Source organism: Myiozetetes cayanensis, unplaced genomic scaffold, assembly GCF_022539395.1.
Source record: "Myiozetetes cayanensis isolate MyiCay16 unplaced genomic scaffold, myiCay2020 scf14, whole genome shotgun sequence".
In the NCBI taxonomy this organism is placed as follows: Eukaryota; Metazoa; Chordata; class Aves; order Passeriformes; family Tyrannidae; genus Myiozetetes; species Myiozetetes cayanensis.
In genome coordinates this window covers 15,125,498-15,269,676 of record NW_026087048.1, presented here as the reverse complement: position 1 = coordinate 15,269,676, position 144,179 = coordinate 15,125,498, and the positions used below count along the sequence as shown (strand labels likewise).

Below are 144,179 nucleotides of genomic sequence, written 5' to 3'. Positions count from 1 at the left end.
CTTCCTCAATAATGCCTTTAAAACATATAAGTGCCAGTTGAATTAGCCTATTTATAAGACTTCTTTTTTTCCCCTGACTGTAAACTCCTAATGACTCTCCGTTACACAATGCAATTCAATATGACTCAAGCTTCCAGGGGTCTTGATCCCCTCTAGATAGTGTACCACAAAAGTGATTTATAAACTACAGTCTGAGAAAGTCACAGAGACTGAAGTGATTTGAGAAAATAGTTCAGGCTTGTAAGTGAATACAAGTGCTATGAATTCCAATGACAGAATAATACCCCCTCCCCAAATCTGTTCCTAGCTCATTTCATACAACAGAGAGAAAGGTAGTGTTGAAGGAAAGAAGGGGGGAGGAATAAAAAGCCCAAAGGGGATAAGAAAATTGAGAGCTGTATGGTGAGGGCTAATCAGGCACACACGAAAGTAAGATTTTTTTTTTTTTTTTAGCATGAAAAAGTGTAATGAGAGCCTGTTTGCATTGCAGATCATATCTGTGAAAAAGAGCAATTTTGAATGGAGCACTCTGGCTGGAGGAGGCAGGGAAAGAGCTAATAAAAGCAGAGACCACTGATAAGCTGAACTCAGATATCAGGTGTATCACTGGAGGAGAAAAATACATATTTGTCATCCTTCCTTCCCCCCCCAAACAAGTGGGCAGTAAACCTATGTTCTTGAGATTTCTTTTCTTGAGAAGGACCCTATATCTCAAAAGTTATTTTGGATCAAACAGGGGGAAAAACAGTGGAAAAAGCAGAAAGAATCCCAGAGCACTCCATTTCTTCTCACAACACAGATTTTCCTATCCAAATTTCAGAAGGGGCTGTTATTTTGGAGTCTGTTCCCTTCCCCCTCCCCTTATTGCCTCTCCCTGTCTTTCATATTGAGGCGTTTGGTCTAAAGACAGCCAGGGAGCTAAATATATATTAATTAGAACTCTTGAGGCTGCCATCAATGAGATACAATTATCCCAAACTGTTGCTATTACAGGCTCTGATAGCTTCATTTAAATTCCTGAATAAAACATGAAATATCTTTAATGAGAAATGAATATAGTTGTCAGGAGGGAGTAGTTGTGATATTGTTACTAGTTGAGATAGAGAAGATGAAGACATAATATGAATACCTCCAACTTTATACAAAAATGATGGCTGTTAGCAAAAGACAGATACTCCTTCAGAGACTTCATTTGGGCTGCATATCAAAAGCATATAAAATAGCAACATTTCTCTTGCAAGGAAACTCTGCTATCCAGAAGGCAGCTGGGTACTGCTGTGGTGCTGCAAACTGCATCTGTTACAAGGTGCAAGGCTGGTGTAAAGAACTCTTTACCATTAAGGTGATTGTAAACAAATCACGTGCAGCCCAGTGGAATATTCCTGTTGTCTTGTTACTCAGTGGTTGACCGAGGGCTTCAGTGTGGAGAACTCCCTCTCCCACATACTCCCTTGTTTTAATGGCCTTTTTTTTTTTCAGTTTCATTAGTTTTAATACAAATGCCAGTGAGGGAGCAGAGACACAGTTCTCTCTCCCTTTCAAGGCAACTGAAAGACACAAGGCCAGGCCAGCAAAGAGCAGCTCTTTAAATCACACTGTCGGGGAGAGAGGAGCTGCAGCACTTCTTCATTCCTCCACAGCTGCTTGATGGACTGCACCAGTCGTACTAAAAATTCACCCCTGAGCTGCAGCAGAGATTTCCTCATTTGCAGTTCTTTTACTACATTTAATGACTCTCTCTTCCTTTCCATATTCCTTTATTTGTCCCTTTTTTTGCCTAAAGTGAGATCTACTACATCTTTTAGATTTTTCATCCAGAAGAATTTCTGAAATAGCTTACAGAAAAGGGGCAGCTCTGACTGCACCACAGCCCTGTAGACCCTTACCTTCCTGATTCCACCAGACGAAAGAGCTCTGGCATCACTGCTGGCAAGCAGCGGATTCTGGGGTGGAGCATAGCAGCCATTTAACAGCATGTACCATCACTAACACTTCAGTGTAGGTCGCAAAGTGAAGATGATTATCATACTAATTGAAAGGGCATGGGGAACATTAAGGAAGCAGAACATAATTATCCAAACTGGAAATTGCCAGGTCGTTCCCATTCTTGTGGGATCCTCTAGTGACCACAGAGAATGGTCAGGACCTCAATTTAAAGTCTCAGCACAAGTTTGCATCAAGCATTTTTACATTAAATCAATTAATATGTATGTCCTGAATATTATTTTTGATCTACTTGTAGTGTAGTGGCTCAGTGTCTTCTCCAAGCATTGGTTTTGCCTATATTCTCTAGACACAGGGACAGAAAATTATCTCAGGGATACAATTCAATTTCTCTCAATCAACACCTCTTTGCTTCATCAAGTAAAGCATATTTAATCCATTTAGAGTTAGTTGTCAAGGAATACACACTCTAATTAATATTTTCCTGAAGATGTTTATACATGACAGTATAATAAATTAAACAAAGAAAGTGAAGGATTGAAGAGGTCCTAAGTGCCTCTGTCAGACTGGACCAGAAGAGAGACCTCCATGGATTTTTATTCTTTCTTCTACACAATCATCCAGGGAGATTCCAGCTTCAAGATAAGACCTTATAAGAGGTAAAGGAAATTCATGTATCCAGTATGTCTTCTATTCTTGCTAGCACTCAGAGCTGTCTAAGGATGCTGCAGTTATGGTAAGGAATTGCTGTGGCTCAAAACTTGCCTTTAAGGAATGGAACACTTACTAGTAGGTTCCTAGGATGAAAAAAGAGTTGTCTTAAGTACTGTAAAGTTTATTCTATTCTTAGATTTGCCATATTTGTGATCTTGAAGGCTCACAAGCTGAAATATATGTATTCATACCCCCACAGTGTGAAAATAGTTACAATTCAACCCTCCAAAACTGGCCACAAAATACCTTGAAAGCAGAAATGTGCAGTCACAGGGCCAAGAGTATAATACAACCTCAACTGCAATACAACCAAGAGTAAAATACAAATACCTGAATGTCAACCTGAATATTTATGCCACATTCACATGCGCTAGATTTATATGAATAATAACCATTCTTGGGATCAAAAGCCAGCTTTAAGGTGAAATATTGCAGCCCAAAAGCAAATAGGTTGTATTAACAAGTGAGTCCCTCTCCTTTATAGCAATTTTGGGATCCCCTTGAGATAGTCAAATTTGCTGAAGTAAACACTCACCCCTGACTGCATAAGTCATACTTAAGGAGCAGAATTAAAGACCTCAGAGCCTGACACCACGAACATCAAGTGCAATTTACAGCCCCAGAATCAGTGGAACCAGAGTGATATCCAATTATACTCATTTTATTTATGTAGTTTATTTCCTCAAAAAATTAATTTTATGTTCTAAAAAATTGCTGGATTAATAGCCCTAGTAACTGAGCCCATCCATCAACACAAAATACACAATGCAAACAGTGACTCTGCAGATTTTACCATTTGTTTTAAAGCAGGACTTGGTGAAAGCATGTCTGGAGAGTGAGGAGAACCTCGAGAGACCTGTTCGATACTTTTACCCTTTTCTGAGACTATATCCACGGTGTCAGCCAGCTATGACCAGCTGCAGTGGGGTTATTTCTGGTGGGAACAGGCATTTTTTCCATGAGACAGCTGACAGCAATGACTTTTTGACTGGCTCCTTTCAGTTGCTCAAATCTCAAACTGTAGTTAAAGGGCAAAAAGAGGAAGAAAAAAATTATTATTACCCAAAAGATGGATGTTGACTTCAAAATCACAAGTTTTCCCCCTTCACTAGGTTTAACCCAAACTCTCCTTTTTGTCTCATCCCAGAACTGCTGGTTTTGGACCCTGGCAGCTTTGGAGCATATTCCTGCTATACCCTGGGTAAGGCAGGAAAGTTTTCTGGGAGAGAACTTCAACCATGTACAGAAAGAAAGAAGGAAAGAATGAAAGAAAAGAGGAGCCCGAGAAGCCAGGCTGTGCAAGGCAAGTGATGGATATAAAAGCAAAGACACGTGAGCTATATGCATAGTAGCAAATCTGAGAGCTTACCATTGGCCTTTGGTGGAAATAATTTATGTGTGTGTGCTATTTGTACCAAAATCTTGGCTTCAGATATCCTCCAGACTCAAACTTCCCCTTCTCCTTTCACTCTCCTTGCAAACATTCTCCCAAACTCCCCCCTTGCTCCTGGGGTGTGCTGGCACCGGTGGGAGCGGGCAGAGCATCCAGAGTGTGTTCAGATAAGACACACACCTTTGGCCTCATCTCAGCAAGATGGGTTTTTTTCTTCCCTTTTCTTCCATTGTTCTCTTAATTCTTAAAATAAAATCCCCTCTGACTGAAGGTACCTGTTTGTTCCCATATCCTGAGAAGCCTAACAACAAAGCACTTGGAATTACTTATTGTTATGGCTTGGGGACAAGATTACATCTCTAAGTTTATAAAGCAGCGGCAACATTTGCTACTAAATACAAATGATTTTAATAATCAGCATTATATTTGCTTCCTTCAGCAGGGTGCCTTGTCATTACTTTAACGATAATAATGCTCGCTTTTCATTTGCTAAGTGTTATTATGATTATTATTCAGAAGCTTTACTATAATTAACTAACTGAGCCTCACAACACCCCTGTGAGTCAGGTAAAGAATTATGACTCCTTTCTTTCTTACCTGGAATTGTGGCAACAGGGAAGCTAAAGCTTTGGAACACAGAGGATGCTTGGATTAAAACCAGCAGTTCTTACCTCAAAATCCCACACACAACACAACCCACACCTTGAATTCTCTGTCTGCAATTCACCATGTAGTGCTGTTGTCAATTCAAATTCTCCAAGATGACATTTTGGAGAGGCAAGAAAAAAAGAGAGAGAAGGAAGAAGAGACGTGGCAATCCCTAACAATGCCAAGACACTTCGCTCTCTGCAGTTTAACAACCTCCTTTGGCAGCTCCTGCTCCCGGCTGGTGTCAGTTCCCAAATCCTGAGCACTCATGTTCAGCATGTGCATTACACACATCTGTATCTATACAGGCGACAGCTTCTGTCTATAATAGCCACCTGTGAGACCAGGGGAGGGGCATTAAAAATTAAAGAACTGCAGAGTAGATTGGAAGCCAATCTTGGGTTTTATACACAGGGAAGCATTTGACAGGTGGTCTCTGTGAAAGAAGTGGCCTTAGAGACACATTTCTCTTGATTTTATTTTTTAATTAACTTTTATTCTCAGTATTATTTTGTCCTCCCCACACACATACTTCCTTTCCTTCTCTTTTTCAGCCTGGAATGCTGTTCAGCTCACCACTCTCACCGCAGTGCAATTATAGGTACCTTCAGTGTTGAAATCCAGCAGGAGTGTTTTAAATATCTTTTCTTCTATCTACATCCTAATGCTATCCATCCACCCAACAAGCCCAAAGACCTCGACAACCACACATAGTCAAACTGCAGTGCTTATCATCAAATTGAGGTAAGTGGGTTATCCTGTAACTTAATACAGTGACTGTCCAGCAAAGCCTGCAATTATGGGGCTGCTCAGTGATGAGCAATCCAAGCCCTGGGTCAAGCATGTGCCTGTTAAGCTCTTCCACATGTGCCATTCAGACCCTTCCTGTTTGGGTTTCACGTGCTGGTTTTGCACCCCTCGCCTCACATAAAACCAGATGACCTTAGAGAGACCAGAAGGGCCATCTCCATCACTGTCTGTGGTGCAGACTGCACCTCCTGCCATAAAAACGCTTCCTCACCTTCCCTCCTGCTCACCCCTCGCATTCCCACTTTCAAGTTAATTGGAATAGCACATCTGCAGCCAAACAACAGAGCCCGGTGCATCCCCTCCAGGCCCCCCTGCCCACTCCACCCCCCAATCCCGCTTTGCTTCACTGACTCCTCCAAACCCACCGCATTTAGACAGGAGCACTTAACCTTCTGCAGAATATCTTTATGCTCCATTTTCCTTTCCATTAGGAAGGAGATGAAAGCAAGCAGAGGATGCTTTTGTACAGCTGCTGCGGCTGCCAGCAGATGTGCTCTCCCAAGCCTATATGTGTTTTAAGCATAGACTTGGGTACTTTAGTGTCTGAGGAGTTTTGGTGGGGATGTGTGGAGAAAGCTTAAACAATGAGTTTAAGCCAAATGCAACGATTTGCACCCAAATCAGAGTGATTTCTACTTGTGCTATCCTTCACTTTCTTACCAGATACTCTGCTAACCAAAACTGCTGCAGTTGCAGTATTTTGAGTTTGATTTTCCAATTTCTGCCTAAGTATGTAAAATCAAGACTCAAACTGAGACTAACCATAGGCCTTTACAACCTGTAGAAAAGATCTGTTATGAACCTGCTACGCTTTGTCATGGTACTCACTTCTTTACTCCCAGACTGAAAATCACTTCTGGGTTTGTTTGTTTGTTTGTTTCCCTAAAAATTCATTCATTACAACAATGGTGAAAAAAAAGATACATATTGAAACCCACTTTCTAAATATATAATAATTATTTTAAATATGTAAAACCAAATATTAAGAGCTTCTACATTGAGAGCAAAATATCCTGCCTATGCAATTGATGAGCACCAGCGGTTTTCTGTTCATGTGTGTTCCTGGAAGACCACATTGCATCACACCAAGAGACAGTTCTAAGTCAAAGCTTGGGAAGCTCCAAGTGCAGGAAAACTGGTTCTAATGAAACCTATCTAGATTGTGTCCTGCCAGGTAGCATTTTTCTTCATCTTTTCTGCATTTGAACTGCCAGATGTATTTTAGGTAGGAAGATCCTGTTTGGAAGCTGTTCAGTCCCATGTCTACTCTCTCTTATTTTGCCATGCTTTAAAGCATCCCTGGTCATGACCACTGTTTTCCACCTCAGGCTGGAGGGAGGAGGATGGTGTGGGGTTGGGCAGGGGTTAGCTCAGGACCTCGACTTTCCCCCATTCAGTCCTCTACTCTGCACAGTCTTTGTGTATTTCTTGGGGCAAGTCACTTAAACTCAATTTCCCATCCCTAAACTCACTGTATTATTGGAAGTTCAAGACTTCTGGGACAGGGAGGAACCTGAAAGGGGCTGAGTCACCAGAGTGGCAGCAAACACCACCACTTATAATGGACTGGAAGGAAAGTGTCCCTCATTCCTTGATACCCAACCCAATTCAGTTTGAGGTGATGTTCACAAAGCTATGGCATATCCAGGTCTTAGGAATGGCACATTCTGGTTAAATATTTCAGGCAGGGATTGTTCTACATCAGGGCAGTCAGAGGAGACCCCTCTCTGCAAGCAAACCTCTTTGTTGGCTTGCCCAGCTCCAACAACAACAATCACTCTTCCCTCCTTAGTGCCATCAGGACCAAATCAAAGCTGCATGAATCTCTGTCATTCTGTCCCTTCCCTTATTGCACCAGAGGCTCAGAGAGCCTGGCTCTGCCTTACCAGTCTCATTGTATTAGCCTGATAAACCATCCATTTACCTATAATTCAACAGACTGTAAAAATCCTTGTGGCTATTGCACAATAAGGAAAATAAATAATAATATGCCTTAACAAGCATCAGTCGAAATAACCGGGATGTGATGGACCCGGCGATAAACAGCAGATTTACTTTCCCGGGAATGCAGACAAACTAATCAGATTTAGTTGGCAGCTATGAAAACACAACTGATGGGAGGCTCAGCGCACAATCCCCTCCGTCCCTGCTAACGCAGAGGGGCATGAAAGGAATGGACATTAAAAAGATATCGTATCGTCATGTCCCCGTGCTGGATGCAATGCCCTGGCATGCTGACAGCTGGCTGGCAGCTTTCCATCCCTGGGAAGGGGGATACTGGTCCGCACAGCCCAGACAGCAGTTTAACCCCAGGGTCAGAGGCCAGTCAGGCGTTATCTACCGACTGGGCGCATTTCCTCCGCATCTGTGGCTTCGATATTCCCCAAAAAGACACTGACGGGAGGATGAAAGCTAATGGGAGCTCCTCTGGTATTTAGAAATTTAAAGGCCCACATTCATTTTTAATGACCTTGGAAACTCGCTTTAGAAAAAATAAATAAATACCTAAACAAAAACAAACAGTTCCAAAGCAATTTATGTTTTGTGAGAGGAAGAAAATTACTCCTAGCCTGCCTTCCCCACTTGATTTTTCAGTACTTCTAGCTGTTGGACAAGAAAAGGATTGCTGTGTGCTTTGTTAACTAAAATGTAATTTTCAGGATAACATTCTGGCTATGAGATGAATTGTACAGTCGTACCTTGCATGTACACTATTAAGCTTATATTGCACAGGATGAAAATAATTCCTACCTTAGCAAGGTAAAAACTATCATTATCTGCTGCCTGTTCTTCAGCACTGGTAAAGTTTGACAGACCCTTTTCAGTCTGCATGAGGCATAGGGCTAGTTTCTGAGCTAAGCACTTATTTGGTACATCCCTGAGATGTTTTAAAGCCACTCTTGCTTTCCAGCTGTCTTGGAGGTGCCAATGATGTACAAATTGGAGAAGCCCTAAATCTGATGGCATCCATGGTGCCTGCAGAAGCAAAAGGGAACTGCTCCAATACCTCACTGCCAGGCAGGCAGACGGGGCCCTTGATTGTGTCCCATCTGCCAGATACCAGGATGGAGAGGGCAGAGATGTCCTTAGATCCTTTGCTGCCAGTGACATTCTGCCAGTGGGTGTTCCAGGTATCAACATTCCCACTGGGATGGTTCCTTTGCATCAGCAAGGGCTACTGAGCAGCTGCTGGTGCTACAGACCAAAGAGGCCAAGGTCTGTCATGAGAGATAAAATAAAACCCATTGCAATTACCTGGGTAGAGTTGAGCTCCTTGTATTGATTATGCTACAGCATTAATTCTAGAGTGATGCAGCTGTGGATGGAGCCAAGACGACTGTCTCTAGTGCAGGATGCTCCAATGTTTTTAGGTGTACTGCAATTTAATCTTTTTTTCTTTTGTTGTTATCTTTTAAGATGATGAGATTCAAACAGCGACTGGCTGGGCACTGTTAATGGACCAAAGAGTTTTTATCCCATGTACTCAGCTAATTATTATACAGACCTCACCAAAAAACAGTGACCAGAAGACACGTCATAAGGACCTTTCTGCCAGTCCTTATGAGTCACTGACATTTACTGTCTCCTTCCCACCCATATCACAAAACCATCTCTACAATTAATATCTTTACTGGCATCCTCTGTGGAGTGGTAGCCAACACCAACATACCCTCTGCATTTTAAAGGTGACAGAGATGGATGAGGTCATTTTCCCATCTCTCATGTCATTTCCGTCCCCATCTACAAGGATGCTACTTAGGAGAATATCCTAACAGAGGATTTGTCTAGACTAGCCTTTAATTGACTCTAGCAACAGGACTTCCTCTATTTCTCCAGGGACACCATTCCACTGCCTGACAGACCTCTCTGCCAGGAAATGCTTCCTGATATTCACCCTACCTACTCCTTCCTCAGAGTCACTCCCAGAGCTGTGCTCAGATAATGTTGTGTGCAACCAAAGCTGCAGATACCACCCATCTCACCAAGGTACTTACACACAGACCACATTTCCAACAGTCCTGTTAACTTCCACTTGTCAGCTTTTCCCCTTTCAAAGCCATAGATGAACATAAATATTTTTATTTACTCACTTGCCTCCACATTAACTTGATTAGTTTATGTGAAGGGATTTTGATCGCAGTGGCAGAGGAAATACCACCTTCTGGGTAGCCATCAAAAACAATCACATATTTTTTAATTTACTACAAGCACTTATGTGTTTTCTTTAACAAATTCCAAATACAGAATGTAGCAGAATGACTTTTCCAAATGATTGTTTCAAAAAAAAGTCAGTTTAGATTCATTTACTGTCAGAGTAATCATGTAAAGAGTGAACAACACATTAATAAGGTAGTAATAGATAATGAGTAAATCAATTGTTATGGGCTGTTCAATCCTGGGCTTAATAGCCAGGTTGATATTCACCTACACTACTAGAACTGATGTGCTTTAAATAATCTATAACATGTTGTTCATGACTTGAGTATTCTTCTCTATTAATAATTTACTAACAGTTTATAAACTATTCATAATTGCATTCTTCATATCAAAATATAATCTTTGATCTAAATGTGAATTATAACTTGGGACAGTCTCTACTGGTCTAAAATGGTGACACACAGGAAACCACCATGAAATTGCTGAAGCATCATCTGAGCAATTCCCACAGTCCCCATAATTTGCTTCAACTTGTTTTGTGGCCCGTAGAAAAGCTGATGGGCAACACAAAGTTATTTGTAATTTTGCAAAACTCAGTATTAAAAGATGCTTAGACCATGGATAATGCTCTCATTTTGTTTGAAAATCCCTTTTCATCTGCTGATTTGGAAACATATGAGGAAGACAGGCTAAGAGGGGGTCACCTAGACTATCATGCAGGTATTATTATTACTATTGTTAGTATCATCATTATAGAATTGTAACTTGAATTCATCTTACCAGTTCTGTCCAGGCACAGAAAGAACCCCTGCTCTGCTTCAAGTACAAGTCAGGCTGAAAATGGCTGAAGAGATGCCAAGAAGAAATTGAATATTAAGATTCCATCAACAAGGAAAGGTCAGTGGTACTCTGGCTTCCTCAAACTGGTATTGTTGCAGAGGTACTCTTCCAAAGATCCACCAAGTCCCTGAAAAAGAAATGTCAAAGCCTTGAAAAAAAGTAATCCAATAATGCCACAGAGGAAAGAAAGATTCTGGTTTATTGGTCAGCCAAGGAATGTGTTGCAGAGGTGTTTTCTATATCTGAGCTGTCAATGTTCAAAGAACTGATAAAAACTTGTGGAAATATTTCTTCTAGTAACTGTATTTAAGAACACACACCTTACTGGGACAAGTGCAGGGAAGGGTATAAATATGTGACAAGAATGCACTGGCTCACTCATGAAAAAGTTAAGGAACTTATTTAAAAACTGAACAACCTACAAGAGGTTATGATGACACTTCTTAAATGCATTCAGGGTTTAGGATGGTGAGGAACAGTAAAGAAAGATTACCTAAGTTGAAGGACAGTATTGGAACTAGATCAGTTAATTACAGGTCAGCTATGAAAAACCTTACCATGAAAATAAAATAATACAAGTATTTATTATTTGAGTATTGCAACTGTTATCATTTTCTAAAGTTAAAGAGTAGGGAATATGAACTGGAATTTGATAAGCCTTTGAAAGGGACTGTATTGCCAAGGAGACATGAATCCTGCATGCCAGTATAACCCCAAAGGGTTGGAAGGAGACTGTATTCCTTTTTATTTGCATTGTATTTACCTTATGAATCAGGTTTCTGTGGTTACTTCTGGAGAGCAAGAAGGATTTATCCCCTCCTCACCCTTTTTTACCTTCTGGCAGGCTTGTGGGGTTTGCCTGGGTCCAGTTTGTGCCTTTTTTGAAGTATTGCTGATTGGGCATCATAAGGGACAGGATGCAGAAAGATACAGTGATATACTTACAGATCCACATGTCCCCAGCTTAGATAGAGGCTGGAACTGATGGATGAACTCTTGAGAGAGGAATAAAGTTTGCTGAATATACCTAGATGACATAAACATGCTTTATTTCTTTAGATAACTCAATAGTACAATATATGAGTGATGGGGCAAAATAGAAAATGGAAAGAAAATTCTTCTGGGTATTTGTAGTACCTAGATTTGATTTTGAACTCAGTCCCCACATGCTTGCTAGATGGTCTGTCTTAGTTTGTGTCTGAATGACCTTTGAAGGCTTGAATATCCTGGACCCTTCTGAATCAAGTTTGGGGCTGCAATCCTCCCTCTCTGGAGGAAAAATAATTTCAGAAGGAGTTGGAACAGAAGAAAGATTTGTTATGGCTTGTAGATTGGGTGATTTATCCAGTTTGGAAACAGCGACAAAAAAACGCTATCTCCTGTTTTCCCAGAATAAGTCTGAATGGCAAAGAAAATTACCCAACTTTTTTTCAATTTTTTTTCCCTTTAATTATTATTATTGCCAGCTCAGCCCCATCATTCAACTACACTTAGGAGATTAATTTTTTTTTTTCCCCTGCAAAGTACTTTCTAACAATACTTATTAATTTTGCTGGAGGAGTGGCCCAAGTAACTGGAGTATTCTCCTGTTCTGTCCTCCCACGCACAACTCAATCTTCCTCCGTGCTCACTGAGGAGCAGCAGCCTCCTCTTTCATGCATCTGTGCTATAAGTAGAAAGAGGATTTGACTTAAAGGGACACTGACAACTGGTTTAAAACCTTGAGTTAATTTGGTGTCACAGTAATTTTTTTTAATATAATTCGGGTGTTTCTTTAGAGCGACGAGAGAGTGAGAAGTCTGTTAAATGAAGAGAATTAATTATTCCCAGCCATTACCGAAAATACAAACACAACCAGGTTGTGTTAGAGCAAATGAAATTGATTTTAAACAAAAGTGAACCTGACCATCCGTGTTTCATCACCTGCTCCGTGCACTGACAGCCGCCCTTCTCCGAGGCAGGCTGGCTTCTCCAAACTTCACTTCTTGTTCAACAAAATTGAGTATTAATCTGGCCACTTTTGGAGAAAGCTGAACGATAACCCTGCTTGCTCAGACTGTCTCAACTGATTAAGTCTTGCTTCCCAGCTGATTGGGAAGATACATAAGGGTGACAAGCTCTTGTCTTGCAGAAATCTTCATGTTTGAAGTCTGTAAATTCTCATCTCTCTCTTACCACTCCTGTTTCTCCGTTTAAGCAGACACAAACCTAAACAACGAGCATGAAATTTAGGAGCTGAACAGAAGGCTCTAACTTTTCTCTTCCCCAAAGCCCTTCTAAAACATCTCTGGCATGTCTTTCTTAATCTGCCACTTGGCATAACTTCTTTCCTGCTAAAAGAATTAGGATGCAGGTTTTATTGTTGTTTGTTTTTAATGAAAAACATACTATTAGATCTATTTGCATAGAAAACCAACACAGCAGTAAAGGCAGGGTAGGGGGTTGCTAAATGCTAATGAGAGCTGAGGCATATTAACCAGGTATAAATGTGCTGCTCCACTCTGTAGTTTTGAAATCATTGCTAACAGGCTTCAAACCTGTTCTCTCACGGCCTATAACATACACAGAGAGGTGCAGAGGAACGTAATTAACTTCTCCTTGGCTCTTCCCTGACTCCGTAGCTGCATTAGGAAGGATTGCATGAGACTGATTCAGTTATGCCATTAACAGCAGAAAAAAAAAGAAAAAAAAAAAAAAAGGTGAAATGAAACCTCTTCTGGTGCATGTTTCCTCTTCAGACCACTCAGAGATACAACCCCTGCTCAGGGATGTGCTCATGGCTGTGAGGTGGATGCAGGACAAACCCCCGGCTTGGTAACCCCAGCAGCATGTTTGCCATCTCTCCTCAGCCTCCTCCTGCCTAAAAATATTTGAGAGAGAAGACAGAGTGGTCAGGAGATGCTACCCAAGGCCACCAAAAGAGCAGTTAGAGTGATTTAGAGGAACTCTGAGGATAGCTTACTCTGAGCTCAGCACACTGTTGGTATAACACCAGACTCGGTGGCCTCTGCATAGAAAGAGCTTAGAGATGTCTTAGAACCTGCATCAAGGCCAGGCTTGCCCCGTAGACAGAAGTGACAGCTACACTACCCCCACCTGTGACACTACTCACAGGCAGATACAATCACTCCTGAAAAAGCATTTCACAAAACACTTTCCATCGGGCGCCAGCACCTTTTTAAATATTAACCAGTGAGATCTGCTGGCTGCCTCTCTGGAATTACCGTCTCTGACACTGGTGATCCCAGCGTGGCAGCATAATTTAGCAGCCAAACCCTGGCGCTCAGCAAGCAGCTTGCAGATGTGGATTTTAATTAAAAATATTTAATTTTCAGCTCTGAGTTCCATGTGCTCTACCTGGCATTACAGTTCCTGGTGCTCATCACACAGACTACAGCAATGCTGCTCTGAGGAAACCTCAAGCCTGTGGCAGCTCCACCAAATGGCCCTGTTGAGCCCTGTTTTGTGTTCAGCCATAACAACCAAAATAGAGAGTTGAAAAAAATTACAGTCATTTGTGGCTCAGAACCTACCTTATACTAGAGCAATTCCCTCAGAGATTAGCAGTATGGAAAGAGCACCTTTCTAGCTCCACCAGGACACATCCTGTAGAACCTCTTTATTGTTTTTCATCCGCAGGAGACTGAAAACTCTAGGCATTGCTCACATTTAGGGGAAAAAAAAGCTAGGTTTAAATTGGCACCTCAGGCTTGTATCACACACACTGTTTGACAACTATCTCCAAAGCCCACCTGATTCTGTGGCCATTTTTCCTTGAGATGAGATGCTGCATTCCCAGAGCTACTGCAGCCTCCCAGGATGGACCTCACTTGGTCCAGTGGGACCTTGCATAGTTCCTTCATTGTCCTATTTTCCTTGTAAAGAAAGTTAAGACAGTTATTCAGTGAAAAGTTTCTGTTTCACTTTTTATTAATCATTACTTAATTGATCTTGTTTCAAGTTATTTAGTGAGTAGCTTTAGCTTTGTATAAAATTTTCACTAGTAGGTTTCTACATCTGCAGGCATGTACTCAGTGAATCCCTAATCAAACACTGTGGAATAGGTTTTAGTGCAGGTCCAACTCATAAAAAAGGTTCTAATTTTGTCCTCTGATTGTCCACTGCAAGCAACACACACAGCATTTTTCCATAGAGAAACACTTCTTTGGAATTCAGCAGGGAATTTTGAAAGTCCTACATTATGGTTGACAAATTCCTGAAAACCTATTTTGAGGCTACCATTTAATTTCCAGGATTTTAGGAAATGTGGAGGAAATATGTTTTCCTTATGTGGGGTAAAAAAATAGAAGAAAGTAAGAAAACAACCCCAGGACAAACAAGCTTCCCTATATTAAATATCCAAACCACTGGATGTTGAGGCATTGCTAATTGTTATGAATTTCGATTGTGAATTTTGATTATGGAAAATATTTGCAGATGCTATTGGGCTTTTTAAGTCCTATTTTACCTCCAAAGAGGAGGGTCATACCTCTTTCCTTTCTTTTGGAAAGAGAAATGGAGTCCTATACCCTTTAAAAAAGCTACTGTTAAAAGGCATGTGAGAGATCAGCCACAGAGAAAGACTTTGTGAACTGTTTGGGGGAAGGACAGTACATGGTTGTGTGGCACCTGATGCAAGGGAGGCATGACATATGACCCTTATTGCAAACGAAAAAATAAACATCAACAAGACAGATTGAAGAACACATCAGAAACAGTAAAAATAAAGTTAAAAATAATCACTGATAACATTTAGCCTGGAGTGCTTTTCGCTTTGTTGTTCTGTATTGACAATCCCACCTACAAACGGGTCTCTAAGACTTTTTGACTTTTAGACAGCCCAGTTTGCTCTGCAGACCCCAGTGTATCCATTGTCACCCATGGGAGGGCCCCAGGGCCTTTGCTGTGCTGCATCCTTGGGGATGGATCAAATGGCTCCCAGACGAGAACAGAACCAGACATTTTCCAACCAAATACCTCTCAGGTCACTGAGCAATGCTCTGGTGGCTCTGCCTCGCCAGCAAATGCCCACGCTGAGGCACGTCAATAAGTAGCTTTGCCTGAGGAACCTTCCTCCCTCCTCTGGGGTTTGTGTGCTGATGGCAGGAGGGGATGTGTGCCCCTGCCTTGGCCAGCACCAGCATGGTCCAGTGAGCTGGATGAAACCCCTGACACAGGTCTGTGCTGAGATCCCAGTCTGGGGCACTGATGGCACGCACAGGGGTTTTGATCCCCAAGAACCACTGCTGAGAAAGGTAGAGAGGGTGTAGCTGTCTGAGGGAGAGCAAAGGAAGACAAGGAAGAGGAGCAGAAGCTCCCCTGATTGTCACAGCTCCACAATCACTGATGTGATGAGCACTATCAGCCATGACAGAGCAGGAATACAAGAGAACTCAGAGAGAAGGAGTTTCATACTGGGCTTTAGGGTGAATTGCACCAGCCTGTTGCTGCACTGCAGTCCCAGGCACCAGAGCTCCTGTGCCAAATGCTGTAAAGCCAAAACAAAGCCCAGTCCCTGATTATAACAACTTACAGCCTTGGGACATGCAATTATTCATTCAGATGAAGTTTTATGTCAGGAGCTACTGCTTTATAAGACAACCGGGTACTGCCACAGTTGTTTGCACAGCAAGGACATTTAGGAAATCTCTCAAAATCACCCTATGAGCGCTGCCATAGGATCCAGAGCACAGCTGCTTCATCACTCTGTTCCTGGCTGTCATGTCGAAGGATAGCAAAATAATATCAGTTCGTTGTTTCTACTCCATGAAAATGAGCTGTGTTACCTCTACAGCTTGACAATTCACTTCTACAATAAACCAGCCAGGTTTTACAGGACACCAAACCCTCACCCCCAGCCATCTCATGTAACATGGATAATGGAAATTATATCATACCCATGCTCTGCACTACAGGATTCTAGGAAGACCCTCTTATAACCACTACTGGCTTTTCTCTCCTCGTGTCTTGGAGAGTCCACCAACAGGGATGGACTGGGTGGGCGAAGCTGAGCAAAGGTCACTTTGAATGTCAGACAGCTTTCCCATCTCTTCTAAGTAGCTTCAGGACACGAGCAAAGATGAACTGCACAACTTCCTTAACATGAAAGTCTCCAGGTTGATTTTCAAAAGTTCTTGAAGCAATGAAAGAGAAGTATATTGAGGTGTCAGAGGTTGAAAAACATCTCAGAGCAAGAACATTCCCTTTCCCTTTCATCTCTTGCCTGCCCCATGACATCCAGTGGTTTCAACATCTCTCCCTCCTCACCACCCATGGCATGAGTAACCATGTACCCAGCAAACCCAGAAAGGGGCAGCTCCAAATCTTTGTTCAAATCCAAGCAGTTTCTCCTTCCCCAGTCAGAAACTATGAATTTATTGTAATGATGTTCTGCATGAACTTGTTCTCCAAACAAGGACCAATTTGTCATCAGACAAAAATGGAAAAGGGTCAACCTTTCCTGCCCCTTCTGCACGTGACAATTCCTTCTTTCAAGGGGGAATGGTTTGAAAGCTCCAGTTATCAAAGTCTGTTTTCCATGAAGAGTGACACCTCCAGACCCAGACTCCTCCTCTCCCTTTTTTAGGCTATGAACAAGTCCTTGGTGTTTTGGCCAGGCCACTTCTCCAATACAGCTTCTGTCCTTAGGAAAAGAAAAAAAAAAAAAAAACAGGGGATAAAAAAAAGAAAAGTCTTCTTTTTTGGAAACTTCTGCAAATATTTTATGCCTCCTCTTCCTTTTTTCTTTCTATTTTTTTCCCCTTCTTACATTCACACAAGCAAAACAACAAGAGGGTCCTCTGATGAATGTGGTGGATCGCCATGGTTACAGTTCAGAGATGCAGCAAAAAGCAATTATGGTGGGACAGAGTAGAGAAAAAAGAAAAGAAAAAGGAAAAAAAAAAAAGAAGAAAGAAATGCACCTCTTTGTCAGAATTTCAGAACAGCTGTAATAACACTTCTGCACCCTAACCAGTGCAAAGTAACAGAAATATTGTGGCATGTTAAATGCCAACGCATTAAATACTGGGATTTCAATGTCACATTATTTAAAAGGACAGGAAGCATTAATTTCCAGCTGCACTTTCAGCTTGTTAAGTCATCTAGGGGGAATAGGGAAAAAGGAGCAAGTCCATGGCACAGGGCCTCACATTTTGAGGTGTGAAATAAAACACTGTTCAGCGAGGCAGTGGAATGCACTTGTAACAGATTTAATCTGACAGCAGCTGTGGTTTCCTATTTAAGCTCTGTGTGATTTATTTTTCCCCTTGGTGTTGGAGCTCCTGAAAGAGACGGCAATGCTCTCCTGACCTTTCCCAATCAGAGGATCTCAAAGCTCTTTACCCCCATGCTTCCAGTGTTGCCGTCTGTGATGGGCAAGGGAGGTGGGCTCTCACTGTTCTCGCACAGTGGGTGAGACTTGCTCAGGTCTGACCTCCCTAGCTTGAGGGTCACAGGTGGTATGTCTTGGTTTGGGCTCCTGCAATGACTGAGAGAAGTGGGAAATTCTCTTTTTACTTGCTATGGTTTTAAGAATACACTGAAAAGGAAAAGCTGCATGTCACAGGCTGGGATTATCTGTGCAGCATATGTATGTCCCTAATATTTATTTCTCCGTGGCTAACAATACAGTAAAATTTGCCTTTGGTCTCTCTTATTTGTATTTAGTCTTGGTGGTTTCTATCACTGATCTTGCAGATCTATTTTTGGTGACAACAGCAGCATAAAATATCTCCCCTCCTTTTCATACCTGTTGCATACTGTGGCCTCCAGCTGTGTTCTTGTCCTCCAGGCTATGAATCACACCAGGGATGAGATCCTGCTGAATTTTAGGCCATGGAAAGAGGTACAAGGTGAGAAATTACTGAAATGGATCTGTCTCTCATCCTGTTCACCAAGAGGTTCTGCAAACTGTAGTGCCAAATGCCAGAGGCAGTGGGAACCATGCAAGGTACAAATGTTGCTGTGCCTGCTACACCTTGGGTGCAAAAAAACCAAAGGATGGGCAGAGCAATACAACGATGAATAGAAACAACAGCCCAAACAGGACAAAGATTAACCACTTCACAGGTTATTTACCTCTTTTCTGAATACTCCCCTCCAGCTATGTTTCCTGCCTCCTCACACAGAGGAGCTCTCAGGTTACACATCCCAGTTCCAGCTTTCTGCATCTGATCACAACAGCAAGCTTCTCTATCCATCCAGCACTGACTCATTGATGGACTCAGACAAAAATTAGGTTTCCCCAGTTGTAGCAATGGTCCACTGCTCTATCTTCTTCTTTCTATATTTTGCCCAGAAGCTCCAGACTGTTTCCTCAAGCAAAAGAAAGCTGAGAAAACCTGTGTATGAACAGAAGACACTAAATTTGAAGGAAAATGAAGTATTGCCAAGTCTTGTGGTTATATATCACAAGTCTATTGATATTTTGACTTTTTTTTAATTACTTTTTTTTTAGCACTGACTTCTAAAAGCAAAAATCAGTATGAACCTCTTATTATGAGAACAGCAGAGAAATCATGAATAATAGAAAAAAGGGACTGCTAAAGGTTTAGCAGTGAGAGGGAGCCTAAAAAAACCGACAGAGTTTGAAATTCTTTGCTTTTTTTAAAGCAATGCATGATTTAGACAAACCTGTTGCAACTTCAGAACACTGGGATATGCCATGTTGGATGATGTGCTTGGGAAGGACTGAGTAGTGGGGTTTCAGAAAAATTTGTCACAGAAAAGCTCTGTGGAGTGAAACCACGTCCTAATGTTCCAGGTCATGCCTTTATTGACAGCTACAGCAGAAGTCTCCAGAGCTAAACCAAACCCCAAAATGAACTCTCAGCATCTGAATGCACAGAGAGGTTGTGGTGTACTCCTCTGCCATCTTCAAGGTTTTTGTTCTTTCAGCACTGGAAATGAAAATATGGAAACAAACTGTAAAATTTACCTCAAGTTTACTTTTGTATAGAATAAAAACCTGAACAGCCAAACTCAGTTTCCCTAGACAACTTGAAGAAATGTGTCTTGAAAATTGAAATTTTTATGTCTTGAAAACTGAAAAGAAAAACAACGGGCCACTGGAAACTCTTTTCCAATTACATTCAATTTTGGTCCAGAACCACTTCTTTTCTTAAACTCTGTGAGGAATTATCAGCAACCCACACTCCAGGTGTGTTTAACCTTTCTCTTGATAATCCAAACCTCTGGAAATTTGGTTTCCACTTCACTTTCTGCTATCTCTGAGCAGTTCCCAAACCAGAGGCAGCCAGCCTAAACAGTGGGACAGGCTGGATGACTCTCACCCAGCCTGGGGTTTCGTCAAGAGTGTGGTGCACTGGCAGCAAACATCAGAGCCAAAGCCAACTGATGAAGTACAAAGAAGAAAGGGTGGCAAAGTGGGAGAAAGAAGCTGGACTTCAAGGTGAGGCAGAAGGTGAAAGCAGAGAGTGTTTGCAAAAATGTGTTTAGAAATGATGAGAAGAAAGGTTGAAAGTATAAACTGTTTTAGGAGTTTCAAAATCCATTTCTGCTTCCAAAAGAGGTAAGAGGGCAAGGACTGGAAACCTCAAATTGAGCAATTTAGGAAACTCTGTGTTTGAAAATGGTGATGCTTCAGCTCAACCCCTGAACAAATCATGGAGGACTCCAAGAGGGAAGGATCATTAAGATGAATGAATATGAATGCCAAGTTCCAGCAGCAGACCCAGCCTTAACTACCCCAAACCAATAGGATCTAAAAGAACACAAAGCCATTTCAAACGAACACTCAGTGTCTAAATGGGGAAATCCCCAGAGGTGGAAAGAAGATCAGAACAACCAAAAGTGCCCCAACCCTCTGCAGCAGTGAGTACCATTGTCAAGGCATTGTTTTTGCTATCTGCACTCAACACTTACATGAGAGAGAGAGGAAAAAAGGAAATTTAAAACAAAGGTTTCATTGCAGATCGCTATTTTCTCATTGTTTTATTATTTACTCTTTGCACATGTCAGATAAGTGGACTTGCAAATAGTCTTAGTTGGAAATGCAGATTACACTGGGCCAGAACACAGTGGACACTTTCACTCCAGTCATCCTGCTGGGAAAACACACAAGCAGTTTGCTAAGAAACAAACTGAAAGCCAAAGTTACATTCATTTTTAGGCTATACAATGCCTGCAGTTGCTGTGTCCAGTTCATAATCCAGCAGCTGTGAATAATTCTTCATTCTTAAAGAATTTAATGGAAGAAGAGAACTGGGTTTCCAGTAGAAACCCCCTCTAAAAGAGATGTGCAGGTAGTGGTTTTATCTGCTGAGGTGTGATCAGAAATCATCAATCCTGAATTGGAGAGCTGCAACCAGCATGTTGTCTCAGACCTGACAACAGGCTTCAATGCTTGAAAGCTTGTCTCCCTGTCCAAAACTGAGATTAGTGTGTCCAATAAAAGGATATTAGCTTTCCCCATACCCCTTGCCTTACTTGATTTATTAACACTCCTTCTATGAGAGGGATTTCTCCTTCAAACCATGATGTTATATCTAGGTGAAATTATTCAAAAGCAGGGCTACAAGCTCTTGGAATAAATGGCCATTTTAAATCCTACTGGCCATTTGATGTTTTGCAGATGAGTTCTTTGAGATTGACCCATTGATTCTTTTGATTTTAGCAATGCTTAAAATCCCCCTCATATTACTCAGGAGATGTGCCTATTTTCCCAGCTGCTGCTTTGCAATCATTACCAAGTTCTGAAGCAAGCAAAAATGGACAAAAGTAAGGGATAAAAATAGGATCTTTCCTGTCATCACACACACATCATTATACAGGGCACTCACCAGCAGGATAAAAGTTTCTCCAGTCAGAGTGAGGTCCACCTGCTTCCTGGCAGAACCTCTTCACTGTTGCACTCCTGGGAATCACATGGCAGAGCTGTAAGGTGGGACCACAACAGAGTGAAGTCTCAGCTTAACCTGAAGACTAAACGTGGGGGAAAAAAAGCACTAATAAAGAGGCTGTAGAAATATATGTCTAAAAAAATAGGTTGCTTGGAATGACTGGCTATGGATGTGGATTTGGGGGATATTTCTGCATTTCTTAAGAGTTTATTAATTTTTGCTACTTTATTGTGTTCACTGAAGAAATGTAAATGTTTAATTAAAGACAAAGATAAAAATTATGCAACTGGTTTCAAATAAATTATGAAATATGTGAACCGAAGGGAGATGTGGATGCACATCCAAAACGTCTGCAAAGGTTGTTGTGAAGGTCAAGCTCATTCTCATAAACTCACATCTATACAGGAATCCTCATCTCCTATGATAATGTTTTATGGGCCCATAAGTGGCAAAAAAAATCAGCAACCTGCTCAAAAGGATGGTATCATAGTTACAGAAGACCACAACTTGTTCCCCAGACATATTAGAGTTGTCAGACCCGTTTCAGGAGGAGTTAACCCTGCTACATATCCAGCTCCTCAGAAGGATATTGCAGCCTACACTGACTTCTCACAGCACAAGTCTAGATAATGATTTGATGTTTTCAGCTAAGGCTGAAATTCAGGTGAGAACTGGCATCCTGAGTTTATCTCATTTGCACTTGATATAATTTTGCAGTCATAAATCAGAGTTTTAAATGTAGTAGAGACCAAATTTCAGGCCTGAACCTGGTCAATCGCACCTTTTAAATGTGTCATTTTATGCAACATCTGTGAGAACTGGCAGGTGCATAGAGGATGAGAAGAGCATTAACAAATCATTTCAGAAAAAGAAAAGGTGCAAGCCTTTCAGCATAGAAAGGAGTGCTGAGAGAGAGAGCTCAGTGATCCAGAATAGTCTTCATGCTCCAAAACATACCTCCTTCCATAAGGCTTTGCAGAAGATTTCTGACTTTGAAACTTTTCTCATTTATTTATTTACTATTTGTTTGTCCAGAAAGGTCTGTTGAGAGGATGCATTTGCTCCAGAGGGACAAGTAAAGGGAAGAGCAGAGCAGAAGGGAATGCAGTGAGCACTGGAAATGCACAGACACGTCATTGAAGTCCTGACCTTTCTGACAGCTCCTGGCTTCCCATCGGCACTGTCAGGGCCAGGACTATCATGTTTCAGCCTCTGCACTGCCTGCAGCAGAGTGTAGCAATTTCTTTATAATCAGTGGATCCTTTTTTTTTTTCATTGTATGGCACCTGAGCAGAGATTTTTAGAGGGGGGTGCAAGCAGAGGATGAGAACCTCAACTGCAGTGAACTCTGAGCTGCTCAATTTAGGTTAAGAGGAACTAGGCTGATTTATTATAACTACATTTCAATCCAAAATCCACTAATGATTCAACTACTCCTCTATGCTAATGCAAAAATTAAAAGGTTAAACATTTCTTCCCTTCAAGTCAATGAAAAAACTCTTTTTGCCAACAGTGGGTGTAAAACACCTTTAAAATTTTCTAATACTGCTTCTAAGAAAAGGTTTGGGTGGGAAGGATAATTGTTGAGAATTTTTTTTTCTATGATATCTTCCTATGACTTACTGTCAGAACTACTGCACTGTTACAAAATATTTTCCAAAGTCTTGCAATAAAACATAGCTGGAGATGTAAAAAACATATAACTAAGTTTGTCACTTTCCATTTCAGAAGTGGCAAAAAGGTCTCAGCATTTCAGAGCAGTGGATAAATTTGTATCACAGTACTTACTGTGAGGTTATGCAGTGATACTACCAGGTTATGAACTGATTTTCTCCTCATAAGTATCTGAAATGTATATTCTCCACTAAATTTCACAAAATATTAGGTCCAGGTAAGGGTTTTAAACAATATTTTTCAGCTATTTGAATTCACTTAAACTCCTTCAGTGGTGCTGATGCTTCTTGGGTGTTTTGTAGGGTCAGTTTTACACAGAGAGAAATTTATGTGAAGTAAGGAAATTTTAGATATTTGAAAAATATGAGCAGCCCTAAGTGAATATCAGTATTAGGAACATGACTTCAAAAATATACTCAAGAAGCCTAAAATCTCCACAGGTAAGAATCCAATGGAAATTATATCAAGTGTAAGTGGAACTGGCTGTGAACTTCTGGAGAACTTTGCCTCAGAGTTCAGGGCCATGACATCTCAGGTTGCCCAGAAAAATCTGCCAGGACAAGATCTCCATGTGACAACATTTCCCATTTTCAAATGTTCATTTGAAAAAGATCTGAAAAAATACTTTCCAAGCCTTATGAACACAAAATGTAGAAGAAAAATATAAATTAGACCCTAAAAGCCATTCATTTCTACAGACCATGACAGCAAACCTGCATCCTTCTCTCTCTCTAGACAGGAAAGTTACCTCTGCTCTGGCTGATGCTCAGTAATTCTCTTGTCCCTCAGTCTGTGAGCAACCAGACTCATTTCTTTCCAAGGAGCTGCTCTGATCTCTGAAGTCTCTCTCTGCCACCATCCTCTGCTCCCAGGGTGACCTTGCAGATGAGTTCTAGCAAATATTCAAAGTTTATAATTCAGGTATTCATGGACTTGGTCTAACAGTAGAAGTAGGAGAAGTAGCTCTTAAACAGTAAAGGTCAGTGAAAAAACCAAACCAGAACAAAACAAACCCCAAAGACACAAGATTCAAACACCAGGCTCTGTTATCAAGCAGAAGATATTTTTATAACCATTTCACACAAGGCTGGATGTGAATTATGTGTGTTACAGATTTTGAGCAAGGGGTATTGGGTGTCTACCTTCCTTAACTACCTTGGACTTGAAAAATTGGGGTAGAAAAAGGGACTGAATCTATTTTTGGCAGCCCTTTGGGACTCTGTCTCCCTAAGGTTTTCTGTCCCCAGCTCTGACCTTCTTGCAGGTTTCCATCCACTTGGAAAATATGGATAAAGTAAGTGCTCAGTGCTGCGCTGTCCAGAATATATGTGATGCTTTAATGCAACAGGCTGCACTTTGGTGGCTGCCAGAGGTTGAGGAGAAAACTCCTCCAAAGGTGAGTCACCCTCACTCACTAGTTCAAACCCTTTGATCCCTCAGCTCCCAAGGATTCAAATTCATTTCTTAGCAGCATTTCTTGAGGCAAAGTTTTGCCCCATGAAGTCAGTCATTGGATTTTCAGACAGCAGGCTCCCACCAGGGGGGCAGCTGCTCTCAGAACTGGTATTCTACCTTGTGGAGGATGGAAAACACGCTAGCAGAGAGTTTGTTTTGGCCCCACAATACAGGGTTGGTTGAGCTCTGCATCCAGCAGAAGATTGTTGTTCCAACAATGGAAAGCGGAAGGGGGGAAGAGATGAACTCAGAGCACACAGTGCACCAAAGCCAAAACACACATTGCAGACACTTCTGCTGCAGTGGGATATGCAGGTTAAGCCAAGTCAATGCTCTGCAAGTCTAAAAACTCACACTCCAGCAAGCACCAGCCCTCAGCAGACCCAGGCAGAGCAAAGGCTGAGGGAAAGCATGCGGTTTTTAACAAGTTGCTCCTAAGATTTAATATTATATCTCCTTCTCTGATGCATTCCCTTCTCACAGCCTACCCCTCCAAGGAGATTTAGCAGAGTTAAGTCATTTGGCTGCGAGACAAAGGAAGAGAAGGGTAAAGAGCAAAGGAGGGAGCAAAAGATGAGGGAGGTGGGAAGGCAACAAAGAGGTAAAGGAAAGAGCTCTCCCAGCAATGTGAGGGAGCTGCTGAGGGCACAGGTGGGAGAGAGATCACACAAGAGCAGCCACTGGCATAAGCAGGTTGTCCTCCTGCAACTCTGCACATCATTTACAATGTGAGGTCGTCTGGAGCAAGTCCCTCTGGATAACACAGGCACTCAGATTCGCTCATGGCAAAACCAGAGGAGCTGTTCGATAGCGGCTCTCCCGGATTTGTCAGTGGGAGAAAATACATTGGTGTGCAGCCCCGACTCCTTGCAGGGGGGGTGTAAATGGCCAGAGGCTGAGTCCAGCTGCTGGCTCAGCCACAGGCAGTGGGAGGTTTGTCAAAGATCCTCACCAAGCAGGTCAGCACAACAACAACACACAGCATTTGCCTGCCCTGTTCCACGTTGGAAGCCCTGAACCAGCAGTACCCTTGGACTAGGGTATCCCAGCCTCTCCCTTCCCTAGCTGGTGTTCAAGAGAAGTAATTATGGCAGAATAGGGTTTTTCCCTTCTTCATCTTCTAAAAAATAGGTGTGAGCTGAGACTTGGAAATACAGAATTCTTCATCTCAAACACTGAAGACAGGTCTGTATGTGTGCTTTAGCACTGCACATACCCTGGATTTTATAACACACTTCGTTCTTTGTCTTTGCTCCCTCTCTCTCTCTCTCTCCTGTCATCCCTTCCACTAGCACAGGCTGAAATCAACTCTCCTTCTCCCTCATCCTCTTTCAGAATCTTTACTTTGCCCTCCATGCTCTTCCCAAGCTCGATGGAACTTCCCAGCATCAGCTGAGTTCAAGTTAAACCATTGCAATAAACCATGTTGGATTGGATGCAAACTCAGCTGAGGGAATGCTGCATATCCTCTATGTATTTAGCTTGTATAAACAGCAGTAGATATTTCTGTCCCTTCTACACAGGCACACACATGCTCCTGCTGCTCCAATCCCTACAGGCATTCCCCAAAAGCCATCTAAAAATTATTGTAAATGCAACACCATATTGCCTCTTCTAGAAAAAATAAAATTTAAAATAAATAAAGTGAAATAAAATAAAAAAGGTAAAATAAAATAATAAAATAAGTAAACTAAAATAGTCAAGCCCTGGCTTACGTCCAGGGAGGAAAGCATCAGATCTCAGCTGGTAAATAAGATGTTACTGTGAAGCTTGTAAAGCCAACGTTATTTCTCCTTTGTAAAGGCTCTACCTGCATAACATGAAGGGGGCTCAGTGACAGACACATTAAAACACCATTAAACTGTGAAATAGAACACAGTGTGAAAATAGATTTAACCTTCACAGCATATTGATCTCTACCCCGCGCTGTGCCTAAGTTCTTGGACAACTGTTTTATAATAGGTTTTACTTATTTTCCTGTTGCTATTCTGACTTCCTCAGAGGAGGGTGTTATTTCTAAAAGCTCCTGACAGCTAAGGGAAAAGTGGGCTTGTTTCTTAGTCATCGCTCAGTGCTCGAGACTTGCTGCTGCCAGCTGCTCCATAAACAGAAATCAGTTTTGTGCAAGTGAAGGATGGGTCTGGGCAGCAGTGATTGCAGTGGGATGGGAGGAGGAGGAAGGGGAAGCGGAAAGGGAAGAGGAGACGGGCTGTTTGCAAGGACTCTGCTGAACAAAACTATTCAGGATGCAGGCAACCAGGCTGAACCCAAAATGCCTTTTGGAAGGGACAGCGCCAAGATTTATTTAAGCGTGCAGGGACGCGGGCTCTGTTTGTGCAGATAGGTAAAATAATTGTGCACACATCTGCATATTCAGACGGGAAATCCTTCTGATGAATTGGCTGCTGTGGGTCACGCCGCTGCCAGCCAGTTCTTAGACTTTCACTGTGAGATAGGGACTTCTCACAGTGATGAGTTATGCCATCGGACCTCTGACCCACCCGTCACCTCCCTTTGACCATTCATCCATCTCCCAGAGCCTTATGCTAAGAGTTCAAACCCTTCCAAATGGCCAGGTATTTTTCTTTTTCACATCAGCTCAACAAAAACGTTACACCCTCCTCTACACTAGGATTTCCTTTCTGACCACCCCAAAATAAACTCGGCCGGAACACAGGACAGATAATGTCCAGCCATGTCCTGTAGCCCTGAACAAGGGTTTTGTAACACCCATGCACGAACTAGATAATTTTTTGGGGGGTGTGGAGGGGTTATATTCACAGAAATATTTCTGATGCCTTCCGCACCGTTGTCATGTGGCAAATTCTGGCCTGGCTGGAGATCTCTAAACGCACGTGAAAGGACGGCTGTGCCCATTCCTCAGATATCCCTGGCAGGCTGCACAGAAATCAAACCTCAACACTGGCTGCTGGGCACGCCTAAAGCTCCCCCTGAGTAGTGTCAGATCCGTGTACCCAGACCTTGCCAGTAAATTAGCACCATACCAGACACGTCTGTACACATGGCTCATGGGCAATTTGCAGATTATCTTTAAGAAGACCATGCAACTGCCACAGAGGTCACCACCCAGCAAGGCTGTCCAGGGCTAATTTCAGAACAATAGGAGAGTTGCATTGACTTCAGCAGGACTGGGACAGTGCTCGCTGGGTTTAGGACAACTGCCCACTGAAAATCTCAGTACACTTCCCCCTTTGGTTAAGTAATCCAGTTTTCCATAACACTGAGTGTTTTGATGGAGCATGGATGCCAACCATTCCCCAAAAACCTGCAGTCAACCAAAATTTATGACAATGTTAAATTTATCTCATCCACTTGAGCTCTAATACTACTACTTAAAAAATGGGAAGGCTGATGGCAAGCAAACCAACCTTATGAGCTGGCAATAGAAGAATTATTTCTCATAAAAATTTCTGAACCAAACATATCTTTTATAGGAGTCTTCTGCTCTGAATTACCTTAATCCAAGTCACACTGTGATGACGGAAATGAGTGAACACATGAGAAAACAGAAAATAACTTTGGAAAGAGATTGCCTCTAAAGAAGCCTAACACTATGCATGTGCAGTAGAAGAGCTGCCAAAAGCCCACTCTGCAGAACCCTGCCCGTGGTGAGCAGCAGCTCTGCAGAGTTTCAGGGGAGAAGCAAAATCCCCCAGAGTCCCTTCCCAGGAAGGAGGGAGCTGGTAAGTGGAAAGGAGGCAAGCTTGAATTCTCTGTTGCACAGGGAAATTCAGGAGCAAGTGCTGAAATCATCAGGGCTCTGCTGGCACAAGTAAGAATGATGGTGTTCTTTCCTCTATTAGTGCTTGGTGCTGCACTGGAGGACAGGACAAGTCACTGCTGCCCAAAGTGACCTGTGCAGGAGCTCCCTCCTGACTGCTCATTTGGGAAGAGGCTTGTTCAGAGGGTTTTCACCAAGCTTTTAAGTCAGAGATGTTCAAGGGCTGCCAGCTCTTCTTCTGTGCTGCCCCACACCAGTCCTGGGCAGGTGGGTTCTGGCTGCCTGACAGGAGCTGCATCACATCATGCTCTTGGCACTGCCACCTTCTGCTGGTTTGTGATCCAGCAAGTTCATCCTGATGGGACATCATCCTCTCTGCACTAAATGCATCCCATTTATCAGCAGCAAATTTGGCCACTGTTTATCCCTTCCATAGAAGCAGCCAGACTGATCCAAAGCCTTTTTTGCTCCACAGGCATTTGGTTTCAGTGCACTTCAGGTAGTACAGCTCATGAAAAACATCACTTTTGTACAGCAATGCAAGTGCAAAACACTCAACTGTTCATTTCTTTTTCATGTAGAGAAGTGATTATACTTCCCTACAGGAATCCTGACCCTTTTTCTATTCCCTAAAAGGAATTTACTTTTCCCCCGTGCTTTCAAGAGGGTACTCTCTCAACAGCACAGCTGAGGAAGCCATTACCATTTTTGATGGTGCTGGATCAGAAGGATGAGGTACTCAGCTGTTTGGCTGAAGGGTAGTGAAAATGAAGACTTTCATCTTCCCTATGCCTCATCCATTCATGGACATTCCCACTCTGTTTTTAGAAACTCTCCAGAAAACTTCTGTCCCACCATACAGTGTCTTACATAGACAGACCCCAGCTTCTATGGACCGTGGCCCAGGGAGGATGATAAAAGCAGCTTGGCACACAAGCAGAAGAAAATGTAAAAACAATGCAAAGGGAAGTGGACAGCTGAGACTAGGAAAGTCTAAACCAAAATAATCCAGGGTGCTAGTGCTCTTTCTGCCACAGACTTGCTCTGTGACCTTGGGCACATGCTTCCTCAGGAAATGGCTCAAGTTTCTCCACTTGCCTTTTGGTCTGCTGATAAAAATGCCAAAATCTTCAGCGTAGCACTCGAAGGTTGCTCACTGTGTTTGGATCTCTGATCATTTAATAAACCCACTGAACTGTAATCTCAAGTGCAAAGCCTGAAATGCAAATATCTCATTCAAAAACATATTTTGAAGCAACAGTCACACATGGGCATGGAAAGATGATAATAATAGTGACTGCTTACAGCAATTTGGTATTGCCCAAATTGATATCATATCATACTCAAAAGGTCTGAACAGAAGCATCTGGGCCATCACGGTAGAGTTAAAAACAAGCCCATCGAAAATGGATAAACAATTAAAAATGTATTGAAAGAAGAAAGAAAAAGAGAAATCATTCCTAATTAATTCTAGTGCCCTGTACAACCCCAGACTATTTGTAATCCTACAGGGAACATCTTTATTGATCTGGGGGACGCTGCAGCAGACTTCTGATGCTTATCTCAGCATAAAAATAGGCTCTTGTGATGAGCAGTGATTTAATTACATGACAATCACTGCTAACAATGCATGGCGAATACCAAAAATATGCAGAACAAGAGTGGCAGTGATAAATGCAAGGGAATGGCATTGACTTTCAGTAAAGTCGTCTATTGCCGGAGCTGGAGGGAGACTTCACCCCCCTCCTGCCCCTTCCTCTGAGGTTGTAGCTGCTGTGGGCTCTGGATACTCACTCTGTGGAATGAGCCAACCACAGGCAGACAGAAGATGGAGGGAGAAAGCAGACAGCCATGATGAAAGCAAAATTTAGCACACAAGTCACTGAATCTAACAGTCTTTTTTTGTCTGTAGGAGCATATGCTCTTTCCACTGTGCATCTCCACTTGAAAATGGAGATGTTTTCTTTACTTTGGGAGGTGGCAGTACTGAGCAAGAGAAAAATAAATAGTTTTACTGTACATAGACTCAGGCCTTTAGAATCAGCTACCCTAGGTGACAGTGAGGTATCAAAAACTAGTCAAATCCCAAATGCCACATAGAGTAGGTAGAAGCAGCAGCGTTTGCTCAAGAAATAAAAATAATGTGTTTTGTTTCATGCGATCTCATTAAAAAAAAAAAAAAATCCATAGTAGGAATAAAGAGTAGTGTCATTAAGATAATACCCCCTTCATTCACTTACCATTACTGAGGGTGAAACTGAAGTATTGACCAGCATCTTTGAAGTCACTGGAACATTACTGGTGAGCAGACTTTGCACTGAACTGAAGGCATCTGGATCCAGAACCATTTTATCCCCACATCCCTTTGGGACTGATGGAGAATCTGGGCTACCTATACCTTTGGAAGTATCAGACCCAAGTCTTTAGGTTTTATCATCTGCAGTTTGTAGATGACAGTTAAACATTTAGTAATTTTTTCTACCATAAAAGTAAATTACCAAAATGTAGAGATAAAGAACAAAAAAAATGATTCTTTCATCTGCTAGAAATCTACCCACAACAACTGGAAGAGAAATCCCTAACTAAACAGCCCCCAGGTTCCCTGAGGCAGCATTCCCCAGCACAGGTTCCATACCCATACCCACCCATTCTGCCCTCCAAATCTTTGAAGGTCAATGCCTTATTCTTCCTTCATGGACTGAAAGCCACTCTTTAAATGTGCTTACTAAGCCATTCTAGCAGCTAACAGTTAAGAGTGAGAGGCATAATCTGTTGACTACCTCATCTGACCATGGTTGGCCCTGTAAGGCCCAGAACTCGATGTACATGCCCAGACCATGAGCCTGTCCCACCTTCCTTTTGCTAGGAAGTCCTCGAGTGTTTAGCAGGCTGGTTGCACTAGGACATCAGCACAAATGAAGTTTATACCAGCATGTCTTCCAGCTCTTACTTTCTCCCCTGCAAGAGGTATATCATCTTGTTCAGCCAAGAGGGAATTTGCAGGTGTTCAATCCAGCACACGGGAACCGACTGGCAAACGTTCATTCACGTAAAATTTAACAAGAATCACCAGCCCTCAGGTTAAAGCCATGCTGAGAGTTTGAACTTGTGCCCGCCCAGGTGCTGCTGCTGCAAACACTGAGACCTGAATGCCACCTCCTGCTTCCTTGTGCTCAGTTTCATGACTTACGTCAGAAAGTGCATGTCTCCTATTCAAAACAAAATGACCTCCTAAATTCTCTTGAAATGCTGCATTGTTTTCAGTCAAAGCATCACAGAGACAAGTATATTAAAAATGCTATAATCTCAAGAGGCTGTTTTTTCATTCCAACACTATTTCTAAGTGCTTGTGAATATTCACATTAATCATAAACATATCCTCTGCTCACAAGTTCCTTGAACAATATAATTACTGTCACTGCTGAGGGTCTTCCCCACTGTCACGCAGATACTTGGTCCCAAAATTGTACTTCACCTGGCTTAACTTAACCAAATTTAGAATGATTGAAACAGTCCATCGGATTAACCATCATCTGTAGTACCTCAGCTTCCAAGTTGGTAACTTTTAGGATGCTGAGGAGCAGATATTCTTATCATGTCTCCATGTAATTTGAAGGGGTACATGCACCAGGGCCCTGACTCATGTAGCTTTACAGATAAACTACAGTATTAAGTCAGAACAGGATTCACTACTAACACATGCCACAGTATCTCAAAAGCCAAAGCTAACATTTCCAAAACACTCTATCATCTTAATAAGAGGATGGAAAATCTAAAAGTTAAGGTTTGGTTAGAATGCATTTTGCCCATTTTTTTCTTAAGGTTCAGAGATGCCAAATTTCCTTCCTGGTGTGAACCTACTGGTCTGATGAGAAAGTAACTCCAGTTCCCCTTGCGGTAACGCCTGCAGGATCAGGCCCTCCAAATTAAAAATATAAAATAAAACGTAGCCCCATGTAGAGTACAGGAAATTAAATGGCAAGTCTGTGTGTTCTAGTGGGACAGCCCAATTCAGGGAGCTGTTACTACTCTTACCCCAGGCAGGGAATTAGCAGCAGCCAGTCTAATTTCTATGGGAGCAGCACTCTCCCTTTCCCATGCACACGGGGGCCGGTGCTGGTCTGCTGGGCAGGGTTCTCCACTGAGATCTCTGGGCTGCAGGGCAAAGCCTGGGCCCTCCACAGCTTTGCTGGGGCTCGGGAGGGACTGGGGGGGAAGCAGAGCTATGGCTGAAGGTTAAAACTGGAGCTCTGCAAGCAGGTGAAAAGGAAAGGTGCGTGACATTTCCACCAGCCGCGCTTTATTCAGTTGTTTGCTTCCTTCCCACAAGGTGCATTGCAGTGACTGAGTTTTACTGACAGTGATCCACGGGGAGCCGAGTCCTCAGATCTTATTCAAGAAACCAACTTTCAGTAGAAGCTTTTGTTTGGGCAAACATCAGTACACACTGAATCTGCACATATATGTCAAACCCAGTCATTTACACACAGTACAGTTAGTGCACATGCTTCATATTCCTGTATCTCCATGATTCTAAAATCCAAAAGACACACAGTTAAGATTTAAATTTCCAAAAGGCTTCTGATCTCAGAGACTTTAGACTGCAAATGCACCGAAATGACTTTTTAATCCTTAAATTAAAAATGTAAGTTTATAATTTCTATGCTGAACACTGAATAGATTAACAATGTAAACATCGATAATCTACACAGGCAAATGGACACACAGAGATATTAACTAACATTCTTGCTTTAAGATCCAAAGGAAAAATCTGAATATAGAGTTTGATGACTGTAGAGTGCAATAAGTGCACGTAACCCTCTTCTTCTTTAGGCAGGGCCTTAGGAAATCCCACTGAAGAGTTTTAAGTAGGTGGGGTAAGGCTTTACCTCATTTTCTGCTGAAGCAGGAGATGTACTTATCCTCCTTACTCCAAGTAAATTTCAGTGTTAGCTGTTATACTGGGAAGTACTTGCTGACCTAGTCAGATACTAAATATTATAGCACAGTAAGTATTTTGCAAAGAATGGGAAACATATCTCCTAAACCAGATAAATTAAAAGCATCAGCTTAACCTCAGATGTTTATTGCATTTCAAACAGCAGTTATCAAAACAAAGAGCTCATTACAACACATACAGGTACTGGACCATCCAAAACCCTTCATTTGGTATGTCTCCAGCGTAACAATTAAAACAAATTATTCTGAAACCCAACATATCTACATGAAAAAAAAAAAAAGGAAAAATAAAAAATAAAATAAGAAAAAAGACGTCACCCTGTCTCCTGAACAGAAATAAGTTCCACGTGGAAAAATCTTAGGAAAAAACTCAACAAATCTATTAAAGTATCAGTCCCAACTTCTGAATAAATAAGCAATTTTTTCCTGCAGTTGAATGTTTTCACTCAAAGAAACCATCAGATCTCACATGCTTGCTTAAATATGTCTGACTTTGGTCCTTACAAAATGACAAGACTGCAGTATGATAAACCAGATGATAGTTTTAAGCGAGACAATGAGGCATTGTTTACAGAGAAGATTGAGAAACTGGTTTAACAAAAGGGTTCCGTGGACATCTATTGTATGTACAAGAAGGAGATTTACTGGAGATTTTGTAATTTCTACAAGGCTCTTTCCAACCAGCTTCATTAAGTTGAAGTAAATCAAATCATGCAGAGATCTGGCTCAGCCAGAGAGACATGCCGGGAAAGATACAAAATGAAGAAGAACAGACGCGAGATGATAAGCTTTAGAATCTTTGGCATTTTTCATAAACATTTTCAAGGTTTTTCAATCTGTATATTCACCCATTTTCCCCCACACACTCCCTATAAATACATTATACATGTACTCTTTATACACAACTCTGTATACACATGGATACACAAGCACACGTGCAAACGAAGAGGCATTTTTGTGGCTTTTTAAACCAGGATAATCTTTCCTCTATCCTTCCATTTGCAGCTACACACACTTTGCATGAGCAAAATACATTCTTTATCCAATCAAGTATATGAAAATGTGCCTGTTCTTATTCAAAGGCACAGTGGGACTCTGAAAAATAAACTTACAAAATATTACTGAATCTGGCTAATAATCCAGTGGAAGATACTTTGCTGTTAATTTTCCTTCTCCAAATTCATGCAACAGGTCCACAGAACCACACACAACTCTACTTGGATCACCCATCCATTTATTAGGTGACTTCCAACATTTTTTTTTTTTTTTTTGGTAAAAAGAAACCTGTCTCTAAGGTTTCTTTATTTCTTTGTTCTGTGAACTACCACAGGGGATGCTGGTGGTAACCCCTGGCTGGGAATAACAAGAAAACTCCAGCTCTTGTGCTACCAGTGACTTCTTTCAGTGGCAAGCCACTCCCACAATTTCTACAGCACCTAAAGGACCAAGGGCTACATTATCACCCAAATTAAGCAGGTTTACATATGATTCTGTGTTTTAGTTACCCCAGTCTAACAACTCGAATAATGCTGGTTATGTGAAATATATAAAGCAAAAGCACAGCAGTTAAGAGACTGGTAAGCAAGCAAGAAATCACATTCTCCTCAAAACAGAATAAGGGGTCCTTTTTTCAGTCTTTTCTTTGCTCAGTTTCCGTATGACTTCACTTTCTGGTCCTCTCCTTGTGAACCACCAGGAAAGACTGCACGAAGACATCAGTGGTTGACCAAAGCCTGCACACTATTGCACAACCACGTCTTTGGGCACAGGGCTCTCTTCCTGCACAAGTACTTGTTTCTTTAAGGCTATAAAGTGTTTTTTCTCTTGGATCTGTAGTGTTGACCCCTCTGGATTCAGACAGGAAAACAACAGCAATGCTGAAATTATCTGATGAGATGGAGTTATAAAAGGTAAGTCAACAGAGTATTTTCAGGTCAGTGAGTTAGCCTTTTCTACAGTCTCTTAATCCTTTCATGGCATAAGGTTTTCATGCATCCATTGCCAGCAACGGATCTCTGATGATTCCAGTATCCAAAGAGTTAACCACAGGGTGGGCTTTAAAAAAAAAAAAAAAAAAAAAAAAAGAGGGAAAAAAAAAGGAAAAAAAAACCTCCACAAGTGCTGGATGAAATATTGAGATACTGTTGGAGCTCCCAGCTCTTTCTGCTAATTATGATTAAAAACTTTCTAAAATGTACACTGCTTGAACAGAAGATGGGTATCAAAGACTCGTTAATTCAGAGCTTAAACCTTTCTAGGCACAGTGATTTAACTCAGAAAAGAATAGCTTTCATATCTTAATGTAAATCTGTTGGATATGTTAAAAACTGGTTCAGAGCATCTCCTCACATCAGCTCAGCTGATCTGCTACACTAAGCGGAATTATCTCTTCCTACATAAAACAGGGAGTGCTGCCACATCCAGCCTTGTCTCTGCAATCAAAGGGAAAAAGAAAAAAGAAAAATAAAAGGTGCAGTTGCACCATCCTCTCCCATTCTCCTCCTCCCCACCCCACAAGCTAATTCATACATTCTACATTGCTCTTTTTTGGGATATGACTCCATGCCGAAAAGATAACCCAAAAAAGAAAGAATACCAGGATAGGTATTTATCAAAAAACACATCTTTAAAAAAAAAAAAAAGAAAAAGAAAAAGCCTGTGGCAGTGATTCTAGTATCGTTCTGAAGCTAGAAGGAGGGCAGGGGTGCAGCTTGTGTGCACATGTGTGTGGATGGAGGGAGATGCTGCATTCCGAAATCCCGCTGCATCCTAGAGCGCACTCCGCTTCCTCCTAATGGGACTGGAGCTGCTGTATGGTTTCAATTCAGCATGCTGCACCTGTAAAAACAAATAGACATGACGTTTGCAGTTAGGTAACTCTAGCTCGCTACAGTGTGCGTTAATGGCTCCCCGAGGACAAACCAAGGGAAACTAAGGAAGGTTCAAAAGTAATGAATCATTTTCTAAACACAGGAACATGGGGGATTAATTGCAGGAAGGATTTGAGAAGTCATGCATCATTTCTTGAAACAAAAATATTAAAAGCAGATTTTTCTAATGAGATACATGGGGTTCTACCTGATTTCAGCAAGTAGGGTAGATCTTTTGGGTTTGTTTTGGTTTGGGAGTTGTTTTTCTTATCTCTCTGGCATTAACCTATAAGTTTAACAAACTTCTCTCAGGAGTTTCAATTCAAGTGGATCCCAATAGACAGTAAGATGACAGTTTTCAAAACCATACACAGACCTCGGGAGGTTGACGTACTTAATCATTTCCAAAAAAGGAAAGTATTCTCCCAAACACAACCTGGGAAAAGCTACCTCCATCTTTCAAAACAAATTCATATACAATATAATGGTTAAAACATGTGTGATCAACTGTCAAGGATGGTGTAATCTCCAAATTGTCTGTTGTGCTAGAGAAAAGTATTCCCATTGAAATCATGGGGAAACTTCTGCTGAACATGCCATCTTTTTCAACCCTCCTCTGCCTTTTGTCCAACACATGTGGGTTGTAAATGGCAAATGTACAGACAGACGTACTTTCTAACTCATTGCAGTACCCCAGTGAAATGCTGATGCACTGAGAGGATGTAAAACAAAGCAGGGGCTTTGGAGTTTCAATGGATGGCTTTTCACTAGACTGTGGTTGTCACTTGGCCTCACTATTTTTAGCACTAGTAGAAAACTCCAAGGTTTGTCCTGTCTGAGGAACTTGTATCATTCCTCTCATAGAAAGTGTTATCATTTTCCTTGGAGAGCTCAAAGGATCCCAAAATGATAGAAACCACTCAAGGAAATGTTATAGATGTAAATGTTAAATAAAGCATAAATAGAAAAGCAGCTTATCTTTAAACATAAACACTTAAAGGGCATATGCAAACCATCACTGCAAATCCAGTGGCCTCTACAAGAACAATGACAAAAAACAAAACTACACTGAAGCTTAGTGTCTCTATGATTGTTTCTGTTTGGCATTTTTCCTCCCACCAGCCTATAGTAAGATTTCTTTCCAGTTATTAGTGCTGCCACCAACCAATCTGGTGGCCTCTTGTCACCAGAAGCTTTTCCCAACCTTGTTTCTACCAGATGCTTCAACACTGCATGTGAGTATGTTTCTGTCTCCAACAGCACAAAGTCACATACATGAGATTATGATTCCCTTATTCCCACTGAGGATCATCTCACAGGGAAAGTGCCACAATTCACAAAGAAAGGTACAATGTCAGTGGGATCCAGGGCATCAGGATCAGGGCCTGAGGACACAGATTCCAGTTGATTAAAACAAAAGAAAGAATTCTTTATATTGTGTGGCTTCATTACCCAGCAAGACTATTTTCCCTCCTCCAAGAGAAATAAACAGATCTTGACATTCTAAAGGACTTATTGTTCAAATAATTTCTAGGAAGATAGGCGAGATTACTGAAGACAGTGTTGTTGTTTCAAAGAAATAGGAGAAGAGACAAGACTTGACTGAAATTGAGGGAGGATAGATTCTGGTTAGATTAAAACTTATAATTCTGTTATGGCAGAAGATTGATCTGATCAACCGCAGAGAATTTTATACACATTTCAAGGTTTTCTTTAAAGAAAAAGATGAGCAGGGCATTGTCCAAAGGAGGCTTGGAGCTCAAGCACAAAGTCACGGAAATAATTCCCCCCGTTCCTCCCCCTACCTTGAGAAAAGGGAGAATTCAGCAAATCCTTTTGGATGGTTATCTCTATCAAAGAGACTATTTTCCTCCTTCCTCCATACCAATACCGGAGCAGAAAGGTGACGAAAACCATAGTTCAGTAACCACGCTGAGTGATTTTCCAGATCATTTTTTAAGTAGGTCTTTTCAGGATAATTTTTCTGCAATCATTTTATCCTTCTGACAAAGGATTTTGGCTCCCCTCTCTTCTAACAACGCTCTCTCCCCCTCCCTTTGTGGATTTTCCCCCCATTCCTTATCTCCATTATTCAAAAGTGCACTGGCATTGTATTCCCACGTGGAGCACCCAGCCGCTCTCAGTGTCGCCCGTGGCCTCCGCTGGCAGTGGCCATTCATTATTTACCTTTTGAACATCAGATGGTACCCTGGAGAGGAAATCTAGTAGCTCATTATTGTCGATGGCATAGGGATTTCTAAGCTTCTTAGTAAATTTATTTATGCCTAGGAAGAAAAGGGAAAAAAAAATTGGCAAACAAAATAACGCGACTCTTCTCTACTCTCCCCCTCTAAGTTGTTCAGGCAAGGTGAAAAAGGGAAGAGGGATTCACAAGTAAAAATTAGTGTGAAAACAGTGCCTTGAAGCCACACATGTTCCCTGTCATGTGGAATCATCCGCAAGTGCCTCCTGGAGGAAGGAGAGGGCATTATTGATAAAGGTATTTCTCTACTTTGGGGATCACCTGTTGCCAACAAGGTGGTGAAAAGAGACTGCAGCATGAATTCTTTCTGGGGGATGTTCTGGGAGAGAATACACATGTTTACAAACAAGACTGCTGTTAAATCTTCTATCCTAGATGATCAAAGATCCCCTCTCCTCTTGCGCAGGCAAATGAAGGGCTCTGAAAATAAATGGGTAGGAAAAAGCCCTTTTTTCCTTCCATTTCTACTCAAAGTGAAAGCTTCCTTTCCCCACATTGTCTCATAGTTTATCCCCTCTTTGCAGAGCCACATTTGACAAGTTGCCCGTATTATGACGCTGTGGGAAACTGTAAAACCTTATCTTTAGGTTTACTTTATTTTGATCACTGTGTGAATAATTTGGCTTGTCAACTGCAGCAACTGTGCTCCCCATCTCTATGGACTTAGTCAAGCTTCAGCTGCCAGAGGTGCTCCCTAGCCTGGACAGTAGATCTACGGGAGTCTAATGTTCATATTACTGTGGAGTTCACGAGGTTTTCTCTTGCCTTGCATGAGGTCTTCTTCTAGGTGAAAAAAATCAGCTAACCCATTTTAAAGAATAGCAAAAAGTTCAGATGTTGGTTGTCTCTGAGGATCATAATACAGCATGCAACTCCATCATGCCCCTGTCCAAAATCTCATAGTGTTTTCCCTGAAAGTGATTTCGAATGTGGAGGCTGCTCCAACCTTCTCCTCTCCCTGAAATGTACCTGCTTCACATCTGAGATTCAGCTTTTAAGCCACGTACTTGTATCAAAATGACAACACAATTTTCTGTGTACCTGATTTTTAAAAAACAGAAAATACCATGAGGTCTTTTGAGGCCTTGCCACAGGGTAGTTGTTTAACATGTATCATATTTGAAGGCCCTGTCACTCCAGATGATGTTGAACGGATGTATAGTTTTCATGTACCCACCATGTCTTCCACACGAGAACAGCAATATTTTGTTACTGAACTTTTTACTCCCAGCAATTTCTCCCCTTTCCTTCTGCCCTTTCTTTTGTTTGATTTAATGCCTTATTTCTTTTTTGTTGGCTGCTGTTGCTGCCCAAGAGTGGCTTTTTTCATTGCCACTTTCTCATTGCCTCCCTTTCTTACATCCAGGAGAGCCGAGACAGCTGCAGATGGCTCAGCCCTGGAGGGGTGACAGGGGGGTTCCTACAACCCAGAGCCACACTGGGGCCAAGCTGCCACAGGTCAGTGAGGATTACCTGCACGATTTTTTACCTCAAGGCTGAGATAAAAGTTACTATCCTAAATAAGACAGGAGGCCATTTGGAGATGGAGAAAGTCTTCAGCAGCTGGAATCACAGAATGGTTTGGGTTGGAAGGGATCTTAAAGATCATCTCAATCCAACCTCCCCACCATGGGTAGGGACACATTGCACTAGATCGGGTTCAGCCAGGTTCATCACCTGGCCTTGAACACTTCCAGGGACAGTGCATCCACACCTTGTACTAGTGAGTCATCACCATCACAGTAAAGAATTTTTTCCTGTTATCTAATCTAAACCCACCCTCTTTCAGTTTAAAGCCATTCCCCCTTGTCCTGTGACTGCATGTCCTTGAATGACATATCCTTTAGCAAAAGATGATCTTATACTTCTTCATACCACCACCAGGAAAGTTTTAATTTTTAAAAGCTCCTCTTTTACTTCAAGATGCATCTTCATACAACCACCTTCTGACCCATGACAAAAGGAGATGCTCAGGGTCTCCCGTTGGGTTCCGGGCACAATGCCTGTCGTGGCTGCAGGGATATTCAGGTCCAAAAGGCTCCTGGGGTCCAGGTCTACGTGGTCCAGCTCTGAAAACACATCTTGTCCACTTCTTACCATTTCCCAGCTGGGGGGCTACAGGCACCAGGAAGCTAATTACTTTCTTGCAGAAGAATAATAACACTGAAAGTAGCTTATCTAGGCTAATGCTGTTCTTGTGGTGCTGTTGGAAACTTATAAAGAACCCTAAGAAAAGCAAATTATCGGATAACCCAGGGGGTAGAAATGGTAATTTTAAGAAGTTCATAACATCTTTATTCACCTCTAAGCAACAGCACTTGTTTGTCTGTGTAACAGGTCATTTCAAGCTTGTTTGATTTCATTCTTAAGACAAATATTGTATTTAATCTCATACAAATGAGACACAGTGGAGTACTTACCCCAGATTAAAATTATGTACCTCAGTGGTATAAAATACAAAATAACTGTGGCTGCCGCCAGGACCAAGCAGGCCAGGACAGAGAGGAAAGGCACCGTCCAGTTGAATGTGCTGTAAGGAAAAAACAAACAATCCTTCTCAACATTTCTGTCCTTGGACACTGTTTGTGCTCTGCTACCCAATAATAATTTCATGACCTCTTTGCAGTGCTTGGCACAGTCAGCTATGCCGTAAATTGCAGACCCTCTGGAAGGTGGATAAGCAGATTCCTACATCTGGATGTTATAATGGATTAAGGGAGATATCTGAGAGGCAGATATCATGATAAGGAAAGAGTAAAGGAGCCCAGGGGAGCTCAGTGAAGTTGTTAGGCATGTAAGTGAGTTGTTTTTGTTTCTTCTTCTATGTGTCGCACTTGTTTCACATCTCTGCTCACCAGTCAGCTCTTCATTATTCATGGGTGGATTATCTGATCTGCAGATGGGGCCATCAGAGCTGGCTCCACTGGGCCACAGTGGAGATGACATGAGCTGTGTGTCAGTGCACGACTCAAACGTGGCAGGTAGCCAGAGTCAGCCCTGATGGTAACTTGGAATGGACTAATTATGATGCTAAACTTTGAAAGAGCAGTTAGAGTAATTACTCTGTATAGCATTGGGGAATAATGTTTTAGATATATATATAAATTTGCTTCTATTTCTTTAAATTTTCAACAATTCCTTACTACACTGTATATAGGAGGCTGGTCTGGGTAAGATGTAATATTCTAGCAGCAGTCCAAGCTTCTGCATTCCAACAATCTGCATCAGATTTCTCCCAAGGGAAGCACTCTTGAGAGGCTCAGTTACTACAGTATTTCACACTTTTACAACATTGTAGTGAAAAACAGGACTTTATTTCACTCTGACCTCTCATCTCTAAGTCACTGACAGACTTAAGGTGAGCAGCCACTGCTAACAAACCTTTGAAGTTACTCTGTCCCCCCAATGCCCTTGTAAGACATAACCCTATGGCATGAAACAAATATTGAGATACCTGGACTACAAGAATGCCAGTTATTCCACAGTTACATGGATTTTAGTCCAGTTAGATGGACATACAAACCTGGGCATCTCTGTTTCTCACCATCTACCAGTTAACTTCATCATATCACAATCACTGGGAGTAGGAAGAAGACAGAATGAAGGTGGACCACTGATCAGGCTATAAAATAAGACAAACTTCCCTTGACAGGTAAAATTAATGGGACGCTACAAGAATTACTTTTAAGCTTCAACAGACGTATTAAATATTAAGTAAAGATAGGTGGGAGAGGACCCATCATCATCAATCAAGTAGCTTAAGTTAAAAAAAAAAATAGCAAAACAGTTCAATTCAGAGAAAACTCCCTATGATTGTGTAACTGGAGTGACAGACAGAAACTGTAGCACAATTCAGTCTGTCACTTACAAAAAAACTTTGATAGCAAATTTTTAATGGTACATCACTGTTGAGTTACAACCGAATTCTTCTGAAATTACATCGAGCCTCCACATTAATACCCAACGTGTTCTTTAAGACCATTGTTACCAAAATGAATACAAGAATTAATAGTGTTTAAGTGCTCTGAGTCTTCCTGCCATGCAGCTGGGCAGAACAGTGCCCTGTTCATAGACTGGAATACATCTTTGGGCCATTTCCACCCCAGCTGGGGTGTCCAGCGTGGAACCACAGCACATGCGTTTTGCTGTATTTTTAGCTTGAACCAGGCTCCTCATTAAAGTGTGGCTCGATCACAAACCATCACTTTGTGTTCAAAACAGAAAACAATGTGGTCAATTAAGCTCCAGTAGATTGAGTTATAAAAGTTTGTGTGTGTTCGTGTGTGGGATTTTATTTTTTTTCAGGCTCTTCACCTCCCTCCGTTGTAAGGTCAGGAATACACTCTGTGCTTCCCCTTGCAACGAGACCCTGAAAACCCCCTTTGGGCTTCCTCGTGGCACCAGCAGGAAGCAGACAGCTCAAAATGGCAAAGAGAGAAGAGCACCAATGCATTGGCCAGAGACACAAGTGACTGGTAACCCCTGCGGTCAGGTCTGGACATGCAGGGCGTGGGAAAAGCAACCATCAATTCCTACCTACTTTCTGTGATGGGAGTGAAATGAAATGCCTGATGCTTGCTTCTGTGCCCACATCTTCAAGCAGTATCTGTGGCATTCATGACTCCATCACAAACAACTAAGACTGGAAATTTAGGCAAATGTGAAAGCTACACCAGTAAAACACTTGGCTTTACCTCTTCTTTATGCTTTGAAAAGGTTTTCAGAATAAATGACTGTAAGAGAAGAAGCACTAGTGGGACTGGTGAGGATAACCTGTTGCACCTTGAAGTCATTTTTGGAGCAAGACATTCACTCCACCTGAGTCTCCCTGGTTCTGCTTCAATGCAAATCACAGTTAAGCAATAAAAAATTTATCACTTACTTTTTAATCCTCTCTCCAAACGATGCTATTTCTTCTAGGATGCTTTGAACAGCTATGATGATCTCTTGGACCATGTGGATTCTGTCAATTAGCCCCTTTTTCTCAGATTCCTAACACACAAAAAAACAAAACAGAAAACCAAAACTTTTTTTTAACACATTCAGTATTTGCTAGGATGTTCAGAGATACGTAAACAAAGTAAGCTCCCAGAACTGCTGCTGTATCCATGAACTCAAGTATGTCAGTGAAGGAAGGAAAGAACACACACTCAGGGCTTATCACATACAATTAATGTGACTTTTTAATTGTATGTAATACATATAATAAATACAGATCCCTATTTTCTTCCTTTTCTTTAACACATGGGGAGAGGTTTCTTCTCCTTCCAATATAAATCAACTGCAGGATCTCAACCAGGACTTCATTGAAAAACTCAGTTTCACCCCAAAGCAGAAGAGGTGCAGAGCATCCCTGATGTGCAGTGCTACCTCCTCAGTGCTCCTCAAGAACAAGAATATTTTTGTGCAAAACTTCTGAATGTCACTTTTCTGAGCTTTCTGGGTTCCCCACAGCCACGTTGTTTTGTGTATATAAATTAGCAGCAAGATAGTGAATGCAATTATTTTTTGAACATTCTGTATACAGAGACTTATTCTTTAACTGGAAAAAAAAAAAGAGAATCAAAGGAAGAAATGTCCTTTTCCCTTCACAGCGGCCCTCTCACAATTTTGTTCCTTACTGCTTATTTTAGGCAACAACATTACAGGACATTACTACACAAGTGCAGAAATAAAAAGGAAGCACAGAATGAATTAAAAATCAAAATGACTTAAATCAGGCTTGAAAATCAGTATACAATTATCAGCATTCAGCATTTCTTTGCCAGCAATCTAACACACATACAGGCATGCAAATTGGTGTGGTTGCAGATATTCTAGTGAGAAATCAGCAAAACATTCACTTATTACAAAATGCAGAGCCCTGGACACTGATTTTACATCACTTTTAGACACTCAAAAATCAGGCCAATTTAGCGAAAATGAGACATTTTAAGCTGTGCTTTAACCAACTGGTTCCCAGAGGAGGGAGATGATGGTAAAAAGCATTTTGTATCCGTGTTCTCCGTGGTCCTCACCAGTCGGGGTAGCGGAAAGGGTGGGTGGGGATGAGGAAGGGTCAGAGACATGCTGATCAACACGGCTGCAATTCTGCCTCCCTGTTGTCATCTACATTATTTCTCCATGCAGGAGAAGGTCAGAGGCTACTGAGAGTCACACAGTGCCACTGAGGTGAGGGCTCTTGCTCCAGCCTTTTGGCACTACTGCGACAGGAGAGGGTTGGTGTGTGCCTGACACAGAGCACCACACTCCAGCATCCTTGGATGCTCAGAGAGAGGCATGGGAGTACAGCCCTTATACCACTTGAAATTACTTACTGCCCATTTCTCTCCCCAGTAATTTTTGATTTTAAAAAGCCAGCCAAAACCACCATGGAGTTATCAAGCTCCAGACATTTGAATATTTGCCTTTAGGTTGCAAGTGAGTGCACAATGAATAGAAGCAGCTTTTTAAATAATCACACATTTGGGTGTGAAAATGAGTATTTTTACATTAATAAAACAACCAACAAAAATGAAACCCTTGGGGTGTGAAATAACCCCAGAACAAAATAAATAAATAAATAGTCAGTTTATGTGAAAATAGCACCAAAAAGTCATTTTCACACAGCTCCAGTTATAACCTCGTTAGGCTCAAATGTAAATGACACATTGGAATTATATTTAACTATTCACTCGCTGGGGTGGTACAATGGTCCCTCTGCCACAGTCGGCTTTTTTTTCCACCAAACTTGGAAGTAAAAGTTGTGGAACAAGCTCATGGAAAACCAGACAGTGGGAATTTCATTCTGTCCAAATTCAGACAGAGGGGTAAAGAAACCACTTAAATAAAGTGATATTGCAGGGCAAGCCTACTCTTGCTACCCCGAGCTGCAAGGCAGATCATCTGTCAGCTCTATCTGCATCATGCTGACTTCATTTACACATCTTCGATTGAGCTTAGAGATGTGGTGATAACGCAGTTTAACCAACACAACACAACTTCTGCTGCAGCCATGAAGCAGGGTAAGAAAATAGAACAAAAAGTACCAGTTCCAACGGTATAATGACAACTGCATGCCTGTGCTTACCTGGAGTGCATGTTAAAACCACCCACAGATAGTGATGGTTTCAACTTCCAATATAAAATGTGATCAACCAATGTAAAGGCAGAGACAAACTGAGATTAGAAAGCCTTGTAAATAAAATCAGTTATTAGAGTAAAATAGGTTGCAACTGTCCTTACAGTATGCACGCAGTGTATGTGCATTATCATTTAAAAATCCTGGGAATTTGTCAGTGTTTCTTTGTTATTACTGTTTTGTTCTAGAAACCTGCAGTCTAAACACATCTACAGGATTATCAGGTCACTGATTAAGCAAGAGAGAAGCAGACAAATGAAGTACAGCAAAATTATTTAGATTTTGGAGTGTTGTTTATGTTTTCTGAAGCCAACACCTCACAAAGCACTGTCAGAAGTAGTAGGAGTCCATCAGGACAACAGTCACTGGTCTCTATTTATTAGGAAATTGGACAACTGTCATAGAGAAAGCTATATTTGAACACTACCATATTTGTGGAAGATGAAAAAAGTAATCCTAAATACATCTTCCACTAAAAAGACTTCCCCATCTGTGCAAGGTCCCAACACTCAGATAATTTTTCTCCAGCCTCTTCAAGTATCGTTCATTTCTGATTTCTTTTGGTCTCAATATATTATGCTGCTTGAAAACAGGATTTCGATACCCATGGTTCAAAATCACAGCTCAGAAGCTTTTGCTTGAATTGAAAAAAAAATATTCTTCCTGTTTCTGGCATTTTTTTCCTAAAACCAGTCGCGAAAATTCCATTCCTTCAAGGCCTTTCTCTTCTTTATTTCTTAGCTGATTACAGCACTGTGGGTGGACCAAAACTAGTCTTCAGCCTCTGGGAAAGAATTAACTCCATCAAAATGAATTTACAACTGAGAATTAATTATATAATCAGTGTGCTGCTTCAAATCTTCCTTGCATATCCTGATTTAAGAAACCTTCATTTCTACATTAATTGCCTGAACAAAACCACAAAAGGGGGTTTACAAAAGATTAAGCATGTCAGGGGAAGAAAAAAAAAACAAAAACAACACCAACCAAGACCCAGTAGTTTCATAAATTAAGTCTTTTGTGTCCAGCTAATGCACATCAACTTAAACTTGTAAATGAAGACACCAAACCTCTGCAGTACTGGAACTGGCTTCTAGATTTGCCTGTTTCTGAAATATGTAACACTTAAACAGGGGCATGTAAACACACTCAAAGGGTTACCACAGCCCTGTGATCTTCCTTCCCTGGAAGGAACTTGTGCTGCTCCCAGACATTCAGGGACAGTTGCAAAAGAAACATTCACGTGACCTCAGCACTGAGGTACTTCCAATGCTGAAGACTTTTAAAGAGTGGGAATATGGGGCAGGTCAGGAGAGGATGTCCCCAGCACTGGCACAGCAATTCACAACAGGGGAGCTGCAATGGTCAGAGCTGGGCTTGCAAGGGAAAATCATAAGACTTGTGGAGGAAGAGACTGAAGGGAAAATTCTTCAATCGTGTGCTCTGGAACAAAGACCAAATACTGGCCGTTACTGCTTCTTCTCTAGTCAAGCATCCACTACAGAATTGAAAGCTTGGATGGTGGAGATCCCCTAACTTCTTTTGATCATTTGTTTCAATGATTAATAGCTTTCATCTTTACAGAAAGCTGTTTCCTATTTTTTAAATCTATCCTGCAGATATTTTTTCCTCTGGATACATCCAAACCAGTAAGCAACGCTCCAAACACATAGACAACTTTTACTCTCTTTATTTCTGATGTATACTGCAAATAGCATATGCACAAAACTAAAAGTTAGGCTTGAAGCCACGAGTAAGTTCTAAATACTTGCTCACTTGGATTTCATATAAAACACTCGCAGAAAAAGAAATCTTGCATGCAACTTTCAAACAAGTGGTATTCATCAGCAGATTTTTGGCGTGCCAAGGGAAACTCAATATATAAAGCTGAGGACCACTCGGGGGCAAAGATGAGGAAAAGGGGAGGAGAAAACATAAATAGGGATTAATGCAAAAGGAGGAAGAAAACAGGATACAGCCAACTGAGTCAGGAATGAAACTCATGGATACCTTCAGGGATTGAAAGATTTACTCTGCCTAGCCCTGGGCTGGCCTAACTTTGGGATTAGCTTTCTTACAGTAGCTCTCTTATTATGCTACTGCTGCAAGAACATTAGGGCAATGTTTTACCAGGATTTATCTGACGTACCAATTATTAATTCCTCACTGTATTAGCAACGAACAAGATTGATGGAAAGGGAAAAGAAAGGAAAACAGCTCAGACACACATTGCTTTTTTCTCCACTATTATTCTGCTTTTTAAAAAAACTCAAAAAACAAAAACCAACAAAACAAAACATGCTGTAGTTATTTAGAGAAAAGCAGAGTTAGCCAAAGTTGGATTTAATTTGCAACTTGCTCTGTGCTAGACTACAAAACTCTGACCTTACCGGTGTCCAGCAAAACCTGTGCCAAACAACAGCTTAAGGCCAAAATACTTGTCCATGAAGAACTTCTGAAACCAGAAAGATTTTACTGGGTATAAACAGCAGACCACTGGCCTCTATTGTCTGCAGGGAACACTCCACTAACAGCTCCAGTCTAGCAGCAGAATGAAGCTCTTGTGGGAGGTGGTAGCCATGGAGTGACAGACAGTCTCTTGGTAGCTAAAATGAATTCCAGGCAGAGCTTTGAAAACAGTCACCACAGCAACCTTGAACTGGATCCTGCCTTCGGTGGGAGCCAAAGGCGGCTGAAATGAACCCAGCAATCTGCCTTGCTGAGTCACTGTCTTGCCCTGTGCTGCAGTGTCTGCTGCATGTCGAGGGGAGCTGCTCGGCACTTCCAGGAGGACGGGTACCCGGAGACGACGGCTGCCAAACTCTGAGCAATTGCCTCGTGCAGTCCTGAAACTGTGCATCACAGGATCTTTTTGTTTATTAACACCATGCTGCAAATGTGCCTGCCTGTGGAAATTTAGCGAATCTGAGTGTACTTGAAGTAATTACCAAATAGAGGAAATGCAACACATACAGGTCAATTTATGCTCTCAGTTAAAAAGGTGTGAAATCTGGAATAATTCCACCAGAGCCAATAGAATCACTTCAGACTGGTATGAAGGAGAGCAGCATTGGTCTTAAAAGGACACATTTTAAAAGCAATAGCACATGATCCTACAGCTGAGGCTTGGGCAACACTGCCTATAGGGCAGATGATGACCACTTCATGCCTCACTCAGCCATGCCTGCACTTTCTTTGTTTACATTAGACGAATTTCATCTGTGCACAGGGGACCAGCAAAAAGTCTCCTAAGCCAAACCCAAGAAAAATGTTACATGAAAAACCTTAGATCATAGCTCTGTTGCTTTCTCTATGCACAGGTATGAAATGCAGGGGGTTTAAGAGGCATTATCTGTACTTGCTCACGGTTTCATAGACACGTAAAGTAACTCAAAGTCCAGTGGCATTGCTACAAGTTTTAAAGCAATACTGGCAGTCACAACAGAATAAAATACCATTCAGGTGAGGATCATGTGCGTAAGAAGCAACGGGAATCAATCCTGAATGGAGATAAAAAGTCATCAGTCACCTTTGATTTAAAACAGGGAAGGGAAAAGAAAACAAGTTTTCTCAAAATAAGTGCTTTCTCCTGGAAATTCATGAGACTTAAGAATAATCACATGGTTATTAGACTTAAACTACTGGATCATCATCTATAATCTAGGTAATGACCTTTAGCAATTTGGGGTACAGGGGAAAGACAGATCTATTCATACATCTGGCCAATTCAAAATAAAATTTAACAATATTTTAAATAGTTGGAATTAAGGGGGAAGGACTCCCTGAGGTTTACATGCTCAGTCCAGTCACCTGCCTACTGCTAACTTAATATTTCTCCAGAGAGCCAGAGAAGTTACAGTGTTGGCTCACCTACCTCTAGGTAGGTAATGCTCCCTAAGAGGGAGAATTTTAGACTGCCACAGGGCTGCCAAGGCTTCTTTATGAGGAGAGACATACCACAGTGCCCAGGATGTCTAAAAGTCCTCTACAAGCTCTTCCTTTTAACTCTTCTACCCCATCACCCTCAAATCTGTGAATGGGCAGGTCATGATGCTGATACAAGGACTGTGCCAATTTATGGGATGCCTATGGATATGAGCAGTGCAAATAAGGTGTAACAAGAGACCATTTATCTTCCAGTTTCTTGAACACAGGAGGCTCCCAAGGAAAGAACAAAGCACAGTCAGAGCAACCTCTGCACTGGGTCTTTTTAGGACACGATCTCGCCCATAATTTTGTGGAGAAGGTGGATGATCCTTGTCAGTCTGGACATACCCTGTGTATCACAGGGTATTTTCAAGTCCTTACCATCATTTCTCTTCAGCAATCTTAATGGGAGATGTTGAAATATTATATTGCAATTGTTGTATTGAAGAGAAAAAGAAAAACTAATGAAATTATTTATACTTCCAGGGAAGAAAACAATGAGATGATATTGTCTTGAATGACCTTTCCTAAGTATGGGGATATAGCATCTTACACAATAGAGTCTTGGTTCATGTTTCAATTACTGACCTTTACTGTGGAGAAAATTAATGCAATTTTCATCGTAATCCACCCGTACAAATAAGATCCATACGGAAGGTTTCCACATGCTGAATCTAACTCAAATGGAAAATGTCAGCTGTTTGCTACTGGATGAATTTGACTTTAATTTGTTCAGCTGGAGTCTTTTTGAATTCTGTTCATAAAACTTTGTGTATCTTTGGTACCTATTTTTGACAGAGAATTTCCTACATTATAAACATTGGATTTTTTATTCTTTGGTTATTTTTCCCACTTCTGTTTGTTTCCAATACATGAGATACTAAACTCTCCTCGGAAGTTGCCAAATAACTTGGCTTAATGCCACAGTATCATTTGATCCTTCCCTGTTACATCCCACTAGCCAAGCAGGGCTACATTGGTTCACTACAGGATAGAAACTCTCCAAAAAAAACCAAAAAAAACCCCACCACCAAATAAAAAACCCAAACTAAACCACACAGGAATTGTGGTTGATTTAGTTTTGTCTCTGATTTTCTTTTGAATTAGTTACCAGAGCTGGAAATAGGAGCAATTTACGTTTTGTCTATTGTGAAGGAGATGCAAACTTTTATTCACACAACTGAGAAGACTCCAAGACTCTTTCCAGTCAAGTGCTATGACATGTTCATTTACAGCGTAACTGTCTGCTCTTGAAGCTCTACAGTCATTATCAAAAACAGAAAATAAAATAAATAGAAATGGCCAACAATCAGACAACTTACACTGAACTGCATGTAACTTGTCTATACCTTCTTACTGGCAGGCAAAAGATGTTTCAGCGATATAATTTTAAAACAATCCTTACTCAGGCAGCCTGACAGAGCCCAGAGCTGACAGGACACAGCCTGAACTTTGTGTCCAAGATGGCACAAATCCGAGAAGGCATTTATCCACCACAGAGCTGTGCCAAAGGGACACAGCTCTCCTATCTTTTACAGTCCTCCATGCTGGTATGCGGGGAGGGCAAAGGGAGAAAGGACGGGGGAGTTGGCAATTAAGCCCTGTCATTTAAGACAGATAGTTTAGGTGGAGGGAGTTAATCTGCTCTTGGGTTTTTGAACTAAGTGTCTGTGTATTTATAATTTGTAAACAGTTCATCTCTTAGAGGGTGTGTTACAATTCCCAGAAGCGCGGTCTGTTATGTCTAACAGGCAGCAGAACCCAGAAGGGCTCTGTGTGTGCGTATTTTGATACAGCACGATGATAGGAAACAGAAACAGTGACCTCCTATACCACAACCCAACTAGCAGATTTCAACTCTGGGAGCTCTTGTATTAGGGAGGGGAGAAAAAAAAATATACAGACTTCTTTTTAAAGTAGAGTTGTCTGTTTAAATGTTGACATTGCCATGAGATAATGTCATAAAATCACATTTTTCTTACGCTCCCCAGAGAGCATTGGCCACCCTCAGACTTGGAAAATCACTAAGGATAACCTAATGTACTTAAAGATGTAAGTCATCAGAGTGCAAGCATGGTCCACCACTGCTGCACAGGGGATACACACAGGGCAGAATGAAAGCATGGGACATATGCAGTGGCTGGAAGTTGTCTCTTCTGACAATTCTGTGTCAGAATTCCATAGACCCGTAACACTGGTACAACAATTAATATGAATTATGAATTAATATTACTGAAATGTTGGGATGTAAAAGGTTACCCTGATGAGAAAGCCTGCTGGTGTCTACTGTGAGTAGCTTTACCCAGTGCTACCAGCTCTCTGTGCCAAGAGCCTCAGAGAATGCAGGAAATGGAGACAGAGGCAACACAGATTACAGAATGGCAGGGCCAAATCATCAACAGCTCAACACTGACTCTCAGGAGCTTTCCCAAACCTGCCCACTTAGTCAGAAGAAACCAAGAAAGAGAATTACAGTGAAGTTGTTCAGGGGGAGGCAAAACTTTATAAAGTCATTAAACCATATTTAAGCAACCCAGTTGTATCTACAGAGAGAACCAAAGTCACTGGAGTTAAATCCAGGGTAAATATAACCTAGAATATTTTATCACTGCAGCAATGAATCTTTTGCACAGCACAGGAAACAGAGGATTATACACCGATTTAATACATTTTTACTTCTCTATTCCCACCTCAGCACTTCCAAGTGAAAAAGAGGAATATTAAAATAGAAGAAAGTAAATGGGATTGTTCCAGTGAAGAAGTTACACCTTTAGGCATCACGCAAATAATATGCAGAGGGTCAATATTTACAGGTGTCTAGCACTGTATAGAAATTACACCCACTAAATAGAAATTATTGACTTTTAGAGATACACACTTTTCCTTTGAAAAAAAAGCAACTTTCATTTAGCAGCTTCTGATGAGTTCCAGATATTGGTCCATTCAGCTGACGAATTTTACAACGCAAAGAGTAAATTATAAATGAGAATATTTAGACAATTATTGTGTGTTGCAAGAAACCTGTAATTCAACTGGATTGCCTAAAGTTCAGTTTATAACTCTGACGGATTTCTGGTTGCTCATTAAAATATAACCACCACAGAGGAGCAAGTTAAATTTAAATAACTATTCCCATCAATTAGTCTGCTGAGCTTCAATTCCAGGGTCTGTGACTGAGAAGAGTTAAGGTGCACTTGCCTGCTGTGGTATTGATTTACTTCTCAATGATCAACAATTTCACTATAACACTTTTAAAATACAGAATATTCAAGAAGAGTCTTATTAACTTAGTATGCAATTTCAAAGTTTCACATCGCCTTGTGAACATTTTCTTCCTAACAGCTAATGTTCCTTTGCATGCTGTTGCTCGTTAAATAATTCCTCACCTTTTAGCTTTAAAGTATTTATAGATTATCAGATCCTCCTTCACTTACTTATGTTTTTTCAAGCTGTATACATTAAGTTCTCTTAATCTTTCTTCATATGTCATGCCCTCTAATCCTTTTATCATTTGTCACTGTGGTTTGATAAACTTGGAAAAAAATCCAATGAATTTTTCACAGTGAGAAGAATGAGTAAGTACGTTCCAACAAAATAAAAAACAGGCCTTGCCATTCCAATTCTTTCCACATTTCAGCCGATGAACTAAAACTGGTTTTTTTCCCAGGCTCTGAAAGAAACGTTGAGAAAATTCTAACCAGTCCTCCACAAATCACACTAATTCTGGCCTACTGGAGTGGAAATGCCAAAACATTTGGGGAAAGCCACTAGCACAGAACGCCATCCAACACTCGGAAGCAGTGGGGGGTTTTATTTACTCGTGTATGTCTTCGCACCTCGTGCACCCATACACGCACCTCCAAGTGCACATACATAACATGTGCCCATTACAAGGTCAAGCACAAACTGGAGCTGCTCAGAATCGACTCATGTTCAGAGGTCTCACGGAGGTAATACCACTACGGAATGTTACACAAACCAATCTTCTCCTGCTTTCAAATTTGCCAAACAGCAATCTGCTGACAACTGTCTTCCCACTTAATACAGATAATAACTGAAGACCTCATGGAGAGAAGATGGTGGGTTTGGGCTCTCCCACGTTCCTTCTGATACTACCCAACACAATCATGAGATATGCTTACCTTATCGTCTTCATCCTCATCTTCATCCAAGCCCATAAGTTCCTGCAGAAGCAGATGTCCATATTACAAAACACTACACTTATTTTTCAGCAACAGGCAATGTTCAAAAAGCTTATGATACTCCCACAACATTTCATTATACAATTTTTTCGCACTTCTATTCAAAGTCATTTAAAAAACCCACCACTTTCACCTTTCAGAAATAATGTTTTGTATTCAAGGACTTTTTTTTTCGTGTGTGATATTCTGAACACAGCACGCAATACCCTATACAAATTTTAAGCCTAAATAAAGCACTCGAGGCTGTGTCCAGTAATCTGAAGGCAACAGGCTTTCAAATTCATTGCCAACTTTTACTGTCTGTAAACAGCTTTGTACTTAAGTCTTGCAAATTAACCAGGCGGTATGTCAAGGTTGAGGACTCTATACTCAACTTGTTCCATCCTCTCTGCTACAATGACTGCTCCCTCCCTTTAGGGCCATTACTGAAACATTAGACTTTAGAAAATACATTAGTCTGAACATAATCAGTCTCACGAATCACAGTCAGATTTCTATGCAGCATTATTTCCTCTCCTTAACTTCTATGCTGACAGGTAGGTGAGAAAACAAAAGACCTGGCTAAGGCTTGGAATTAGGAGCACTTGGCTTTCAATTCAGGCATTTAATAAACTGAGCCTTTAACAGGATCCTCCAGGTTTTTCTTGGTTATTTAATAGCTACATTTGAATCTGTGTACTACAAGTTTAAAAACAGAAAACATGCAAAGAATGTGAGGAATCATAATAAAAAAGATGTTTTGGATTTGGGTTTTCTTGGGGGGCTGGGTGTTTCTGTTTTGAGATTTTTTTCTTTCTTTTTTTCCCCCCCACAAAAGCAGTGTCATCTAATATGTAAAAGGTACTGGGAGATGAGATACCCAGATTTACTCTTTGGTTCTCTGGAATACCCTGAGCAGCTGAATTAACACTGATCATGGTTTAAATTTCTATAGAAGCTTCCCATCTGTAAATCATAAACCATTTTACCAATATTCATACATTTAGCCTCCTGCCAACTGGATCAGGAGTACAAGGTTAATACTGTTATTCACATTTTATAGCACAGAAATCAGAGAGAATTCAAGATTCACTTTTGCAAGGACAGTTGCTTGCATTCCTTTGTGCACACAGAAAGTGTGTGCTACACACAAAAACCAAGGGCAGTGAATATGCAGCCAAGGGCTTAAGAAGCAAAAAACAAATAAATGGCTGTGTAAAAACGATTGGTATTTTGAAGAAAACCTTATCTCATCTGCAGGACAGATGTGACTAGGGGTAGCACCTGATTGTCTATTTTTGACCTACAGATGGTTAGAATCATAGACACACATAAAAAAGAAATCAGGTAATATTAAAGGCACTTTGACTACTTGTTCCATATGATCTCAATCCCAAAGAACTTTGGCAGATGTGTGATTTTGCTTATGCAAAATGCACCCCTGAATTTCATGGCACTGTATTACTTACAGAATGTGTGACAGGAAAAGAGCCAAATTTCTGATGGACCTTTCTTGAGCATTATTACAATTAGCTGCACTTTTAGAGATATCCTTTTTGTAGTATCCACCTAAATGATGCTCTGCTCAATTTTTCTGTCTTCTGTGAGACTGACCTCACCTGAACATGCAACAAACTCACCACAGGATGAGTGAGGGGGCTGGAAGGCATTCTCTGGGTATTTTTTTCTGGGTAAGTTATTATTGTTATTTTTTTATTGGTTTTTGTATTAAAACCAAAACCAGCTGTTTGCCTGGGATTCTCCCACATGGGAAGTTATTTTCTTGATGAAATCAAGTAGTCACTGAAGACACACAGTATCTTTTTGTGTTATTCTGGACTTGGCTGAAACCAGAGAAAAGAATTTCTTTTACCATGTTTTCAAATTAAACCTCTCCTTGTCAGGATAATGCAACTTCCCGTTTTTTAAGAATCTTTCCACTTGGGAATGGATGAAAACTGAACTAAGAGCAACTTTTCTCACTAAATAAAGCAGCTATTGACTTTTTAAATTCTACAATATCATGTCTTTGTATAAAATCCACTTGACTCGTTCAGGTAAAGGTAAAAATCTCAATCATCTTTTTATCAGAAGTTGGAAGCTACACTTTGGCCTCCATTTCATTACTGTATTTATTTCACTTTTAAAAACAGAACACTATGGACATTCATAAATTTATGCTCATTTCTAGCTGTAATTACCACTGTTATGTGAGTAAATACAGTGGTCAACATCAAACAGCATTTCATACCCCAAGAGTAGCACTTTGTTACTTTGTGATTATTTTCTGCATTTAAATCCTTTTTTCTCCCAAGTTAAAAAAAACCGAAGGCTAAATTTCTGGGGGAAAAAACACACTTGGAAAAGTCATTTGAGGATGGGGGGTGGGAAGGAGGAATAAAGGCTTTTTGAAGCCTCAGATCACAGGACAATAAAATAACTTTAAAAATAACTACCTTCTCTTCTGGCTTCTATTGACTTTCCTATTCTATGAATCATGAATCATTAGCGTGATGCAAAGTGTAATGGCAGGAGAGGCATGGCACTTGTTGCTTCAGAAGCCTTTCTTAATTCAACTTAAAAATGTTTGTAGTTACTTAGTAAGTGAAATCCTCCTCCTACACACTCTCCTTGTCTTTTCCTACTAGCCTGAATGGTTTCTTGCTTTAACTGAACAATGAAAATCAAGAGGGCTGAGGTTTCTTTTCAGTAACTTTGAAATAAAAACCCTGTTTAGATCCACAACTTGCTTAATACCATTAAAACAGGTGACACTTCGCTCAAGGGCAAGCCAGGGCTGCCAGAAATGGTACTGCCACTTTACTTGCCTGGGCATCTTGGGTGTTGTTGACCTTCCCTGTTGTGACGAGGGAGAAATTGTAGGCAAAGAGCACCAGCAAAGCCAGGGGCACCATGTACAGCTCCACATTCCAGATGGTGACCACAAATACCTGGGAGAAACAAAGCAGCAGAAGGGAACACATACAAGTGTTTAAAGAGAAAGACACCTAAGGAAGCCTTTCAGTCATTATCACTCTGTACCTTCATCCTTGAATGTCTGTTAACCTCAAACCTCATTCAATATTATTATTTTGGCAAAGAAATCAGCTCGCAAAGCGTGTGCTTTGCGGTCCATTCTGTTTGAGATCATTAGGCTGCTGTTTGTTAGGTCCTCCTACCCCTGTATCTGGGGAAGTATAAGGCCATGAACATAAGGTTACTCCAAAGGCTTTATTCACTCCTTCCTGGGACCCCCTCAAGCCTGAAAGCCTTTTGTCCTCAGTGCTAGTGTTGAACAGATGCACTTATAGAGGTAAACCTGCTCCACTACATCAAACCCTAATTGCCAGGTCTTTCACAGGCTCACAGAGGAGAGGTTTTTTCCTCTTGTGAAACAGGAACCATGGAGCCCCCTTGTCACTCCACAGGGGATAATCAGCAAATGCATCTTCACCATTAATCCACCTATATTTTTGGCACAACAGTGCAGAGAAAGGACTGTTACCATCCAGGAGGCAAGGTTTCAGGTTGCACATGATGCATTATTTTGGAAAGGGATCCAGTCAGCCTAGTCTCCATTCTCATACTCTTGCCATTTTTCCACACAGCATATTCTGACTTCACTGGTTGCCTGGATTCTCTTTACCCCAAACCAGTGTGAGTCTGTGTATTTGGAGTGGTATCTGACAAAACCCACTAACAGCAAAACATGAAGCCAAATTTTGACATTTTGTTCTGCAAATTGGAACACACAACTAATGTGATGGGGATTTAAAAAGCACATAGGCTTTTTTTCCAAAAAAAAAAAAAGTATCAAGCCAAACTGCAATCCTATCTTAAAAGTACCAACGATACCTGAACAGACTGCAAACTTGGAGAGGCTGGCAATGCAAAGTTAATAAACTAAATCCAGAACTGCCATAAAATGCATGTTGTGATCCCATTTCCTTTTCTACTCATACATAGTGTTTCCAGAAGAACTGCCTAATGTTGGTAGCAACTTGAAGTTATTTTAAGCAATCTCCTTTAAAGACAAAGCACAAACACATTTTTCTCATTTCCCCCTCCCCCAAAAGAACCTGTAAGGATCAGAAACAACAATCACATCTTTAGAATAATAACACAGGTAAGTGAAAATGAGTCAGATTCAGTAAATGTATCTCAAACCACAACAAAGGAAAACTCTAGGTGTGATGAGAAATCTAAATCTCTACCTCCCCTCATCCTTGGCCAGTCAGATATTACATATAAAGACAATGCTGGCAGTTGTAGAATGGGATATTTATGGCAATGTATTTTGTGTTATGGACTTGAAAGTGTAACCACACTGTACCAAAGAAATACTTCCCATTGCATTCAGCAGTGTGAGAATTTATAACCCTACAAAACAGCAGCTGTTGTAACTTTGAAACAAAAAGACTTGTCTGACATCAGACAAATGACCAGTTAATACCTACCACGGGCCAAACATAAACCAAGAAACAATGCCTGTATCCGTAACCTTGCCCAAACAGCACTGCATTTTCTAAAGTGAACCTGATTTTATGTTAGCTGTTGCTATGCAAGGAATTAGACTGTCATCCTGTTCTTGGCATTTGTAGGCCAGTAAAACAATCTTTGAGATATATTCATTTATAAAATGGGCTGACATCCAGGCAATATATCCCCATGCTATTGATTTGCAGCGCAGGAATGTAGAAGAGGATTTGGTTTCCTTTTTTTTTTTTTTTTCCTTTTTGATCCTGCTTTTCAACATACTAAAAAATTAGAAGTGATAATGATTCACACAGCCACATTTCATATGTAAGCAAGGCAACAGAAACACGTGAATCCTGGCCAAGGCGACACAGTGCTTGATCTGTCTTACAGGAGTCTTGCATGACTCTAGCTAATAAAGACTTCCAAAATTGTTATATTCCCAGCTGAAAAGTCTCCCATAAATGAAAAGTTCTAACCTGAACAAGTTCATCTGGAACTATTACAACTCCCTTGGATGAATCTCTGCTTGTTTTGTAAGACAAAGTAAAGGTGATACCAGCTCCTGTCCAACCTCAAAGGTCACTCCAAAGAACCAGGACCTCTTCTTGTACATCTCTACACAGGTATCTTTCTCAGGTACATATAGACAGACCAAAACAGACACACACACAAAAATATACATCTGATCCTTGTGTAAACCCCTTCATGGAAATTCCTGTTGCCAGGTATTAATTCAAAACATTTGCTTCAGCCCATTGGAGGGGGTTGCAGTTACACCATCTCCCCAGGGCACGAGCAAACTCAGTCTTCCCTTAATGCAGCAAAAAGGCTCCACCAGCACCCAGCCAGGCAGAGTCCTTCCTACGAGGAGTCAATGAAGCTCTTGAAGAACCTTTCTTCATTCACTCAATTGCAGGACTTGACCCAATTTTAGTGCATCTGTCACCATCCTGTGTGAACATCGCTCTGCTCTGCTGCAAGTGCAACACAACCTTGCAATCACAGGTCATTCAGGCAGGCTACGAAATCAAGACCTTGGTGATTTTAGATCTTACAGTACATTTTGTGTATTATTAAGTTTCAGACCTTAAATAAAACTTCAAACTTCATTACGAAATCTCACTGTAGGCTCAGTGGGTAGCTCAGGCACACTGTCTCTTCCTTTCTAATGCTGACTGGTTAATCAGTTGCTGAGTTGTAACTCAGACAGTGATGCTTTGATAGAGCCCCAACGTCTCCTTAACAAGAGTTGCTTTACTGCTACTGCCACACAGTACAGGGAACTTCCATTACTGTGACACAACACAGACACAAGACAAATTGATTTAGCTATTCAGAAATCATTTAGCCTCGGAGGTATGGGAAATGATTGCTGTGAACATACAGTACATAATAAAAGTTCAGAGCGTGTTTATAAAGCGAATAGAAATATTTCTGCAATCTAACAGCCTTTTGAGTAGTTCTGCAGCATCAGTTTTCAAAGCAGATTGCAAGCAGGCCCATGTCCTATTTTGTCAGCTCTCAGGCAGCTCCCTGACACTGACCACAGCATCAGCAGCCCTGTGACACAGACACCCACTCCCCAAATGACAAGGCTCTCAATCACGCATGTTTTTACTGTCCCCTCAGTCATACCTTATGCCTGGGAGAAGGTCCTGCATTATGATCCCTAAACTGTTTTCTTTTTCAAAGTTTTTTTGCCAAAAGTCAAGAATGCTTTATCTGCTGATGTAAATGATGGCTAATGCAAGGAACAGCATTTTCCTTACTTCTTGTTATCCCCAGTCTGCCTTTTGCCTAGCACACAGACTAGCAAGGGAATCCTTTAACAGGTTCAGATCACTTTCTCAATACCTCAGAAGTCAGGGACACAAACCAAGCCACTGTTTCAAATGATCCAGTTGCAACAAATAATTTCTTTTTTCTATGTTTCACATCACTGTCAGAACAAGTTGTGTCAGACATAATCCATTACATCATTGACACCTTTTCTTCTGGGCTTCACACTGTGCATGGGAGAAGCTAAAAGGACAACAGCAGATTTCTAAACTAAGAGTCAAACAAGTGGAAGTGAGTTTTTTGCATTACTTCCTTTAATGCCATTTGAGAGTATAAAAGCCTATTATAGGAGTGAACAATCTAATTCACAGCATTCTAAAACACTGATCCAAACAGAAACAGAAATGGGACAGACGTATCTAGAGGGAAAGGAAAAAAAAAAAAAGAGCTCTTGAAACTAATATTTAGACTAGAGCTCTGCCTAGAAGAGAACAGCAGTATCACAGCCTTGGAGAAAAGACCACTTGATTTCAGCTGATTAATGTGTTGCTATTTCAAAGGGCCTAATAACTACAAGTTAAAGCTCTGGAGGTTTGGATGCCGTTTCATCTGAAAATCATTGAAGAGGGGTCCAACTGTTCCTGTCAAGAAGCATGGAGTTTGAACAACCATGAGAGTGGCCCTTTTGACAGCAGTACAAAAGATGAGAGAAGGCAGCCTCAACTGAAAGTAAAAACAAACCCTTAGAAACACGTTTCAAATCTGGTTTTTCTGCCCCTCTGGTTCCAATTTAGGATCTGACTATTAAGACCAGATTTTAGACGAGTGTCTACTAAAGTATGCCCATAAAACATTTGTCACCAGCAAACCCACAGTCAGGGGATAGAACAGATTTAAGAGGTTTAGAAATCTAGCATAAGATAGCATCTTCTGTGTAATTTCTCTATGCAGCAATTATAATTTTTCTAACTGTAAAAAACAGGCTTTCTTTGACCTGGTAAGCTTTTGTGGAGAAGTGAAAGATGCTGTGTTATGTGACAGAGTAATTCTTGGAAAACAACAGTGATGGGAGGAGAGCGATACATTCCATCAGATGGAAGAAATAAAAGTGAAAGGAGATTAAATGCATGCGAGGAACCTATGGCAAAAAGTTATTTTCTCAGCCAGTGCAGGCTCCAATGCTAATGAAATGCCTCATCAGCAGAGCTGTGAAAAATATTATTTGGAACTCAAAGTCTCAAAACCCACAATTCAACTGAAGTCCAAACTACTAACAGCTTCATGTGATTTATAAACACGATCTGTGTAATTCGTGAAGGCAGGAATAAAACCTGAGCTGACACTGCTGTGAGTGCCCAAGTTATGTTTTGAACTAAGCCAAATCATTGATTCTGAATTGAGGCACAAAGATTTGCACCCCTTTTATTTAAAAGGGAGAGGGGTTCTATATTTTTTACTTATCTCTGGGGTATGTAGTTTCAAGCTGCCACGTATGCACAAATGAACTCTAGAAAAAAGGAAAAAATTCTGAAAATAAGTACTCAGGGACAAACTCTCTAGCCTTTTGGGTTTTTTTAAGTTTTCAGTCCAAAACAAAATAGAGGACATTAGCCAATAATGTAAGATACTGGCTCCCCAAAAGGGCACTCGAATCCCTTGGAGGCAATAAGCCTGTCGACAACAAATTATTTCTGACAGATACTTATTCCTGCCCTTAGAAAGGGAGAGTACAAGAGTAGAGGAGAGAATGAACATACACAGAGCAGTACATTTGTGCATATGTGTATATATAGCTGTGTATACAGAGGCATCTCTTCCAGATAAGAGCAATCTGGATGCAGGGACAGAGCAGTGCTGAGCCCACACTAACAAAAATCAGGGTACCCAGGGTAGGCTCAGCCTGATGTCGGTGCAGTAGTGAGGCTTGTGCTCTTAGGCTGGCTCATGCATGGGACTAATGAGAATATTTAAAAGAGAAGCCATTAAAAAGAACGGAAATCAGCCTAACACAGCCCCACCTCAGGGCATGGCAAAAAAGGTGGGGGCAACCACACAGCACGTATTTCCCACTCAAGGTCCTCCTTCCAAGAATGCATTCCAGAATCATGCACACCAACACTCTCATTCCCACATCCATATGATGCTCCCTCACTGCTGATGCCACTTCATGGCCACTAAAACAGAGCTCAAGAAGGGGTCAGTTATGAGTGGAGTCGCTCCCTCATTGCAATGTAATAATGGAGAATGTGGCAGGAAGAGAAATTATATTTAAATAAACCAGCACTGGCAGGAGAAACCTATTTACTTTATATTCAATTTGCTTTTTGTGTCCCTAGCAGAAGAACACAGAGCGTCTCAACGGCGGCGTGAAACGTGCGCTGTATTGAACGGCAATGACCAAAATCAAAAATGACCTGAAGGAACAGAGGTCTTTAAATATTAATGCCACATTAAAAATTATCTCTGCGTTGCTCCACACATCAGCCTGCAACTTAATAATTTTTTAAGGGTGTACTACAAGCAAAAAGCTCTTTGATGGAAGTGCAAACACAACTGGAATCTAAAAACAAAGACAAGGCACAAAACATCCACTTAAACATGCCAAAGTCAAACCAAATTATGCCCCAAAAACTCTCAGTCTGCATCACATTTGTGACTGCACAGAACTGAGAAGTACAAATAAACGATATGTAACACTTTTTTACCATGTAGATCTACCTAATTTGTTTTTTTTTCTCAGTTTGTTGCTTTGGACAACAAACAACACGGCTACATTTCCCACCTCAGTTGTCTGCACAGACTAAATGACACAGCAGCAAAGCCATGTCCTGCTGCCATATCCACGAGTCCCATCTCTTCTTGCCCCAGCTGTACCTTGCTGGCCCAGGATGAGCTTAATGGGGAACCTGATATACCCAACTTGTGATTAACAATTTACATTACGTGTGAGGATGCAACAAGGAAAAGGAATGACAGAAAAAAGCCTGAGAAAGATGAGAATTCTGGTCAGCATGGTCACAATTTTACTGAACATTCAAAAAGAAAAGAAAAAAAAACCCAATGTATCCCACTCCCAACAAAAAAAGACATAAAGCAACCAACAAAAATAGTCCCAAAAACCATGCGAAAAAACTTACACTGTTTAAGTCAATATGTGTTAGGGCCGTTTTTGTCACTGCCTGATTTAGACTCTTCAGGGGGATCTCATTTTCTTTGCTGCTGGTAGGAAGTAGAGACTCATTTGTGTTTTAAATGAAAGCTGTGATTCATGTGCAATCACAGGACTCTTCAGAAATGGTGCTTTAAGAAGAAGCATGTTCTTCTGCAAAAGTCACAGCGAAATCAGAAGAGCTGACAATGTTACAATCTGTTCTCCACCATCCTCTTGGGACACTGCCGTCGGGAACTCCATCAGGGAAGGTTGGGATGCTACACTTAAGACTGCAAACACTTACAAAATGTCCCCACTCTGAGCCTGAATTACTACTGCCATTAACATGTTCAACTGATTTGTTCTTTATTCATAACAATGACTGGAATCAGAAAGCGATGAACAACAACAAAATAAAAACAAACTAATTAAAAATGATGGTCTTCTTTTATTCTGATTATTTTCGTTACATTAATGAGGTTAGCCAGCCTAGAAAACTGGAAACAAGATCCTTAGATATATTTCTCTAATGAGGAGGTCAGGGAAGAGGCACTTGGTTCAAGTTTGTTCCACTGAACTTATCTCCTGGTAAGACTATATGTTGGTTAAGATTTCTATACTGCATTCCAGCTATTTGACAACTCTGGCAAACTGGTCATTGTGGATGACAGTATCCAACATAAAAGGGTTTATGTCTGGGGGTGTCACCTTTGTCCTCCAGGACACATACATTTAAACCCCAAAGCTTATGCCCACCACAAATCTTGTGGATGCCTCTATCCGATTTTGTTGTGGCTGCTACTTTATCCCTAATCTCAAAAGAGGTTAAAACAAAATCAACTACAACACAAGTTTTAGGTTCTATATTTATGTATGTACAACAGTTTTAGAGTAAAAGATTTCAAATCCTTTTAGGCAGCAGACACTGAAAAAATAGCTGTTTGCCAACATGCTGACTGGTCTAATTTTTCCCTCATGCTTTTATCTAACGTATTTTACATTTCCTGTGCCAAGTAAAATACAGTTAAGACCCTCAAGCAGTAAAGCTTAAAATTGAAAAAACAGAAGAAAAAAAAATATTACAAGTTTTCTATCTTTTGGGGTAATCTGCTGGGAATGGGCCAGGGGAATAAATCTGCATGTAATTTCTAAAGGGGTAACTATCACAGATCAAGGCAATGGGGGAAGATCACAAAATAAAGGTGGGGTGGCATGCTAGAGAAAAGAAAAAAATCTGTTGTTTCATATCATAGATAAATTATAATGATCATTTTTAACTCTAATGTTTTGGTTTGTTTATCAGCAGGGTGACGATTTTGGAATTATTCTCATATAGAAAGTTATAATCTATTTGCAGGGAAGACAAGGCATCATGTAAGTTAAAAGCCTGGTCCTATAGTAAATAATCCTTCCAAAATGTGTCAGAAAAAAAATATCTGCGCTATTTAAAAGGAGGCAAAAATGTAGGCTGATTTTATTTATTCTGCATAAGGTGAACTACCTTAAAAGGGTCACAAAAAAAACTGTCATTAGCTGAACTGATAAATGTCCACTTATTTAGAGACATTTGTTAACACTGTGAGAAACATTAGCAGACAGGGTCAGATAGTGACATAATTGTACAGGAGTGGAAGGAGTGTTGGTGGAAGTGTTCTTAAATTCAGGCTCTCAATTGGGTTGCAATTGGTAGCAAATGGGAGTCTGAAATGATATGTTTAAACTACTTTAATGACCTCCTCCTTCATGTTCATGGTGTATATTAGAGCTGAATGAGTAAAGAAAAAAGAGCTCTCTAATAAAGCAAACATGTTAAATTACACTTAGTTCAGTAGCAGGAGAATCCCACCTAAGGTTACTTCCCTGGCAGTCTCCACCTATGGCATGGAGAAAAAAAATAAAATCAAAACATAGGTTGCAGTAAATCCTGTTAAATAAGAAATATATGATTGTACACACCATTGCTGCAAAACTGTCTAGTGCCCTTTTTTACAAAATCTCCAGCCCCCCAAAAAATGTTTCCAAATTGAAACAGAGCAGAAGGGAAAAAAAAAAACTAATTTAAAAGCAAAAACAAAACAACAAACCAGTAAACCCAGATCACAAAGCCAGAAATCTAAAAACACTTCTAAACTACATATAAAGCAGTAAGACGATATCCTTTCAGGCAAAGAATTCCAGATTATTCTCTTTCCTTAAGCTGTACATGGGATTCCCCACCACAGCCCCATGCCAGAGCCCATAAGGTCTCTTCATCTGCCAGAAATCCATTTCCCAAAGTCAAGGGGAGAACTGCAGTTCATAACTGGAGCCCCACCCTCCCCACACCTGACACACACCCAGGAACAGTGAGAGTGATTACAGAACACTTAACTATTTCAGCAGGTTCATCATCTGCAGTGTGACAAAATTGCTGCATTACAGAACAAATGCATGAAGATGACTGTGAGACTCACTGTAATTATACCCTGATATGTTACCATTGTAATCTAGCAGCAGTGACACACACACAAAAAAATCCAATATACTGACAGCATGACTATGTAATAGAGATTTTCCACTAGCAGACCTATAGCATTTTGCTTTCCAAAATACAAAATAACCTTAAAAAAAAAAAAAAAAAAAAGTTGCAAGACTCCTGCAATTTCAGGCAGCTGTTCAGGTAAAACTAAAGCCAGAAGATTGTTTATTTTAATAAAGCTATTATATGTGCAGCTCCAAATTAGGAATGGCAGGAGACTCGGGGATGCCTAAACCATCACCACCTGTTTGCCCTGAAAATCAATTAAAGTCACACTATCACAGCAATCCCTTCCGAGCTAATAAAAGTTATACAGCTTCAACGTGCAGCTTTAGGTGCTTTGTGGGAATGTGCCTGAAATCTAAATCCTGAGTCTCATGTTACTTCAACACTAAACACAACTCTGAACCACTGTAAAACTTGCCTTTTTAGGGTTAGAGAAGGTGTTAAGAGAAAAGAGATCCTGAAATGCTGTTTTGATGCAGTGGATTGAACTGATAATCAGCAAACTCTAACGATTCAGCCAAGAACATTATATGGAGTTTGAAGTAGGAGAAAACTGAAGTCCTTTATGACACATGCCTGTTCAACATATTCTGTGCTGCAGAACAGATCCAACTTTACAAGTTGAAAGCAAGGGCAGTAGAGACATCCCAAGTGTTTTAGTAATTAAACGAATATGCATAATGAACCATATGCCCAAAGGGCCTGTTCTTCATGTGGGCCAGATTTTTGTTTGAATTTTTAATTTTTATATACAGATGAAACATTTCATGTAATATAGCAACAGTGCAAAGGAACATGCTATGCAGGAAGGGAAGGAGGAACTACCCATGTGAGAACGATCAGAATACACTTGATGAATTCTGCTCCTCAATTTCCGATTCAGAGCCAAGAGGGCTTTGAGAGAAAAAAAAAGAAAGAAAAAAAAATCCTTTTCTCCTTTGAACAGCTGTATTAGTCATCTGCTCAGAGTCTAGAAAAGAGGCATTAAATATATGTATATTTATATAGGTCATATTTATACATTTATGTGTGAAATGAATCGATTAGATACACCAACACATTTAGATGCTGCAAGACTAGCAAAAACAGACAGTATCAAATTGAAAGGCTTCTGATCCACCAGAAGAAATAACTACAGGATGGCTCTCTGGTCTGCAGTCCCTGTCATGTCGTGTGAGCTGCACTGAAACAGGACACACTCACATCTGTCTGTGAAACAGGAAAAAGATGGGTCAAATTGCAATCTTGTTACAATAAATGTTACCCTACTGCGAACCTGAGCATACAATGGCCTTGTTGCAGAAATATATTAAATTTCCCAAATTCTCCTGGGGTGGACTTGTGTTTCTCCTTTCTCAGTAACATTCACCTTTTTGCATCCCTTGCTTTTAAAGTACTGTCCAAGCAAAAGCAGCATCCTTTGCAAATGTAAGCCACTTCAAATATCCACGCTGCAAAATAACAAACTGGTCCTTTTATGTGATTCTGATCCGTTGGACAAATTTCTATCTTGCTTCACAAAATCAGTGACAGGGGTCAGGTACTTGTGGACGCTCTGGTTCAGCAGCAGAAAACTTTCCTGTATGAGCTTTACCAGATTTCTGAGCAAACTTTTTAATATGTGTTTCAGGCTTTATGAACCAAGAGAACTCAAATCCTTATCAGACTTAGTGAGGGAGAAGAAAATTTGGGATTAAATAGCAGAGTGCCTCACAGCAGCTCAGCTGTAGCACTGCACTTGGATAAACAAGCAGTGGCTGTGCCATGACTGACTTGGTACCACAGAGATGTGCTGAGGAAGCATCAGCCAAGCTCTAAGGGATGCAGACCATAATATGACCCACTCCAGAATTAGTAGGGTGACTTTTCATCAAACTAGGGAGTTAAACTTTTCATGGGACTTCAGGAGTTCCCATCATCAAAGTAAATGGCACAGCACGAAGGAGCAATCCTGGCCACAGCCCTTAAAGTATTTAAAAGCTGAAATAATGGAGTTGTAAATAGTGGCATTCGTTGCTCTGAGTCCTAATTCAGGGTCTGTGCTTTTGCCACTGCTCGGTTTGCGTGATCTAGTGGTCTCCGTGGAAAGACAGATAAACTTCAACAGCTGTCAGAAGACAAAAATTGACAAGGAGCATCACCTTTCCTGACTGTTTAAATCCTTTAAGGAAGTGTTGGAGCAATTAGAGAGGGAGTCTAATCTTTGCAGAGTGCATTAACACTCTCCGACCTCCCAGACAATAGATCAGACCTCAGACACATAATGCTTCCCTAAGGCTTTTTAACCAGAGCATTTGATCTCATCGTCACTCTGTGTGTGTTACTATAGGTATCAGTGTGTAAGACAGGATTCACTGGGCACTGAAGGACCACTGTCTCTGCCAGTATTCATAGAACTTTTAAAACAGCAAGCAGGAATTGCTTTCATTGCAATGCAGGCTGCTGCAGAAGTACTACTTCCCAGAAAAAAAAAAAAAAAAAAAAAAAAAAAAAAAAAACAAGATTAAAACAATCCAGAATAGCTCTGCAAAACGTCTTCATTTTTATTAATCTCATATTTCCTTTCTACTGCCACTGTTTATTTCCTAGCTTTGGAATATAAATCTATTTTTTTAAAAAAAGCTTAGATTAGTTTTTTATTCATAGAAACAGTTATCTGGTAATAATTTCAAAATACTTCATTTCTTAACCCCTGTGGAGGGACTTAAGGGAAAGGGAATTAGGAAGACAGGTCTAGTTTATTAAGGAAATTGAAATATATCATTGCAAATAATTTTCCCAAATGTGTACATGGAAGTATCTGGGGAAGTTTTCTTAACTGCAAGAACAAGTCATCATCTAATTCCTGATGGGCATGTTCAGTTAAAAAAAAAAGCTAATATCGCTGTATCAATTATGCATTTCCCATTTAATATTCTAAACATTTTAAGAAAATTTGCTTAGTGCAATTTTTTAATGGAATTAGACTTTCTTGCCATCATGTTCTGACAGAGGCCACATCTCATATGGCCAACACATAATGGGGTGATAAAAACAGCTGACTGGATTCCCACCCACTGCTAAATACTGGGTGCTGCAATTTCACTGAGCACTGGGGGTTACCCCCATGCAATGCATTTGAGGCACTAGCTAAAAATGCTTTATATTAATCTATTAATGCTTTTCATTAGCAGCAGGGTTTTGTTTTACTTTTCCTGACCTATAAAAAGTGCCCTTGCAAAGTACCTGTGTTACAAATAGGTTTGGCTGCTGTTTAAATGGGTATCTCAAATTTGCCAAGCCAAGTGCATCACAAATGACAAAAAGGTCACATATACCCAGTATATTTAAAAACAAACAAGCCTTCAAAGTCAAAGTGTAATGCAGTTATTTCTAATCTGAACAAACAATAGAATACATCTAATGAAAGCTGACAATTGGCTTTGATACAGAGATGTGCTGCTCTTCTCTTCCATTAAAAGATGAAAGCTGAAGGAAAGTACAGAAGAGTGACTTCTCCCAAAAAGCAAGTAGAAAGTTCTGAACCTGAGCTAGCAGAGTAGATAAAGGCTGTTCTAGTGAAGACTTTTGCTCACCTATGACACATCTCCCAGTAAACATGCTGACTTTACATGGGTAATGTTAAGGGTAAAATAAATCAGCGTATTAGAGTGGTACTAAACACTACATGATTTACATATTTATTAACACTTCTCAAAATCACAGCACCACCTTTAGGGAACAAAACCAAAACGAAAAGAAACCAGCTAAGCTTGACCACAGCGTGGATGCCACAATTAAAAATAACAGATTTAATTTTCATGAACTTGTGGGGAAAGTGATCAAAACTCTATTGATACTTTGGGGAGTGTAACCATTTACTGTGGTAGCAGTCAAATTTATTCACAGTTAATAATACAGGGTTTTTTAATCAGATTTCTGGGATTTTGCAGTCATCCTATTGCTGCAGCTTTATTTCCCACTGAATAAAAATAATAAAAAAAAAATTGAAAGGGACATATCCTGATTTAAGGTATTTTTACTATTACTGCTATCCTTAAACAACCCAAGAACTTTCTGGTTTCTTCAGATCAACCTCTAAGTTAAAGTATATCTTAGTTTCTAATGAAGAAAAGTAAAAGTAAATGAGAACAGGCTTTTTAAAAAATGCATTTGCTCTGTAGCTTCTATACTAACCCCCTTTTATTTCAGAACTTGTAAAGTATCCAACTCTTTCTTATTTTAAAAAGCAAAAAAAACCCCAACAAGCAGAATGCCTTAAGAGAAGTCCCTCAAGGTGTATCTGTCTGCATCATAAAACCAAAATGTTGCATTACCTTCAAATAGGAAATTTCTTCCAGTTGTCACGATTTCTGCAACTAGTTTTAGATTAGTGCTGAGAGAAAGGGTGAATTAAATTAAAAATAAAATAGTTCAAGCAAAAGAAAGAAAACCTGCCAGAAAAATCTGACAAAAGCCTGAATGCCAGAGCTGGCTCATTCCTGAGGGTCCATCGCCATCTACAGGCTTTTTCCTCTTGTTAGAAAACCTGCTATTCCTATTCACACAGGATTTGCCCCAAAATGAGGATGGAGATTTTTAACTGATGTTAAATAACAATAGGTTTGCTGAAGTTAATGGATTTACAGTGATTTAAACCACCTACAGACATGTCTCTACTTATTCCCTCACTTTGGAAGAATAAAAACTTCCTCTACGTTTCAAGGGAATGCAGTGTTGCTCTAAACTTACATCTGTGTTAAAAATAAATGATCTGCCTTTTTAAAATTTAAAAGAAAATAAAAAGAAGAAAAACAAATACTGGTAGGGTTGCTTCACCAATGACATGGGAGATAATAGTCAATGTCTACAAATTCCCTGTAAAACTGAGTGCTTTAAAGTACTTTCTAAGAGGTGCCAGGTCAAAGTAATGTGAATAATGAGACAAACCCAGGAAGATGCTGACTGAAAGAAAATCAATACACCTGTGGCTCTGGGGGGAAAAAGAACACACTTAGTAAAAGAATTTTTAATTTTAATGATATTTCCACTTCCTAATATATACCTTTTTCATAATACACACTGTGGGGTTCCTGCCTTTTATGTTTGTTTGTTTGGGCTGGGCTGCATGCCTTTCTCCATGCAGCTTGCACAGTCAAAAGTCCATGCCAAACTTAGGGAATTTTACATATAAGCTTCTCAAATTGTGGTATTTCCAATAGTGGTGGGTAAGTAGCTTCTGTCTCACACTCCTGTTTAATGAGTCTCACACAGATGCAGCATTCATTCAACTTAGAATACTAATTTCATCTTTGTTTATTCAATTTCTAATCTGTGAATAAAGCGAACTTTCACATAAAGGCAATGGGCAAATTGGGAAAATAAAAATGACTGGATCCTGATATGGAATATCATCTCTTTAGGATCAGATCGGTTAGCAAATGGTTACAAATAAATTTCCCTTGGTTTTCAACCTACCATTCAATCGATAACAATTACAAACCAGAATCTTGTGATAAGAATAAAAAATTCAGAAGATGCTCAAAAGTTTTAATCTTAAGTTCCTCTAGAGAATTTAGAACTGCAGAAAGTGATACAGCACAAGAGAAAAGCCAGCTATCAGGCAGTGGGCACGTCAGTCTTGTCCACATTTTTTTGTGAGGCAAATTCCTAAAATTGTGATTGAGCTTTGTAGCAGTAAGAATCATGAGCTAAATTCACCTTTGACATATCCAAGTTTTGCAATTCCTTCTGCAGTAAAGGAAACAGTTCTGCCTTCATGGACAGAAAATTTCACCTTTTATAAAACAGCAGAATAACAGTCAAGATTTAAAAAAAAAAAAAAGGAAATGCTAATCTGGAATTACTCTCACAGTTAGGAGAACACAGCGTATCTGCTAACAAGGGGTTAGTTACAGGAGCTCAGCGACATTAAATATACAAATAAAACCAGCAACGAGGCAAGGGTATTATTTTACTGTGCTGAACAAAGAAAAAAACATACAGTGTATACAAAAATAAACAGAAAATGTACAAAACAGCGTAAGATAAACAATAACCTTTCACAAAACTTCAGAACTTCAAAAGGCACAAGCCGTTATATATTAAGGAAAAATAAAATTTAAGAAAAAGGGCTTCATAAATCAAACGACTAAAGTACAAAACAATATAGCAAACTCCAGCCAGACCACAAAGAGGGTTTGCTCTTCATAAACATCAGATCAGGCAGCTAAAATTATTACCAAAGCTCTCTTGTAACTGTCACCTGTGGTGGGTATAATTACAGGCTACTGCTGCAAGCACGCCCACGTCATATGGCAATAAAAGGACCTACAGCTTGCCAAGACCAGGCAGACAATGGAGAACATACACCACCTGACGAGAGCCCAAAAAGATCAGCCAGGGAGACTAATAAAAATGACAGCTTCGAAACAAATGACAAAGCTTCAACCACAAAAAAAAAAAAAAAAAAAAAAAAAAGAAAAAAAATCTGATATCAAATTAACTGGAAATGCACCGAGCAGAGTTCTCCAACAGGTCACAACTTGAGCACAAAGGCAGGCAGAAGGGTTTGTGGATGCAGTTAGTTCAGGTTTTAGCTAGAAAGAGCCCTTTTTCATTTGATTTTTTTTTATTATTATTATTATTATTATTATTGAATAAAATGTTTCCACCTTTGATCTTGGCTTTGTGGGCTGTCATTAAATAGCCGAAGAGATGAAAGCTGTATTTCCACTCCGGTTCTGGAGACTGACAGATAGCTAAATATATACTTGTATCTTAATGCAGACACCTTCCAGGGATAAATCCATATACTGAAACAAAGCTGAATTTCTTTCTCATTGCTTTAATTCTCGACTGGATGCCTGCATAGACATTCCTGCTGACCAGCTGTACAGAGGTTTATCCTCTGACAGGACTGTCCTTTTACCTGAATACGTGGACTACAGAGTTTAAAACACACGGCAGAGGTATTAAAAAGCTTTATCATCAATTAAAAACAACATGATGCAATTAAAGAGTGAGAGGCAGTGATTTAGGTCTGTCTCATTACCAGGGCTGAGGGAATCATTCCTATGTAATGCATTCAAATTTTGACTAAACGGCACAGAAAACATGACTATTCCTTAAAACATCAGTGCAGCATAGACTTAATTTAAGAGGAAGATCCCTAACCCCAAAATCAAGGGAATTGCTATACTGGGTAAATGCCTTGTTAAGCACACCCATAGGAAATGAGTATGACTCCTCAGATGCAAAACACAGTTTTGCTTTTATTTTTATTTTGGAACATCTCACTGGTAAAAAGCAAATCCCCAAAACTCCTGAGATGGAAACATAAGGCCATCCACCTTTTTTCAAAGTTAAAGGGGATATTTGTACTGGTCGCTGCTCAGCTCCATCTCACCCTGACTCCAAAGCTTCAAAACTTAGCTTTTTAAATCTTGTTTATCCTGTTGTCAAGCTTCTAAGTGGTTATTTCCCTATTAACTTTGTCCTTGTTTGTTCTTGCATTTTTGAAAGAGCTGGAAATAACATGTGTTTACTTTGCTGTGTGTCTCTCAGCATCATCAATATCACTGTTGCTATTCCAGGAATTTTAACTGCTGCAGCAAAGCGAAGTCTGGGATCTCGAGCTTAAATTGTATTCCCCTCAACCACAGAAGAATAATATACTGGAAATGTAAAAACTGCTGGCAAAAAAGGGTAAAACCATCTCCTTTAATTGTCTGGAGAAGCCTGTTTCTCATCTGAGCAGCCACTTGTGTCAGGTAACGTGCTCCTGACAGCTTTGCCTGCAGAGACGGTTGCGTTTTCACAGGCACTGCCATGAGCAGTGTGGAGGAAGCAGGATGTAAACGCTTCCTCCGTCACCAGGAAAATGCTTTTACTGGGATAGAATAGCTCGGAATAAAAACATACCTCCCGCCTTCTCACTGGAGTTCGAGACAATAATTCTAAAGATGTGCCTTTGCCAGGGATTTGCAGAGGGAAAGAGGGGAGGAAATGTCGGGGGCTCTGAAGAATTACTTACTAGGTCATATTCCCGAAACCTGCCTTTTACTGCTCCTCCAGCACCAGATCTAGACTTAATATGAGCAAATTTTTGTACCAGAGTGCTATTTTACAGCTCCCCTATTTAAATAGAAAACTGCCTTTGCCGACTGCTTCTTTAAAACTGTAGCAAAACACAAGCTGCAAATGGGCTGAGAACAGCCCTCAGCAAAAGCTCTACAGTAAAGCGGATGTAAAGACCATCTCTTTTGCATTAATACTTTTTTCTTCTTTTTTTTTTCTTTTTTTAAAGTTCCTTGTTTTTTCCAAGTTCCCTATTCAGTGTTTGAAGAATACTCATTCTTCTCTCTTTAGGATTACATCTATTCATTTTATTTAGCTTTTAAATGTGGAGACATTTTAATCTACCATTACTTTAATGCTGTTCCCGGATAGTTTGGGAACAATGTTTTATATTTCGTCTTTAGCTACGAGGATGGGAAAAAAAAAAAGGGGGGGGGGGGAAGACTATACCCTTCTCATCAGTTACACATGTAGTCGTGGCAGGGTGGTTTGTGCTTTGTATCAGGGAACTGCTTGTTCAAAATTAGCAGACAATCCATGGGGAAAATAAGATAAATTTTAGGGAAGCTCATGTGAGAGCACAACTTCCTTCCCCACCCTATAGAAAAGTGAATTATTATCAACTACTGGTAAGTCAGAAGTCTCAGTTCACTTTAACCCCTATCCTCTGCTGAACTGGACAGAGGTCCAAGAGGTGTTTGGTGACTCAGTCTCTATCCTAAGCTGTTTGGATTTCATAGCTGGTACTGGTCTCCCTTCTCCACAGATTTCTCATATTCCCTCTGAAACTTTCATCCCAAGAATTTTCCCTTATTGATCTATAACTCCTCTCCTATCAGGGCAAAAAATAAAATAAAATAAACCACTGTGTTTCAAAACAATGCAGGAGTTAAATTGGATGTTTTACCCATATATTGTTGTCACGCCCAGGGTTGAATTATGCTCAGTACAAACAGGGCTGGAACATTTTGTGCTTTGCTTGGGAAAACCAAACCATAACAAGTAGGAGACACTTGTCCAAATGCAGAATGAGAGATTTACCCCAAGTAAACTCCAGAAGGCTTAGATTTCAAATTAACAAACATATTTCCTGAGGGAAAAAGAACATTTCCCTTACTGATAGGCAATTAGCAATTTCAGAGGACAGTGTCAACAAACTAATGGCCTTTTGCCCACAGTTCATCGCTATAAATATAGCCCAGCTCAACAGGGATCAAAAATTGTTTGTGTCTAGTAAGATGATTGGTGTCTTCTCTATGAGATGAGTTTAGCTGGGCTCAGATCCAGCTCCCATATCACAATCTGAAGTGGCAGCGTGTTCAGTGGCACACTCAGCAGAGATGCCCAGAAGGTCAGGCTCTGCAGCCCATGAACTATCTCTCTGCTACTACCCCAGATTGGGCCTGAAGCAAACTGGCACAGCACTGCACATACCTGCAGCCTCATCCAGCCCTGTGAGCCCTCAAGACTTCCAAGTTCCCACAGCCCAAGGGGCCAGTGCAAAAAAAAAAAAAATCAGGGCATTCTCAAGCTCTCTCTACATTTAAAAAGCTTTGGAGATCTCAACAGAGAATGGTACCAAAATCTCACCTCTGCAGCAAGGAGCACAAAAGCTTGTGTTTGGGTTTGCTGCTGCATTCACAACCCCCAGTAGCTCTGCTGGGCACCCCAAACCCCCCGAGCTTCCCTACTCTTGCATCAGCTGGCTTTTTGGGCAGCCTGGAGTGCTCCCAAATGATCCCATGCCTGTCATTTTCCCAGCTGCCCACCACTGCATAACTGCAGTGAGTCTGACCAAAATCTCCACATTTCTAACACATTATGCTGCATCACCACATATTCCTTCCCTTCCTCCCAGTACTAAGCCATCATAAAATAATTAGCAGACACACTGCAATGTCACTGCTAAGTAAATAAATACTGCCTGTGCCTGATGCATTCCTTGTCTGGCTGGCCCAGGCTGCCGGCGAGGGCTGAGCTGGAAAAACAGCTCCCACCTGTACCCACCCTGGCAGCAGCCTTGATTAGCAAGAAGCCTAAACCTGATATAATGGGAAATGCTGCCAGTAAAAATGAAGTATTCTGGCATGGGTGAGTGTGCAGGGACCCTGAAGGAATTCAGCAGCAAGCACTGCCAGTCACACCAGAGGTGCTTTGGTGGCTGCTTTCCCATCATTTGCCTGATCCTGTCAATGTCTCTCCCAGCTATCATGCAAACTTTAAAAAAAATATACATGATAGTAAAAATTCCAGTCAATATATCCTTTTAATTCCCAGCAGATTATATTTTTTAATGCAATTACTGTAATTTCATTAAGTGGCATAATTACCATTAATGCAGAGAAAACTGTCAATAGAAGGTGTAATTATGTTGTATAAAATCACAAGCACAATGTGCAATGATGCATAATTCCTCATGAAAATCATTCTGTGACTAAAATTAACTTTTAAAATATTTTTAAATACACTGAGTACAGTAAGAATGATTTGGTTAATGTAGACTTCACTTCCACAACCAGAGGAGACGGGGCAACAGAGCAGGGAGGGAGTGTTTTTATGTAGAAGGAAGGTTCAAAAATTTGGTTTAAGTGTGCATCAGAAGGGTAGGAACGTGAGTTTTCATATGCATGAGTCGGGAAAACAAACAGTTTATAATTACACAGATATATAAAATGACTTGTGAGCAGACATTCCCACAGGCACATTTGACCATGCAGCTCTGGCTTTTTGGATATCAGGAACCCTGCATGGAAGTGATGTCCCAATGGAGAAAAGTGTGACGAGGAAGGAGTGATGAGGACCAGGCTAAAACTACAACATTCACAATGGAAACTGGTAGAAAATTGTCCAAGGTAGGATATGAAGTGTGTCAGGCTCCCAAGTAGGACCACGCAGGGATGTCCTGGACTATGTCTCTGGGTATCTTCAAAGTAAAGACCTTTTAGAGAGGTGTGTTTCAATCAAAACACAACATATTGGGTTGAATACAGAGATAACTATATCATAATTAAACAGAATAGAATGTTTGAAGGTGTCTTTGGGTTTTAAAAATCTACAGATTTCACCCGATCGTGAATTAATGAAGAAGAATACACGGACAACGTATTTAAAAGTATCTCTTGGTATATGAACACTGTTATCTCTATAGGCAGCACTTTTCACATGTGGGAATATTCCTGATATTCCCAGGCACACAGAGCCACGTGTGTCCATTTTTTTACACCAGACCAACAACAAGAGGTACACTTTGAAGAACGCAGAAAACCTGTGTGTGTCTCCTTCCTCTGACCAAGGATGATTCTTCTAGAATCTGTGTAACAAAATTTGCACCAAACCCTTTGTGCACAGGGCAAACATCATCAAAATTTTGCTTTTCATCTCACCTCCCTTTTAACCCTCTTTCCAAAATCTCTAAATCTGAAAAAATTCTGATTTTACATGTGCCTGAGTAGAGCCCATCAGTGTCCTCTGTGCCTATACAATTAACTCAGATCAATGAAAAATCACTGATTTAAAAGCAGAGAATGCTAATGAATAATATGATTTTATTTTTATAGCATAGAAAAATTAATCTACTCGCATGTTCTTGGATTGTCTCCTCTCACCATTACAAACTAATAAAGAAATTTAGCTTGGGATGATGGATCTTATAAATGAGAAAATACAGTGATAGTGTTTTTTCTATTCACTCACGTCCTACCTCTGCTGTCCTATGTTTCTTCCCTCTTTACCCATCCCTCTTTTTGTCTTGCAAACCCAGAAGTAGCAGCTGATGTCCTTGGCACACACATGAGCTGTCACACTAATGGGGAGGGAGGGGCACTGTAATGAAGACTAAACCAGGAAGGTGTGAGATACTGTGTCCTCGCCTATTGCCATCCTCTGATGAGCTCACAAATATTTCCTTCTGTCTGGCAGTGGTTTTTTTGTCTGATTGCCTTAAAAACAGGGCTGCCATGATTGCACTGTCTGCTTGTCTTCCTCCTCCTCCTCCCTCCCTTTATTCCCCCTTGGAGGAAGGAGCATGGACTACCTGTAGAGGAAGAGCAATATAAAAGGAGAGGGGGGTTTTAAGGACCACCCAGTATCTGGGATTATCTCAGAGAAGATAAATGGAAATGAAGAATATGATCAAAACAGTTATTATTGCTAGTGGCCCAAGGGACAACATCTGCAAGGAAAAGCACTTTTCTAAAAAGGCATTTTATGGTTTGAGGGTCTGACTGGCACTGAAGCTACCAGTGAGGGTTTTATGAACCCAGCTGAAAAATGGGTAGAGAAGCTTTTTGCATCTTCCTCACCTCATCTTTTAACCAACATGTTAAGAGTGGATTTTCCATAGAGACTGGGGCAGGGAGGGATGCTGCACCCACCATGCTGTGTGCGTATTTTCAATACTATGAACACTCACGCTGGAAATAGTGAGAGAGAGAGAGATATATAATTAGCATTTCATTTTAAGTGCCAGAGCTGAATTATTTCCATGTGAGAAAAATCAGATAGACTTAAATTTTGGGTTGTAGAAGAAGCCTGTGGTAATTATTCTTAGAGTTGAGTATTTTTATTCCTTTCCCATTACCCACTTTCTTTCAGGAAACCAGGAGTATTATGGTATCCAGTAAAGATGTTAACAGTCTGTAATTTGTAACCTGCTCATCCTCCTCTCCACTAGGAATAAATTCCTTTTTCTGCAGGCCCACTTTCTCACCCTCTTATTTTTCTGCCTCTTCACCCCCTCCAAATTTTTCCTAGGTCTGGAAAATCAAAGTTCACAGCTGTAACTTCACAAGTACTTTGGTGCAAAATCTCTTAAGAGCAAACCTTTTAAATATGTGCTTAGATTCTTCCTGTATACTGATGGTGGGACAGTGACACTGGGATACTCTTTTTCCAGTCCCAGTGTGCATGACCTTGATTCCCTTAGGCACAATCACAGAACTCCCTTGCACAGCCACACAAACTTCAGTGAGGTACCAACTACTCTGCTCTCCATCAGCTCTCAAGCCATTAAATATATATATATATTATATGTATATATATAATAAAAATAATATGAACTAAATTAACTACAAGCAACAGCAAGATAAAAAATTACAGAGAAAAGACCCTCTCATCCTACCCACTCGAATGTGTCAGCCATCCCTCTGACCTACAGGGTGAAGACAGCTCCTCTGTCTTCACTCTGGAGCTTCTTTAATCAGGAATGATCTGCTTTACTCATCTCTGGTAAATACAATGAAGTTGTTTTCTTTAAGAAAGCCTTTAAGCATCCTACAATTCACAGACAGTAAAAGCAGGAGAAAGTTTTGGAGATGTGACTTTTATATTGCTTAATAAACACTCAACTCAAAAACTTTCTTTCTGCATGCTGGACCACCACAAAACGATTCTGCAACCTTTAATGGCATGCCAAACATTTCAAGCATGAAGAAAATGTCACACCGCAGAATAAAGAGCAGGCAAAACCTTTTTGTGCTTGAGTGGATTATGAGAAAACTGCAAATGGGGTGTTTACTACCAAGAGGAAAAAGGAGAGAGATGAAAAGCAGGACAGGCAGGTGGAGAACTTGGGTTTTTGTTTGCAGTGTGCAGCAGAACTCACTGACCAGCCTTTTCCTTTTCTCTTTCTTTTTTTTAAACAATGTATTATTACAGCCAAGACAATAAATCTGCAACAGGCAATGTCAACACAGGCATAGCAGGAATTGATAACCTGCAGTGAAGTGCAATGGAAGATGGAACGAACAAGACCCATCAGCTCACGGTGTCACCCAGACCAAAGGCATCTCCCTACAACACCCTCTTGGCCGCCACGTCCTTTCTTTCCTACCACCAAGTTTTCATGTCTTAAATGAAAAACAATTCAAAATTCCAGGGTCAGCAGACAGTTACAGCCTTTGCATGGTGGCATCACCCACCATGGACATGGGCATCCCCAGTGCTCGGTGCAGAAGGTGAATACCTCTGCTCCAAGCAAAGAAAGGCTATTCCTGAAGGTCTAATTTCCATCTCCACCAGGCCCAGTGTGGCCCAAGCTGCCTTGAAACCCACAGCCCTGCAGCCACAGAGCCATATACCAATACACCAATAACAGCAAACGATAAAGGGCTTTACGCTGGTGGAGAGGAAGGCACGGTAACACTCGACATCTTATATCACTTAGCCTCATGCAATAAAAGAAGAAATCCACTTACCACAAATGCTATCAAGCTCTTTACTGTGGACTCCCAGAGAAAGCAGCTCCAAAGGAATTGTATTGTATTCCATATTGCCATGGTGATTTTTTTCACGCGATCAACATTTCTTGATAAGATCTGATAAATATTGAGTGGGAGGAAGGGAGGAGAAGAGGAGTTTAATCAAACACACTAATATCCTACTATTGCTTCAGAAACAGGGATGATTTAAGCTACAAATGCACGCCAGGGCACATATTACAAATAAAGCCTCTATTTCAGATACATTCTCCAGCTCCTGTCTGCTTTCTGATTACACCCAAACCTTCCAGATTTTCCTCAGCCCTTAAAAAGAAGAAAACAGGCCTGTCTTGATGCCAAAACTAAATAAAACAGCTACACAAACCTACCTTTATCCTCATTTCATTCTCAAAATACAGGGATGTCTCAGGAAAAGGGCCAGAGAGAATGTAGTCTGCACCTCTTTTCTACATGTTTTGGACTAGTCCATAGAAACAAATAGGGACTTATTACAGGACACCTTAATTTTAAAAAGAATAAAGGCCATTGTTCTAAAATCCTATGGGCTTTTCACATAAGGAATTTATCCCTGGTTTCTTCCTTCCCAAAGAAGAGAATAAGGCTCTTGTTGAGCTTTAAGTGCTGCGAACTGTGCAAAATCCACAGCTATCATTTTCCCCACTCAGAAGCACAAAGCAGAACTACTGATGCAAGCTAGATCAGAAAGCAATTTCATGTTAACACAAACAAACCTTTTAATATATACAGAAATACACTGAATTTACATGTGTTCAGCATTTTATGCATAAGTAGGTTTTGTTCTTGCAGCCGTGCTACAGCAATTCAGATCTTTCCAAAACAGATGCAAAAGCTTAGCCCAGACACAATATTCACCTTTTTAGAAAATTTGCGGTTTTCCTGAGTGAAGCGCTTTTCTCGGGGCTTGAATGTTCTAATACTTGCTTTTATCTAAAAAAAAAAAAGAAAAAGAAAAAAAGAAAATTATAAAAATAACATCATGTAGTTTTAAATGTGTTATTTCAGTTTCATATCATGAGTGCTGTTCAGGAAGACTAGGAATTTCAGCATCTTATTAGGAATTTCAGCCTCTGTGTGGCTTAGGAGTTGCTTTTTAGACATCTTTTCTACAATGAGGAAGGTGAGGCAGTGACACAGGTTGCCCAGAGAGGTGTTGGATGCCCTATCCCTGGAAATATTCAATGGAGAAGGCTCAGAGCAATCTAGTCCAGTGGAAGGTGACCCTGTCCAGGACAGGGCAGTTGGAATGAGATGACCTCTAAGGTTCCTTCAAACCCAAACCATTCTGTGCTAAGAAAAATGCAGATAAGTTAAACTGAGCAAGGTGGACTCATTTCAGCAAAAGCAAAACTGTGGCACAGTCCAGGATGCCCTTAATAAATAGGAGTTAAACTCGGTAAAAGGCTGTAGGGCATAAACGATGGAGACTGACTCAGCCACCTAAAAACTAAGCACACTGTGTCCATGCCTCATTAATTTTCCTGTCAACACCCTGGGAAGAGAACATCCTGGGTCAGCTTTTTGGGGAAGAAGTAGGTGTTAAAACTAATGTATAATAAGATGAACATTAAGCCCTTTTTTGGCTGTTCGCGGCCACAGCAATCGGCACCTCCTTCCCAAGCCGCTTGTGGTTATTTGTCAAACCAAAACTGCACCTGCTTTGTCCCATCCACCTGGAGGGGCCACAGCTCTGATAGTCCAATATTTCCCCACCCATGACATCAAACATCCCTCTACCACCAGATGCAATCGGGTCAGGACTTTTCCTGCTTGGATTCTGGTTTGTAAAGCGCCACCCCCTCCCACCACCACCCTGTCCTTGTAGATTCGCACTTTTCTTACACCAGCGATAAGCAAAGAGAAAATACTTCAACTTACAGGATTAAATAGGACATCCAGCTCCAAGTAAATTACTCCTTTTGAAGCACGTTCCAAGTCTTTATTCTTCAGTGTGTAACAACTTTGTTTACCGTTTCTAATCTATAGTTTGGGGAGGGGGGAGAAGAAAAAGCATCAATATTTTCCTGGCTGTAATTCACAATATAATTTAAAGACACTGCAAACAAATAAATAAATATAACTCAAGCACAAAAAAAAAAGAAACAACCTTCCCCAAACCCTGATAATATACTTGGAGCCTGAAATACAAAACGACTGTTGGATTAGAGACCTATAAAATTGCAGATTAAATCTCTTATGGTCCAACTTTAATTTACAGACCTTGTACTTTATAGTAGAGCAGTGCACGCAATAACCAGTCTGAAAATTCTGCCCTGGAAGCCAGTCAGTTGATGGGAAGTAATCAGCCTCCGTTATTACAGGTTTAAAATGGGATTTTTTTCCCCAAAGTTCAGGAAAAAAAGCCACAAACAACAACTTTACCTACCTATTGCACACTCCAGTACGCGAAACCACTTCTTAATGCTTAGTTTATTGCAACGTTGTCAAATTATTACCCAGCAAACAAACGCAATCCAAAGAAATGAATCAGCTGAAGTGGAGCAAATGCTAATGCAACAAATGTTCAAAATTAACTAATTCGTGTAAAAGACTTCTCCCCCCACCCCACCCCTGAATTTCAATACCGTTTCTATGCTCTAATCCACCGGTTGGCCCTATCTCATTAAACATCTATTAAAAAAAAAAAAACAAAACAACCAATGGAAAAAACCTCCCTCACCATTTTGTAAACTATTTGGCTCAAATCAAAAGCATTCTCTCTTCAAAAAGTGATGGCAGAAATGTATTTATTATACACAGTAGGATATGTATTGATTAAACATTTGGCTTTTTAGGAAGCAGACCAGTTAATTCTAAACAGCAGTAACATAAAAAACTGCAGCTTACCAAAAAGCTACATTGAGGGGCTGTAATGATCAAAGATTAAAGATAACAGAGGAAATTTGGGGGCATGAAATTGCAACCATATTTAAAACGGCTATTGCTGCTCTGGCATTTAGAAGAGGCACTCATATAAACCATGGCAGAAATGAGCAAGGAAGAAAAAAAGAAGGTATAATAGGAACCAAGTGATTTCACAAGACAAGGGAAAGGTCACTTTCTTTCCCAGTGTTCCTCCACCGTTTCTATACTAAACAGTTCATCAAAGGGTAGATCGGTTTTCTGGCTAAGGACTGAAAGGGAAGAGGGTTCTCACAAGGACCAACTTTGTATCCTCTGTGCTCTCTGACCAGGAACTCCAGTTTTCATCTATTTTCTCATCTGAAGCTTTACCAGTTATGGAGACCTATATGGAATTTATTTTACCACAAGAGCACAAGGCTAACCTGGCATCAAAGGATGCTGCAGCTCCCAGGAAAGGGGCAGGTGAAAAAGTATTTTGCAGATCTTCAGCTCCAAAGTAGAAATGCTACTGAAAGACTACTCCCTCTTCTAGGGCCAAATGGACTGGCACCAAAGGTCCTTGGGGCAACTGCCACATAAAGCATTGTCAACCCACCATAAAGGTTTCTGCTATTTTACCAAATGGTCCCCCCACTCCACTCCCCGCAAACAAGGACAAAAAAAAAAGTTACTGTAAGAAAACGAAGTTTTTCTTTAAATTCAATATTCTGTTCAATTTCCCAAATTAAATGAAAAATGGATTTACTGATGGTAAGGGCACTAAGCCAGAAGAATTTGGTTTGAGGTTGCTGGTCCAAGAGGATGCCCCAGCGGCAGGTGTAGCCTGAGCTTTGATTCATGGACTCCCCTGAAACAAGGGAGAATGTACAGTGCTCCCACAGTGTCTGCAGAGATGTAGATGCCCAATATACATCACAAAATCCTAATTCTGGATTCTCTGTAGTTATTAATTGGGAACTGAATTTCCCTGTATTTCAGCTACACATATGTTCACCACATTTTATCCTGTAAAACTAGGAGCAACAACTAGTGGGAAGTTCACTTCATATTCCTTGGGATATATTTCTTACGTCTTCAAGAGCAAAACCCACAAGGAAAAAGAAGTCAAATGCCACTAAATTGATAGAAAAATGAAAAGAAATGTATCTGAGTATCTGTGTCTGATACTGTGGTACTCTGCACTCAAAAAATGGTTCTGACTTTCGGAGCTGAATCAAACATTTTGGGTGTGTCTGCAGGTGTGTTCACACAGTAAGTTTTAAATCAAGAAGCAAATAACTTCCATCTCTGTATTTGGAAAAAGTGGTTCCTTGTTTCTTGGGAAACTTTTTTAATGGTGTCATTATTTTTGTTGCTTCTATTCTAAAACTGGACAGGGCATAAAGTAATGGAGTGCAAATACAGTTTTACAGTCAGCTTCATTTGGCATATTTAATTCTAAGTGTTTGAATTGTCTGGAAAAAGATGTGCAATTATAACTCAGTCTAAGACTAAACAATCATACAGATATCCTACCTTTTGACCTCCTTCAGAGGGAAAAAGCACAAGAGAAAAGAATGACAGGCTATGAAATGGCCTGTCTCCATTGCATTTTCATTTGGATAAAAAGAAAAAAACCCTGAAAAAGAAGTGAAACAAAAGACTCTCTCACATTTTTGGCAATGTGCTACGGGAGTACGGTTCAACAAAAGGTACAGGGTAATTCTAACACCCATGACTGCATGGAGATTAGATCGGTGGCATGTCTCAACTGTGCCCAGAAGAAATCATGCAAAGTAGCTTTAAATACCCTACATTTTCACTGCATGCTGTTCTTGGGCCAGAGTTCAGATTTTGTTCAGCTTCTCCCTCAACCTCGAGAGACAGACAGTCATATTAATTTCATTCTGGATCTATTTCCTTCTCCTCTCCGGGTCCTTTTCCCCAGTCTCTGCTATTCACAAAGACCACTTAAACCCTCTCTCCAGTTGTGGAAAAGTGAGCAGCCAGGGCTCAGGTCCTAGGATGAACCTCAGCGTCAGAAAGATCAGGTTTCTTCTATCACCTGAACATCTTCTGCTCCATGCTCTCACATGGATTTGACTCAATGAATATTTCTGATAGCCGTGTCTAATACAGGTTATCTTTCCTAAGAATGTTAACACCTACTTAGGGGAAAAGGGAAGGAAAGGACTGTTCAAATTAAATGTGAAAATATCTGCAGGTAAGCACCTTAAAGAGACATAATCAATAATATTCCTTTATTGATGATGCTTTATATCCTCATTGAATACTAATGCCTGCGTCCTCTGCAAGCTTCTTAATAGCATTCAGCATATTGGGGTTCAACCACAAATCAAGACTTCCCTAACCCTGGGATTAACATGAGGACAGTAGTGCCTACCCTACCCAGAGACTGTATTTTGCAAGGTCACCATCAGAAAAAATAGTCTGGATTTTCATCCCATGGGAATTTCTGATTTTCCCGGGACATTTTCCTCTTCTGAGTCACCACTGAAAGACAAAACAACGTCCATATTTTCACAGAACAAACTGTAGATTCTATATCACATCCCTTCTCCATACAGGACCATGCAAAGGAGATTACCAGTTGGAAGAAAAATCTAAAATTCCTTTTGCAATAAATATTTCGGTCTACAGAGGCACTTCAGGCAAAACACTGCCAGAAGTTGCCTCTAACTGAAGGAAATGTTCAGGTACCCGAGACCACCACACAGTCAAGGTCCAAAGTGCAGCGGGTTCCTTTCAAATGAATGAATATATTTGCTAAACTCTTCGCACAGATGTCCCCAGTAAAACAAATGTGACTAAACACAGTATTGATGTAGCCAGCCAATGCTAAATCTATTAAGCAACAACCTTCTGACCGCTTGGGAATTTTAATGAAATAGCAAAAGCCAAGATTGATATGACACAAAACACGGAGCAGACAGGACCCTTACGCAGCAAAGCGTGTTTTTTCATTGCTCTTGTCTCAAAGAAATATGGTTTAGTGGCTTTTTTTTTTTACATTGATTTTAAGAAAACTTCACTCTGTATCCAGCTTTGATGCAGATTCAATGTCATATATTGATGACCTGACAGAAGAATGCTGGGTTAAACCTCTGTACATCAACACCCGTGACGTGTGGAAAGGGTAATGGCTACTCTCCAAGGGTAATTCATCTAAAGCATTTGGGACCTCTGATATTCCTGCTTGAGCTCATTGCCAATGCACAATGTCATCCCATTCGCCCTGCATAACATAAAGCTGTCTTGTAACAGACACACACCTATCCTTATCAAAGGACATATTTCCCCAGGAAAAGAGGAAAGCAAGCCACATATGTGATCCACCTGTACATGGATAAATAACGTTTTGTTTCTCTCCAGGCTTGCCATGTACGTTGCACCAATTCTGTACAAAATGCCTGTTCATTCACCCCTAAACTCTTTGCCCCAAACACATCACTTTTAACAACCTTCCGTGGGATCCAAAGTGGAACGGAGATTTGGGTTCTTGGCAGAGGATTGTTATCCAAAGACCAAACAGATATGGACTGAAAGCAGGCAGCCACATGAGGGCTTCCAGCCAGTCTGGGGAGGAGCTGAAAACTCTGGGAGCACAAGGATCCTAGGTGGAAGCTGAGAAAACATTCCTGTTGATGCCATTTCAGTGAGCAGTGGATAGTCAGAGGAGAATCTAATTTCAGAAACAAGGGGCTGGGTTTTTTTTCCTCTGGAAAAGATGTGGGGGGATTTTCACCATTCAAAAAATCCTGGTCCATGATTAGGATAAAAGTCAGAACAGACAACACACTTCACAGCTGCCTCTATTGCATAAACACAGCAATTTCACTTTCTCAAACTCTAAGACTTTCTCCTGGAAAATACTGTGCACTTATGGTCAAGTGCTCAGTAACTGCAGTCATTGGGTGTCTGCTCTCTGAATCCAGGCCATGTTTTAGACATTTAAGCTTCCAAAAGGCACACTATTTGTTTTCAGTGTATCACTGGCTACTGACCCTGATTGACACTTGAAAATATTTCATAGACCTCTTCCTGTTTGCTGAAAAAGGGGTGCAGCTGAGGACTACACTGAGCTGATAATCCAGCAGATAAAAAACATTCCATTCTGTGCTACAACTCTTTACTCAAAGGTCTTTCTACATGAGGATATTTGATATACTCTGCTTTCAAATTCATTGAAGCTCACTGTATGCTCCCATGTCTCTAATAACTTGCAGCCTTCTAGGAGATGGGAGTCTCTTGAAGCAAAAGAAAAAAGACAGACCCTCACAAAGAGACACACGGTTGCTTTTCCTAAGATCTAGGACACAAAGGAACACAGAGATAGAAAGGACTTCTTTGATAATTAGTTCAAGTCCCCCAGATCCTACAAAACTTCTATCAAACTTCTTTCTTGAAGTAATAAAGTTTTTGCCCTACTTCTCCGTTCCCCAGGTTCTTCTTCCATTTCTAGCACAAAAACCTGCTCTGTTCAGTGATGTGCATGGTCTTCTCTTTCACTCCCCAGGCTCCAAGGTGGCAATCTCCCTCTCAGCCCAAAGGTTAGGCAAGGCACAGGTCACTTCTGACAAGACAGTGATCCATTTTGCTGAACACTCTGGCAGCACTAATCTGTGTCTTTTCCGTTTAAACTCTGCTTCTGTGAACTGTGACTGACCAGAGCTATGTTTGAGACAGGCTGATCAACATGGAAAAGTTAAAGCTAAAATGCAAATAACTTCTCTCCCTCTATCCCCAAATTCAGTGTATTGGTACCAAAATGTGTATTTATCCAATGCTATTTCATCATGTCTATCAGAAGAAAGTGAAGCTTGCAGCTTTATTCATTGTTTTGCACCTTGAAACTCTTCTCACGCTGCCCAGCTTTCTGTTTTTCTTATTTGGTGCCTGGATAAGCCTATATCACAGCCAAAGCTTAAGCAATTTCACAATCCCTAAAGTTTTGTGCAATAAGATTATCTGGGTGCTAATGTGATGATGAAGGTGTACTTGTATTTGTAAAATGCCAGTGTGGGACTACTGAACACATTTAACCCAAAATTCGTTGTCAAACTAATTAAGCATTTCATATCCCTCCAACATATACTTTATTCAAGGCAATTTTTCATTAAGAAAAAAAAACTAGTCATCCATGAACAATTCCTAAAGTAAACTTACTTCATGTGCTGACAGCTCACAAGTCTAACTTTCGCAATTTTAACAAGAAAAAAACTGCAAATGCACATCTATTTTCAAAAGACAATTTGATGTCAGGTAAATATTAGGCCTGATTACCTACAGAAATTAAGCCTACATCATTGTGACGCTTCCTTGCATCTTAAACTTTTGTTCTCTTTTAGTATATTTATCTAAATGGTTCAAAGGATACATTCAAACTTATAGTCAAAATGACAACATACATTGAAATTCCCATTTCAACAAAAAGAGCTTAGAAAATTACAGTTTTCTGTCTGAGCAGACCAAGTTAATAGGTGCAAAATGTTTTTAATCAGAAGCAGAGATGAGTATATTTACACTAGATTTGACTGAAATAGGAGGCAGAGAAGTTTGGATGGGAAGTAAGAAGATCAGTTGGCAAGGCAAAGCATAAACAATTTTTATTTTATTTTTTTTTGCTCTCAAACCTTGGACAAAAAACCCTATGCCGAATACTTTGGACATTACCACACACATGCACTCCCCTCCTCTGCCTTGTTACACGCTTCCTAAGGGATACTTGACAAATGCCTATAAAATCAACAGAAAATCCAAATCTAACATCTTCTCACTGTGAGCCCACACAGCCTGCTGCCGATCATGCAGACCATTTGGCAAGCACCGGATCTGCAGGAGAGCAGCTGCTCCAGCCACTCTCTTCCAGTAACATCAGAGATATGAGGACTTGGGGAAAAATTAGCAAAGTGATCAAAAATGGAATAAAAGATGTTAAGAGGTTTTTTCCTCCCTGTAAACATCAAATCATCCTCCGTGCCCAACTGACTCTAATATTGTTCTAAAATAGGAGATACTGACAACTCAAGCCACTAAAATAGAAGAACAAGCTAAAATATACACAAAAAGAACTTGCAGTCCGAGCCATAGAGGGAAGAGCACTGCACAGAACACAACAGCCTGTGGGGCACCAACAGCTCAGTATTTACTCCTCAGATCCTATAGCTTAGGCTCTTTATATACCCAAAATGCAGGGGTTCCCCTGTTTAAAACTCCAGTGTGAACTGTAAAGAGCAGGGGGTGGATGGAAACAAACACACTTTCTTGAAGAGATTCAGAAGTCACATTGCTTTTAATTCACATACACAAGAAATACACTTATTTAAACAAAATTGTAACAAAGCTGGAGCACATTGGTCTATTCATTTACCACTATAAAGCATTCCCTAGGTTGGGATCATATCCTCCAAGTCAGTTCAAGAGTTTTCTGGGCAGTTCATTATTTATTTGGAAACATCAAATATTTGCAGTTCCCCTCTCTGATGTTGACTGGTCCCTCACCTAAACCATGCTGATGCTGTTGGGTTTATATGGCCTTACTTGATCAGATGGGACCTTTGCTTTCCCTCTGGAAACCTCCCATTTCTCCAATCTCTGCTAGGATAGAGCCCCAGTAACCTGTCATTGCCCTTCCTACAGCAGTCCACCTCTAAAACTCAGAGACAAACTCTCGCCTTAACCCAGAAAGATGTGTGCCAGCCTTTCTGCAGGGGTGAATATGCTTTCACAGGGATGTTTCAAAACAATACTGCAATTCTGTACTCTGTAATTTCAATCAGGATCCACCATCTGCCTATTTGAGAGTGCTATTACCCACAGCATCACACCGTGCATTACTGAAAGCATCTCACCACTGCCTGTATCACTGGAATCACGTTACACACTGCAAGCATAAACGTCATCACAGAACATCCTGAGCTGAAAGGGACCCATAAGGATCACTAAGTCCAACTCCTGGCCCTGCACAGGACAACCCCAAAAACCACACCATGATGTTTGTACAACAAATCACCACCACGAACGTTTGTACAGGGCTCAACGCAGTACTCACTGAGCAAATACCTGTCACATTCCCTCCTCTGCACAGGGAACCTACTGCAAAGCATCCCCACCACAGAACTCGTGGAAACCCCCATGCCTACAGTTAAATGTGTTTACACGACTTGACTAATATGACACAAGAGTCCCATGATGTTTCAAGCCTCGTCTACTAATTGATTTAATAAGTCACAGCATAGAAAGTTCTTCCTAAATGTTACTGTAAAAACTACCAGAATCTTCTGTGACACTGCACATACACATGGAGCTGTTTACATCCTCTTGATCTGGTTTACTCATTATTATTACCAGCCTTGTTTCAAAATTAAATCAGTCTTACCAAACACAAAGCTGCTTTCTCCCGTTTCTCTATTAAAGTCTTTTAATGACCCTTTCATGTTCCACTCTCTTTAGCCTGGCCTTTTTTGGCTATTTCTGAAAAAAGCTTCAACTCTCCTTAATCTCCAGAGCAACCACTTTCCCATGAGCTCTCTTTGTTTCCAGTTTTGATTTTATACTCCCATGGTAGCGCTCTCTCCTCACATATTTGTTTACAGAACAAAAGCCACCAGTCTTTAAAAGCACTATGGAGTGGAAAACACCCCTTTTAGGTAATTTTATTCAGCTGTGCCAATAACAACAGCTATCTCTAGTCAATCCTACTGTGATGTGCAATTACTTTCATGGAGTAAAAAGAAGCAAGACGGAACAAAGACACGCTGAAAATGTTACCTTCAGAAGATGATGTGGAAACATACAGAACAACTCAATTATGTTTTCAGACCTACATGGCTTATAGTGCTGATGAAGTACAGACATTCCTGCAATTTTCTTCCCAATCAACCGAATTTGTACTAAAATGGTTTGACAATGCTCGTTACACTAAGGAGAACTATAAACACTGCCAACTAAGGCATGCACAGATCACAAAACCTGTTTATCTCTTAAAACTGTGTTGCTTTGTGCCACAGGGAAAAGACATGCAACTTGTCCCCAGCAAAATCATCAGTGTTTGAATGATACACATGGTAAAGGTAACTTACAGACAGCAGAGGGATGGCAACTTTTCCAAGAAAATCAGGGGGTTTATCTCCATCTTCATCAAACACTGTCACTTCCAGAACATCATGAATATCTTTGATAGGGCTGCAACAAAAAAAGCACAGACACATAAAAAAAATTATGTACATGCACACAGTTTCCTCCACAAAGATCTGAGAATTCTGTTTTACTAATTAAGTTTGTATTACCTTGGAGTATAAAACTAGAATTTAATTAAATTCCCCCCAAAATGAATCAAATTATGGATATTCCCCAAGCTTTCCCCTAATGTTTCAGTCCTGTAACTAAGTGGAAACACTACCAGACAGTGACATTTTTTTGTGTGTATTGGCAATGTTATCAATGTAAAACTCAGCTCTCCAACAGAGAAAGCTGGTGAGTGGGAGAGGTCAAGGGCTGAATTCAAAACCAGGCTTTACTGCATTAAAACTGCCCAGTGACACACACAGATAAGTGTGCTACAGAAAGTCTGAACATGATGGGAAAGGCTTTCTGGTGGCTTTGAATGCTCCAGCTGAAATGGACTCACCACACAAAACAATTCACACTGCTCCAAAATAAATCTAAAATATCAATAGCTTTTAAGGTGCTTAATTAATTTTTTTTTTTAATGGACAAAAATCTAAGGAGAGATGGGAGTGCCTCACTGCCTCTGCAGTTTTGATAGTCTGTACATGACATTCCTGAAAACCACAGGAAGTATAGGCACAAACCTTCCCTTTTAATAAAATAAATTTGGAATCTTATTGGATTTATTTTGCTGGCTGAACATCCGACAAGACTCATCTGCTGGCACAATCTCAGAAAAAACAGTGATGAGAGGAAACTTCTGGAAAACAAAGTTAGAGAACAGACTCCAAGAGACAAACTCTCAGCTGCACCCAGGAATTAAACAGAAACCCAGCAAGGTATTTCTATAAAACAAATCAGATACTTTCTATTGTGTTCTCATCCAGCCTAATATTTATAAATGTTGCTTTTGCAAGGAATTCATTAATTCCCAAACTGTTCTTCCAGTGGGCAGATGCAAATGTCATAAATGCTCCACCGCCAGCCCTTGTGGTTGCTTTCCTTGCACAAACTGCAACAGTCTTGGAAATGTATATCTCATTCACTTATTCACAAAAATCTTTGTCAGCAAAAAATAAGATTAAAAAATTGTGCTGATTTAAAGCAATACCTAAATTATAACTTTTGCTATTAATAAGTCACCAAAAGAAAAAAGAATACTTTGATTTCCATAGAAAATTAGGCTTCTAATTTGAAGTGTGTTTGACTAGCTTAAATTCAGAAGATTTACCAAAAACAACGTGAGCTCTAATTTTCTGCTTACTTCAAATTCAACAAGGATTCCACCAGGGTTCAATGAAACATATTTTATTTTAATATATAGAAAATGTAGGCACAAGTATCTGGTCCCAACTTTCTGCTACATTATCTCTTGGATCCAGCTATGACTCCATTATGTCTAGTCATGATTCTTCCTATAAATATCACAGTAATTTTTCTTTTAATGACTTCTATTAATAAACTCCATGCAAGAACTAGTAAAAGGCAAAAGGCTTTAATTAAGTTATATTTGAGATTTCTCCAACATCCTCTCTGACTACGAAAAAAATGACATATCTTAAACTTGACCTTTGCATTTTCCCAAAGTCAATAGCTTTTTCTAGTTCAGCTGCTAACTGGAGTTGCAGTATGGTTTCAAAAGCAATCCACTTACAATGTGAAAACTTTGTTCCACTCTGGATTGAGGTTCTTGTAAACAGTGTGTGTTTGAAGCATGTCGTTTCCCAGCTCTAATACACAGAAAGGATCACTTTTGCCTAGGGAAAGATCAGATAGGTTAAAAAAAAAAAAAAAAAAAAAGAGAGAGAGAAAAAAAATTAAAAATTAAGTGGAACTGTTCTGGTATTTAGTATGCAGAGTCTTTCTTTGCAGTAGGGCTGAGGAATTAATTGGTCAAATAAAATTAGATCCAGTAAGACAACTGCAAAGTGCCTCCTTCTGCTGGAATGACTTGCTAAATAAACAGTATCTCTGATTCACTCCTAGGTCCAGAAACTCTAACACTTACCTTGTAACTCATTGAGGAGGCTTCGTTCTAACACCTGAAATCTGAGACTTACAGTGTGAATCATCTCTAAGTCTCTACAGCAAGAAAAATCTGTTCATGCCGACAATTACTCAGATGACATTATGAAAGCAGTACCATCGTTCTGACCCAGAGAATCATCAGTGCTGCAGTCACACTCTCTGTTTTATCCTCTCCTTAGAGCTTCTGGTCTCCTTCGGTTGATTACAGGATTAAGTACCACACCACGAGAAAAGAAGCACGACACTGACTGAATCACCAGCATTTCTTCAATTAGTTCCATGTGAGCAAGTCCTAGAAGCTATGAAGACCCTACACTGTTCCACAGTTTAAACAAAACCCAACACTCGAGTGGAGAATCCATGCATGAACCAGGTATCACACTTACAGCAAACAAACAGAGCAACCCCCCCCCGCCCAAAACAACAAAAAAACCCAAACTCCTCTCAAAAGGAGGAGTCCTCTCAACATGGAACCTATTATGGTGAAGACACATTTGCTACTGTATTTTTTGATAGCTCACATTACATGAATCTGTAGCTTTGCCAACTTATTGCAGCTCAGCAGTTTCCATCATGAACACAGTGCCCCTTATCAGCATGTCTGGCTCAGTATCTGACTTAATCTCATCTCCAGTGCTCATGTACAGCTCAGCCACAGACACCCCAGTCTAATTTCTTTGTAGGCAACTAAATATGTCAGCAATGCAGGGATTTAGATAGCAGACAAACAAGATATTTAAGCAAAAGCTGTCTTTTCCCTAATCCCTATTTTTGGTATCATTAATGCAGAGTTCTTAAGGGCCTTACTCTGAGAAGTTTAAAAACTAAACAGGAATCTTTTCAGTATGTAAACACTGGGTATTAACTAGTCAATACTGGTAAAGTTTAAAGACCATGTGTATCACTGGAATCTATTTGTCTTCTCCTTTTCAGCTTACATGCCCATTCCCTGATAAGTGTGGAAAATGCATGTAGCCTTTCAGAGAAACTGCTTGAAATGCAAACTGGTATATGCCAAAAACAATCCCACTGTATAATTTGGTATTCTGAATGCTATTTTTTGGTCAGTGAGCAAATGCAGTGTTTGAGAAGAACTCTCATGCGTACACAGAAAACATCCAACAAAGCAGAAAAAGTCATTTCCACGTCAACAAAACTATTATCTAGGAATATAAAAGTATGGAAGGCTCAAACTGGGCTAGCTGTGGCTGAAGAGCTTCTACACATATGATACAGCTGTGTGGAAACTTAGCCTGACATTTATGTTGAACAGTAAAATATGGATTTTCAAAACACTGTTCAAAACCAAAACAGATTCTCTGTGTTTTCTAATTGCTTTTATTATAGCAGGCTGAAAAATTACGATTAAAATCTATAATGCCAACATACAAGCAACTGACAACAGAAATCCCAATCACATCAGAATCCAATCTTTACTACGGGAATAAGGTATAAGGTGGCATTACACTCATCATCACGTGACTGGTCTGCAGAAGTTCATGGACATAAGATTATGGGACAGGACAGGGAGGGAACGCTGCTCACACTGCTCCTCTATTAACCCTTGGAAATCTTTGGACCTCTGATTGTCTCTGCCATTTTCCCTCTTTCAGATCTTTAGCTGGACTTTGAATTTACTTTTATCAATAACAATAAATCTGAGCAGTCTCCTTGGCAATGCAGGAAATATGACACTGCTCTAGGAGGGCTCTATTATGGAAGCCCATAATTGCTGCACTAATCATTTATGAATGGCTCAGAACAGATAATTAATCTTTATGTCTCTCATTTCACGATCAGAAATTATGCTATTTTTACCTAAAATGGCTGCATCCTTTTGCAATTTGGTGGGTCTATTACAGCATAATACTAGGATATTTTCAGCACTGCCATTGAAAAACAATTTGTCATTTGCTTCATGAATCAGGCTCAAAGCCTGGGTTATTTTGAATATAATGACAGACTGAGTAACCTTTTACTTAAGCAGAATTTCATTCTGTGCTATGCACAAGGAATGTGTGTCACATACTCCGTATGAAAAGTCTTTGAATTGCAGAATCAAGAACCTGCGTGTCTCTTCCAATGTTCATTATCCACCCCCATGCTCCTGTTTAAGTACTGAGGGAAAGGGGGCCAAATCCATCACTGATGAAATTGCTTTAGCATCAGCAAAGTTTTCCAAAGGGTAAATAACCTTCCGGGCTCAGCTCTTTCCATGAACACTGGCTGTATTAAAATCTCATATATTTCTAGATAGCCCCAGCCTTGCCATGTGCCAAAGGCTCTGCTTTGCTGTGCTACACTTATTAAATTAGTCAGTAAGGTGCAGTTATACTACTAATATATGGACAGACACATTATGTCAATTTAGAAATGGATTTCTTTGCAAGTTTCCTTTCATTACTGGCAGGTTTTCCTGCTTGTTTTCAAATTAAGTTCTTCAGTTCCTCAAAGTACTGCTCTCTGCACTAACCTTTTTTTTTCCACTTCAGGATTGAGCAGTGAATTGAAAATGGCACTGAAATAGTACCATGATTAATTGCGGGCTTTCCGCTCTGTTCCATATTTTAGGAGCAACATTCTCTTATGTAACAATTCCTTCACAAATATGAGGGAATGGGGAAAGAGTGTTTTCTCTCTAGCATCCTTCCTGCCTTTATCAACAAGTTATCTTAAAAAAATGACTGTGTCAGCAAATACACAACACACAATGCTGTGTCTGTGAATTATGAGCTGCTGCGAGATACAGAGGGGAATTAAAAGGTCTCCAGAATCCTGGAGAAGTTGATAATAAAAATAATAATATCCAGGCAGTCACTACAGAGAAGTATCAATTCCCTAGACCTTCCCTGGAGGGACAATATGAAGTTGTGGTTTTAAAAGGTGTTAGTGTCCATTGCTGTCAGGACCAGTCACAAGCTGAGGTACAGCTCAGTGGAAAATCCATCCTTTTTGTGGAGTAAGAGCACCACAAGGGTCATTCCAAATTGAAGCCTCATATAAGCTGTGAGAGAAACCATCACACTCACACCCCCATCGCTGACAAGCTTTCTTTTTCAGGTGACAGCCTGCAGCATCACCCAAACCCACACACCCAGCACCATGTCAGACACCCCCAAAATCTTTCAGTTTTGCTCCAAACTCACAAGACACCTGATAAAAGATGGAGAGGCTTTGCTTTGCAGGTGCTTTGCAGGCACCATCACTTTATATCAACACTTATTTTACATATTCCTGCTGGAAGAAACACTTAGCATGATGTGCTGTTGTAAAGGTATCTGTCATATTGCTCAGATCTAAAGGGAAATTAAGATCTTCATTCACTGGACTTTCCCACATACTTCTGGCATTCAAAACCATTTGGTATCTCAGTTCCCCAAGGCAGATTTCACAGCTGGAGAAATGATGGGAAGATTTACTTTTCCTTGATCCTCTGACAGTCCTGCACAAAGTCTATCACTTGCAATATATTATAGCATCATATGCTGCAAAACAGAATTAAATACCTGAAAAATCTGCTGCCAACAGGTCCACTGCCTTTAAAACTTTGACTTGTAAGAAGCCAATGTCCTTGATGTCCCGAAAGGAATTCTTTATACACTGCAAGGAGGAAAGCATAAAGATATATTTTGTTTGTAATTCAGTAAGAAACAGAAACTAAATAACTTATCAAAGAACTACTAAATAACTTATCATAGAATCAATCAGGTTGGAAACAAGCTCTGAGATCACTGACTCCAACCATTAACACAGCATTGCCAAGCCCACCACTAAAGCACATCTACACGTCTTCTACATACCTCCAGTGCTGATGATTCAACCAATTCCCTGAGCAGCCTTTTCCAATGCCTAACAACCCTTCTGGTGAAGAAATGTGTCCTAATACCCAATCCGAACCTTGCCTGGCACACTGAGATACACTTATTCCTTCTTGGCCAGCTTTTGAGGATGTGGAAGCCATCATATAGCTTTATCTTCCAACAGTTGAAAGTCCAGAAAACAACCTCCCCAAAGGAGGAAATAAAGCTAAGTATATTGTGATCTCTTCATGATATTCAGTGTCTCATTCTGCATGATAATCCCTTAATACAATTCAAATTTGCAAAGAACAGCATTAGTTCAAAACTCAACAAATACAAACAGCCAAATTGCTTGGGTCTATCTGCTCTGCCAATCTCCTTGTCATTCTAAATGTAATAACTCTACCACATAATAGTTTTCTTTGGTAGGAGACACGTTATTATGACTGGAGAATTTATTTCTTCCCTGCGATTTTGACTACTTTCAAAACCAAAGGAGAGAAAAAAACAACAACAAAAATAAACACAAACTCACATAGCGCTGAGAAATCTGTTGCCGTTCACTGGGGTCTCCCAAAGGACAGACACAGAGATCAGAGATAGATACTCCTGTACATGGGGCAACAGCAATCAGCATTAGCAGGGACCCTGGATGTTTTTCCAGAGGCAGCTCTAGGCGATTGGTCTGCTTCATGGGCAGGGCAGTAATGTCAACTTGGCACCTAGAACAACATTGCCAAGGGTTAACAAGAAAAAGGAGATGGGGAAAACAAAATAATGAAGCAACATTTATACTGATTTCAGTAGCAAGCAGGCACCAAAACTTATTGCTTGCTCAGGATGAAAGAATGCAAAAAAAATCCCAAAATTAAATCCAGGAAACCAATTAGCCAGTTTCTATCACATGGAGTGTCAAGTTTTGCTTTCTGGTCTGTCTACTGATAGTAGACTTACTTTGGGCTGTAAGTACAGGAGGAAAACTTAACTCTGGCCTGCCTCACTTCCCCTCTAAAATCCCCCAGTGTTTTGTGATATATTTGAAACAATTTTATTTCACCTGGGGGAAAAGAAAAAGGGTAAACACAAAATTTAAAACATTAGCCTAAAATAGATTAGTTTCTTTAAAGTCACATACTCCATTTTATGCTACATTATACTGTATGCCCCAATCTCTTTTACAAGCCTTACTAGAGCTACATTTTCAGTGTACTATTTCCCAAAGGGAAAGATTGTCTTAAAATTCCACCCCCCCTCCACTCCCTGCACATAATATGTATCATTAACCTGATACTACCCCCAAAAATAAAAATAAGGAAGATAAAGGAAAAACATTCATAAAGAGACAATAATAGAAGATGAGTATGGGCCAAAGCAGAGAGATCATCAGGCAGCCAGTTATACACGAAGGGAGCGGTTAAACGCAACAGAAAGCCTAATCACTTGGCTCGGCTAAATGCCTTCTATTTAGAAGTCCAGTAAATGGAGTGGAACTTTTCTGAACCTCCGTGGGGCCTGGCTTTTAAGGACAGGCTGAACAAAAGTTACAGATGAAAAAAAAAAAAGGGAAGAAAAAAAAATTAAGGAGGAGGAGGTTTGTTGCCACACTGCAAGAGGAGTCACATTTCTCAAAGTGACGGCGAGCGGATGATGGAGAGCGAGAGCTTTTGCTCCGCTTAATGCCTGCCGACAAGTTTTTATTTAAACTAAACTTGTTAAGGTGTTGTCTTAATAGGCTAAAATTCCACAGGGCTCCCCCAGGTGGGTTTCTTCTGGGTAAATGGTGCATGTAGTGTTCCTGATTGATCCCATTCCAGTAGTAGAGCTGGAGCAGTTTATACCCATCTGCTATAAATTGCATGCTTTCCGCTTCTTAACAGCCTATTTTCTGTGAATGCTAAAGGGGGTGAAAAAAAAAAAAAAAATCTCAAAACATTTCAGCCTGAAGACCCAAGAAACAGTGTTATGAAGTAAAAGCCATTGCTCTGATGAGTTTGAAAGTCATCCAGTAGCGCCGTGTATTAAAACGTGACTCTTTAAGCTTCCTCTGACCACAATCAACAGGAATGACTTTGCCTTAAGTGTGCTCTTTGCTGTGCACTGCACTGGATGTACAACAGGTTTCGAGTTTACTCTTATTAACTGCTTTCAAGTGCTTTGAAAGAGAAAGAAAATAAACCAGGCAGAGTACCAAGACGGCTCGGCGCGTAGGCTGCCTCTCAACACCATTTCCAAGTGTGAGAGGTTGCGTTTTAAACTCATTGCTACGCCTAGACTCCTCAGAAAGATATGACAGGAAAAGTTACAGCAGAAAGGAAAACAAAACAACAACAGAGAGAAAAAGACCTTATTTTTATTTGAGAAAAAAACCTTATCACTTCCCCACTGGAGGTCAACACCACCTTGGCTGCATTAACACTGCTGGCACCTCAGAGCGCAGCAGCTTCACTGATACTCTGGGTATCAGCACAAAAAGAGGGAATGTATCCTTATCTTGGGGTTTAGTTGTTGGGGTTTTTTTTCAGACGAAGAAACTGAAGGAAGGAGAGGGGAAATCTCAAGGTCTCCCAGCTGGTCTGTGGTTCAGCTGGCAATAGAGGCCATGTCTCCCACGTCAGCATTTCATACACCACCCACTCAACACAGTCCACAGCTGGGAAAAGCTGCAATTGTTTTTTATGTTAAAAACTTTCCATGGGGTAAGAGAGAAAAGACAACTTTTTCAGACAATGGTACATCTCCTACCAACAGATAACCTCAGAAATCTCTCATATCTCGAAGGCAAAGTTAAATATAATTCTAGCTTGTTTTGGCATATTGGGATTGTTTCTCTTAGTAAAAGAATTTGAATAGCCAGAGTTCAAAGAAAAGATGGAGTATAAGGAAGTGGGGGTAGGAGGGATGCACATGTGGAGGGGGGAACAGCAGGAGATGGTGTATAAGCATTTCTTCCTCAAATCATGTCCGATCTCTCTGTCCAACTAACTTCCTTAAAACATCTGTGTTCACTCAAGGTGAGAGAAAGTAAAATTCACTCTGTATTTTCTTGTGAAGAACTGAAAAGAAAATCCACATTTGCACTTGCAAACGGCAAAAGGCTTAAGAAAAAAAAAAAAAAGAATCTGTTTCATTTGGGTTATACAACATAATTGATCAGACTGAAAAGAATGCAGCTTGGTAAACAATTAGACATTCAATTTACTATATAAATTCAGCAATTTCCACACAAATGCCTCTACACTATTAAAACAATCCTAATGATTTCCAAACTACTTCCCTCATCCTCCCGAAACAGTAGCTATTCCTTTCCCTCTTTCTCAGCTTTCTATCTGTAAGACCTTATTACAGATAATTATTTCAGAGGAGAGTGGAAAGAGACCATCATGATGGGCACAGAATAAAACTAATGGAGGTAATCCACTTTTTGCTTAAAAGTTGTCTGATCTGAATGCAAAGGGCAAAACTCTCGGATTATTTGTATTTTACATGATGCAAATGATCTCCCAAGTTAAATTCTCAACATAATAATCCTATTTCAGAATAGAACAGCTCTTCTTGTGGTCATCTTTTGCTGCATTACATATTAAATTCAGGTATAATCTTTCACACGTGTGGCTGTATGTATGATCTACAGGGGACGCAGTTATGTAAGTTGAGGACATTGTGCACACAAATGTAACACTTTTTTTTTTTTTAACCACAATTAATTAAATGCTTTCCTTCCTCCTCTTGATCAATAATGAGGTCTGCACCTCTACATTAACCTCTAGTCCTGTAGAGGATTACACCATAGCTTTAGTTTCCATTTAAAGCTATTCTTTTGACTTACAGCTCTCATCTCTAGCTACTTTTCCACCTTTTTTTATTCATTTTCCAGAGATATATTACTTGAAAACACTACAGAGTAAATTGTGGGAATCAAATGTTAAAATTTCACTAAAAGGTGCTGAGCTTAGCCTGTTACTAGCCCTTGCACAGTTCTTGAAAACCCTTCACAAAAGAGGTCAGAATCATTACCACAGGGTGCAGCAAGATGCATCTATGACTAATATTTGAAAAGCAATTTCAAATGCCACAGGTGTCAGGGAGACAATTAACAAGGTCTTATTCTGACCGATTCTACAGATAAATTTTTGTTTTCTCTTTCATCCTATATAACCTGGTGAAATTTAAAATAAAGGTTTGGACACAGCCATAGTAGATTTTACTGCTCCATCCCAACATCAAGGCCTTTAAAATAAAGCTTGTTTCTTGTTGCAAAGACACAGTTTCCTGGAGGCATTCATCACAAAGATATTGGATGCACTCCAGTTTCAGAGCTCATGGTCTTAAGTCTAGCAGTTTTTGTAAAAACTCTTCCTTGAGGTAAATATGTGAAGGAAAACCCCTCAACATTCTGCAGCATCTCTTTTTCAAAACATATCCCTTAACGCACAAATGCTCTCTAAAACCCTGACATAAACAATTTTACTCTGCCTGGACAAATTCTGCACATGTTAACACCTTTGTTTATTCATATACATTAACATCGTCTCCTGTTTACAGCATGCCTCTTATCCCAAAGGACACAAAAAGCACTCAATAAACGTTACTAACAGTCCTGTGCAGACTAAATAAAGGGATTATTTCATCCAGCACCACAATGCAGCCACTCCTCAGTGTCAGACCCTGCAGCTGAACCACTCAGGGCTGCAGGATTTTAAGCAGGGAAGAGCAATTGGACCCAGCTGAAAATCTGAGGAGACTGCAGGTAGGTCGAATGTAATAATTTAGTTTGTGATGTGCACTGACAGCAAGGGTTTGTTTTGTGATAGAAGGGTGGCATGAAATGTTTCCTCACTAATTCAGCAGCAAACACCCCAGGTGTTAGTGTTTAGCACCAGAGGTCCAAGGCATTCCTTATTCTACATGTTCCATAGTCTCCACAGACACTTCAGGTCCTATTTCAAGAATAATATTTTACCTTGAAACCAAATAATGTCTGGGAAAAGAGCCCTGTTTCAGGGTTGTTAAGGCATTCATCCTATATGAAATCCTGGGTTTAAAGGAATTCATGGGAGTCTTTAAGCCACAAAAGTTCTGCAGCCTGGATTAACAGATTTGACTCTGCTTTGACCATCTCCAACTTCATTTAAATATTAAAAATATACAAATATTTAAAGGTCTAACCAACACAGTTTTAGGCTGAATGGGTTAGAGGGGAGCATAATGAATTCTAACTCTATTCACAAACTGACAACAAAATTATTAATTCAGATCCAGAAAATTTTGCCTTTTACTTAAAACCATGCAAATTATTTGAGGGCAGTTGGCTGCACTGGCATGTGCTATGACCGAATATAACCCACAAATATTTTACTAAAGAATCTTTCTTACAATGATGTTGTGAAATCCAGAAATCTCGAAACTCAACTTGGAAATCATGGAGACAATAAACATGGCACCTCATAATGCTGTTTTTCCAACAGAATCCTTTTCCAGATTAGTCTGTATTTGAACCCTTCATAAAATATTATTTATTGGGTGTCAAAAGTTTCTACACGGTAAAAAAAAAAGACTTGTTATTATGCCTTTGGTGTTTACCTATTCTTGCAATTGCTTTTCAAAAACTAGTATATTTTCTTTCCTGTTTTGATGCTACAGCCAATTTGCTGTCCTTAAGACAACAAAATTAAAATTTTTCTCTTCACACGGACATCAAAAATAAATTTCAACACAGAATCATAGAAATGTTTGGGTTGGAAGGGACCTTAAATATCATCTTGTTCCACCCCCTCCCTGCCACCGGCTGGGACACCTTCTTCTAGACTAGGTTGCTCAGGGCCCCATCCAACCTCATCTTGAACACTTCCAGGGATTTACCCTGGAAGATTTACCTTTAAGGTAAATCTGCCACACACAGACTTCACCAATAGAATAAGCATTTTGCTGATAGTTTTTGCCACACTAAACATCACCTGCCAGAAACCAGTAGGGAAAAAAAAGAAGAGGGGAAAAAACCTAAGCAAAAATTTCTCTGGCATCAGGGAGACTGACCTGAGGCAAGCTGCAACCACTGCTTCATTTCTTAACTCTAAACAGAATATCAGAAGTAATGGAAGTAACTGTGAGAATGGAAGGAACAGATTCATCTTCAGCCACTTCTCCATGTGACGAGCAACAGCACTCGGCCAGAAAGCATTTCCTGCTCTGCAAAACCACAAACATTTGTAGAGCCAAAGGGCATTGTTCTTCTCAGTGAATAGTTTCAAACTATTTGAATGCTTAAAGTAAGAGAATGTTCTTATGAGTTACTGTTATTTAGTCATCAAGTTGTGAAACCCTGGCCAGGTGAGAACAGCAAACAACTGCAGGCAGGATCCCAGCCCCCAGGAAATTCGCTATGATCCTGCGGGCAGATAAGCACGGGCAGACCCAAGAGGGGCTCCAAAAGGTAAATGGTTCTTGATGCTGCTGCAGGTATCCAACAGTGCAGATGGAATTTGGGGAGCATGACACTGCTGCAAGCCAAAAGAAGGAAGAAGGTAGAGTGACTAGTGGGAAAACAGCACTGTACACTCTAAGATAGAGTGGAATGGAATTACAGAATCTAGAAGATCTTAAGCTGGAAGGGACCCATAAGAATCATCAAGTTCTGATGTAAGAGTAGAAAACGTATTCTATTCCCTTTACAAAATTAAAGGTTGACTGCTGTCTCACAGAAAGTTTCATCTGCCAATGTGGCACAAGAGCAGTATTTGAGAATTTGAAGATATCACAGAATCACAGAATGGTTTGGGTTGGAAGGGGCCTTAAAGATCATTCCATCCCAACGCACTGCCATGGGCAGGGACACCTTCCATTAGACCAGGCTGCTCCAAGCCCCATCCAACCTGGCCTTGAACACTTCCAGGGATGGGGCATCCACAGCTTCTCTGAGCAACCTGTTCCAGAGCCTCACAACTGTCACAGTAAAAAATTTGTTCCTAATATGTAACCTAAACCTACACTCTGTCAGTTTGAACCCACTCTCCCTTTTCCTGTCACTACATGCCCTTGTAAAGTGTCTCTCCATCTTTCTCATAGACTCTCTACAGGTACTGGAATAATGCAATGGGACAAGATCTGGTAGCAGCAGGAGATGGATAAATCAGCAGTGAGGTTGCCCCCAAAAAATGACGCTTTAATCAAAATAAGTCAGTGCAGGAGTGTGGAGCCCCAAACCCACAGAGATCAGTCCTCTGTGGCAATGGGGGGGGGAGATCACCCAAATAAAGCAAACCCAGATAACAAGACCCATACGTAAACATTAATTTACAAGAACACAACATCAAAGTGCAAACAGAAAAAAGGGATACCAGTTTCTCTAAAGGAGCACAAAGTTCCTCAGGTTGTCACCATTAGGATCTGGAGCAGTATCACCATAAAAATACAGATAAATCCTGCCTCCTTGATGCCACTGGGTCTCCAGAAACAGCTGCCACTGAGTTCTCACAATATTTTGGGTTTTAGAGGCAGCTTCACTGTCTCTGCATTCAAGTTGTGGCTAATCAATTACCCATTAACAGGTTTTAATAAACATAAACATAACCTGGACATGACCAGAATAAGGAGAAAATAATACATTATGATGCTGGGAATAAAAATAAATGGACTAGTTTAAAAAAATAATAATCAAAATCACATTATTTTCCATAGTTATCCCACCCCCTCAAAAAAATAATCTAATCCAAACCCAACTTACGTTCCCAAAAGCTCCTCGTGCTTTTTGTTATCCTTTCTCCAGACCTCAATGTCCAACATATCCTTCCTGTCAGAGAAGTAGTGAAAATCAAACTGTTCCCTCCACTGAGGATTTGCACTCTTACACAGTGTCTAGAAAACATGCAGTTATAATATTTACTTTTCTTAAACAGTACTTATTTCCACAGTAAAGCATATATCAATTCTTCTACAAAACAAGGCTGGATGTTAGAACATCAAGTACTAAGGTCTTTCCAACCAAAGGTCCCCAGCCCGTCACACAGAGTTTCATCTTCCTAAATACTTTCTTTCTTCTCTCTCAATCATAAATATGCAATTTTGATGTGAATGAATGGCTGAGGAAATTCTGAAATGCAGGGTGGACCCACCAACTCCACTTCAGTGGACTGTGGTCATCATCCAACATCACACACCAGAAGAAATCAAGAATAACCCTTTTGAGGAAAATCACCTGGAAACAGGTTTGACCGAATTAAGGAACCCAAACCAGTATTTTTTACCCTTTTGTGTAAGATAGAGGCAAAGAAGAAGCAGATTTGAAATTTTTAATATCCAGTTAATTTGATATCTGTAAATTGTGCCTCTGAGTTCAGCAAGACTGCTCATGTGTTCAGGTTACTCCAAGTATTAACTGGATTGGGACTTAAATCACAGTTCATGTGACACTACACTGCCACCATCAACATCAGTATGGCCACTGGGAGAACAGGAGATAGGATTAGCTGGACAATGACCGAGATTTCTCCCACCTTGTCTGCTTTTCTGAACCATGAGAGATCATACTTCTTACTTTGAATAAACTCCAGGAAAGAATGTGAAGCACTGCCAATTTGAAGTCTCAGGGTGTAAAGCAACTGGTCCCCAACTTTTGCTGGACCCAGACAGAAATTCTAATTTATTAACTCAATACAGGCAACATTGTACTTGACTCTCCCTTTTAAACTTCTTAATTTTCTGTGACTGCAAACAGCACATCCTTGCAGATTCACAACATGGGCTATGGACCATTACAGAGTAGCCCAAAAAGGGATCATAACAGGAATAATTTTATTTATTCTAAAATAACTAACCCATTTGTTATTTTTCAAAACTACTTTCTCAAATAAAAAAGATTGACCTCAGTTTGAGGTCTGATGTGGGGGACAGAGTGCAGGTTTCACATGTGTCTACATCCAAACGTTATGTTCTGTGAACTTGCTCTCTGTGTTTTGTACAGGACGAGGTTTGTTTCCTCCTCCTCTGCACTTCCAGTTCATGACATGCAGAGTTCTTGCCTTCTCAACAGAATATTATTTTAATTACAGCCTCTCTCATTATTAGACATTGGAGGTGAAATGTGTATCTTTGGGAACTCCACTCATTTTTTAGATTCCCATGGAACAGTACTGGATACAAGTTAACACAGCCTAGAATAATAAAAATTAAAATTGAGACCATGGAGTATTCTGTCTGTTTAGGGTGAGGGGCTCCTGCTATACGTAACACATTTTTCAAGGAAGGTGCTTTAAAAAAAGAAAAATAATAATTCCCCTGCTGGTAACCATTTCAGGTCTGCTTTTCCAGCAGACATAACACTGTAAAGCCAACTTCTATAGTGGCAAAGAACAAAACACATGTGTAGTGTGCGTAGCTTCATTTTATATTGATGTCAAACATCCATCAGTATGATGTGTATGTTAAATGCACAAAACACAGATACACACAATATTCCTAACTTCCTCTTTCTCTATCGGCATGTAAAGCATATTAGTAAAACATCAATGTTTCTGATCTGTTCTCCTGGTTTTGATCTCACTTATGTAAAAGAATATCAAGAATGGTTCCATCTGAGGCAGCAACACCGGTAAAACACCAAGTGCCTTACTGGCTCCAGCAAACTTAAGGAAATCCTTAATACTTACCTTGCTCTTGTATCTTTGATCTCCCAGTTTGAGGAGAATAAAAATCTCTGCCAAGCCCCCTCCAGGCATGTTCTTCCCCTCCAGGAGTGTGATGGTGACCAGCCCGTTCCACAACTGGTTCTTGCGCAAAGACTCGGAGAGTCGCATGCTCCGCATGAAACTCGACTGAAAAGTAAGTCAGCAACAGAAAATGTTTACAGACCCAAACACATTTTTATGCTCAAATTAAGTGTGATATAAAACCACCAGGAGCAAGAGAGGTATCACGATTCCCTAAGAGTAAGCAGACAATGGAGGGCAGTAGGATGTTATGGATTTTCTGATCGTATTATGGCCGGCCTTGTGAAGGGATAGGGCTCAGCACCACAGCAAAATCAGCAGGGTTACCTTAAACCACCATGGAAGTCGACTTCAGCTAACCTGGCTAGCTCTGGCAAGAGCAGACCTTGAGCATTGAGAGCAATCTGTTACCTTGGCTCCGTGAAAGACACAGGAGAGTGATGGGGAGATGGAACAGGGGAGAAACTAAAGTATACTCTAAAAATGTCTCCAGCTACATCCATAACACGCAGGTTTGTCCTTTCAGGGGAGACAACCCATGATCATAAAGCCTATGGCCAGGTGAAAGGCTGAACACGCATCTTCCACCTCCTCCATCACTCATCCGCCCGCCGTCTGCGTTAGCTCTTTGCCTGCTGCCTCTGCTGCTCCTGCTTCCAGAAACTGAGCCCACGAATCAAAAATACTGATGCCTGCTGAAAAAACACTGACACCACCAGGCTCTTTATCTGGAGTTATGGTTACCTGGTAGCCACATTTGTTACCTTCGCAGCTTCATCTTACATAGCATGGCTGCGCTAACAGTTTGCTAACTGGCAATATTTTATTGGACAGAGGATGATTAAATAGGCCTTTATTTGGGGGGAGTGAGCTGGAAACATTAAAACTCAAGGCTATACTTTTCTTCTCGCAGTAAAAATCCTGCCATATTTTATTCTCGTGAAGCAACTTTTAACTCGCCACACTTTGGAGCTTCAATCATGTCATATACAGGTGGGAGCAAGACGGAGGAGAAGATTTCACAAGTCACTTTAAAACAGGACGTGTTAGCTTTAAAAGCAAGTAAGAAATGTTGTTGCTAAATAAAACTATTGCAAAAGCACCTGATGTCTGAAGATTACTTTTTATGGATCAATTACCCGGCAACAAAATTCTTAAATCATAGGTGGTGAACTCACGAATTTTTTACTCGCTTTTTACTGGTTAAAATACCAAACTCTGAATCCCACAAGCATATTAATATACTTCTATTTAAACACCCCGTTTGGCTTTCCTGGCGCAATGGGTAAAAATTCCTACCTTTAAAAAGAAAATGAGATTTTGATTCATAAATCCAGCTGCAATGTAATTTCTTTTCTCTTTTCTTTTTTTTTTTTTTTTTAAAGTTCGTCTTTTGGGCCAAAAAGCTAAAGCATGACTGTTCCCATGGACATACTTCAAAGTCCCAGCAGATATATTCCTCCCTAAACACTGCAACTATTTCAAAATCCTTTTTATAAAAAAGGGAGTAATGTCCACAAGGGATCAAAGGGCATTCTACAGTCTGGCAATCGCCTTAGAAAAATGGCAGTGCTTCCATGAAATATGCCCTAAAATAATTTTGCAGCTTGGTATGTCCTAATTTCGAATTGGATGTTTATCTTGGAAAGGCTTCTATCTAACTTGTCCATAAAACAGCTCCACTTAGCTCTATGAGCCCTGTGAAAATGGAATCCAAAGCTGGCTATTAAGGGGGCCTGGAGATTGCTTCCATATGGCGTAACAGCATGGGAGTGGAGGGCTAAGGCCTACAGCAGGCGCTGCTTGGCTTGAGCTCCCCATCTATCCATGGACACTCATTGCATTACACCATAACATCTGGATTATTGCTTGTAATGTCCCTGGGAAATATCCACTTCCCATCAAAGCCTTTATCTATCTCGCTTGTACTTTGAACATTTTAGTATTTAACATAGTCATGTTTGATGTGATGTACTTGCTGCTTTAGGAGCAAGGATTTTCCCTCCCCGCCGCTCCTTCCTCAGAGGAGAAAGAGATATTTGATGTTAGTTCACACACACACAAAAAAAAAAAAAAAACAAGACGAAGTTTATTATCCACGTTACAATTTCTTTTAAAAACAAAGCATCCATCTCTCTTCAAAGCATCCAGGCTGAACACAAAAGACAGTTGTTATCACTCAGTTTTCAAATCAAACTTGGATTCGTTTTTTTATCCAGGCTGGTGTTTTAGGGAGTCACTCAGCCCTGGGGATCTTCCTACCCCAGTTCTGCAACACACATAACCCCAGCCCTGTAGCCAGTGGCTTGACAGTTCAAAGGACTGTAGGGAGGTACCCAAACCACCCTGGATTCCACATGGTCACAGGAAAAATCAGCACCTGCACTCAGCATTACTGGAACACATTGCAGTGCATCAACCTTGACCTTCCAAAACAGGTGGCCCCGAGCATCCCTTTCTCAGATGGCTGTGCAGCTGCAAAGCTCTCTGTGCTCAGAACAGGGGTGTGTTGGTCTGCTGCTAACAGGGCCTGGATGAGATCTAGCATCACTTGAGAGCATTCCACTGGATAGTGAAGCCAAGATGTTTGCAGCTGGTTTAGGGCACAGTGCTGACCTGCAGCACCTCGACACAGGCTCCACGACTGCAGTCTGCTCCCCACTCCCCCCAGGCCAGCCCTGCCCATGGCATGAACCTCTCTCCAAACAGAGAACAACAGAGCACTGGAGGGCTGCTTGCCTTACACCCCTGCAAGACACATCACATTAGGAATGCTCTGGATTTCCTGGACATGCCCAGGTCGCTCCCACAGCCTGCTCAGCAGGTCTGGCACATTTCCTGTGCCTCGTAGCACCTACACACGCACCACCAGAGAGCCCCTCTGTGCAGGCTCTGTGGCCACCTCTCCAGCCTCCCCAGGTACTTGGCAGGCTGTTCCTATGACCACCCTGATGGAAATCCCAGTGAAACAGGCAGTGCCTCAGATTCCACTCACAGTTTCTGGAAGGAAGCAGGTCTGGGGAAACTCAGGTGTGTGGTAGACCCACAGACCTGGGCCATCAATGAGTCAACTTTAGTGCTGCCTAGGGAATTCTGCACTATGGAAAATGCCTCCCAGGTGACAAGAAAATGATACTGCATTATTTATTTTAGAAGTCTTACCTCCTCTCTGATATCCCACACCTACTCATTTCAAACTGATTTACACAGAGCTAATTGATTAAACTTCACAGACTCCCTCTGAGTTGACAAAACTATTAGAGAGTAGAGCACAGAGGACTGTAGCAATTAGTCCAACAAAGTAACTCAGGGGCAAAACAAGCACTGAAAAAAACACCCCAAAAACTCTCCCTCCCTCCCTCCAGCCCCCACTACCCTAACCTGCCCTCACAATGAGACCAGAAAAATCAAAGCCCCTGTCTATACTGGCCAGAAAACGAGGACATAACAGCTTAATCAGAAACGATTTTGAACTGTTTTATCTATTCAGCTCTTCCCTTTCCCTGTTACCTCCCAGGCTTCGGACGCCTCCGCACTTGGGTGCTTCAGTTCCTCCCGCTGCTGATCCCGAGCCCTTTCCAGCTGTGCTCCCAGACTGGGTGCCAGGTCCTTCAGGCCTCTCCTGCTCTTTTTTCTTGTAAGCTCTCTGCACTCAGCCTGCTCACACTCTGGCTGCATCCCAGACCAAAGTAAAGGTGCATTGCAGAGGTACAGAAAAGTTGGCTGAAGCTAGGATGAGGCTATAGGGGTTGAATTCAGGAAACACATGCTTTATGATGGAAATTGGCACATATCCTAAGCACAAGACATTGGACAAGCTTGCTTGTTCCTTCCCCTCATCACTTCTAAAATCAAGGTAGCCCTGAGACCAGAATTTGAGGGGTTTTCTCTAAGTAGTGCTCTGATTTGGGCTGGTCTCTGTGTGCAAATAACCAATAATACTATAAACGTCACCTTTATGAGCAGTTCACTGTTGTAAAATGAGTAACAACTGCAACTAAAAGCACCCCTCAAACAAGCCAGCAGGAAAAAAAAAGAAAGAAAAAAGAAAAACCAAAACAGTAAGAACAAAAATATCCAGAGATCTTTACTCTTAAAAAAAACCTACGTGTTTTTGAAGTCTAAGAGCCCATGTTTGCTGCAGATTTAGGAACTGTGTAACATCAGGTAAGTAATGAATAATCTTCTTTGAGGTAAAAGTATAGCCTGGTCATACAGCAGGACCCTGCTAACATGAGGGCCAGAAGACTGCTCTTCTCCCTACTGCTTAGAAAGAACATTTGCCCAGAAAACATCCCACATCTCTGAACAGAAAAATTAAAAATCAGTGCTCCCATTACCATTTTCAGAATGGTATCAGAATTGTTCCTGGTTTCAAAATGGAATTTAAGAGTTTCTCACATCAACTTTCAGTTTTTTATTACTTTCTGGTTTACAAAAGAAAGCTGGACAAGAATGAGCAGGTGGGCCATACTCAGCCTCCATAGAGCCAAATACAGAAGATGAACAAAAATGACAGAGCTTTGGAGGGGAAAGAACTGGCTCATTGACCAAGCTTCACAAAATCCTTTAGGAGTTCCAGTCTCCCTGATAACTCCATTTGTATATAATCTCCCTCCATAGGCACCCAGCAAATCCCCTCTGGTGCATCAGGGCTGCTTTCAAATCTGTCTCTCTTCCTGACACACACATACGTGCCCCAAGTTCAAACTTGTTTTTGAAGCAATAAAGAGATGCAGAAAAATTGTACATTTAAATGACACGGCGAGGTGGCCAAGTGTGAAGTGAGCCCATCTCTCCCATCTTTCATTTAAAAGGATGAGACAGGACAACAGAAAGCCTGCTGCAATCCCCGTGAAGAGGTCAACGTCAAAACTGGGCCACGTAATTTGCCATTTGAGAAAACAACAACACACAAATAGGAGGACTCTTTGGACCTCTCCTTATTAGGCAGAGAAACCATTTTGCAGAGGCAATCTCCCCTTGGGAAAGAGAAGAGGGCAGCGAGAAAGGCAAGTGAACCAACATGAGATTGCCGCCACGATGTGTGACCCTGTGGCAACCGAGTCCCTCCGCTCTGCGAAGCGCCTGGAGAGCTTGGCTGCCCACAGGGTATTGTGGGAGAAAGCCAAACACAATGAGGCAGACAAAAATGAAACCTAACAGCCCACACAGGAAAAAAAAAAAAAAAAAAGAAAGAGGAGAGTGAGGGATTTTCCCCTGCGATGAGATGCTGAGGAGCACTTGGGTCCGGTCAGCCTTTCAGCCAATTTATTCAATCAGCTTAGGCTATCAAGGTGGCAATTCTGTCGCTTTTGTTTCAGGACTGGACTGCTGCAGGTCAATCCACCCCAAGCAAACCTGCTCATTTGCTTCAAGGATGTTCAACACTTTAAGGTTATTCAGCTGTACAAATGCTGGAAATAGCGTGCAGGGCACTCAGGGTGAGACTCAAGCCACCCGGGACAAACAAGGCTACTGAGCATCAGCATGCCGGGCTCCAGCAGAGAGATCAACCAACTCCCTCTGCTCCCCAGAAAGGAAAACAAAAAAGAGGGGAGAGCTTGCCAATACACAGGATATGAGTGAATATACGAATACTGCCTAATAGTACCCTCTTTTCTTTTCAGTGCCACCCTTCATGAGGAAAACAAGAAAGCCGCGCTCTTGGAAACAGCTCCCACGGAAGACAATGCTGCTCTCAGCTCCCATGAAAAATGAAGGGTCTGGATGCGATGCCCATGTCTTGGGAGTCCTCCCAAATATGCAATGATTCCCTTTGAGCAGCAGTGAAAAAATACACACTGTGTAATCAACAGATAGCTAAATCATCCAGTTCAACAGCTCTTGCTCCGAAGTGATTTAAAAGACAATATTCAGCTGCCAAAATCCTTCCTGCATATTAGATATGCAGACCATGAGGCTACTGGAGGTGGATTGGAGACCTTGTACTGCCACTGTTTTTGTTGTTGTCTGAAATGCAGCTTTTCCTTAACACAGCAAGGCAGCTCTGAGAAAACACACATGAAGAGTACACAACATCCACAAGAACCCACATGAACCCCTTTGCCAGTCTGATATGGAGTTGCAACAGGTACCAATGCCATCAACATTTGGGGTGAATTTGGGAAGTCAGCAAGAATCCTGTGATTAATGTGAAAGACTCATTTAGGACACTGATGTGCCAAATCTGCACTAAGATAACATAAAATAGTCAAATTAGAGGATAATCAGATTTCTTTCATGTAGGCAATACAGATTAAAAAACAGCTGTGAAAGTTATATTCATTTGTCCATCCCTAAAATAAGTCATTTTCCCGGTATTTATAGAAGGAGAAAATCTAAATATTACAATTGAGGTCAGCTGTAGTTCAGAACACACAAAAAAAAAAATGAAACCAAAATCCCAGGAAAACTATTTCAAACAGAAAACTTCTATTTGCCTAAACCTGCAGAGTTAAAATTTAGATCTGTCTCAGTTCAGCTGCTCAAATGGAAAGTATACTGTGTTTTTCTCCTGCAACACCCAACCAGAGTCAGCTCAGGAGCCAAAAAAGAGACAAGTTTTTGTATCCATTACAGAGCTCTCTCCATTTCCCCTGCCTCCCTTATTCCTGTATCTTTATCTCGTCCAGCAACATTGTTTTCTACCCCATCATACTCTCTGGCTATTCTTCCATAACCTCTTGTGCCTTCCCTAGACACCTATATTCCCCATGCACACAATTTTTCTTCCTAGCCTTTATGTTCTGCCACAAACTGCTAGTACTGCTTCCACAGACCAGAGTTTCCTAACTAAAGATGGTTATTGATGTACAGTACTAGTGTTTTAGTGCAGTAGCAGAATCAATAAACTAGGAAATACTGCTTTGTCAGATTTTTCCTGTGCATGCTGGGAAATATTTTTTACTGCCTTTGGATGGTCACAGAGGTTTTCTTTAGAGATCACACTGGAGCATGAACTGTGTCTTCCCTAGGAAGAGCTGAAGCTCTCCTACCCTCTAGTGACTGGAACAGAACAGAGCACAGGGTTGAAGCTTTCCTCCTTTTAACAGTACTTTCATGTCTCCCAAATCAGTATCACGCCTCGGCATTTCTTAATTTTATTTTCAAAGATGTTAAGGAACAAGTTAGAGTCTTGAGAGCTGAAGACTGACAGCTAAAGATTCAAAAACATTTAAGTTAAAAAAAATTATTCAAAATGCAATGAGATATTGCATATGACCAAGGGGAAAAAAAAAAGCCACAAACTTCTAGTGACAGCAATCAAGACAGAATTTGTCTATTCTGGAGAAAAAAGACCAGAATTTAAAAACCTGACTCCCTTCCCAAAGTCCCAAAGCCAACCATCATCCGAAGACAGCTGTGTGAGAAACAGGGAGATCAAATAACACTGACCAAATTGTGGGCAGTAATTTCCAGAGTTCCAGTTAAAAACTAAGTGCTGAGCCCTTCATTTATTCCATCTCTTTCTATCATGTGGCATTCAGGGAGCTCTGGCAACTGTCTGCTCCAAGCACTGCGATATCCCTGGAATTAGGGTTCCAAGGACTGTACTTTGCACTACTTCTATTGACAAAAATACTTCTGTAGGCACAATACCTAAAATGGTCTGCTTCTCTACACAGCACACCACAGTTGTAACGAATAAAACAAGAGGAAGTTAATTATTCAATTTATTTAGGCACAAACCAATAGTTATACAGGAAAAATATCAAGATGCATGTGTTCTCATAAGAGCCAAATTCTGCTTTTCAGGATGTGAGACTGTACAGCTCTCAAGATGGGTACTGGGGCTTGCAGTTTCTGTATCATTATTATTATTTACTCAATAGCAAATGAAAGCTTTACAGAACAAATAAAAAGCCAGTCTGTTTCCTGAAAAGTCAAAATCTAATGTAAAAATGATACAGGAATATAAAAGTAATGGAAGTCTGCAGAGATACTACAGGAGACCAAGGGAAGCAAGTTATGTAGATACGTGGGAACACACAAACCTTGGAAACCCTGTTACAATGGAGGTAATGAAAACTCCCTGCTCGGTCTCCATCCCAAGAACAAAAGGAATTTCAAAACCCACAGGAGCAACTCGAAGAAATCCTGCATCACAAAATTCCTCCTGTGGTGAGAGGCAACCCAAACGATAGACTGGGATCCAGGAGACCTGCATTCAAATCCAGTACCACATTTTGGGTGTCCTTAACTTCTCAAATTCTCCACAGCTCTTTTTTTTTTTTGGTTGAATTTACACCCATTTCCTTAGTACAGACAGACTTCTTTCTCTTTCTACACTTCTTTGTTGAATGGGGTCTTACTCTCTTATTCACTAAACAATATCATAGCACCTATGATTAGAAAACAGCTGCAATTTCTCATCATAATGAAAAAAAAAATCAAAAAAATCAAAAGGGTATCAGAGCCCTTACATTATGACAGGTTTCATCTATACTTCAGAGTTTTCCTTTGTTTACCCTTTCTGTTTCAGAGGAGGGAACAGATTTTGAGTGGGGACTTCTATTTTAAGTGAAAAAAATATGCATTACCTTGGATGAAGTTCGCTTCTTCCGACTCGACCATCTCTGCTCATGAGTCCCCATTATTGTATTAAAGAGAATCCAGGGAAAGGAAACAGAGAAGTAGTAAAATGGGGAAAGTGTTTAGTAAAATAATTAAAAGAGCGGCTTGTCAAATGAGTTAGAAAAGCTTATTACAAAGTAGGGGACTGATTCTACAACTGCATCTCCATCTACCTTCCCTCCCTCATAGAACATAACAATCAACAAACTCAAAATAGCAGCACTGCACCAAAAAAAAAAAAAAAAAAAGAGAAAAAAAAGTAATTGAGAATAAAAAGTGAAGGGACCCAGAGCCATTAGTAAGAAACATGGCTTATACTTTTGGTGCCATCTGGTAAGCTAATTTAAAAAGGAAAAAAAAGTCATTTTCTTGTTAAATGATAACGTGGACAGAGCAATTTCACTTTTATGATTCCATTGGAAATGGCTGAGAAATCTTCATTTGAAATACGAGGGCTTAAAACATTGTCTTTACAAAAAATTACAGTGTGCATCAGCTCTTCTATCGTCTGCATTCTGAATGTTAACTAAACACCCAAGAGTACCAAAAGCTGCTGTTTAAACCAATATATTTTTTTCTTTCAATGGTTAGGTCCAATTTAGCCCAGGTATTCCTAAAAATCCCAGAAGAATTCCTTAGGTTCTTCTGGCTACATTTTTGGTTTTTGCTATAGTAATTTTATGTCTTTGCTTCATCCCTTCCTGCAACCCAGTGCTATGTGTCAGCAATGCTCTCTTGTACAAGTTAGAGGGGAATTCACATTCCAGATCAAAGCCACCTCATAATACAGATACAGAAATACAACAGCATTTAAATATTGTCACTAAGCCTTTAAATAATCATATAGCAAGGTTAAATAACTCTATGATTATCTTATTATTAATTAAGAATTTAAAATCCTCAAGAAAGAACCTATTTGAAAAATAAATAATGAACAGCAGATATCCCACATTAGCTTTTTCCGATTTTGCTTTCAAATTCGTTGAAACATTTACATTTCCATAAATAATCCCATTCAGGCTGGAATTCCATACCTGTAATTCAATAATATGGTGTAAACAGCAACTTTCATACTAGACTACGAAGCAAATCAGTAGGAATACTTTCTCTTAACCTATGTATTATGTATATATTTAAAACCAGTTCTGTTTTTTAAGTCAGTCCAAGTAAATGTCTGATCTTGGCTTTTCCCCACCCTTGCTCACCAGCAGCAGGATTAGTTCACCAACATTTGTATGCTTCACACTCTGTATAAAACACTAGTAGGAATCTTAAAAGATAAAACAAAAGCAAAAAAACCAAATGTAGGATCTCAAATTTAAAAGCTATCAGCTTCAGTTACGGTGTTCCAATCTCTGCCCAGGCTCTTCTGGGTTTCTTGCATCACTAAATACACCATGTTTCAGCATAAGGAGCCAAATTCAATCGAACTCAGTGAAGAAACTACCGTGGGGAAATCAGGGTTTTTACAAGCAATGTCCTTCCCTCTCATCCAGTGTCCTCCTCTGCAGGACTGGGGCAGTTTAAGTCTGAACATCAAAGCTCAGCTTTTAGGCTTCATAATAATTGGATAATAAGCGGATCGATTTTGACATTGTTGTTAAAAAAAAAAAATATAATAACTTTTCTTCAACCTGCCCATTGCAGTGGTGGACACATCTCAGTACATGGATAGCACTGTCACACTGCACATCACAGCTACAAGACAGAAGCATTCAGCTACAAATGTCTACACAACTTTAACCCAGCTAAATATGGGGCTTTTTTTAAAGTTATGATCTACCTCGATTTCAATATCAAGTCTCAGAGGATGAAAATAAAGGTGGCATTTCCCAGTAAACCAGATTATGCCAGGTCTTCTTTTCCCTCCCCTACAAATTCCAGCTATAAATCTGATTTCCTAAGCCACTTACATTTCTCTTGAAGTCTCCTTGCTTGACTGCTAGACTCAAGTCTAATACAATCACTCCCATGTCATCTTCTAAACTGTTGGGATCTTCCAGTTTTAAAACCTGTTCAGTAGTTCTATAAGCAAAAAATGGGAAAAAAAAAAAAAAGATGTGCATTTATTGACTGCAGTTAACTCGGGTTGATTATTAAAGGTCAGGCTGAGCTGTGCAAATTTCAGCTTCTTGTCTGAAATTCCCAATATTGAGTTTAAATGTTAAAATGGGAAATCTGGAGGGTTCCCTCTGAGTTCTGAAAAAATACACCCCTCTTTTAATAACACAGCGCAGTGTTTCTATAGCACTGCTTGCTACTCATAACTCTCCATATGCAGATACACACCAAATTAAGCTACTACTACCTTCACTTCACAGGAAGAGTATCAGGGAAACTCATCCAAGTGAATTTTCTAATATTAGTGGCTGGGTTTGACTCCAGAGATATTTATTCTGCCTGCATTTAATCTCCCTCCCTGACTCTGTTCCCTTGCTGAAAACAAGAACGCTGGTATTTACCTGGTGGCACTATCTCAGGGATAAACTCATTAATGTTTCTAGAAATTCGGATACAACAGCCACAGGAGCTACAACACACCCGCACAGGGAGAACTCATTTTCTCCCAAAAAGTCGTCGCACAGCAAGGGAGTATAAAAGAGAGAACTAAAACTTGAATTCCTGGCTTCCAGCTCCACATTGAGACCAAGCAGCAGCAGCAGCAGCAGACAAAAGGCACAGGGCTTGCCTCGGCACTAAATCAGGGCCAGATGCAGCTGCCGCAGGGATGGCTGGCTGCGGGGGGAGGCTGCAAATGGGGCGCTGGCAGCGGCCGGGAAAACCGCTCCCCAGCCCAGTGGTGTGCAGAGAAAGGCACCCCATGCTACGTGGGGATAAGAACGGGTCTCAACCTTCTCCCCCCCCCCACCGCTCTTTCTTCTTCCACCTCCATAAATTATTCTGGTGTAGCTCTCCCTAAACAATGCCACATACAGAAATTGTTAGCCCTAGAACTGGGCTCCATCCAGGTTGGATTTGAATCCGGTACGTAACGCCGGATGAAAACGGGTGTGGAGAAGATTTATCTCAAGTGATTTCCCTTAAAATGTGCTCCCCACACTTCTATCAAAAAAAAAAAAAAAAGTTTGCATGAATAGACAAATTCCAAGCCAGAACAAAAGCATTTCATTATTTCCCTCTGTTAATCAATTAAGCTGCATTAATAACCTTTAATTAAATAAATGCATTACCTATTGAGTTCAAGTTCAGTGAGCGCTACAAATGCCGAACCCATGAAGTCTGAAGAGGTTAAATCTCGATCGTACACCTGGTAGCAAAATAAGACAAATATTTCCACTTTTCACATCATAAGCCAGTTTTATCCCAGGCGATGAAAGAACAGATATTTTAAGCCCTTTCAGTTCAATTTTGTATTTGAAAGATCAAAGCTTAGATATAATTCAGGGATCATTTTCCATCTCCCTGCTTTAATTTGTATTTTTAACTAAATATTTAACTAGCATTTTGAAAGTATCTTCTTAATATTATGTAAACAGAGACATGTGTGCTGCAATGGATTGTGCCTGTTCCTTTATGCTCCGTGCGACAGCCTAATGAAACACTGCACAAAAATCAGGTACTTCTGGTTACAGATGTTTTAGCAATTAGTGCTCACAACTGGTAGCTTGCGGTTCTGGTAACTATAACGTTACTCATAATGAGAAAAGGCTTTGCTACTTGTCACGGCTGCATCCCAAGTAATAATTCTGTGCAACCCAGCCAAATTACACACTTAAAATGTGCTCCTGAAACCACTCCTGGTTTTCCTGAGTTTGCACAAGCACGGGAAGAAGGAGCAGAATTCAGCTCCACAGTTTTAAAACTGACCCAGTCAAGGAGTTTTATTTCAACTTGGGTTTTTGCAGACGAAAAGCAAAACATGCGAGTAAAATCTGGAAAAGACATATGTGCATTTTTAATTTGAAATTGCTGAAACTCTTAAACTGGATTGTGTTTTATGTTATGCTGCTACAGCAAATAAAAATCAGTGTTCCTAAAGTTGAAAATAATTGCTTAAAAAAATACTGGCCCATCTTTTAAAAATCTAAACCCAAAACTTACCTTGATCCAGAGTTTTTGATCAAGAGTCTGTACAGGCAGCACAACAGTTTCATCCCAAACTGGGTTGAGGTTCTTGTAGACAACCTTACTTTTGTAGAGAGTTTTCCCATTCAGTTTAAACTTCACGTATGGGTCACTTGTACCTGTGATAGTAAAAAAACAGGTTAGCATACCCTCATGTAACCCCACAATATTAAATTATATTTTCATAAAATAGTACATAATAATAAAAAGTCATTATTTATTTTTTATATACATGCATATTCTTAATTACCTATATAAAAATTGTTCATTCATACAGGAAATCTACAGACAAACCAGAAAGTTGTCTGAAAGCAGGCAACTAAAAATCTTCATAGTTTGCCTAATCTCTGCTGTTTTATTCTTAAAGAACATTAATTATTCTTTACTAACTTAGTTAACATTTTAATTTGTGAAAAGGGCAAACAGAAGCAGTGATGAAGGACTATTTACAGGCCAACTAACACCACAGTGAAAGAGAGAAAATGTGATCCTGTGACTATGAATATATAAAAGGACCAAAACTCAAAAGCATCGTAACTGGGATAGGAGCTCCAAGGAAACCAGTAACAATAGCTAAAATACCCGTCAGGATTTCATCACTGGTGTCACTTGCCAATTTACTTAAAAACAAATTTGAAGTTTCAGTGAAAAAACACTGACATTATTCGTCAGCTCAGGATAAAAACCACACACAGAACAGACTCAGCAAGACCGGGCAATGTTCAGGTAACACATTTTTTAATCCAAGTGGCACAATTTGCCACGGCAATAATGTCCCGTATTTTTATGGAGCAGATGTCCATGAACAGAGCGTGAGGCTCGTGCCACTCGACAGCAATAGAAGGACTTGCAGCTGCCAAAGGAAAACAGAAGAGGGAATCAACTTTTTATTATTGTTATTAAAGTGGCGGCATCTGCACTGACACCAACCACCGTGCAGGACACAAGACAAAAGGGGGAACAAGGTACAGGGAGGATTTAACTAAATGGTTGATTTAGTTATTCATACAGACTTCACAAAAAAATGTCACAAGCTGCAAATAAGGAGAAAAAATAAAACTGAGATGTAGCAGCATGTACAATTAACTGAACCTAGGTGCCACTCATCTGTCATATCCAGTATTTTATCTATGATACCTTGTATTTTGAATATTATATTAAACTTCCCTCTTAACAGTGCAGTTTCACTGTAAGAATAAGGTGATGGTCCTGACTGCCCCCTCAGCCTGCAGCGAGGGCTCCTGGCAGGAAAGACTGATTTCTACACCAGACTTCACAGTCAGAAATAATCTGAACCTGTCCCCCCTGGTTCCCACTGAGATAGTGACTGACAAACACATGGCAGTCCAGGATAATCCAGCCTAAGAGAAATACTCAGTCTTGTCAGTAATTCCATGAAACAGTGGGAATTTGAAAAGTCCATATTTAAACTTAAAAAGCTCTGACCAGTGGTATGTGAAGACAGACTTAAACTCAACAAAAAATAGTTATAATTAAGCATCTATTTGGAATTACATGGCACTGAAAAGAACTGTGCTCGTGGGACATACAAACTTATTTTTAAGAATTGTAAACAGTTTAGATTCTGCTTTAGTTTCAAAAGGGAGGAGTTGTAGAACCAGACCCATTCTGCACATAAAGGGTGTTCCCTTCACAGAAGAAAAATACCAGTTGGTTTTCAAACACTAGCTGCAGCTGATCCTTTTCCTAAATAATAATTGTTCAAATAAACCCCTTTTTTTGTGAAAAAGTGCTGCAAACGTAGAGACAATTTTCTTTTTCTTCTCCTCGAAGACAGAATAATAATAAGGGCCTGGTCCAAAGCCAGTGAAGTCAGAGGGCAGCTTCTCATTGTTTCCAATGGGTTAGGACTAGACCTTTCCCTAAAAATTTCTCAGAACTATGATTATACTCTTACATAAAGCATACATCTTAAAAACAGCACAATTTCCACAAGGGATGGGAAAATACAGATAAACTGTAGCCCCACAATGTGGCCAGTAGCCCTTAGGGGATTTAGAATTAAGAAGTAACATCGTTGAGCTCTTTGCTGTTCATTTCTTGCACCTTCTTCAAAAAAGATTTAAAAATTAAAAAAAAAAAAAAAAAAAAAAAAAAAAAAAAAAAAGGGGGGGGGGGGAAATTCCCTGACTTTTATTTACAGGGTAAGCAGGAGAAAGCTGCATTATTAAAATTAAGAGTTATAATTATGTCCACAACCCATTCTGTGCACAAAATAGCCACTGGTCAAGACAGAGAAAGTAACTGATGAAATGAAAGCATGAAGAGGGCGACAGAAGCAGGTGGTCTATGGCCATAACTCATCTGCTTTTGGCAGAGAAAACCCATGAACAAGGGCAAAACCTGAAAAGAGAGAGAAAAATAGGAGATATAGAGAAAGCAAGTTCAATACCCACAAGTGGAAAACTCCAAGCCCTGTTCTCCAAGGTTGGGAAGCAAGAAGACTATAGCTTAGTAAGCATCCCAATTGCATTACTGCTCTGAAAGCTTTCCAGGTTGTTATACAGTAAAGGAAAATAAAAGGGGAGGGGGAAGGGCTGCCCAGCACTGCTCATGTGAACCAGGCTTTAGCAATCATTCTTGTATTTTTTTTAATAAATTCTACCCTTATATTTACATCTATTTATATACGGAAACATATATATGCATATAAAAGGAATATACATTTGTCTAAATCTATATTTATATTAAAAATATATATTGTATATTAAAAAAAAAAAACAGTGAGAGGCAGGAGGAAAGCTATAATAAAAAGAGGCCTTTAATTAAATAAGATTGCCACTCTGGGATCAGGCCTTCATGCTTGTCAGCTTACTCTCAAAATAAACATCTCAAAGCAGGGCCTCAGTGGTGTCACTTACTCCAGCAAGGCAGGCTGGGTAATCCCTCGCTATCTTGACAGCCACATAATGTTCAAACTGTTTCACGGGTGAGCGGCAGCACTCGGGCGAACGAAAATATTAATGCCGGGAATTAATAGAGAAAGGGATGATGGTTTACAAAAGCCAAACAAGGAAAAGGTGTCAAGTTAGTACCGGTGTTAATTGTGAGGGAAAATAATTGTGGAGGGGCGGGGGTTCGGCGGCGCTCGCCTGTCTGGCTGTCAGAGGGGTAACATCTCAACTAGGCAGGCGGGGAACGGGGTCGGCACGGGAGCGCGGCTCCCGGATCATACAAATGACGGGATGACACCTCCGTGCCGGCAAACAGCTGGACTGCCACCTCCACAGCGGGAGCTGCAGCGCACAGGGCTCGGTGGGGTGGACCTGGATGGCCAGGAGAGAGATGCTGGGAGTGGATAAGGTGCCACGACACCTTCGGGGGATCCCAAAGCTTCCCCCAAGTCGCTCCCAAAGCTTCCCCCTAAGTCGCTCCCAAGATGTTGACGAAGCTCCCTGCGTCACTCTGGCTGTTTCTGGTTTTCTTTGAGACACCCCATTGCATCCAGGTGAACAGAACAGGTTAAAAAGCAGACAGGGAATGAGAAATAAGTCAGGTGGATGAGCCTGTCCTGATGGGATGAACAGCACAGCCTGCAAAATACGGACTGCATTTGAATTCAGGGCTTGAAGCCTTCTGGATTCAAGCTCAGAAAGACGTCTGGAACTATTAAAAGCTATTTATTAGAGACAATCTACAATCTAAGCAGAAAAACATAACTTCTTTTGAAAAGCGCCTAGTGATTTTAGTCTAAAAAAAGAATTTTTGTTTATAATCTTCTTTGAAGTGTGACAGAAATGGATAATTTTCTGAAGAAGCCAGGCCAATTAAAAAAAAAAAAAAAAAGGAAAAAAAAAAGGCTTTTAGCAGCCATTTCCTAGTGAAGGCAACTGAATCAACAACTTCTCAGCACGTGCACCCAGGCTCTTCTGAACACAAGGTCTGAGCCTGCTCACCTCTCATCCCAGTCACATCAACTGTAGCAATGTCCACAGGGGAACAGATCATTCTTGGAGTCAGTTGAGAATTTTGCCCCCAGAAATACTTCTCTGGTTGGAAAGGCAAGGTGTGATGCTTTGAGGTTAATTTGAATATTATGCAATGACAAGAAGGCTCGCACACAGTAAAACATATATAAAAACTCAAGATAATCTACTTCTCAGCCTAAAACAAACCCAATAGGAGTTAAAAAAAAAAAAAAAGGGTGACATATTAAAAAAAAAAAATCATTCCATCAGCTAGGCCTCTTCCTCATTAGAGAAAGAACATTCATCTTGACAGTGATGCTCCCTGGAATTGCTCTGCATAATATCTATTTCACTTCTATTTTCTCCCACTAACACTAAAAAGCAATGAGTGCATGCAGATCAGACATCACCTAAAACACAAGAAAGCTTCAGTGAGTAAAATGATGCTGGGACAGAGCAGTAGGAGAGGGTTCAGGAGCCCAAGAAACTGTTAATGGTGTTTTTAAATGGATACTGCTGCCCTCTAGCAGCTACCGAGAGATGGATCACATCGACTGTCTCTTACTGCTGCACATTTGCTTTGTAATTAGGAAACAGTAAACCAACAAACCCAGAAGACCCAATATGATTTCAAGCCACACACTGTTTTATAGGAGCAAACTTACTGGAAATATAGCATATGAAACAAGTCTCGTTCCATAAATAAATAAATAAAAATCACCACCAAGCTGCCTTAAAATCCTGAAAAATCAAAGAACGGTGTGAAATATAACCTAGACCATCTTAAGTTTTGGTTAAAAAACTAAATTTTACTCTGAAGAAGGAAATTAAAGATTTATTTTATAGGCATGTAAAGAATAAATATCTGAAAATCTTCCTAGAAATAGAATTACTGGAGTTATTTACGACAAGGAGTAAAGACATTTTAAAATGGAACACACATTTTTCATTTTAAGTGGAAAACCACTATATTTCTTGTAGTGAAATAGCGCAGATCAAGGCTTAAAGGGGAAATAAAAAAAAGTATTCTGCTGGCAGGAAATCCAGGTAATTTTGGAAAGTTTTGTGCCCAGCTAGTTTTACATGGCCAGATGGAAATGAAACATTGCTTGGAAACAAGCAGCACCAACAGGTTCCAAGGGAAAATAAACCAACAAGTGAACAAAAAAAAAAAAAAACCCAAACCAAACCAAACACACAAACCAAAAAAAAAAAAACAACACACAAAAACCACAGTAAATCAAAAAGACCAAAGAAGTATGAAGAAAGTGTGCAAATTTTCTTGGGGGGAATAAAGGAGAGGGGGGAAATGCCTGAACTGAACATCCACAGAATGAAAAATGAAGATTTAGGAGTTTCTATTCAAGACACTTCAGAAACACCATTCAAAAAAAAAAAAGATAAAGGAACTGAGCAAAACTTACTGAAAACCCTACCAAAATGCCATGTGGGATACGTTAAGGACACATGAAATAAAGAACAGAATTGTGTATAGAAAAGATCGGTCCAACTGAACATTGTATTCCCAGTCAGGACTGGGAATGGACTCAGGTATGAACTCAAAGGAGGTCACAGGGACAGAGCAGAAGGTACATTTACAACATCATCACGCAGCACTGAGAAACTTCTGTGGTATCTTATCGAAGAATGGGTTGGGTTGGAAGGCATCTTAAAGATCAACTCATTCCCACCCCCTGCCATGGGAAGGGACACCTTCCACTAGACCAGGTTGCCCAGAGCCCCATCCAATTTGGTCCTGAACACTTCCAGGGATGGGGCAGCCACAGCTTCTCTGGGCAACCTGTGCCAGGGCCTCCCCACCCTCACAGTAAAGAATTTCACCCTAACATCTAATCTAACTCCAATCTCTAAGTTTAAAGCCATTCACCCTTGTCCTGTCACAACATGCCCTTGTGAAAAACTGCCTCTTCAGCTCCCTTGTAGCCCTTTTAAGCACTGGAAGAGGCTCTAAGGTCTCTCTGGAAACATCTCTTCTGCAGGCTGAGCAACCCCAACTCAGATTTTCTTGTATTCTCACTCTTTGACCTAATAAATCTCCTTACAGAGTACCAGAAAGATGCAGTGTGAGCTGTTAATGCAGACAGGTGCCCCCGAAGAGCAAGCTCTGACGACTGATGGAGCTATTACAGTTTAAGAAACCAGTTATCTAAATTACAATTCCCACAAAAGAAGAGTCACAGGGTATTCTCTGGGCCCTACATATTCTCTTTCTATGCTGCCATTCCTACATTTCCTAATTTAGCATTAATTTACCAAGGGCGGATTCGCATATAAATTGCTTTTTTTTGATCTCCTCTTATTTTCCCGAGGTTCCTATCTCTGTGCATTCCTTTGCCACAGCCAATCCAGGAGGGATGATCACAGGGATCACTGTGCATAAGGCAAAAGTTTCAGCCACACACCTTGCACTTCCAGAAACTGCCCTTGGCACAGATAAACACTTACAGCACCAGCCCTTGTAGACAGATCTACCCAGCATCCAGAAAACATCAAAATAAGGCCTCAGCACCATTCAAATTCTCAGCAGTTGTAAATTAGGCATGATTACGCCTTTCAAAAAGAAGTGTGAAAAGTTGCCTAATACATCTCAATAATTAATAAATCTGAAAGCCTAATGATCTAATTGCAGATACCCTGAAAACAGAGAAAGTCTAAATTAATCAGTGTGTTTGCAGAGAGCAATTCAGCCTAATTGCTCTGAGCATTTGCTTTCCAAACAATTACTTGCTCTAAGCTGACAAATACCCAGCACAGCACACACACATCCCTTCCTCTGGCACCCTGGTATCAGCACAGACCCAGACAGCGAATCACAGAATATCTTGAGTTGGAAGGGACCAACAGGGATCATCCAAGTCCAGCTCCTGGATAGCCCAGAGCTGTGAGTGGTGGGCTACTGCAGATTCATTACTGCTGAAAGTTAAAAGTGAGTTATCCTACGCCCTTTCTTTCATTTTATTTTGTCCTTGGGAGACTGAGCTCTAGCAAAGCTCTCAGTGATTCCAGAGCTGCTGATGTAGCACAGCCTCTCTGCCAGCTCCAGGAGCCCACTGGGACCCTCTGGCAGTGGGGGTTGTTAGACATGAGAGCAGGTGATGACGTGTTCTGAATATGGAAAGCAGGGTGCACCCACCTAGACAATGACATCCTCTGTACTACTGCACCCCACCTTGCTACCTTCACACGTTCAGCTGCCTTGGGAAAGAAATAAGAGGAAAACCAAAGTGCAGGAACAGGAAACAAATGAAACCTTAAAGAAAGAAATAGAAACGGGGCACAAAGGTCCTGTAAAAAAATCTACGAAACACAAAACCATGTGGAAAAGAGACACACACAAAGTTCAGGCAGGGAAAAAAGAAAAAAGACACCAACCACAGCCACTCACCAGCTGACATCACATCCGAGAACTGTATTTCTTGTAACCACACTGTTTAACAGATGAAAAATATACTCAAGCTTTGAAAGTACAGGATTTGGAAATGGGAGGGGCTTCTCACTCTTACAGGCACTCAAAACCCAGTTTCTGTTTACTCTTACAGCAGCAGAGCTGGGTGTAAAGGAAGGCAACGTTTCCTTACAGCTGTGGCATCACGTTGCTGCTCCCTGCCACAGCATCACTGCTGTGCAAAGGTGACTGGTACAGGCAGCAAATGTGCACAGTCTGAGGATTTTAGAGCCAAAAGGAAGCAGGCACCTTTCAGATTTCATTAGACTGCCTCAAATGATCGTGAGGCATCACCCTGCCCTGTGAAAGTGAACCAGCAGGTAAAAATGGGCTCCAGCCTCTCCTAGTTCAAAGCAGGAAGTTGTGAGCTTCACAAAAACAGGGTCAACAGGGTCACAAAACCACTAAGGGTGCAACACTGACAGCACCACTGATAATTTTTTTTAAAGCTAAATAAGATAGTTATCTCTCTGTCCTGCAAAACTACTGCTGTGCTCAGCAGATTTTTAATCAATAAAATACATTCCTGCTTTCTTATTACTTAAAACTGCATAGACAAAAACTCCTCACCATCACTGAGATGCATCATGTCATCTAGTAACAACACCACAAAAAAGTACATAAAAATCAAGTTTTTGGTGCTGTGTATATACACACACTGAGATCCATAACCTTCAGTGTTTGGGTCATCAATTACAAGAACTTTAAATACAGGACCCACTTGCTGTCTAACATTAGGCACCAAAGGTACACACAGGTAAGATGCCAAGCACACCCTACCATCTGCTTAGGCAGTTTCTAATGTATGACTGGGTTACACTGTAAGCAAGTAAATCAGACTCCAAGCAAGTTGAAGACCAGCAGGTAACACCTCTCTCACCCTGCATCCCTAGAGGGAGCACTGCAATGCTGAATCAAAGAGGATTTTTCACAGCTTCTCCACTTTCCACCAGAACCAACATCCTGCTCTAACAGCACTTGGCTTCCTTGGCTGGGGTATATATTGGGTGTTGCTGTATGGAGGCTTTTTCTTTCATTTACACTTCAAAAAATAGATAAAAGAGGGGAAGAAAACACTGAAAATATTAATTTTTTTCCTGTATTGCTTATGTACTTTAAAGGAAGCACCAGGGAGCACATGCAGCTGAGCCAGGCTCCTGGGCTGACAGACCCTCCCTATAAAGAGCAGGTACAAGGAGAGGAGCTGCAGAAAGTCAGGGACTAGAGAGAATGACAGACAGACAAAAAGCAACTCAAGAGGCAAAAGGTGAAGATATAAATAGGAAAGAGCAGTGTTAACAGGATTAATACTATGAAGGAAGGGGAAAAAGCAATAAAAATCTGGTAAAGGGAAGGAGAAATTTAAATTACATCGAAGGGAACATATCCTTGAAAAGGCAGTACACAGCAAGTCAAAAAGTCTGAAAAATACCTGGAAAGTTGGAAAAAAGTGAAGCCACATGTTGGTCTTATAACCTGCAGTTAGAACTCCTGATCACCTTCACTCACCAAACCTAATTAATTCCTAATTAACTTAACTTATATGCTTAACTGTTAAGCATATAATGAGTAAATTCAGGGAGAACCCTGTACATTTGCTGAGGAGAGACAGGATTTTTCAGCAACAGCTGTTTCCAGTGGCAGAAATATTTCTCCTTGCTCACACACCTTAGATTTATTTTTATATTCACACTCAGATAAATACCTCCTACACTGGGATAAAACAGGCAGAAATAATCACCAGTACAAGAGATTTTACTCATCAGCCAGGAGAGGGCATCACCCACCCGTGCTGTGGGGTTGCTTCCCTTCAGAGCTATTTGAACTGCTGAAAGATAGTAAGAGGAAAAGTGCAAACATGAGAAGAAGGCAGGACAACACACTTCAGTGCCATTTCTTTATCTTTCAGTACTTTTAAAAAAGGGTTTGATGACCGCTTTGAGACTTTTTTCCCCAGAGAAATTGCTGATAACATAATAGCTGAATACTAAAATTCAGGAAAATTACAAAACTTACATTAAACCTGATTTAGGTTAGAAATGCTGGCATAAACTCTTCACTCGGTCTGTGATTTACACGTGAATATTCTGTTATTTAATGTATAGAATACTCCACACAGTATTTGGAGTTAGTTTTCATCAATGACTGCAAAGTATGAAAAATTTATTTGAATAAAAACAGGAAATTTCTACTCCTGCCTAGAAACTCCAACTCTCTGCCACCACTCCCACCTAACCTAAACATTTTTGAAGTTGCACACACAAGGCTGACCAGAGGAGGGTTTAAAACACAGGCCCAGCAACTCAGCTTTCATAGAATGATAGAATATCCTGAGTTGGAAGAAATCCACAAGGATCATCAAAGCTTTACATGCTGGAGAGCCCTGGCACCTCTTTGCATAAGAAAAATCGTAGAGAAGAGGGTCCAAGTCCTCTCCCAGCTGTGTCTGGCAGCATTGCTGGGTTTGCTGTTCCCAAAATGTGGAAGAGGATGACTTGGCCTTCAGCCCAAGCCTCAGTCTGATTCACAGGACACGGTGGCCATGGACAACATGTTCCTATATTTAGATTATTCAGAGCACACTGACACCCCAGCACAGTGGCTGTATCCAGCATCAGGGACCAGGGAGGAAGTCACACTCTTTCAGCCCACAAGGCCTGAGGATTTCTCACATTGGAGAGACGAGCAAAGCTGACAACTTCCCACTTTTAAAAGCATGCTGAAAAAGCACAGTGGTTGTAAATCAAGCCTGAGTGTCACACGAGGATGCCACGAAACCAGTACAAAAGTGGAGACCTATAAAGACATGCATCAGGGTAACAGCAGTGTTGAGGAGCCAGCACTGCAGCACAGTGGTGACTGAAGAATAATCATTAAGTCACTATTTTCTCCCCTTCCACTGCCTATGTAATAAAAAGCAGGAATTTTATTGAATTATGTATCACCTCGCATAGTCTGTTTACTCAATGAGCGGTCATTTGATACAAAACAGAGACACATCAAAATGGTTTTTCTCCCCTTATGTTGTTTTACTGCATTGTCCAGTGCTGCATTGAGACAAACATTTGCTTTCTTACACAACAAAACACAGCCTAGAGCAAAGTGTGCTCTGTCTTCTCTAGAAATACTACCCTGTTGGAATTGCTCATTTCTAGCAACTTTTTCATAGGAGCAGTTGGATGTGTCCTGGCTTGTGCAGCTTGCTAGTAAATCTGATGAACTACTACACTGTTAGGAAACTCTATATAACCAGTAAAGATCTTAATCCAAGTACTCATTCACTCCTTCCAAAAAATGGGAGGAAAAACAAAGCAAAAAACTTGGTCAAAAGTTACAGTTTCGTGAAGACATGAAAAACCAGTATGGAAAACGTTAACTGAGATAGTGGATAATAAAAATCCCAACAAGTACCCCATGTAAGAATGTTTCTAAATAAGACAGGTCCCTCCAAGTGAAAACCTTCAAAGGCCTTCAGACTGTGCAAGCTTATTTTCTTTAAAACTGTAGGAATAAACCCTATGGCTTTATCTCAAAAGAAACTGCTCAGACATTTTGCAACACAAAGGTATCAGAACCATTTCCACATGCTAAATAAAGACTGGACACATGAAAGAGCTCTCTGACAGGTTCAGAGAGCCTCTGCAGAACCTCTGCCAGGACAGTTCTTCCCTCCAAAGCGGAGAAACTACCAACTGGCTGCTTAAAAGCACTTTCACTCCCTGCTGCAACAGCCTGAAGAAGAGTCAGGCTAACAGCAGGCACTTTCACATAATTTTTTCCAGAAATTCCCCAAATCTTTTCTAATTTATTTGATACATCATTTAGGGGGCTCGATTTTGGGATGGGGGTTTTTAGCATGTCACCATCACTCAGTCACATCCCAGATTAGAGAGAGGGTTGCTGGCTTGCAGCCCTGCTCCTATGGTTTCCCTTTCATTAACATCTTTGCAGACAACCCCAAAAGCACTCCCAGAGCAGCTCCATCATTTAATAAATCTCCAAATATTCTCTGGGATTTTTTGTTTTGTTTTGTTTTTTAAGCTAAAATAGACTTTCTTTCAGTGAATAGGTACAAGCACTTAGAAGTAGCCAAGGAGGTGCTTTGCAGCTGCACCATCAGGCAGGAGGAGCAGCAAGGAGATGGCAGCTCCCTCCCCTGTGTACCTACAGTGGATAAACCCAATCTCTGACTGCTCTGACCAGGACAAGACATACAAGTGAAAGATTTGTTGCATAGGAGATAAGAAAAGAAGCCAATGGGCTGCCAGTCTGAAATCAGTGAAAGGAGAGCTGTGTGAATGTCAAAGGAAAACAGCTGAAAGGTGGGGCTCACCACAGCGATCTCTGATAACCAGGTTCCGGCCTTCCTTCAGGTGGATGGTCAGCAGGTAGGCAAAGGGGCTGGGCAGGTCACTCAAGCAGTCATTTGCTTCCTCCAGAGCCTGAGAACAAAGAAATCAGTCACCAACACACAGCTCCTGAAGCAGATCATGAAAGAGGCAGGTGTGCTCTTGGTTCTGCAGAGACAAAGTTCTCTTTTTTCCCTAGGGCAATCTTACATAAAGGAACAAAAAAGGAAAAAGATAAAAGATTTCCTTCCCAAGCTTTATTTCGCTACACAAGTAGCTAAGTACCAGCACTGGGTATGCTCAACAAAAAAAGGGGTAACACAAGGAGGGTTATAGCTGAAAATGTGTGGTTGTATTAACAACCACAGACACATGCACAGTTTTTCCAAACCCTATCAGCTCACTGCATGTTTTTTCTCCTGGCTCTTTCTTGTGCATTCGTAGAATATCTCAAGTTGGAAGAGGTTCATCGAGTCATTTGTGCTCATCTGATAAACTCACAAGGAAGTACATATCTCACACAGCTACTGAGATGAGAACAGCACCTCTACACAGTTCCAAAAGAGAGAAGCCCGGCAGCAGGCAATGATGGTTGTGAGGTTTTGCAGACGCAAACTCGAGAGGATTCCTGTTCAGCAGAGATGCTGCCAGGGTTGCACACCTCAGCATCAGCATCATCCAGCAGGCACCTTCAGTGAAAACAGCCTCTAGACAGCACTTGAGAGGTTATCAGAGGGCAAAGGTAAAGAAGTTCATCCAGAATAGGCAAACATGCTTTACATGAGAATAACATTACAAAACTGCCAAGGCCTTTGCATGCTGCCCTAAAACTGTTTTTGTTGTCTGTCAAACCCTACAGCTGTGTTATCTGCTGTGTTTACTCTAATCCAATTTGTTCCTAGGCTGTTAGATGAGTATTTATGCTGATGCTTTCATCAGTTACCAGTACAATATAGATACTATATAATCCAGAATATTTGGGTCTATTTTAAAACATCAGCAACTGCTGTGAACAACTAAATAAAAAAATAAAAATCAAAACAACCACAAGAAACCAAAATTACCACTAAACAAACCCCCCACAAACCAACAAAAAAAACCCCACACTAGGCAAATCTACAGATGGCTTCTTCACCTGCTGGGTTTTTAAATATGTAAGAAGCAGAAAATCTGAAGCTAAAATAAATTGTGCTTCTGATCAACTTTAAAAATGCTTTAAAATGACACGACTTACCATTTGGTCATCAAAATTTTGAGATGACAGGGAAGAGTCAAAATCCATTTCTCCACATGGGTACTATAAAACAAAAGATACAATGAATTAGACAACAGTAATACAGGAAAAGAAAATACTCCTAGTATCAGTCAAGAAATAACTCATACATGTAATGAGTGAAATTCTTTTACTTCTGCTTATAGAACCTTCTCTCAACAATTTAAATATACATTTCTTTTTCCTGTTTTGCAGTAACTGCACTTACTCTCTTGAGTTTAATCCAAGAAAATAAGTGCCTGCTTCCAGCTATTGGAATAACTTCTCCTCCTCCCAGCAGCAAGTGCTGAAGGTCCTTACCACAAACTCTTCTAATGCCTGAAGGTTATTGTATCTGGAGACAGGCTACTCTCACTTTACTACAATTTCTCCTTCCAGGAAAAGGATTTTTTTGCTCAGTTTGGTGGGGTGTTTTGTTTTGGTTTTGTATGTGTGTTTTTTTTGTTTGGTGTTTTTTTTGTGTGTCTGTGTGTTCGGTTTTGTTTGTTTGGGGTTTTTTGAAACAAAAAGTGCTCAGGGGAAGAGTTAAAAAGAAATGGTCAAAGGGAAAGGTGTCCTGGTTTCGGCTGGAATAGAATTCATTTTCCTCCTCGTAGTTAGTACAGTATTATGTTTTAGATTTAGGATGAGAACAGTGTTGATAACACACTGATGTTTTAGTTGTTGCTGGACAGGGACCACTGCTCAGGATCTGGCTGGGCAGCAGTCAGCAAGTGATAAGCAACTGCACTGTGCATCACTTGTTCTGAGTACTTTAATTGTTGTGTCATTCCCTCTTCCTTTCCTGTCTTTATCTCAACCCACCAATTTTACCTTCGTTTTCCCCGATTCTCTCCCCAGTACACTCCGGGATGGAGGATGATGTCTCACACTGAGGGGGGAGTAAGCAAGAAGCTGTGTCTTATTTAGCTGCCTGTAGTGGCAAACCATTACAAAAGAGAAAAATAATACATTGGACATGTACTTCCCCCTGCTTTCTGAAGTAAGTGGAAGATCCAAAGATTTTTTTATCCAGTGCCCAGCATAGGAGAGGAAGTCAAACATTTCTTCCTAAATACTGACTCATCAAAAGCTTGAGGCTACACTGGCACGACATCTAGACTGGACACACAAAAGGGATTCATCAGTCAAGACACCTCTGACGCTATTCTGACTGCTAGAACAGCCTATGATCACCATTTAAGCTGAAGAGGACCTACATGCCTGGGCAACTCTTTTGGTCTAATGCAGGGCACTCACAGCCCATTCAAATGCAAAGATTTATGCAAAGAATAACCTCAGTCCACAAAAATGCACACAAGGTGGAATTCGATCCTCATGTGAAAACATTATTATGTGCAGTGTGGTAACATCCAAACCTCTCAGATGAGAGAGGCATTGTGTGGAGCACTATAGAGACATTTAAAAAAGAACAAGTTCCTGTATCAAAGTACATAAATCCTAGATATATTGACATGCTGAAATAAATATAAATACCCTTTGTGTAATTCCTCACCTCCTCCTCCCCCCAAATACATATATTACATATCAGGAAGTAGAGTAATTCAGCATTGCAAGTAAAATTTCCCTTGCATGACAGACAAAATTTAACATTATGGTTCCCACAGTAATCGTAACTTGGCCACCTTGCAAAAACACATTAAAACTGGAAAAAATTATCATCATAAAGAGCAGCAGAAGAATTTTCTCACACAACAGAGCTGAGTTACAGCTGCTAGGGGAACCGTAACTTTGAATTTTCTGACTAGTATGCATAAAATCTTACTTGTGTGCATTAAACTTAGCATTTCTTGGAGTCTCTGGCTTCACAAGAGTCTCTTTCAGGCACCATCATTGGCACTGATAATGGTTTCTCTTTACAGCTTGTTTTACATGGCACAAACACAGGATCAAAGAACTCCATTGAAATTATAATAATTTTAGAAGTACTGTCTTGGGTAGCTTGATATCATTTATAATAAAAAATTATCCTCAAAGTTATGATTTTGTCTTTTTTCGGCTTTTTGTTTACTGGCATTACACCCACAGATACTGAGCAGCAATTAGAATTTTAAGTAAAAAAGCTTAGTTTTTTCATTTCAGTTCTTCCCAACATAAATTACTATTATACTAATACGTCTTGGTGAAAATTTGGTCCTGAAATGTTGATTTTTATCAAACTGCAGTGGCATTTCTCAACTTTAAGCAAAAGTGGACACATTTTGGGCCAACAGTCCCAAATGTATCTGTGTGAAAACAAAGCAAGCAAGAGTGTATGTGTGAGTACATATATATTTAAATAAATCGAAAGTTCCTCTTGACAAGATTTAAAACCTCTGCCTCCTCGTTTTCTGCAGAATGATTAAAAATACGAGGGGACTGAGTGCATCAGCAACAGGACAAGGCTGTGGGTTGCCAGTGACTCACTGCAAAGCGTTGGCAAGAAGACGAAGTGGTGTCAGAACACCCCAGCAACGACACGTGGCCATGGACAAAACCCAACGGCAAAAAGAGTGACATTACTGGAGCCCTTTACAACCTGAGCCAGGCAGGGAGGGGATTCAATGCAAATTCACTTGCCTCTTCACCCCTCAGATTTGCCTGGCAGGGCTGCAGTGGAGAACAGAAAGTAAATCTCTCGACAAATGGAAAAACTCCTGCGGTGAGAGCCTTTGCTGGAGATGGCACGGGCTGAGCACCAACAGCTCCACACGGAGAGTTCAGACCAGTGTGAAAACCACAAGCTCACAGTGACGATCATGCACGAGGCTCAGAAAGCATCTCACGGTATCGGATGGCCAAAGACAACCAGGAAGTGAGTAGGTGGCATGTGACAAGCAATTCAGGGAGGAAAAAAAAAACCTCAACCCCCGCCCCCTTTTTTTTTTTTTTTCCCCCCCCCTTTTTTTTTTTCCAGTTTGTTTTGTTCCAGGGATCTGCCTGGCTTCTGATTTGCCTCCCCGAGCAGTGAGTGATGCTCACAACAGAACAATGCTCGTTCTTTGAACTCTTGTATTGCTCCTCACAGCAACCCCACCCAGTATTCAGAGACTAACCACCTCTGTAACAAACTGTTCCTATCCAAGACACGCAGAGCACAAATCCTGTAGCTGTTCATTTCAGTACAAGAAAAGCTGAATACTGAGGTTTTCATAGAATCATAGAATGAGTTGGGTTGGAAGGCACCTCAAAGCTCATCTAATTTCAACGTCCCTGCCACGGGCAGGGACACCTTCCACTATTGAATCAGATTCAATATAATTAAATTTGTTCAATATTCCTTACCCATTTCTATTTTCCTTTGCTTCATTCTCTCCTACGTATTTTTGAGGAAAAAGATATTTCTGCTTTTAAAAGTTGTACTGGAGGCAGATTATAGGAAGGAAAGATATTCTCATAGTGAGATGATTTGCCATAAAAGTAAATACTAAATGATTTACACACAGTAGCACATGCAGAAATACACATTAGGGAAAGATATGAATGCTGCAGAAAATAAGCCAGACTCAGACTGTACACCTGGAGGAAACCTGACTTGAAGTTAAGCTATTCCATCACTACATAGGTACTTCATTCTCCTTCATTTGCCCAAAATCAAATCAGAATTTAGTATTAACTTCAGTGTGCTGTGGTAAATTTTAGATTAAGGTTTTTGATCTACAAAGGTGGGAAAAAACTGCTTCTGTCGTTAACACAACGTGGACAAACTCATGATGATTTAGAGGAGGTGCAAAACCAGTATGCTCCCTCTACATTCACCATCATGCTCCCCTTTCCTTCCCTCCCACCTCTGTGGTCAGTATTTATGTGGCTGGACACAATTTCCCATGCACAGGAGGATCAGAGACTGAGGTGCTACAACTTTTGAGTAAAGTTTGAGCACAGAAACAAGGCAATATACTATTTTAGCTATTTTTTTTATGGAGCCCTCTGAATAATGGTACACTCCACTAAGATAAAGCCAATGTGTGAACAATTTACAACACTAAACTGCAAGTGATGGTCAGTAACTACAGGCCTGACACTTTGCATCACAACATGCTACACTGATTTGGTAGCAATATACAGGCCTTTGAGATGCAGAACAAGCAGTTTATATCAGAAAGGACCATTTTCCCCACAGCAGCACTAACCATCATTTTGAATGGTGCAGTTAAAAAATAATTAACCTGTTAAAAATAATTAACCTGTGAAATCACCATTCCCAGGAGGAGTTTAAACCAAAATGTTTGACTGCCATTTTTGAATACTGAATTACTAAGGAAACCAGCCATAACTGCAACAACTAGGTAATGGGAAAAAGGCTGCAAAAAGTTCAAAATCTAACCTTCCCACTGAGAACTCAAGAGGAGGACACATACTTCCACAAAACATAAATAAAACAAACTTTTCCTGAAGTGTTTCATGCAGCCCCAATCTTCACCTGCTGTCTATTTTATGAAGCCATCGTGCAACTCCACAGGATTCCCAATTTGCTCAGGCCAGGCAGGAATTAGTTTCATGTCAGTTTTGGAGCACATTGGTCTCTGATCCTCCTGTGGGAAATTATGTCCAGCTACATAAATACTGACCACAGAGGTGGGAGGGAAGGAAAGGGGAACATGATGGTGAATGTAGAGGGAGCATACTGGTTTTGCACCTCCTCTAAATCATCACGATGAAAACCCAAAGGACAGTCCTGAGCATGACGCTGCATGCTCTGTTCTGCATCACGTGATTATTTTGCTTAATTCCAGAGACAGGCAGAGTTCACCTTGCTCACAGTCATCTTTCACCTACTGCCTTCATCTGGGTCTTGAGTGGGTGAATGGTAAATTGATTTTGCTATCCAGCAATCCTGGTAAACTATAGTAAAAAAGCAAATGCACCACCTTTCAGAGCTCAGAGGGCTGCAACAACTTTTTATTTAAGCAAGCAATTCCAACAAATCTGAAAAATCTGAAGTGCCATTAAAAATAATACAATTATTAAAAAAAAAAAAACTAAAAAATAGAGCAGGGTTATTTTGCCACTCCAGATTGACAAAAATGATAGCTGAATTAGTCTTGAATAATGTGCATATTATGCAAAATTTATGCTTATTTGTATTCCCCATTCATTCCTTGAAGAGAGCCCCCTCCTCACGGAATCACAGAACGGTTCAGGTTGGAAAGGACCTTAAAAGATCACCTCGTTCCAACCCCCTGCCACGGGCAGGGATACCTTCCACTAAACCAGGCTGCTCAGAGCCCTGTCCAACCTGGCCTTGGTTGGATCTTCCACCCCTTTATAACCCAGACAATTTTAAGGAGAGGCACAACGAGCCCGAGGTGGCCGCTGAGCCTGGCTGATGCTCAAGCACCTACCTCTGCCCCCTCGTCCGTCAGAGCAGCGCTCAGGCGGGAGCTCTGCAGCAGCTCAAAGAGGTCGTCACTGGATTTCCTCTTGCCCTCGGACACGGGGCTGCCTGCAGCCTGCGAGTCTGGGGGGGTGACAACCACCTCTGTCCGTGTCACCTGCTGGGACAGCCACGGCCAGTCCTCTCCCACTGCCCTCGCTGAAGCGCTTCTGCTTTTCAGGGACATCACAGACCTGGAGAAGCTCTTGGGGGAGCTGCTCGACAGCACCTGAGAACTTGAATAAGTCGTTTCTTCCTCCGTCAGAGTCTCCACCTCCAGCATGTCAGGCACCGACACACTCAGACATCGGTCCAAGGAGTGCACCGTCCTCTTCATCATCTTGCTAGACCTCTTCTTCGTCTTCCTCACGCTCAGGTTTTGCAGGAATGGTCTAGTTTTCTGTTTCAGGGATCCCCATACGGATGGTTTATCCAAGTCCATTGCTGCGAGGGGAATCTCAGCGGTGCCTCCTGCACAGAACAGCTTCAGCGATTCCCAGGGTGACTAAAAGGAACGTAGGAAGAAAGCAAGTCAATCACAAAAGTGAACAGCCGCTCAAGACTATGATTCATGTTGTCTCATCTTAAAACTTTCAGTCATTTTTCTAAACAGTTAAAACGGAGCATGTCACATTAGTAAGTGCTTTCAAATACAATCTGGTGGGTAGGTTTGATTATTTAGGAGGAAAACAGCCAGAACAAGTATTTTTTCCTACACAAAAATGCAATGTCTGCCCACTACTTCATGATTGCTAAGAGGAGACATTATATTTCTTCTTCTGCCAAGTCCCGATTTGTGAAAACTTGAGATTTCTCCAATTTGAAACCATTCCTGTACAAAACTTACTGATGGGAGTTAAATCGTGATAATGTGAGCACACGAAACCTTCTGGCAAAGCTGGTACTGACATTTCTGCTGACACTTTTCCAGGCTATGTAGGGTTTTGTTGGCTATTTCCAGGGCTACACAGATTCTTACAGGACGTGTTAATGGACAAGCACACACACTACTGGTGGACTCACCTTTGAGTTAACCCATCCTGAGCATTTACACACCTGGGAGTGACAAGAAGAAAAAGGGTACAACAAAATCACTTACTGTATCTGCATCGTAAGAGAGCGGTCAAATTGGCACCTCTGTGCACAGGAATATCCTCACAGACAGACTCTTCTGTGGTTAACAGCTGAGCAACCATCCTTATTCTGTGAAGCAGAGGTCATCAAAATTCAGTACAAAAAAGCTGATGAAACCTGTAGATTTACTCTAGTCACACACTCAAAGGTTACAGCATATACCCACGTCCTTAGAAATATATAACCATTAGCTACATGAATGCTGCTCCCAAAACTCACAGCATATTTACCTCCTAAGTATTGCATAGTTGACAAAAAGTATTTATCCCACTGTGTTCCTAATCACTAGGAAAAACGCCAGAACAGGCAACAGAAATACAATTGTTAGATGAATCCAGACAGGGAAATCAGTCTGCTTCCAAAGAAATCTACTCTTACACCATTAATTTTGATGAGCTTGTAGAGCCAGTTACTTAATAACTTATTTAAATAACTTTATGACTAACCTCACCACACTTGCAGTGTTCAGGCCCTACAAAAAATGCTCTAACTGTATTACTGTGTAACTAAAGTTGCACAATCCTCTTCCATGTAATTCCATGCATTCACTAGACAATAAGTTTTGCCCAGGTAGGAAGGTGTGCTAATATAGACATATCAGTTTAATGTAGTATTTTCACCTCTATCTCCAGAAGTCAGCCACAGTATCAAAGTGCACATGAACAAGCCGAAATTACTTTCTCCCTCACAGCACCACTGTGAAGTAAAAACAATTTTCTGAACCTCACAGAGGAAGATTTGAGGTACACAAAGTCATGGTGGGTCTGTCTTTGTCACTGAACTCAGGTTGAAGCACAAGATAACCAGATTTATGGAGGGAGGAGAAAAGAAATAAATGCCAACCCTATTTGACCAGAGACGGAGGGATGCCTGTGTTGGAGCAGCACCTGATGCCCTGCACAAGCTCACTGAGATGTGTCTGAATTTGCTCTCATCAGCTCTGAGCTCTCACTTTGGCTCTTCCCTCTTTGCATAAAATCTTGTCAAGGCCTCCCTGGTAGCGCTACTCCCATCACATGCCAGCAACAGAAGTTATTAGGCACAATGTGTGCACATTTGTGCACACATTTGCACAAAACATTATGAAACACACTGTTGGGACTCATTTAAAGAACTCATCTGCTGCCAGTGCTCTCTGCTTTGCTCGCCTACATGCACAGAAACCTGCTGAAACAAAGATATTGCAAATAAAGGCAGAGCCCAGCTCAACATCCACTTCCCAAGGCTCCTACTGCTTCCTATTCCCTTCCTGTTGTTCTCCACCCCTCTCATTTTGATGACCCACCACTGTTGTTTTTATTTTGTTTGCTTTGAGATTTTGTTCCTTAGCAGCAGACTTGTTCCTGTAGGTTTTTCTAGTGACATTTCCCAAGTCAAATGTTTTTTTTCACAGTTACACTGCCTCAGTTGCTGAACAGAAATGCCCATTCAGGAAGGATGGTGCAGGGACCATACTGTATCTCTGAGACACACTTGCATTTAACCTGGAGTGAGCAGAGTCCTCCTCAAGCCAGGCAGAAACACAGTGGAATTAAAAAAAAAAATTTTAAAAGAAAATTAAAAAATGGAATAAAAGTTGGATGAAAAGTTTCTGGGGTTTGGTCAAGACAGCAGGGGTGGCTCCAGTAACCTGCCACCTCGCAGTTCCCACACTGGGGCAACACATTGATTGTATTTGCTGCACAGAGAGCACCAAGTTGCCTAACTGAGGTCAGTTAGAAAAGAAAAAATAACCCCATCCCTGGTCTTTGGATTGCTTAGAAGTTTGGCCATACTCTGCCTCTGAACCTTTACATCCACACTCCTGTTGCAGCTACAACTTCTCCTATATAAATACTGTATTTACAAATAAATTAACCAAAATGATGGCTATGATACATCATTAACAAAAAATGCATGGTCTGTTCTAATTTGAGAAAAGGGTAAATAAAGTTTGAACGGTAAATGCACCCTCACAGATGCCATCTGCAGACTGCCCCTTTCTTCACTTCCCCAGTTCAAGCAGAAGAGACACACATCGCCATCACGACCAGAAATCTGTTCGGAAGATGGGGGATTGGGACCACCCCAGCACGGTGCTGGAGCCAGGGGTGCCAGGATTACCATGCCATATTGAGCAACAGCAACAGAAACACCTAATTTCAGACAGATAAATTCTCCCTTACTTGTAAAAAGCGTGTTCTCAGTATCAACATGTTGTTCTCAGTACCAACATGTTGTTCACGTAGTCCTTATCCTCCACGGGCCAGAAGTTTTCCCTCTTCCTTCCCCAGCCTCAGAAGTTCATTGCCAACCATATTGCCAAATATTCCCTAAGCAACCACAAGGAAAAAAGACATGCTTTGCCAAATTCCTGGTCTAAGCTTCGCCTCTTTATTCTTTACCTTTCAATGGCAAAAAATCTGCAAACAGTAACCATTCAAAGAGAAACATTTCCTGTTATCAATTTTAACTGTTGGTTTTAATTGAATGGCTCCTTGTTTTTACGCAGTAAGGAAAAAAAAAATCATTTTAGCCCATCTTCTTCAGCCCTCCCTTTAAAATGCTGCTAAATCTCAAATGCTCAGACGAATCCATACAGTTTAATGTTTTCCTATGGAGAGATCACTTCGCACGTGCCATTTTTATTATATCCTTTTCTTTTCCTGTCTCCTCTTTTGGGGGCAATAGGAGCAAGAAGGAAAGGATTAGTGACAGAAAAATTGGTTACAGCTCAGTATGACTGGTAGAACAAATATTTCTAGCATTTTATCCTCCCTTAAGTATCTTCTCTTTAACGTCCTTGGGATTTTTTTAAAATTTTTTTAATGTGCTTTGTTTTCCTTCAATGTAACACGCCGTATGTACTCCCTTAAATTGTTATAATATTTAGAGCTAAATTATTTTTTAGATGTTCTAACAGGTGGCTCTGTGAGATATTTCAAATGCAACAGAAAGCCTAGAGAAATCATTCTGCAATTCTACTTCACTTACTGTCTTGTCAGGAAGCCAGCAAAGCCACAAGCGAGAAATACTGCAAGACACTCTGAAAACATTATAAAAGTGCCCAATATAACTAAACAAATAAAACTGAACGAACCCAAATTGATTTACACATTGGAAATTATGAAATAGATTTGTCTTTCTTTGCTATGTAACCATTTCCCGCACACCCAGAAGTGCACGATGCTCACCAAGGCACCACGAGACACTTCCTACTAACACTTTTAACCATCATCTCCCAAGCCAGCAAGACAATAGGAACACTGCTGAACACCACACTACCACTATTACAGCTTCCATATATCTATTAATCCTTGTACTCAATTTGTTTATCCAATTAAGGTGAAAACTCTGGGTCGGTGTGCATGCCACCTACCTTTAAGGTCTGATTCAGACATATGTTTTCAGCTACAACTAAATGGTAACAACCATTTAAATCCATCACAGTTGAAAACACTAACATGCATTAGAGGCTGTTAGGAAGATGCTCCTCACTTGGATGCACATTAAAATAGGTTCAAATTAGAAGGAACTAATGAAACTCCCTCTGTAAAACCTCTATTGATTCTGGCTGTTCTGGCACAGGATATTCAGCCCAATCTCTGCCTGCCTGGCACACTCACTGACTTAAAACCTAACACAAGAGACACTGTAAATGTTACAAGCAAAGCTAATTACACTTCTGCTATGCAAAATAGTATTTGGCTACGGAAAGTTCTAATATGAGTATAACCCCTTTAGGTTTATAATTTCTGAACTCAGTGTGCTGAGAAACAAGGCTGACATCTCGAAAAAGCTAAGGGAAAAGAGGAGTAAGGGACTGAGGTCTTTTTTTCATACCCTTCTTTTATCTTTTTGCTATAAATTCACTCTCTGGCCCTAGAAGCCATAAATTAAACTACTGCTCCCTGGGAGAGAAAGGAAAATATCAGGAAAATAGCTCTCAGCTGGCAGAACAACCACTGTATGTGCTGGCTGGTTATTTCTATAACAGATCATACCAAGCACTCCAGGTTTTTAATTATCATTGTATCTTAAACACAGTCAAATATAAATCATTACTGAGAGGAATGACTTTTTCTAAAGAAATCAACACTTCCTTTTTTGCAATGGTTTATTTCAGTGCCTTATCTGGAAATACAGTCACTTTATGCTAAGCATCAACAGACACAGAGATAAGAGAACATCATCCAAATAAAGTAACCCTTTGTTCAGCATTACCAGTTTGTACTGGAGCATTCCAAACCCAGCACTAGTTACACTCATACATAATATTGAAAAGAAAAGGGAATACCTTACCAGTGGCAGGATGTCCCTTGGATTATCAACACCTTCAAGCCAGTGTTGCACTTCCTTTGCAGAAAAAAACAAGCCCAAAACGAAAGGCTGACCTAGGTGAGCCCGAGGCCATTCCTCCCTGGGTATGATCCCAGAAGGTAACACAGCACACTGAATTAGACACATACATCTTAATATTGAGAAACTGAGACAGCCTTTTCTTCCTGCAGCATATGGTAAATACCTGAAGTTATATTTGATAAGGCACCAGAAAAAGTCTAATCTCAATCTGATTCTGCACAGGCTAATTACCCTGGGGAAATCAGTGTTGGAATTATTTTTAGCACTAACAAGCATCAAAGGGAGCACACTGCTGTGGTGTAGCTAACATCTTCATTGCACAGGTGATTTGCTGCTAAAGCAGGGTCAGGGCTTGGCCAGCATTCCAAATCTTCCCACTGCATTTGAGCTTAAGCTTCCCAGTAGGGCTCCAAATGGGGCCAGTCTGTGGATGCAGATCCTGCTCTTCCATTGCTCTACTGCAATAGACTCATTTGCAAAGCATAGTAGGATGCTAAACTAAAACAAAATAGAAACTTGACCTGTTGCTGTCAGCCAAATTAGTGCCAGTGCTTCAGAAGAGATAATTTTATAGGCTTCAATAGAAATAAGATAACCAAAAGAAACCAGCCTTATTTTCTGGATGTGAGGTGAAAGAATCCTACAGTCCTTGCAATAGATGACAAATAGCACCCAATGTAAATACAAAGCTTAAGAAAAGCCTGATTATTACATGCAGATAATACAGATATCTAAATTAGTATTTTCTATTTTAGGTTTGGGTTTTGTTGGTTCGGGTTGGGTTTTTTTACAGATCCCTGGATTTTAGGCTCTGGGCTTTTTAGATCCCACGTTTGGCTTTCTGATTTTTAATTGGCTTGAATGTGATGAGCTTCATCTTTCACAAACACATGAAACAAGCACACATCTTCCTCCACTTATCACACAACAGAGGAACAAGGGCGCTTTAACTCATTAGAGGCCTTTTTGCACAATCTGGAGGGCTTTTTTCTCAACAGTTATGAGCAGACAGGAGCTATGAGAAGTAACAGAACGACCAGCTGCTACAAGCATCTTAAAATAGCATCTGATAGTGAAAGTTACTGAGAAAAAAACCTGCACCTGCCTCCAGCTTATGAAAGTATTGCTTTCATTTTGCTTCTGTCTACTCTAAAACACAAGAAAAATGATGAGTATGTGTGGAGGAAATGAAGGAGGAAGTGTTTGGGTGTATTTTTACAAAAATATTTCACAAGTTCCTTCCACTTTTTCAGCTTCCTTCAAAATATTGTGGCTTGTAATTGTACCTGCGCAAGCCAGAAGGTCCTTTCAATCTTTT

At 40.6% G+C, this 144,179-nt stretch overlaps 1 protein-coding gene across 1 annotated transcript; it reads right to left on the bottom strand.

Annotated features, from left to right (window-relative positions):
* Positions 1-33,296: 33,296 nt before the first annotated feature.
* On the bottom strand, positions 33,297-137,885 carry MCTP2 (multiple C2 and transmembrane domain containing 2). The gene is made up of 22 exons (XM_050309907.1): positions 137,355-137,885; positions 131,992-132,054; positions 130,742-130,850; positions 118,990-119,132; positions 118,119-118,195; positions 116,841-116,952; positions 114,894-114,929; positions 106,291-106,455; positions 104,370-104,500; positions 97,185-97,371; positions 96,356-96,449; positions 92,476-92,578; positions 90,734-90,836; positions 81,666-81,767; positions 80,643-80,717; positions 79,746-79,865; positions 56,389-56,511; positions 53,522-53,563; positions 43,215-43,324; positions 40,753-40,862; positions 38,257-38,354; positions 33,297-36,037 (listed from the first exon to the last, which is right to left on the bottom strand). Exons 1-22 carry the CDS (start codon positions 137,826-137,828, stop codon positions 35,969-35,971), a joined length of 2,646 nt encoding a protein of 881 aa, XP_050165864.1. The 5' UTR covers positions 137,829-137,885; the 3' UTR covers positions 33,297-35,968.
* Between the last annotated feature and the right edge of the window lie 6,294 nt (positions 137,886-144,179).

Coding starts and splice junctions, on each gene's coding strand:
- MCTP2 (XM_050309907.1), bottom strand. CDS start 137,828: ATGGACTTGGATAAACCATCCGTATGGGGATCCCTGAAACAGAAAACT. Junction 116,953..118,118: donor ACTGAACTTGAACTCAATAG/GTAATGCATTTA, acceptor TTTTGCTTATAG/AACTACTGAACAGGTTTTAA. Junction 96,450..97,184: donor AACAGATTTCTCAGCGCTAT/GTGAGTTTGTGT, acceptor TCCTCCTTGCAG/TGTATAAAGAATTCCTTTCG.